Source organism: Apostichopus japonicus, chromosome 8 (assembly GCF_037975245.1).
Source record: "Apostichopus japonicus isolate 1M-3 chromosome 8, ASM3797524v1, whole genome shotgun sequence".
In the NCBI taxonomy this organism is placed as follows: domain Eukaryota; kingdom Metazoa; phylum Echinodermata; class Holothuroidea; order Aspidochirotida; family Stichopodidae; genus Apostichopus; species Apostichopus japonicus.
Genome location: NC_092568.1, coordinates 24,828,978 through 24,964,373, shown reverse-complemented (window position 1 = coordinate 24,964,373; position 135,396 = coordinate 24,828,978). Strand labels below are relative to the sequence as shown.

The following is a 135,396-nucleotide window of genomic DNA, read 5'->3' as shown; positions in this document are numbered from 1 at the left end:
CCCCACCCTGTTTGGATTAGGGACAACACCCACCGGGTTAAATTAACACTTCAGAAGTGTAACATAATATAACACTTTGCGAGTGTTGCCTTAACAACACCCATACAAGTGTCAAAATAACACTTCCTGGTGTTGAAGGTACACTACAGGGAGTAAAATTAACACAATAAAGTGTTCATTTGTTAAAACTTCTGGGTGTCAACATGACACTTCAGGAAGTAAAATTAACACCATAAAGTGTTCATTTGTTAGCACTTCTGGGTGTCAAAATTGCACTTCAGGGAGTATAATTAACACTCTAGTGCACATTTTTTGGCCTTCTGGGTGTCAAAGTTCTGCTTCAGTGAGTAGAATTACCACCATATAGTATTCATTTGTCATCTGTGTCAAGATGATACTTAATGGACTCTCAACACACAATAGTGCTCTCTCGTTTATACTTCTGGATGTATATTTAACTGCTGGTTTGTAAAGTTTTACATGTTTATTATGTAACGCAAATACAATACTGTTATGTAAAATTTTGCCAGAAAAGTTTACATCGCACCCTTTTAGTAAATATTTTATACAGGTTTTAGGTTAATTATTACCTAGTAATTAGGTAAACAATATGGATGCATGTTTGAATCGCTCACAGCAGAAAGTTACATTTAAGAGAGAGCAAAAAGCAATGACAACACAAACAATTCAGAATGTGGGATTTTCAGCAATTAAACACCCTACTACCTTCCTATTCCAGAGGTCCATTTATTATATCCCATTAAATGTAAAACGAACAATTTAGACTATAAAAGTATTGTCTTGTGGAATTAAGTCAACTTAAAAGTGCCAACATTTTCAAATGCTACAGTGCAGTTACTTGGTCTTTATTTGTCGAGTAGAGGATCGATGTTAGTTTAGTCCCGACAAAGCTGCAAAGTTTCATGCGGAAGCGTGGAATTCCAAAGATAAGAATAGAGAATATTTATAATGTTCTGTGACTTTTATTCCTTCACTACTCCTTCACTCAATCTCTCAGGTCTTCATCAGTTTGCAGTCACTTCACTCAGCCACACCCTTCATTTTCCCAACAGCCAGCACAACAACACACAAGGCCAATATTCCAAGTCAAAGTCAAAGTGAACAGTGAACTCCCTTCCTCTCACACAATATCATAAGTAGTCTGTACATAGCATACACTGTAGAAACACACACACACACACACATCTCTAACCCCTCTTGACCCCCATCTCCCCTTATCTCTCCTTCATCCTGCCTGACCTACATAAGCACCAACTTTCGGACTTTCACTGGCTCACGCCCAAGAATTCCATCTCCATAGCAATAATATTTACAAAGTATAGTTAAAGAGGTATATTATAGAAATAGAAAGTTGCGATATATAGATTGTTCATGGTTATAGAAATAGATAGTTGAGATATGTAGATTGTTCATGGTTATATATATAGTCTTTAAGTTTGTTCTCGACATTATTTTTTTGCACATGCCTTTTGGTTTCTAGATTAAAGACAAAGAAACAACTCTTCCCAAAGTCAATTTCAAATAAGCAACAACTTTAGAAAACTTCTGATCCATGGGATGAGAAAACATGGAGTGCTGTGTATGATGACTGCTACACTACTGTGACTATGTCTTTGTTGTTGGCAAATGCCTTTTGGTATTCCAGATTAAACGCAAGAAACAACTCTTCCCAAAGTCAATTTCAAATAAGCAACAACTTTAGATATATGCTGATCCGTGGGATGAGAAAACGTGGAGTACTGTCTATGATGACTGCTACACTGCAGTTACTTTGTCTTTGTTGTTGGCTCGTGCCTTTGGTATTCCAAATTAAACAAAAAGAAAAAACTCTTCCCAAAGACAATTCCAAATAAGCATCAACTTTACATACATTCTGATCCGTGAGATGAGGAAACGTGGAATTCTGTCTATGACAACTGCTAAACTGCAGTAACGTTGTTTTTTTTTGTCGGCACGGTGAGCATAAAAATCTCGAATCTGGTTGCGTTTCACACCACCAGGCAACTTGTAGACAACTTTTTGGAAAAATTCCCAGGCACCGAGACTTGCAATTTGGTATAATTCAGATTTAACACGTAGAATAATTTGAAGCAAACATCAATGGCTTCATAAATGTCCTCTGGGGTAGGGCATGTCTCTGGATGATCACAAATGACTGCTTGGGGTGTATTTTGCTTCCTCCAAGAAGTAACACATATTGCTGAGGTCTTTCTGAAATCTTTTGCAAATAGAATTCGAAGTTGATGCTTCCTAAGTAACAACAAAGAAAAGAAAAGAAAAGAAAATTCCCATCATAATGAAGTTGTGTTAAAACCTTGGAGCATAAGCAGTTTTTTACATATACCCCTCACAAAACATGAACATTCCTAAAGAAAATGCACACAATTTAATCAGTTGTGATTCTAACTTCTTCAAGTACGTTTGAATCTAGAAAGCCAGATGGCCTATAGTGATTACTTGTCAAAACAGGAACTTGCATTAAACTTTCATCAGACAAGGTAGGCAACTTTTATAACCAATGCATCATGTTAACAATGCTTAAAACAATGCTCACTCCCACTGTATGCAATTGTGTAGATTGATAATGAATTATAACAGCTAGATCACTTCCATAAGATATCTAAATTATAGTTGGGCCTAGGCCTAGGTCTAAAAGTATCACCAATCCACATCAGCTTCGGCCTACTTGCTACAACTTACAAGCTAAAATGGCAATTAGTGGTAATTATATATTGCATTACATGAATATATGTTTATCCCTTATTGAACATAGTACCAGCGTAACTATAGGCCCATGCCTGATGCTATTTAAAATGCATTGTCTTGAAATAGCCTAAGTATACCCTACTACTACTAGTACTAGGCCTAGTAGTAGTACTACTTAAAAAATTGACTCGCAGGGTATACGAAGTTACGGTTAACGCACAAAAAGGAATAGAATGCACTAGATTACAATAAAGGCCTAGACCAAAGTCCTCCGTCCGTCCGAAGGCAATTCCGTTTAATGTTTACTTGTATGTAGGCTACACTGATTCGTTGACAATTATGAGTTGACTATGACAAACAGCAGCTAGCCTATTATATTAACTTATAGTATGACTTTAACGTTAGGTCTACGTAACGCAAGCGATTCAAATGCATTCGTCTACCCAGCTTAGTCGTGGGTCTCTAAGCATATCTCGTAATTGTCACGTACACTTACATAATATCAAAACATACCTTCGAATTTTTCAATCAATTCTTCCAGGCCCCAGTCTCCTATAACGTCATTTTCATGCCATTGTAGCTCGTTATCGCACACTGAGTACGTAACGTTTTGTGGCTTGAACGTATATATGGCTGTGGTTACTATAGTACATTTAGTAACGATAAATGTCGACAAACTGGTACAGGTATTGCTAGGTACGGTAAATGGGTGTTCACGGTACTAAGAATCCAGCTGACGGGAGGTTTGACCAATCAGAATGCTCGAACTGAAAGTACACTTCTGCAGGTGTTAAAAAATCCACGCTACATAAATTATGTAACCCTACTCAGGGTCAGAGTAACCCTTCAGGTGTAGGGTGAACGGTTACACCTGGAAAGTGTTAAAATTCAACACTCCATTTTTTTGCGTGTACGTTTATTAGGTATGAAACAACAGAAAATGTTATCTCACGGTCAGTGTTGATACATTCTGGGTGAAATCTAAATGGGTATAGCAACACTGGGTAAGGGATAGATCAGCATAGTCACCTAGCTTCAGTTTTAACATGGCCAGCTGGAAATAATTTTCTAATGCTAATAACACTCTATACTGTCCTACTATATCATGCTATCATGCTTCAAAGCACTCATACTGACAGTATGAACAGTTCCAAAACTTAATCTGATAAGAAACGTGATATTTATGCTGCTCATACTGTCAGTACGAGTGCTTTGAAGCGGAACATGAAGAACACTATAGAATCAATGGGTACAAATAGATGTTTATCAAATGAACAGATTAGAAGAATGAACAATGGAGAGAGGTATGTGTCAGCCATATATACTCTCATATGTGGTTAGTCCATGTTCTGTCGGGGAAAATGACTAAATGTCTTCCCGTGTACAATGGCATTGAGACAACGCGCAACATAAACACATCAAGGAGACATGGACACAACCGTCACCGTTGAGAAATGTTATATCATAGAGATGATAGTGATGCACTTATCTTCCTCAAACAGCCGAGGAAAAAGAACCACCAAAAGAAGTCATCTACTAAAATAAAATTCCTCGTCGAGTTTCCAAATTTGTGAACTTGAACGCGTTAGATGCTACGCTGTGCTCTGCGGTACATGTCGCCTACTCCCTCTGTAGGAGGGAAGTTCACGTCATGCATCATAGGGGGATGTTAATAAACTTTTAGGCACACAGTGCAATACAAGGGTATCGGAGGTCAATGTCCAAGGTTGATTCAGAATTGCACAATAGATTTGTCTACCAGGACTGTTTTGATGCTCTCCACGGATTTGTAAAATGAAAAGAATCATTTGGGTTTGTTTAAGCCTGTGTTCCATTTGTCGATCGAAAACAGAGTACAAGGGACTTTTGAAAATCTCCGAATGGAATAATATTTCATACCATGTAACAGGAAGTATATTTTCCCCTTTGGAACCTTGAGCGTCGATAAACGGTCATATTGTAAATCTACAAAACGCTAGTGTCAATTAAAAAAAAAAATCCATGCGATTCAACGGAGATATGGGAAAGGCACGTGCTATTATGAAGAGAGAGGAGTAGTGGCAGGGAAGGGGCGTGTACAGGGACGTGCACAGGATTTCAAAGGTGCAGGGGGCAATTTACCAAATTTATCCCCACTGATTTTGGCAGGGGTATTAACCTTTATGGACGGATTGTATACGCGGATCAAACATTTTACGAAAGAGGGTGTGGTTGTAGATTCGTTAAAGCGACTTTCGTGTAGGGGGATCTTTTGCCTCCCCACTACATAATAAAACATAAAAGTTTAGACGTCAAAATGGTGCATTTTGAGGGGGCGGGGAGGGGCATGTACGACTATATATAGAACAAAGCTGCCTCAGTGGCAAAAGAAAGAATTACTGAGGGTTCGTAGGGCGATGTGTAATATGAATCCATTCTTCTTTCACTTACCGATTTCTATGGAACGCCAACAGGAGTAACTACATATGGTGGTATAGTTCAAAATAAGAGAACTATACATATTTACATTTTTATTGGGTCTGTATGTGTTGACTGTATACAGTAATATCACTTTTTTTTGGTCAAGAAGATTATTATAGAATATTTTGAGAATGAATTCAGCAAATGGGGTCACGAGGATTTAGAAAATTCAACCTCCTATATTTCAATCTAAAATGATTAGCCTATTTGGCAGGCATGGGAGCAAAACTGGAATTTTGGTGCTAACGTCTACGTGTGTTTGTTCGCCGTGGATCCCTATGGGGTTATTATCATGATAATTAACTATGGCCTAAATACACTATATATACAGACTCTATACAGTAGTAGCCTAAAGTTTTATTCTACAAAAAGTAAAGAAAAGAAAAAAATAAACCCGTGGTAAATCGTGTTTTCTGTGTCGCAGAAAATGGAATACTATACGGTTACAATACATGCCTTATAATTGTGCCAAATGAAACGCGTACTTCTTTTGTAGGGTACACAAAGGGACAATCGTGTTTACACAAGCAAATCTCGATAAACTAATCTAGTCAACCTATTTATCGGTACAACTTTATGTAGTTCATATGATTGCCTTACAAATACTTATATAGATATAACAATAACCAAAAAAAAAACAGATTTGATAATCAATTATTTTTTCTTCATATTTTTTTTGGGTCGTGGTTTTTCTTTCAAGTGTTTAATAAATAATGAGGGCGTAGACCTACATACCTCATTGGAAGAAAAAAAACCCACTTGTTTACACTTGTCTGTCCTTATTAACATGTATATTTAAATATAGAACGAGCACAACAACGTTAATATAGGTTACAAGTGTGGAGGCGACCTGTCTGAAAATGTATCATCCATAGGCTATCTTATAATAGAGGGCTATATCTGGAGACTTTATCGAGGTTTGGGCAACGCCGGATCGGCGGTCTGGTATCATAACCTAGTCTATATAATATGTATGCATATTCTACTTTATAAAAGCTGTTTCTTTTCATTGCTAACTTCTATTACCACAATTCTTATACATTAAGAAGCATTTTGTGGTGATGAATTTCGATGTTGTTTAATCTTTGTTCAATGCTTAACTATTGAATGATTTAACTATAGATAAGACGTACCGTATATCAAACACTTTAGAAACAGTCCAAAGATTTGAAACGTTTCCGATTTGGTGTTTTTATTTATATGATCAGGGCCGGACTGACCGAAAATAGGAAAACCGGACAGTCCCCAAGAGCCCAGAAAAATATGGGCCTACTATATAGCTTTCATAGCCTTCTACTTAAATCCGATATGTTCAAAGCTCCATGCGTTTAATCTTTTGTTGCAATATCGTGGACCTATAAGATCAAGTTATGTTGTACTCAGAAGTGGCTAAATATCGACACTTTGTATTCGGAGAGAGGTGGGGAGGGGGGGGGGGGGGGTCACCCCTTAACGTTGCTGGATATGCCGTAAGTCTGAGTTGGGGGCGCAATGACGGTTTTGCTGGAGGCTCATATCACCGTCAGTCTGCCCCTGCTTGTGATACATACCACTATGAAAATGTGTCTGTGCCATGACATAATAATAAAATTGAATGGTACCATTAATTATTAATTAGTGTTAATAATGCCCCAAGTTGATCAAATATGACCTGATTTTGAGTAATTTTATGACTTGGGAAAAACTGGTGTTCCAAGAGCCCCTATGAGCTACTCTAACATATAAAACATGAATTTGTGATTAATTAACGTAATAAATGATATCTGTAATCAAGTGGCATGTATAACAATCAAGCCCCTATAGACCCAAACTCCACCGCAAAGAGGCCGAGAATCAGGTAATAATATAATTCAATTTCAGAACTGTTATCGTACATGTCATACGTATAATATACACTTAGCAATAAACCCTTCCTACCGTTATGTATAGCATATTTCGTTATCAAATTCTGGCATCATCGTCACGTGATGAACCAGTCATTTTTTTTGGAATCGTTGGTTCCAAGGTCAAAGCTCTTACCATCATGAGGGTGCATCCTCCTACTTCATTTCCCTCAGTAAGGAGAAAATCACGGGTGCTCACTAAAATTCATTAATAACTTTCATCGCTGCAGGAAAAGAACCTTCTAATAAATATAAAGTGGTTTTGACTCGTTCGAAGGATTGTGGTCACGTTCTCATATCTTTAAAGCAATATATACATATTATAACTTCACCGTTCTGTTTGAAGTCAAGGCCTCGTACTACTTCGGTTATACCACGCTTTGCTTTCAATCATTCATTGACATACTTACCGTAATCTTCATAAGAAAGAGCAACAGATTTTGAAACAAAAACTTTGTGATCTCCAGTTAGAAGACTTTTACCAATGAATACGTTAAAAGAAAGAAAAAAACGTACCGTAACGTGAAAATGCAGTTGCGTATTTTTTTCAAAGTTTTGCGAACGGCTACGCAATGATATTGCACTGCTCATTACTCGCGCATGGTTCATATTAACATAACTATAATGGAATGGTTCTTGTGGCTTCGAAAATATTGGAATGGATTTGGGGTTTTCATGGTTAAATGTCGTGTATATATGCATTTGAAAAAAAGAGTGTTGTTTACTGTGGGCCAAGTAGCCATATTCACACTTGTTTTGACAGGTAATCGAATGACAAAAACTAAGAAGATATAAGTTGAAAATTGAAATACACTTAATTAATGTAAGTTCCAGCTTTTGATGAATCCACTTAAGGCGGTGATCTAAATCTCTGTATCACATTATTTGAAAGATTGCAAAAATAATTAAAACAATACAACAGCAGATAATAACGCACTGCTTTGAAGAAGCTTATGCCAGATAGGACACACACGTGGAATAGATAAGTATATTATTTAAGAGCAAACAAGAACTCACTTGTGTTATGATTCTTTAAACTTAATCAAGCTGATAGAGATCACGAAGAAAGACAGTACACACAATACTAGTACGTGCACGTCATCAGTTAAGTCTTGAAGTAATTGAATTTTCATAATCATCACATATATACTCACTCAGAGAAGTTCAAGGATAAATCTGTATGAATCCTCTTAACTCTCTATGCACTGTCAAAACCATTTATGTCAGCGTCCTATAAACAAGAGACTGAAGGAGGGGGAAAATAGAATCTTTAAAAAAAATGTCAAAAATGTGTTTAATGTTTTTAACATTTTTCCTGACATCAAAATAATTTGACATGTGACCTACGGGTGCAACAAAGAATGTTCTGGTATTCATTCACATCTGGAGTATGCGTTATGTTCAGTTACGTTGAAGTTTCCATATTTTTAAGCGATCGCGATATCTATATCGGAACAAAAACATAGCTACGCTATATATAAATATAAACAAACACACATATACAACAGTCCCTCAATATGGACTGAGTATAGATTGCTTGCCTGACATAGAAGAAATAGACAAATATTGATGTTCTTATATGATACGCTCTACTCTGCCAGAAAATGATTGAAATATTTACGAGAAAAATGATCTTATGATTGAGGCAACGATCTGCTGTATATTTATGCGTCAAGGCCTATAACCATGTTAATTTATGTACACATCTGCTCAGCTGTGTCAAGTTCATCGGATATTTACAACATAAAAAAAAAATTAACGTCTCTCGAAGATAGTGCTGTCGTGATATTAAACAAGCATACGTCTGAAAGTAATGTACAGAACATAAGGTGAGGGGACCACAAACAAAGTGTCCGTGAATAAAGGTCCAGTGCTGCACAATGACAATGGGGGTGGGGCAGGGGTGGGGGCAGTGGATTCCTCCCCGGAAGAGGAGAAAACTTTGATTCTATATACCCGTGACGATAACTTATATAGACTATCATTTATCTTTAAAAAAGATAACTTCCGTTTTGACACGTTGACGTGGATAAAGGGCAAAGGGGTGGTGGTGTTATACACCCTTCTACAACCCGATACCAAATTAGACCATAGGGTACAATGAGAGGACAGTAATAATATTGTAACATATCCCTCAGTTATACAGGTTACGAGTTATTACATACAATAATATGTAGAATTTTAATTTTTGCATAGAGTTTGTAACCTTTAACATGGTATATTTTCACTATAATGTTACACTATAGTTACAAACGTCTCACAGAAGCTACGATCGGACCCATAACATTAGCCACTCAACCATCGCCCTGCAACACAAACTGTCACAACTGTCACAACTGTCAAACTCTTCTCACTGATTATATTCACTAATACTCGCCTCCTCATCTGCCTCCATCTCTTCATCTCTCCCCTCCTCTTTCCAAACTCTCTTTCGCGCGACCCAAAGTCATACATAGCACAGAGTCTGTACCTACCAAAGAACTTCTAGTTCTGTGGTTTTATATACTTGTTGGCCACCGAAACTTACACTGCAATCGCAACGGGCAATTTGTCAGTAGATCGTTCAATAGACATGAAACTATATACTAAAACCCTGTATAATATAAACGATCAACATCTTGCCAATGATGACAGACACAACAATTTATTCTCCCCTCCTCCTCCTCTCATCATCCCTCTCCATCTCCTTCCCTCCCATCTGTGCTTCTCCCTAACCATGCTCTCACTCGAACAAAAGTAATCATCGGAAAGAAGCAATAAATGGCAGGTACTATAAACTATGTCTCTTAGTGTCCTCTCACTATGAACTTCTTCTCAATGATGAAATACATATACTAAGGCTTCTTATATCCTCTTCCCATCTCTCTCCATGCATCTTTCCACCGTTGCCTCCTTCTCTTCTCATACCTATCTTTTTCTCCTACCTCTCTCTCCCTCCCTCCCTCCAACTGTCTCTCTGTTTCTCTTTGAAATGCTTTGCAATTGAGATGGAGGGCAGCATTTTTGTTGAACTTTCGATATAAATTTTGTCATCTAGTCTAAAGCAGCCTTGATCAACCGCTCTCTTCTTTAGATAAATCACCAGCCCGCCGGTCTCTCCCGGAAAAGAAAAAAAAACAGAAAGTAGTTCAGCCATGCGCAATCTGCGAAGAGTCGAAAGGCATCTTCGGTTATAAATTCTCCGCTCTCGCCGATTTAGCGAGACCAACAAACGTTAGAGCAGGTATTAACAACCAGCGATTATTAAGAATTGTATTGTGAAATTTACAGTGAAAATTATTACAAGTCGTTTTTTGGTTGCGGTTACTTAGAAGAGAATCAAACATTGAAAGGTTTATCTTTTTTAGCCTTTGTGCAAAAGAAATTGTAAACAATTCGCCAACAAAACAAAAGAGACAGTGCTCTTCATCGAAGGCAGCAAAGTTCACATTTGATCGATGAGGTTTTGAAGGTGTTAATCGAGTGACTTTATTAATTTACTTCCAGAAAGTTATCCAAATTTTTGGGTAAAGGTGGAAAGAAATCAACTTTCTTAACTTTATCAAAGACGAAAAGTCTGATATCAACTTTCGTTTCCCTATTTCATCTATACTGCGACAAGAAAAAAACATTCTTTTTTTCAAAAGATCGTTGGTTTAAGGCTGAGAAAAGCTGGAAGAAAAATCTCTAATCAAGAGTAGATTTCAAGGCGAGGACTTCTTTGTTATTGGCAGGCGATCAGTTATAAATCATAGTTGAAGAGAAATGGCTAAACTAGTTGGCAAATGGAAACTCGACCGTAGCGAGAATTTCGAGGATTATATGGTGGCGCTGGGTGTGTCTCTACCAATTCGCAAAGCTGCTCTGATCATGCCTAGTCCAACTTGTGAGATCACGAATCCCGCTGATAACGCATTTGTCATTAAGATGAACGTACCTGTCATCATGACGCACGTGCAAGACTTCGTGATTGGTCAGCCGTTTGAAGATCTTGTCCCAAACGGAGAGAAACAGATGACAGTGGTCAGCCAAGAGAGCGATTCGAAGTTAGTATTTGCAGAAGAAAATCCCAGCGATCCTCCTCACGTCGTAACGAGGGAAATAGACGGGGACGAAATGGTGATGACGCTGCTTAAAGGCGACGTGTCCTGCAAAAGAGTATTCAAGCGCATTTAACCTTAGTCACGTGAGTAGCCATATACAGTCATCCTGGAATCAAAAAAAAAAAAAAAAAATAGTGGTTGTGTCTGCAAGTCTCCATTTCCACCATCAGTAGCAGCTGTTACTTAAAGTCGTTTCGATTTGATCATTAAATATCATTAAAAAAAAAACAATTATTAAATAAAATTTAAAAAATAAAAATAACATAACACAGTGCTCAATTGTTCATATGACTTTGGTAACATGTAACAAAGTCATTTTGTTTTGTTTTTTATCCTGCACGCTTCCAGATCAATAAGCTTATACATAATCGTTCTTTTTTTCTTTTTTCTTAGCTCTTTCTATCGATTATTGTTGTCATGATAAAGCTGTGCCAATAATTGCGCCGTGATGTGCCCTCAAAAGTCAGTACTTTGATCATAGGTGACGTTCGTGTTTGCTCATTCGGTGCTTCCTATTGTTCTTGTGGCGATACCATGCATCTGATTAGATATTGTGAATGTCATGTTTTTCTGAAATGTCATCGTTTTCACCTCAAATGTATAAGTATTGTCATATTATCTGATATTCATGATAATATGTATAGGCTTTAATGTTAAACCGCCCATTTTCTGTTTTAGTGTGAGTGTGTGTGTACGTGTATGTTTACAAAGTAATATATTTCAAGAGAAATGTTCGAACTTTGTTAAATACTCACGCTTTTCAGCATTGAGCCTATATATTTGGAGAGAAACTAATTACTGTGGGTGTTTGGTGTAAGTTAGCGTATGTGTGATTTATCCTTGTGTTATGATATCAACTTTAAAAGTTGAGTACAAATGTATCCGACTAAAATTTAAATTAGAAATGGCTATGTGTAGGCTTCACCGTATCATAGATCCTACCACGTAATATACATAGGAACATACTCCTCAGTATAAGCACTATACTAGCCTGTATCAGTGTGCCATAGACCTTGTCACATCAAATCAACAATGTTATGGACGCAAACATGTGCGAGATATCCCAAAGGACTTATGATCGAATTCCTGTGCAACACTTCACCGTACACTTTACAAACCAAAAGGTGCTAGCTGCTTTCACAATGTACTTTTTTTTCATTGCTTTACGAAAGCGTATAAGAATGTACTAATCACTAGCGACTAATAAGTAATGTGTTCATCTTTGTGCCTGCCGTCCAATCTCGTGATGTCAGGGGGAAAAGATCACGACAGATTGCCATTGAATGTCAGGTGTAATATGTCAACTGAAGACGTATCTTTCACGCATTTCGTGTGTATAGGAGATACCCGCTGCAGCCTGTGTAATGTATAAAATGAGAAATTGCTGTGATTTGATTTCAATGGAAGAATCGTACGCTATTGGTCACTGGTAATCAATCACTCTCTCTCTCTGTAACGAGAAATGAAGGATCAAAATGTGTGATGAATCAGATATTTTACCAGTAAAACAAAAAAGGAGGGCACAGTTGAAGAAATATTGTTTATGAATATAAAGTGATAGATCATGAGATTCAGGAGCAACGGGTGGGATGTGAAGTCTAAGGTTTAATTATTAAGATTGAGGCGTGCAGGAACATTGTCCAATTCTCGCGGAACTGGTTTATTAAAATGCTTATTGATGTTTTTGTGTTTGTTAATTTGGAAAAACATGTTATTACCTATTTTGTACAATAATTAAACAATTTTAAAATCGAAATGTCAATGCTGCAGCTATAAAATAATTTAAAGTTATTTTCTTCTCTTCAGTCAAGAAGACAAGAAATATTTAATAATATCCAAAAATGCAATTATTTTGTTGTCTTTCAAAACATTTTAGTTATATTTATGTGTAAATGGTGACATAACATTCAGCATATTAATTGAGCTATAAACTACTATACCACGGTATTAGCTTACTGTATTAGTAACGGCTCGGCTACATAGGGTCAAGGGTCATGTTTTAAAGTTTTGACTTAAATCACGTCATGTGATATAAGCATGTGTTAGAGTAATGTTATACATTCTTGGTGTAAAAAACAAACAAAATAAAATAAAAACAAACCGGCAAACGCTAGAATACTTTCAACTGTTCGTTATATATGATTCCTGCCACATAAAGTATAAGCACGGTAAAGGCATGTATTCGACATTTGTATGTTTATCTTACCCAGATGAACTTACCACTTGCTTCATAAATCCGTCAAAAGGTCCATATCCTCACGTGTGGTGTAGCGATTCATTCGCACTATGTAATGAATGTGTTTGGCATGGAGCCATCATTAGGGGTGGAATGTGCCACTTCTAAATCCGTGCCCTAGATACCAACACTAACGAGCTCTCACCGGTAAAAAGAACAGCTGTGCTATGTTCTTCGAGTGATTCCTATCACACGGTTGAAACCTTAAAATTAAATATTTCTATTAATTCGAAAAACAAATTGTCATGTTTCAATGTGTCGCTTGTTCGTAAGTCAATACTACACTTTCCTCTTTTACTAGCGGAAGAGAAGCTCGTAGGGAGTTTAGGGGGGGGGGGGGGTGAATTAGTGAGTAGACTGTGATGGTTATGTCGGCGAGTTATTCGGTAAAGTGGGTACGAAGAGGTATCGGTGGGAGGTCGAGAACAAAATAGTACTGTCAGAAAGGAAGGAAAAATGTAAACATGAAAGTATAATACAAAATAGTACTGTCAGAAAGGAAGGAATAATGTAACATGAAAGTTTAATTAGTTTATTGAGATTCTTGTAGCTTATGTGTTTTTACTGTCGGGGCTCAGTTAGGTACTCCATCCGGGGGGGGGGGAGTGGGGGGGGAGATGCTCAATATTCATACATTCCTATGTATATTGAGCCAAAGTGTCATATGTGTTCGATATTCGGGAGACAGGCCGGGAAAGATAGACTAAGGGTTTTGGGTCCGTTTGTCGCCACACTGCAGATGATAGATGTAATCCATTTAATATAAAGCAGTGCTTTCAGAAATGCCTGACTAATGGAGGTTTTCATTCTTTATTTAATAATGTGAGAGTTGAGAAACAGCTGTATTTTTATTTATCTGACTGTATAATGAATTTACATAAGTAAGACTTTTACTTTTAATATTTTTTTGCATTAAATTAATTAATCACATAAAAAGTGTATTCGTTTCTACATGTAACTTCACCCTTATCAGTGCAAGGCACGTCTGCCACATATTTGTGACAATGTAAATTTAAAAAAAAAAAAATTAAAAAATGAAGAGAAAGAAAAACAAACAAAAGGAATTATGAATCAGCTGTGGCAAAGTTCTGTGGCAAAGTCTACATTTTTTCGACAAGGATTACTCATTTTGTCTGGTCTGCTAAGTGATAATTTGTTTTTCTGACACTGCACAGTCTTATGTAATCTATCGTACTATGGACAGTTCTTTTGCTTTAAGACGGCTTTATTTGTAAATTGAAGGAAGTGGCTTGTGAGTCATCAAGGTTTGTTTATCGATAGTGAAGGAGAGAGAGATAGATAGATAGAGAGAGAGAGTTTAACCAGAGAACGTTTGAGAGAAGGGAACATAATTACTCCTCTCGTTAAACGTACATTATAGAATCCCTACAAATTGTACATATGGAGCGTAAGAGATCCTGAAACTACCTACTTATCATCGGGACTAAATTATACTTGTGAAAGAGGTTGGCTTAAAGTCTTCAGCATACCTGCATTGAACTATTGGAATGAATTCCCTTTATATTAAAGCTTGATTCTACTCCTTTTTACCCATTAATATTGTTAATTATATATTCATTTAATATCATATTTATCAGAATGTGTATAGAAAACAAATCCACGAAATGTTGAAAAAGGAAACACCAAAAACATTTTGAAGAGTGTAAATTTCTTTGTTATTATGCGTTTTTTTTTTTCGTTTTTCGTTTCAATTAAGCTAAATCATTGTGAATAAAGTTATTTGTGAGTTAACAAGCTATCGAATACGAAGCTTAAAGGGATGTCATGAATATGTTCTCAAATTAGTAGCCCATATATACGTATATATCATGTTTCATAGGGTATGAGTAAATTTACCTAGTTCATTAAAATGAATAAATCAATGAATGAATGGATTAATTATTTTATACTTTCCTTTTTTGTAAAGATGATGTATAGACGATAGGCTGTGAGTCAATCTTTACCATCAGTCACTTATAAAAGTATTCCTTTGAATGCATTTCAAGGTACTGACTTGAAATATGCTTGCCTACATATGATACCATGTGCAAAAAATAATATATATATATATACGCACAATCCTATACAACGTGTATAGGTTTAACTGTAGCCAATGGAAAATGAATCTCCATGTTTAATTTCTAGGTCTTGGTGTATTCTTGATAAATGATCCGTACTTATTTGTCGTTCAAAACAAACCGTTGTGGATTATTTGTGCTGCCGTGATATGTGACGCTCGTTTGACGAGAACGTAAAAGCACGTAATAAATATACCTACGCCTAAACGTCCATCTTTATTTGTCATGAGATATATTTTTTGGTTTTGTTATTGTCTCTTTCAAATTAATTTCGCCTTTTCTTTCTCTCTGTACATGCTAATACTTTACACACACATATATATATATATATATATATATATATATATATATATATATATATATATATATATATATATATATATAGCTGTATCAAAAAATAGCTATAGTTTCATTATTTGTAGCGATAATAGTATGGAACGCCAACAAAAAAACAAAAACCACAGAATGAATGGGCGATTGAAATGTAATATTAGTCTTCTAATGTTACATAATGTCTACCACGGTGGATACGGTGATACGTGGATAATGTACAGTCGTTGCTTTTGTTGTAGTTGTTAATAAATAACTTGTGTGGTAGTATAATGCACATTAGCGGTATGAATTTACACTATTGAATATACACTATTGAATATACAAATAATATGTCGTTTATTTGGTGAGTCCTTTGGCGTCGATCAGAGATGGAGAGAACAATTTGCGCTATATGCACTTAAAGTGAAGCGCTGGCATCTCACCCTTTCAATAATCCGATGATGCATTCTCATATGGAGTTTGCTACTCCAGTCTTAACTCAGCCGAAACATCCAAACGTCTGCAAGTGGTAAGCCATGTACACATGAAGCTAGCCTGCTGTTACAACGAAGAATTTGTATTGGTATGAAGTTACGTGGTTAGGCCGTAGGATCTTGTACAAGATCGAAGATGAGGAAGAATACGAGGAAAAAACACATACATCAAGGAAAGGTTTCTACACCAGTCAATTCAAACAGTTTACAATTCTTACCTGGCAATACTTGGAAATCACTGAGACAAGTTACACGATTTCTCGTGGGTACAACAAGTGTCATTAACTAATGCCTTACTTGCTCTAAACAGTCGAATTGGTAGACTTTGGACTCCTCTCATGGTGCCATGAACAGAGATCTCACTCCATTTTATAATTCTTTCCAGGAACGGTGGAAGACGATTGATTCGGGGAGGGGCACGAACTTCGTGGGGCTGGGGGAAGGCAGAGGGACAGAGGGGCACATCAATAATTAAAAAAAAACTTTTCAAAGGGTTCTTACTCGGAATGGGGTAAGCATGGTCGTCCCTCCCCTTCCCTCCCCCCACCCCTTATGCCACTCAACGCCCGATTCTTCCTCGCTTGTTTGAAACCATGTTGCCACGTCTACTTTAACAATAGCTAGTTTTCATTTAAGAGAAAGAGTACATTTTATTATTATTATAAAACAGGAAACAGTTTATACCTTACATTACCAAAGTCGCACTTTTCATTTAAATGAAGGCTGGGGGCTGGCTTTTAATTTATGAATAGGGACAATGTTTACTCTTTTACAAAAAGACGTGACTCTTGTTATTCACGAAAAGGGGCACTCGGTACTGCAGGTTCACACCCCCCACCCGCCCTTACCCTCTCCCTCCCCCGCTTCTACTCTTTTTAACCACGAGACCTTTAAGTTTTTCGAAAATCCTCAGAAATAAAAAACGCCGAACTTGACTCAATCATTTCAGCAGCCGAATATAAGTGATTCATTATGTGCAGATGTTCTTCCGAGAGGCAACATGGTAAAATATGCTTCATGTATATGTAACAGCCCACCAATACATTAGTACATCATGCATATGCATGAATTAACAGCAAGTTGCCTGATGTTTTTGTAACAAATTTTTGATATTCTTCGATACTATAAAATCCAGGAACAATTCATCGCACTTAAGTCGATTTTAATTATAATTTCAATTTCAACTATAAAGACGACATATCAATAAAATTATTTAGCAAGTTAGAAAAGTAATTTTTGTTTAAAATTCAATAGGTTTTGAGAAAAAAAAATGACTGAAAATAGAATGTTTTCGACAACCTTATTTTTTCTCATTCATGAAAGTAGATATTCGTTCTTGAAAGATTTTGCAAACTATGTCAACAGAATATTAAACACACCAAATTGATTTTATAAAGAGAAGTTGCCATGATTTATAAAAGGTCATATGTTGAACTTCATTTTGATGTCGGTAAACACAAAGCAAAAACAGTCGCCTTGACATTTCCATCACAGATTTCTTATAACAAACAATCACTTTTTGTTTACTTTTCCTTTATCCCCTGTCTAATTCACTGGAAATCTACCTTGTTTATAATTGCGTTTTATGAAAAGGTAAGTCAAATTCATCCTTCTGCAGTGTACTTTTCTTTCAAAATCCAAAGGTGATTCAATCCGACGATCTAACATATATGATTCATTGACTGATTTGTATTAACTCATCGCCAGAGTGAATCGCAAACATTCAATTACAAAACAAGCCTGCATTATTTCTCATTTTATATTTTATTTAGTTCTTTCTTTATGTTTTCATGCAAAATAGTTTGCTGACGTACATATTATATGCAGAGTATGACATAATACTACATTAAGTATACCATAATTATTATCATTTTGTGTGGTTAGGAGTATAAAGCAATTTAGACAATTTGGCCGATGGTAATATGCTCACAATGGGTTTAAAACGACATTGAGAATCCTTAAATGGAGTTGAAATTAGCTTTATTGATTTTAGAAAATAATTGCTCTAGGGTCCAAATACTTCCAAATTGTCGTCAGGGCTGCCTGGACCAGGACCAAAAAAAGCATATACCAGTAAAATAAAATATTAATTTGGAATTATTCAAAGTAAGCTGTCCAACTTTACAGAGCTTTGAGTAAAGTTATAGTTACGGTATATCGTTCCCACCCTACTTCTGCACACCACCCACCCCACCCACCCCTCCCCCATATTTTTCCAGTAAAATAAAATATTAATTTGGAATTATTCAAAGTAAGCTGTCCAACTTTACAGAGCTTTGAGTAACGTTATAGTTATACGGTATGTCTTCCCACCCTACTTCCTACACCACCCCACCCCACCCCACACCCCACCATCCCACCCCACGCAACCCCTCCCCCATATTTTTCTTTTACCCTCTAAATTTATTACTGGATTGTGTCGAAATATAACGGTTTCTACATAGCCGATGTGCTTAGTGTAATTGTAGTACACTGGATGATTCTGTATATCCAGGGTAGTTTTGATATACCTGGATGAGAAAAAGGCTTCTCCGGTCTGAAAAACAAGTCACTTGATGGACCACAAGACAGACAAACTATTTCCGATTACAAACTATAACTTAATTACGTACCAACTTGTCATATAGTGTCAAAGAAGACGGCTACGAAATTTGAACATTTAAGTTTACCTTCGACGCTTTACCGGTGTATAGTCTTTACTAGAACAAGAGGAAGACGAAGGAAAGAAAAGAAAGGTGTACTTATTACCCAGGTGTGAATACCCTCAAGGGATTTTTTTTTTAAATTTTTTATTTCTCGCTATAACCTTCCAAGAGAAGATGTTTCCAATGATTTTCTTTATAATAGTATCCAAAAATCTTGGCATATAGGTATGTCTACGTGTCTATTAATGTCAAAATGTTCCAAGATAAAATTTCAAATTTGAAAGGAACCCTTTGGCGTGAGTGGCAGTCTAAAGCAAAACCAACTAAGGAAAACAGACGTCAATCATTTAAAATAGGAAGAAAAAAAATAATCAAAAGTCCTGCTTCCGTTTTTACTTTTTTTCTCTTCTTTTCCTTTTTTGCCAAACTGTCAACTTTATTTATTGAATTTTTCATCATGCATGTCATATTTTTTTATCATAAAGTCTGCGGAGTTTCCTGCAAATTCGACAAATAACCATAAAATGTTTTCTTTTATTATTTTCATCTCCAAAAAGTAATGCCTCATTTTATTCAAAGACAAAAATTAAATGGTTGGATGAAGGTGAAGGAAATTATCGTACTGACAGTTCAGCTGTATAATCGATAAAATTCACGTTTTAAAAAAAAAATCGTTTATCATTTTTATTTCCTTTACTAAATTTGTTTTGACAAAAGGCCATACCAATAAATAATTTTACAACAAGTGTGACATTGAAATTAAATATATATATATATATATATATATATATATATATATATATATATTCGATTCTACAGCTGAATTGACAGTAAGATAATACATAAATAATAAATATCATAAATGTTTCTTACCAAAATACCTGTCAAGTAAAGGAAAGACAAAGGTGACAATAAGTGTCAGAAGTCGTAACTATATTTCCTTAACCATGTACAAATTATCCGCTCTCGAGAATCGAATTCCTCTTAAGCCCGACTGAGTCAAATCTTCTTGATCATAAATTGCAAACAGTTTTGTCAGACAAATATCCGGATTTTACGATCCGAGAAACTTCTTTTATTTATTGATATCATTTGGAAGAGAAGCAACAGCACCAATGTACACAGAGATCTAGGAGGTACATGTACGTATAGTTTATTCTATGTCTAAAGGGTATGCCTTTATGTCTTTTGAATAAAGTAAAATATATATTGAAGTTTAAATACAACTAAAAGGTTGGATTCTTTCTTAATTATTCAACGAACTTGTTATTGATTGTCTGAGTTTACGTTAAATAAAGTATTTCATCAATTAATCTTTAGCTATAGTTGAACTCGGAACCATTTATGCTTTTAACAAGTAAAGGCTTACTATTAAACCTATACATGAAGCTTTATTCTATATCACCTTAGGGGCATTTTTTGGTTGCTGTTGACTTTGGAAAAGAAGGAAGAGGTAAAAGTGGGTAAATCGGGGGGGGGGGGGGGGGAGTGGGGAGAAGTAGAGGGATTATGCCTCCGATCCATGAGAATTATCATCATGTACATTAAATCTTTTCTTTATTTCCAATTACAATGTCACTTTGTTGATTTGTAGGGGGTCTCTTCAAGGATTCCGTAGGATGTTTATTCCATTGCTTTGTCATCTTGTTGAAATTCATTCATATTAATAATAAAAAAGACATAACAAATGAAATATTAGTATTGTATGAAGTATTGTTTGTTGAATTGCTTTGTATTGTATTGTTTGTTGAATTGTTTTGTATTGTATTGTTTGTTGCTGTGCTTTGTATTGTATTGTTTGTTGAATTGCTTTGTATGGTATTGTATTGTGTGTTGCTGTGTTTTGTATTGTATTTTCTGTTGAATTGTTTTGTATTGTATTGTTTGTTGCTGTGCTTTGTATTGTTTGTTGCTGTGCTGTGCTGTGCTTTGTATTGTATTGTTTGTTGAATTGCTTTGTATTGTATTGTTTGTTGCTGTGCATTGTCTTGTTTTGTATTGTTTGTTGCTTTGCTTGTATTGTATTGTTTTGGACTGAAAACAATTGATCGTATCATTGTCCATGTAACAATTTTTTTACCACAGAACCTAATATGTGTCAGATTTAAAAGTTGAAAATACTTATGTGGTCTTTTCTATGTTGCTATACCACCTTCATTCATTGTTAATTTTGAGAAGTTAACTTCAACGTCTGGCTCTGCACGTGCATCAAATCTTTTCCAGAAACAAATAAAATAAAGTTCAACATTTTATACATTTAGAAAAACAACTTTTAATGTGAAATTGATTTACGATGTTCTTGGACGTAATTATTAAATTTTATGTGGCAATTAATTTGTCTTTAGATTCCAATTTAAAAGCACTTCTGTTGAAGAAGAAAAAAACAACCTATATCATTACCGTAATTGCTTTCTATACATATACCAACTAAAATATTAGTTCATAAACCATGAGAAAAGAAACTGTCCCAAATCAGACTTTGTGTCTCTCTTCGGATACCGGGATGTCTCTACCTCGATTGATGTGTTTTAATAATCCATATTTTACATCAATCAACGCTTACCAATATTTTCTCAGGATTGGAGCCGCCACAGCTCGTTACAGAAATTGTTTGCCCATAGGTTAGAAACACTATACACTATGACACAACAAAATATATCTCAGAATATAGATGAAGAATAAATCAGTTGATTCATTAACCCTGAAAGAAGACGTTTTTCTAGAAACTGTACCGATTCTAGTGGGTATACATTACTTTTATTATAGAACAACATTTTGTACATACGCAGGATAGCTGTTGAACTGGAAATAACTGGATATATTTAGCATGTTCTGCAAGATATTACAAAGATGTTTATTTGTGAACACCTACATGATATGTCATATACCCGGCATTTTGTTTTCTATTTTTGGAAGGATGTTGGCGTCTAATTTCTAAGAGGCATTAACACAAAAATAATCATTTTCATTAACATTTATGGTATTTATACCCAGGAATAATTTACCGAAAGTCACATCTGATTGACAAAAAACGCGACTGTTTCCGTGTAAATAGAAAAATAAAAACACCGGTTCAAGGACACAGGAACTATACATAAACTAGAGGTTTGAGGTAGACATGCCTACTTTTACGTGACAAAGTGCAGCCATTTACAGGATTCTTCCCCAAGAGCGGCAAAGTAACAAATCTTATAAAATGCATGACTGATATAAATTAATATCCTATGTGTGTCCTATGTGTGTCCTAAATGTTCTAATAATAACTACAGACCTACACTGAGAAAACTCAATGTTATCGATGACAACTGGAGCTGTATAACTTTGTTTAATGTTCTAGTGTACAGGGTGGATGCAACATTTTAAAAGGTGTTAAGGGCGACTCTCATGTAGGGGGATCTGGGAGTACTCGCCAACCCTAATCCCCCACCCCCAGACCGCCAAAAAAAGAAGTTAGGATGTGAAACGGTGCATTATGGGGCATATTGTAAACTGTTTAAGTTAGGTCTAAACGCAAGATTGTTCTGACTATATTTTTGTTATGTGTATGTGTGTGGGGGGTGTGGTTAAAGGGGAGGGATGCACACCCCTATCCCCCCCCCCCCCATGGATCCTCGTCTGAATATTAGCCACATCTGTTTCCTACTTCGTCTCACTATGTCATGAGCGAATATATGCCATAAAATTATATACGTTACATCAACTTTATGCGTTTGGTAATCAAGTTCCAGCAAGTGTATCAATTCTTTTTGCTCAACAAAAGTCGGAAATTAACCGTATTCAGTCGGACATGCTTCTAGACATTTTTCAAGACCTAAATTTTAACGTTATTTAGCAGAGACTTGATATATCTAAAAAAAATTACATTAATCACCAGTAAAAAGCAAATCGAAATACCAAATCCAGTTTTACTCGACCAGTTCATGACAGAAGTTTGTGACACATAGCATGTCGATGTACGATATATAGGGTACACTGCAGGTGTGTGGTATATGTAATGTACGATATAGGGTATACCAGGGTGTTGTATATGTTAATGTATGATATAGGGTACACAGGGGTGTGGTATATGTCAATGTACGATATAGGGTACACAGGGGTGTGGTATATGTCAATGTACGATATAGGGTAGACATGGGTGGTATATGTCAATGTACGATATAGGGTATACAGGGGTGTGGTATATGTCAATGTACGATATCGGGTATACAGGGGTGTGGTATATGTCAATGTACGATATCGGGTATACAGGGGTGTGGTATATTATCGGTGCTTTAACAGCGCAGTACATCTAGAAAAATCTATCTTTCACTTAGCAAACTTGAAAAGAGGTGGGTTTAACATATTCAAGCGTATTTTGCTCCCTTCTCTTCTCTTTTCCATTTGATTTCTTTCTGTTATTAAACAAATCCAAGACAAGGTTATCAAAAGTTTATCGAGATAAAAAAAAAAGACTGTCTCACAGTTTTGATCTGGTCAAGAAAGGCAGAACTCATTTCGTCTGACATAGAAAACTTCGGCCCCTTGCAAAAAATTACTTATAGGAGTTCACCCGACCCTGTTTCCAAAATCTAATATCGATATCTTACTTCCCAGCTTAGCATGAAAAATAAATGGTTTGCGTAAAATTACAAAGAAGGGAAATTGATCCTTGACTATATATCACGCATGAACTAAACTTCCAGCTCAATGACTATTTTTGTTTTTGTTTGTTTAGCAATCGTGTTGGTTTGACAAGAATTATTCTTCCTGAATAATTGGTTCAACAGGTGGAAGGAAACAAACTAGTAACAAAATTCTCCAGGTATTAGTGAATTTTTTGTATCGTCTTGTATTGATTTTTTATAAGTTGAGTTATATGATTTTATTTGCGATTATTTTCTAAAGTGTTTTGTCGTCAATATATATCGAAATTTAATTCGTAATCGGATTTCTCCCTCAGTCAACTCAAAAGTTTCTATAAGAAGAACGGTAGATGCTTTAATTGAATCAGTGTGTTAATGATGCCTTGATGATGAAGGTCTTAAGTATAAATTTCCATTTACGGTTTTTTTCTATTCTTTTATTCTTCTTTTGTAAATTAAATATATAGTTGAGAAAAACTATGAGAATATGGGACGAGGGTTTATATACATGGGAATTGATACTTCCACGTAATATATGGCCCCGGAATACAACTCAACATATTAATGCATGCATGAAACAATTTGATTGACAACAACAGTTTTACGAAGGAAATTTACAAAAAGGAGAGCAAAAAAAGTAGAATCAGCAGTGTTGCCTTCAAATAAACTTGATAGCTCAGGTGGTGGTGGTGTGTGTGTGTGTGGGGGGGGGGGGGGGTGTTGTCAGTCATACTCAAACCTCAAAAAAAGTTTAATGTCACCTTCAAGACATGTTGAGTTTTTTGAATTAATTGTTTAATTTAATGAAGACGCCAACCCAGCTATCATCCTTAGCTTACATGCATAGACAATATAAGTTGATGAATAACTCACCCAAATAGCTATAAGAATAAACATCTATAGGAGAGGAGGAAAATATCGAGGGACTGGGCATCCATTTTGGAAACTGAGTACTGTAAGTTGTAAAGTTTGGGACAAATTCTGGTGACATTTAAAGTAGACACAATTCCAACGATTATCATTGATCTATGTGATAGAGATAACTGACATGAACAACTTGCCCAAACAGCTAAGATAAAATCTGATTCCATTTTGAAGATATTTATAATGTACTAAACGTTATTCGTATTTGCATATATTAGTTACAGCAGGTGAAATATGTTATTTCTATAATGAGATAGACAGTCACATTGTAAACTACGGTTGAACACTCAAATCAATTCAAATTGGCATTTTACATTGGGTTTTAATTATAGTGTACATCGTTCTCACCAAGCCAGGTAAAAATGGATAGCCATGAAACTATATGCATTTGAGACGATGCAACGGTTTATCTTCACTTGAGAGTCCATAGTGATTAACCGTTCAATACAATACATATAGATTTTGGCATACATGTGTCCCGAACATGTAACGGAAAAGTTCATTTATTGTTTCATTGTTTTAGTCTTATTTCTTCATTCCTCGTGTCATGCTGGTGGACTAAAGTAACATACTATGCTTTAACTTTCCTGGATGTCAGACTATATGGTATACACTGCTATACCAGTTATGGCTGAACGTAGAAGTACTGCGTAAACTTTCAATGAAAGCATTCGAATCCAAGACTGGGAATTAAAAAATAAGAAAAAGTCTATATGTTCCATTTAGCTTATCTTTCTCTCATATTGGCAACGCGACCATTTATGGTCATCGGGTCATCGGTTACGACCCTGAATATGCCAGCAAGTTAGATAATGGTCACCCATACTCAACAAGCATTTTATTGCCCTCTTTAAAATGATGATTATCCACACACTGAAATATTTAAGTGTCTATTTTAACAATCCAAAATGGCGGGGACGAATTTGGAGCATTAATCACTGCAGCATCTAAAGGAGGGAAGCTTCTAGTACTTTTAAGCAAACTAAAATTTGGGACTAATACTGATGACCTTCAAGTTGAAATATATATATATATTTTAGCTGATGCCGATGTATCATAAATATGAAAATATGTGATCCTGTCTTTTTTTCTCTTTATCTTCACCATCCTCTTTAGGATCTGCAGAAACAACTTCCCCTATTATATACATGATATTAAATATAGGCTACATAAAGGTTATCTTTGGATCTTCAATATTATTATTCGTTGCTGACCATTTTGCAATAACTCACATATATGGTTTCTATCAATAACCAAAACTTTGGATGCGTCATGGTTATACTACTAAAGACCATGAAGTAATGATAATAATACCAAACTAGAACGCTACATACCACACGATAGGGTTACTATGGACTCTTGCTCACTCACTGCTCACCGCGAAATCGCATTTGTATATTATGGCCTTGAATCATATCAACGAGGATTAATAGATATAATATCAATATGGGTTCCCGAAGGTCACTTCTCATGTTTTTGCTCCCAGACAGAACGGATTACTTTCAACGTGTGACTCTCAACTAAATGAAGCGATTATTCCCTCGGGAGATTTGGAAAAAGCTTTACTAATTTGAAATAATATTATTCTTCGCTTTATTATTTTTTTGCATAACTCTGATCAATTTAAGGCTTCACGGTCAAATGAAAATCTAAAACCGCGAGAAAAAATCCTTGAGCTATATAAAGCAGAGCGTGAAGTTTCTAGATCAAGTTTAAGCGCATCGACTGCCTGAAGGACGGATTTTTGGAAAGATGCTCGAATCTAATATATATTATATGATTGTGTGCTGTAGGAGATTTATAGCTTACAGTTTTGGTTTTGTTATTCTTTTCCATATTTTAGGGGGTGGGTGGGAAGGGAAATGTTTTAATGTTTTCTTTATTTTATAGGAGGGTGGGGTGGGGATGGGAGTGCATGTTCGGAGGTTGTTTGCGACAATTTCAAACATAGGAAATTGTCAAAAGCTGCAATGAAAAACTGAATGAATACAAAGCTTCAACAAGTTTGAGAATGTTAACTTAAGAAAGAACGAGCAAATGGAAGGTGGATTATTTAAATTATCACTGCGTTTTGGTTGTGATCGGTAAATAGTACAAAGTTGGTGGTAAGATGGAAAAGATGCGACCTAAACTTTGTTCTAATTTGGTTTCCTCTTGTCCGTTTTTCCCCTCTCTTTTTGTGTTTTGATGAAAAGTAATCCCCGCCTGTGGGTGGTGGGGACCGTTTGTGAATTATTCCTCAAGGAAATCTGAAATAAGTAAGCTGTTAAACAAACAAGATACCTGCTGAATAGAGAGAAAACACACAGATTAGATTATCTACGTTTGAATCAATGATGATACATATACTTTAATCACATTTAAATGCTCACAGCAAGAAAAAAAATCGGTGTAAACTTCAACCTCTTCTTTTATCTGTACTCAAAATAAAACAATTCCAAATTAATTGCTTGCAAACGGCCTTCGTCTACATTAATTAAAGAATATGTTCCCGACTATGAAGAACAGTATCCACATTTAAACGTATATTGAAATGTTTACAATATTGTACGTGACCAAACTTTCTTAAGAATATATATATGCAAATTTGCTGAGTTTTGCGATTACATTTGGATTTTCAAGCCAATCGTTCCCATTGTACTATAAGAGCGAACTTGTTTTGGTTTGTGATTCACGCAAACAGAAAGAAAGGGATACACATTCCAATCGACAATCTTTGTTTTTGTTTTTCTCAACAATTACATTTTATCGATAAATTGTTTATCGATAAATTAATCACGAAATCGATATGTGTTGGATACATACCATTATATGGTCAATTGGTATAAGTATAGGCATATATAAAATTTGATTTTGCCGATATAAGCAATGACCCAGAGACCTTATTTTCCAGTCGACTGAGCAATGATATGGCAAGCATGGAAGCTTTGCGAGAAACGAGTTGCTCAAGGACACAGCTTAGAGCCCATATGAAAACAGGGGGAGAAAAACTGAAAAGTAATTTGCACATTGCCTTGATTCTGTCTCCCACGAGAATGTAAATTTGATTGAAAGCTATTGCTTGAGAGAAGTTGAAAAGGTTCAACGACTTCAAAACTTTGTGCATGAGCTGTAAGGAAGTAATCTTGAAGTTATTCTAGATTAGAAACACTTTATCGTGTTTATATGCTACCAATACAACTGGTTGTATATAGTGTTGCATGCGTTCGATCTGTGAGGGTATAACAAGCTCTTGCCTTTGCTCACGTGCAGAATTTCCGAGGTCAGATTGTTTTGCTAATCTGTAGCTGAATTATATAATAAAGAGTTTAATGTCATCATCACACAGACTGTTTTAAGACTAATAAATTTCAAGATCTAATTGCCTAAGTGATTTGAAGTGTGGGACGGGGGCGTGGGACGTATTTACAAAAGCTAAAACACATTTTTAGTAACTTATTTCTTTAGTAGATACCTAATTGGATTTTTATTGATGTTGTAGTTGTTAAAATAATATTACAGTTGTTTTTTTGCTGTAGGTTTGCTGTTATATGTCTCTAGCATAACAGTCAATGAGCTCTTCGGGCAGGTGATACATGGATGAAAACCATTAAATTCGTATCGAAGCACACCTATATGTATCCCAGTCTGTACATACCGTGTGCTTATCTAGAAATGTTAATATCGACTGCTTCTCTTTTCTCTAGACTATAGTGAGTGATTTGATTGACTTCGCATTATATTATCATAAAGTGAAAATCAGAAGTGATTTCCATATTTCTTGCATATAGATTAGGAAATATTTGGCAAATCCCCAAAAAACTGAATGTATTTTCGAGTTCTTGGTACGTTTCACGTACAATTTTCCCTTTTCGCATCATGAAGCAAGTTATTATTATTTCATATCCAACTTTCTTTTTTTTACTAATTTCAAAACATTGGATTGAAGTTTAATTACGTCGTCTCAGTGAATTAAAAGTGTATAAACCTTTGCATTTTGTTTTCTAGTCAAAGCTGTTAATAATGTTCTCCTAAACATCCAAGTCACTGAACTCTTTACACTGTTCCTTCTGTATAGTCAACATCGTTCGTTGTCGGCGACATTCCATCTTCTGATCTTCCAATGCATTTCATCATATCTGTCAAAATCTCCTATCATTAATACCAGATAAAATACGCCGATTAAAAAATGCTTTTTACTTGGCTACGCTTGGCTAAGCGTCTTTAATACTGATGGCTGCCGGTAAATGCCATCACTGATAAAAGCAAAGAAAAAGGAATGTACATTGACCCAGTTTCAACGTCCAGGACATTCTGTATATTTATCCTTACAAATATGAACATTTCATATCATAGTTTGAAATATATAGTTAAATGTGATATTGTTTCTCAACACCAAAACAATATCATTTAATGGCACTTATTACCGTATGGGTTTACTGCTAAGCATAGGCTAATGTGTTGTAATCGGTTGAGTATATATGGACGAAAAATGAAGGCATGCTAAAAAATAAGATTTCACGTAACGTGTACCGTGGACCCGCACCCACGCGTACATGCGCACATCATTGCACACGCGAGCGAACACTATACTCACAAACAAGTGACGAAAAATAATCGAGATTCTTGTAACTTTTTGCCTTTGGTATTCATTTTGTTTTCTTCGAAATAACATAACATGTGCGTGTGTATGTGTGTGTGTCTGTATGCGTGTGAGCATATGTGTGGTACTTAACAGCTTCGATAACCTTATAGTACATGTATGCAGTATTATAGCCTATGTGTAGTCAAATATTGGAGTCGCAATACAATTCTCGTTCATTTAAAAGGTGACACGTATTTAATATCAACGTGTGAAAAGATAACTCAATGTAAAGCATTGAAGCACGTTCTGTCTTTTAATGACAGATTTCAACATAGTCCTTTGTCAAATCTAAATTAATCCGCGTGCCATAGTTACTCGGTGATGTAGGAACGTCAATGGCACACTCTGAGAGACTCTTTTCCTTCTTTTTCATCTTCATCTTCTTCTTCTTGTTAGTTCGTTCATTCATTTGTCTTTGTTTATTATCTCAACCGCGTCACTTAACAGAAATGATGAGTAAAGCTCATCATCCCATATATACTCGTGGAGAATTTAGTTTAGTAGAGGAGTTGAAAGATAAAAGGGGAGACGAATAAGTCGGTCATTCTGACCCCAATTTTCATGTTTTGATCGACGCGTCAAGCATTCTTGTTTTATGTTTTTTTTTTTATAATGAGCAAAAAGTGATAAGTATTTCGGGTTAAAAATTATGACCTAAATGTGCCATGTCTTTCTAGTCAAACTTTAACTTTTTTATTGTTTATTAGATCTGGTCACAAATGTGTTTTTTTTTTTTATTTCATTTTTGATGAGGCAGATAAATCTCAGTCAGAATATTTAATGATAGCAATTGACAACCTATATTAATTTGTAACTGGGGTAATTAAAAAAATAAAAGAGGAAAAACAGAGACAAGAAAGGAAAATAAAATGTTCACCTTTGCCAGCCTACACTATATACACCCAGATAATGAACTGCAGGAGAGCATGGTATGTTATACGACATATCTTTTTATAACTTCATTTATCCGGCTCAGAAATTCTTGTAAAAAAATCACTCGACAGTCATAGGTTGAAAGTGGTGAGAGGTGGTAAGTTTAGGAGGAGAGGGGCGGGGGGGGGGGGGCATTTGCATGAGCAAAATATTAATTAATAATGAATCAGAGGTGATTTGTGTTTCATTTTACAAATCTGAAATATTTAATTTATGCATTTTCTGTTTGATATGAAACAATTACATTTGGGTCATCGCCATATCTGCATTGTGTTTTTCTATATAACAACCCAAACGCAAAAACAATTTTGAAGTAGACAGCTATTTCAGTCTTCACACATTGTATATTGTTCCATTGACATCTAGGAAAGTTATGACGTTCATGTGAACTCTTAACCTAGACCTAGACCTATATTTTATTTTATTTTTCTTTCAAGAAAGCAAAACCTGCTTATACCAGCAACGGGACTATTTTTGTAACACAGACTTGCTGTTATCTTAATAAAAAAAAAAAATTAGTCTCGTTTAACATTTCATTTCATCTGTCAGTTCTTGAAAATGAAATCTATAAAAGATCTTTTTAATCTATCGTTCGAACGGAACTTGGCAATAATTACATTTCAGCCGTGAACCTGGCAGAAAGTGGAATGTTTGTATTAATAATATACATGCAACTATACGTCGTATAAGATCCTATGACTGTATGAGTATACAAGTTACAATTCACGCGCGAACTTTGGTCAACTTTTGTTGCAACTCGTTAGAACATATTTTCTTCTGCCTCAAAGAGTATACATAGAGAGACTGTACAAATTGTGCCGAGACAATTAGCTGAGAAAAATATATACCAGCTTCAACTATTTGAAAATGTGACAGGGTAAATTTACAAAGCGTTTAGTGTATGTGAGATTGTCAACACCAAGCTGTATGCAAACATCCTGAACTTTTCACGTCTAAAGGATGTTTGAAAGTGCAGTTACCCGTCGAATATATATAGGCTATATCTGTAAGAATGAAGAATTTTCGCTTTGTACTCCGAAAACCTTACAGAGGAATTAAAAATGACAAATCGCAGGTTTCAACCCAGTTATTGGCAAATGAAGATGTCCTATATTATATTCCTGCTTTTGATGTAGATATACTTCTGCAGTATTCGTTTTATTTTTGTCTTAAACGAATTCAATAATCCTAGAAATTCTTCGATGGTGGCAAATGTTTTTTACTTCCTATTTTCGTTGTCGTTGTTGTAAGTGATATGATAATTTTTATATTTATACCGTATATATAGGCTAAGACCTTCAACCTATACTGCGTGTGCTCAATTGTAGTATATGAAGAAAGAAGGCCTCTGTTTTGGCTACAAGCGTGGAAATAGTAAAATTTAAACAAAAACAAACACCATCTTGGCGAAATAATTTATATGTAACTCCAGCAGACTTTGGAGTACCTCCTTACAGAGCGATGGTAATACAGAATTTGTTACGGAGCCCTACAGGGTCCCTATTTATTAATTCAAAGCAATCAATAAGGTCACACTTTAGGGCTTTTATTGCTCGCGGAAGAAACGTGCAAATGTGCTGTTTCCAACCCATTTTGTTCCTTTGGAAAATTCAATCACATATATGCAAGGAATTTCGTGAATGATCCAGTTTTGTTTTCTCTGTTGGGACAATTACGCCTTAAGAAAATGAATAAATATTGGTCACGTCAGTACCATATAGATATCTATATATATATATATATAGATATATAGGGTTATTTGTTATATAACCTTTGGCTAATTGTAAACAAAAATTCCCTTCTGGTAAAGAATGGTTTGCACGGTCGTAATTATTATCCATATATGCAGTGAGGACTTCAGCCTATAGCTGCAGTGGTAGCTACCACTCCAAAATGGAATTGCCCTTGGCTTACTCATCTAGTTGCCGTTACCGTTAGTGCAAAGGTAGTCGGTCACCGTCTTATTTTTCAGAGTGATTTTTTTCAATCTTCATTAAAAAAAAAAAAAATGATGGCGTCAAAATATACATGGACGTGAAAGAACATCACGTGACATTTGTAAAGCATTTTGAATTCTCAGAAAAACGTGATTTGCTATCCAGTGCCAATGTATGTATTCAATAGTTATGCATGACAATGGCGTAACCAGTGGAGGGGTTTCTTAACACCCCCATCCCACCCTTCTGGCAAAAATGACAATAATGAAAATGGCAAACAATTCGAGTGATTGACAAACCGTGTAAACCGCGATTAAACGGTTCTTGAGAAGACAACAGATTTTCACGCGTATTGTATCTGATTCTTTACCACAGGGTTTGATGGGTATGTACAATGGGAGGGGACAGTGGAAGCGACTCAACGAAAAAGAGTATTTATTCGCAATCAAAAATATGTAAATTAATTTGGCATTTTATACAAAGGTATGTGAAGTTCCGCATATATCAAAGAAAGCACGAATGCCTCTGACTTGAAGGCACATTTCAGCAGAAAGGTTAGATCAGGTTGCGCGTAAGTTTGCAGGTCAAGAAATGAATTGCCTCTAGACTTTTCTTTTGAAAAATATTTGAATGGGTTATTCGGTTATCTGACAATGTTTTCTCTTTCATTCTCCCCTCCCCCTCCCCCCCCTCTTCTTTTTCACTCCTGGCTGTTCACGCTTACGGGGGAACACCAAAAAAAAAAAAAAAGAGCCGCCTGAAGGTCTGTATACCAACATAAGTGTAAATACAAGTGCTTATACCCAAGGCATTAAATTTACCCCATGCTATAGAAATGCGTATATATATCTCATTTATGCCAAGGCCAATTTCATAATATTACCTTAGGCTCCGGCGTAATTTTGGTAGATGCAGACAGTAAAATTAGTACATCTCTGAGTCACACACGCTTGTCTTTTACTTCATTTTCTTATCAGTCACTGAAGCGCCAGAGATATATAGGTGTGTTACCGTATTATATACAGATGTAGGTAACCATGTCACAGTATTCGCTTGCATATACAGAAACTTTCTCATGTATATACTCTAGAAACGACCGTAATATGTAGCACACCTTGCGTGATATGGGCTTTTTGTTCTATCTTATGTGTTTTGCTTTGCTTTTTTTGTTAGAATACGAATTGATTGATAGAAGTTGGAGTTAGTCACAAGCCATAAGTTTATTATACACGCGAGAGAAAGGTTGACTCATGTTGTGAACAATGTTGTCAGTCTGGCCTGGGGCAAAGTAAATAATAATTATTAAGTGTATTGGTATTGTATAAACATGTCATTAAAATTTGAAAAGAAAGAAAGAACAGAACAGAAATAAAAACGCATACATAAATTTACGAGATGATACATAATGTGACAGTGCATAGCATCAGACAATTTTCCTTGTATTTCATTCAGCTTATAAAATATCATATTTTAACCTCAAAAAAAAATATATTACATGATGCATATGCCATGTATAGCCTATTTAAAATTATGTGTGTGATTTTGCGGTAACGTTATATAGGCAATAGCAATGGTATTCAACCATTTTGGTTTAATGACAGCAATTTTCACCTTCATTATATTGTTTTCCCTCCAGTGGCCGACGCTGTGACCTGAGAGGCATCTTCATCCCTTGGAGAATATTAATATAATTATGTGTGCTTAATTATCGCTACAAAATGGTGATATATTTTGCCACTTTTGAAGAAACATTATGTTCACGATTTTTCGACTTTTTCTACGATCCTGAAAATTATCCCGATCATAACATGGAAAACTAGTAGGCTATAGCCTGCTTTTCAAGCCTCGATGTCTTCGGTACGGAATATAGGCAGTGACGTCAGAAATTATTCTCGTCATCCCTATATATAATTCAACCTAAATATCGTATTTTAACCGTAATACCGTACCACTATTTTCTGTACTCAGACATTCTGTTTTACTGTCTCTTTAGAAATGAATGTCTTTCCATATAGTTCCGTAAAATATATTTGTTTGATATATTTATAATACAAAATAAAAAGGAATGTCATGTTTCATATGATACCGACACGGATAAACTTAATTTGAAATACAGGTATTGTAATAATTATATAATAAATCATTTTAATTTGTTACAAAAGAGCCACATTGTAGATCACATACACCGTCATGTATGAAGCTCATACCTGCAGATATCAACAAATCTATATTGTCAAAAACGAAAAAATCCAAACCGCGGTGCCATTTTTCACAATGCAGGTAAATTTAACTTCATTTAGTTTTTTTTCCACTGCTTGAACCGTATCCTTTTATATGGCATTCCTTTTTTAAATGCTAGCATTGTTATTCCCTTGTGTGACTTGATCTAATTGGTAAGTTCAACGGACCCAACACCACATTTGAACGCCATTCACCTTTGAGGTGTTCGTTTTTATGAAACCATAAAATGTTTCCTTTCTTCGTCTACCTTTTCTCTTTCTATAGTCGTACAATATTTATTGAATTCAGACAAATATGTACCATTGAGTCATAGACGGTCATTGAGCATTAAATTGAATTAACGTTAAAGGGACTATACTGATATTCATGACAACATATTTGCTACATGCTAAACTGGCCACAAAAGTTTCAAAACCTTACATCCTCTTAATTCTAAGTTTCATCATAATTTGATAACTTTGGAATTTGTATTTCTGTAATTTGTCATTTATCCGGGCATTTTGGAAATGTCGTATATATACTAGTGAAAAGAATGAGTATTCGCGCTTATTTGGAGCCTCGTATTTGTGTTCGCACTCATTACAATGGGGAATTCTTCTTGTACTCGAACTTTATGCTGCTGCACTCGTACTAAAAAAATCTGTCATCAAACGTTTCTTCTCTTTTTCATCGTACACAGTCCCTTTAAAGAGACATAGTAAGCTGAAAATGCCACCCTCTTTAACAAGCTAAAACTGTTGCATTTGATAGGAAGTATTATAATATAAAAATGTGTCTGGACGATGAAATGTGGATAATATATCTTTGTTTCACTAATTTTGCGTCTTAGTTTGATCAATTGCCATCATTATATGTTTTGTTTACTTGGTAGATTTGGTGAAAGAAAATAAGATGCTCTTAGTTCGAAGGAGCAGACACAGATGCGACAAATTTCATCCAAAGGTGTTGCATGTCAGATATGTTTTAAGTCCCAATTTTTTGTCATGTATTAGCTGTTATTGAATAACACCTTACATCAATTTATTAAAAGTTCTATTTACATCAGTATAGTGTTTTCCCATCCCCACCCCCACCCCCTGCCTTCAATACCATGTCTTTAATTTTGCGATGAAGAATTGCGCTGCCTAAAAAGTATAAACGTTACTATATATTTTCAACACATTTTATTTTTGTTTTATTTCTAATTAAAACGATCAAACAAAAACTCGAAAGAAAGAAAAAAAACCTTACTCGAAATGACATGATGTCGAAAACATGAAAGTGTTTGCTACTTTATCAAAAGTTTCAAAGACATGAATCTTTATTAAAATGATAAGCTATACAGGGGGTATATAATGAATTAACAGACGGACTTTAAAATTGGGAGGCGTTTCCGCGTGAATTTTTACCTTCGGATAGGCAAGACGAAATTTCCCATGCGAGCCAAAGATTTATTCTGTTCACCGTCTTGACCTACTTTTGGGAGAACGATTTCCTATTTAGAAACCCATCCCCTGGAGAGAAAGGTATGGTGTCGATAATTAGTGAGTAAAATTTCAGCAAAAATAACTAGAACACAATAATGATTTTTTTTTTAAATTCTGGAATGATAGGCCTATTATGTGTGATTCATATCTAATGCAATACTAAACATCGAACGCACTTTCTCGTCTCGCTTTACACATTGATCAGTCTTCCCACAAAGCAACCTATCAGCCGAAGTTAAACTTTCATGCATGCATGGGCAAGGCGGAGGGGAGCGGGCCGGGGGGGGGGGGAGGGGAGGAGTGATCATTTGACATTAAAATTTTTACATTGGTATAACAATTCCTACTTCACTGTTTATCTGGAGCGCGTATCCGCGTATTAAAAGAAAAACGCGTGTGTTTCGCGCGAAGACATAATAAGGAAGCAGAGTAAACACACTTGGGTGGGGGTTGGGGGGGGGGAGGAGAGGAGAGGGAGGGAATGGTGGTTATTCGTGTCCTTTTAGAATCTGCACAGTTCCAGTTGCTTACCAACAGAGTTAAGTATCCTTCATAGTGTCATAGATATAAAGCTGTTTTACCAGGTAACAGATATATCAAATATTCGCATATTCATGCAGCGGTGAATTCTCCCTAACCAACACAACTGCAAGCTGTATATGCTTTCATCTTAAAGTAGAACATGAGTCTTTCACAGCACATGAAAGGTTAATGACTCAACTTTTAAGACCATGGACTTGTCAAAATCCAGGGGGAGGAGCGGAAGGGAATGGTAGTTCTTCGTGTCATTTTGGAAATCTGCACAGTTTTAATTGCTTTACCAACAGAGTTAAGTATCCTTCTACTGTGTGCCGTAGATATAAAGCTGTTTTGCCAGGTAACAGATATATCAAATATTCGCATATTCATGCAGCGGTGAATTCTCCCTAACAATTACAACTGCAAGCTGTATATGCATTCATCTTAAAGTAAAAGCTGAGTCTTTTCACAGCACGTGAAAGGTTAATGTCTCAACTATTAAGACCATGGACTTGTCAAAATCTTTTTTTTTTTTTTCAAAGTAGTTAACTGATTAGAACGTATCATTGAATCAGGCGCTAAATTGATCCCAAAGCGACCTTTTAATAATAAATACAATTTGATAGAAACCATTCACCGAAGAGAATTTCGAACTTTCTTTATTCGTTGCCTTGTTCTAAAACTGAGATCTTTGCGTGAACTCATCTGTGAAATCAGGTTAGGCCGGGTCTGTATTAACACCCACAGTTAGCATCCTGCTTGGTACGACAATTAACGACGAACATCTGTCGAGAGAGCTTTTTCGCTTCTTTCTTTTCATTTTGACGGGAATAAAAATTTGATACCTTGCGGGGCTTATCATCAACCCTTCTAACAAATATAGCTGTCTGTAGCCACATGAAATCGCCACATGTTTAAAAGTTCATTTGAAACCCCCCCCCCCCCCCTCGGCCCCTGCATTTTCAACTCTGTTCTTTACATGACAAGATCTGAATAAAGTATTGAAAACGACTGTCCTAGGGGTAGTCCTATATATCTTGTGAGCTATCAACAACAATTATGATGTTTGAGTTATGTATAGTTTATTTTCAGATAAAATTTCTTCTTGTTTTTCTATACGACTAAATCGGTGATAATGCTCTCAGTAAATCAAAAGGGAACAAAGCTCAATATTACCTTCCATAAAATAACCCCAACTGCACCGTTTACCCCTGATTTATAGGTTATGATCGATAGCAGTAAGTGTATGAAATATACCTACCATGTTTATTTATGTATTAAGTAAGTATTTGCATAATCGATAAGCAGATGCTAAGGTCTGTCATATACTCACAGCTAAAGAAATATATTCAAGACCATATCCGTAGTTTTTAGCCGAAACCGGCCCAAGGACTCATTTAGCTATGAGGATTTCTAGCCATAACAATATAGTGGTGGTTAATAAATCGGTATAAGCCAATTACATATCCAAATCCTCGGCTATATATCGATGTAACATGAGGGCGCATATGTTATCAAGCGAATTCACGTGATCAAATTTCTTACTTGGTCTCAAAAGGGCCAAAGTATGTTCATAATTTGATTTGATTTGTTATCCAAAAACGGCTTTAAACTTAATCTGCTGTAGATTTCTATGGCGTTGCAGAAGACTCATACTTGTTCTATACTATACATTAACGCAAATAAAATCATTTGGGCCTTTACATGGATGTCCGCAGAATAAAACCCAGACAAGAAAAGAAGCAACTTCAGGTTTTTCGATAGCGAATTAACCGCCTATAAAGAATTAACTGGTTAACCGGTTAATATTAGAAACTATTAACAGGTTAACCGGTTAAACGCCAAATTTGAACCAGTTAATCCTATTTCTAACGAGAGAGTTCAGTTTTCTTTTCGGTTGTTTCGTTTGACTAATTTCATTTCTTGAGGTGGGGGTTTGTCCTGCCCCCTTGTCCCATGACCCTCGCTATATTCTTTGATGCAGTCAACAAGATTGGGTTTCTATAGTCATTTAGGGCAGCAATATTTGCAACGTTATCAAAATTAATTCAATTTCTACGACCAGTGTGAGTTTGAAGGGACTTAACCCCCGTGAGGACCGATTTCTTAAAGTACTTTATTACAAACTTCCCTTTATATGTATATGCCTAGGTTATAGGCCTCTATGTATAGGCCTAGGTTACAACTCTAAACGTATATGTTTCACTGATTAGTAAACATGTATTTTGATCAAGCAATGAGTAATGTGAAGGCGAACTTCCGAAGAAAGTTAAAAACCCATGCATGCAGTGACAGTCTCTTAAAACAAGTGTTCCTAATTAACCGAGTGCATTTGCGATTCAAAAACTATGGTCCTTTTGTATATTACATATGTAGGCCTAAACGATGTAGGCATAAATAAATAAATGTAAGACCAAATATTTGGCCTACAATAATGTTAAGCAAGAATATTTTCCTTAATAAATGCGCAACGCATTTTGTCCTCATTACATATTTAATCAAGTCAGTGATAGCGGAGACTTTCAAGATTCTAAAAAGTGATAAAAATGTAATAAACGTGCATTCAACTTCCGCACTACCGCACACGTATCGCATATTGGAAAGAGAATTCCAATAAGTTGATTGCAACCTCGCTATATAGAACTTATGAATATTGATGAGGTTGTAGGAACCGGAGTCGACTGCGAGCAGCAACAGGTCATACGAGGTTTAGTGTTGCAAATTCGATCGTGTCTAGACAACTGGTAATTCTGTGAGCTGAATAGATTCGTGACACTTTGACCGAGTTTTTGCTCTCATTTCTCCTCTTCGTTTAGATAAAGTGATTATATGGGAGTTAAGAGGGAAAGATGCACTTAAAGAAGTGGTATGCTTCATAACTTAATATCTGTATAGATTTTCATTTTTGCAAATGCACTTAAGCCTACAATGTAGAGAGCTATCCAGGTCAAATGCTTTAAAACTTTACAAATTAGAAAATTAGCAATTAAAAGTAAAATGAAATAGAACACAAAAATTGAAACAAGCGAATGAAAAGGAGAAGAAAATGTATATAACAATATTGAGCCTATATATGTATATAATACCGATAACGTCTAAATATTATGTAACTAGATCGGGTCTATACAATTTGTATATATTAAAAAAAAAAATGGAAATACGAGGTGTTATTGTGATCAATTTATAATATGATTTTCGACGAAAAGAAAATGCTGCATAAAGTACTGAGATTTGCTGTATATTCACAAGTTGCTACTCGGGTACATCTGTTGTGCATTTATAGAAAGTGAACTAGGCCTATGGTTTATAATATGTAAATTTAATTATAAATAAAATTAATCATATGTAGCAAATTAAAACATTTGCTGATCGTGCAAGTGATCTGTAGGGTGTCTGATGGTATCATTACAAAGGGAAATTAAGACTTCCAGTTGTATAACATTAGGCTTACATTTCAGACACAATATGCATGTAAATGTCATCACAAATAGAACAAGCCTATACTCAGAAGAACGCATGTATAGACCCTGCGTGGAACATTCTAAATTTATACCAACAAAATATGTACACCATCGTAAGTAGCAAACTAACGTGGAAATACAAACCCATGACGTAATACTACAGACCGAACCGATTACCCCACCCCTCCCTTTAAATAGTCATTTGGTTAGACTTAAGATACTTGGCAGACTGAACAAGATGTAAGCATGATTCGTTTTAGACATGATGCACCCACGTGACACTGATAAGAACCATAATCGAAACGTCAGTATTTGTATTTAAGGAAAAGATTGATTACAGGACAGTATACATGCAACTAGGCTCATAATATTGAATCAATGACAATCGAGAAAGAGAGAGAGAGCAAAAAAGAACTATATTACTGATCGATCTATTGTTTAACTAAGCTGTCGTCTGCCCGCTAATTTGACCAATTTCTACTCGTCGTTTTTTTTATCCTATTTAAAAGATAGAAATAAAGATTCATCCAATTTAGAAGGTTTCACCTTCGAAAATGAAGGCGCCACGTAACGCGCAGACGACACCAATTGTTATACGGTTACACGTGTATAAACGTACAAAAAGCATGTTACGAATACTCAACGGAGTGCTTTGCTCAGTTGGTCGATTTTCTGGACACTTCTTTGGCGCGACTCGGCGCCGTCTGCTTGCAGGAAAGACCTATTTGTTCCAGATATAAACAGAAAGCGCCAGAAATTCTGATAGGATTTCGAGCTATTCGTTAATTTCTTAACGATTTTCTAGTTTGTTCGGTAAACAATGCTACAAACAATATACCCCGTCTATCTTTAAAAGAAGATTCATTTACTTGTAGGTTTTATACAATTGATGATCACTTTTCATGGTTCGTCGTAATAAACAGAGAAACCGATTCAAAAGGGGAAATCAGTGTAACAAAATATAAGTCACATGACTTTTCAAGTGGTATCATGAATTTACACATTCGATTGAATTGGCGCCATGTTGCCTTCCTTTTTTTTAAAAAAAAGGACAACTTTGAAGGTTACATATACGAATTATTTGGTTTTTGATACTCTTTGGATGCATAACACCTATTTAAATAACCGACTTGGTAAAGCACCCGGGTAATGGTGAGTATAGGCGACTAAACTACGTGTTGAACTTACAGCCTTTAGAAGAGACAAAACAAAACAAAGAATGATAAAAATGGTTTGAAATGTAATACATCACGATCGAGAATTTCTAACAATGTGAATATTTCAATCTTTTACATCTCCTTGAGCATCAGAACAAGCAAATCCAAAGAAGAACGCATATCGAACAAAAAGGCATATCGAACGAAGAAGCAAAACGGGATGGACCATCAATTAGAACTATAAAGATGGACTCTGTGGTGAATTAAGTCCAAGACAGAATGAACCGAGTTGTATGTATAGAGTTGGCTCTTGTTGCTTGTCAAAAACAAATGTCTCACTAAATTTTATGTAACCACTCTATATGGTTACATAATATAAAGTGCGGTGTTACTGCTGTTTTTATAGGATCACATAATGTCGGAGGGGTGTAGGATCACCACATTTCTTGGGTAACCTACACCAGTTGAGAATAATGTTCATATATCAGTTGGGTATTATACCTCTTTAATACAATACAACATTAAACTACAGTATGGGTTCATTTTGAAGTTTATGATGAATTTCATAGGGATTATTATTATTTATTGTTTTGGTACTGCAAGGTTGGCGAAATAACTAGCAACATGTTATATATGTTCAGGTATAGCTTTCCTGTAACGATAGACTGTATATTACCACGACAGATGTTGTTCAGCGCAATCCGATCTAGCTTCAAGCCTCATTAGTATTTAGCATAGATTAAAGCTGTTTGAGGATACACAAAATAGTCTGTTCTGCAAACATTTGAACGAGTGAGAACGATAGTATGAACAGCAGCCATGAGAACTCCGCACCATACAAACACTTTCGCATTGATGTACATGCTATCACGTACATTCAGGCCTGGCGAGAGAGAGAGGGGGAATGGAGGGGGGGGGGGGTTAAAGCCTTGAGGCCCGGGTTCAATTAGGGCGGCTTTGGGAACTATACCTGGGAATACAAATAACTTTTTATAATATTCAAAATATGCTTAAGGAAGAACATAGACTAATTTTTCAGCAACCCGACCTACTTCTCTATACCACAATGTGGAGTTCGCATGACAATTGCCATCGATTGAACGTCATGGAACTTGACTCGAGTGACGTCATGTCCTGGCAATATGTGTAGGACTGATAACGTGTAATATCTTTCACATGTTTAGCTTTTCTTTCGTTTCAAGTTGCCGTCAAGAATCTGTATTTAGCTGACGGTTGACACCGCCTATATATCGAACCAACCGTCCATATCAGCTAAACGTATTGACACACAATAATAACGTCACATTGCTGTTGTTGTTTTTGTTGTTTTTTGTTTTTATTTCATTTCTGCAACTTTCGAGATGAATTTTCAATTTTGACTACAGTTGTTGAACTCTGGACTTCTATTCTTGATCTTTTCAATTCTCACCAAGTTGATCACTCTAAGTAAGGTGAAATAAAAACCCCATTCATGTCGAGAAAGCACACGTCACATACTGTCACGTGAGGACTGGCTGCACACGAACATCCATCTCGTTTATGTCACTTATAAGCAAGCTTTCTGATTGGTTTATTTTGACAGCAACTATACTCATCGTGCAACGCAGCAGTTTTATATTTAAAGCTGTATATTAAAATTATTTCCTTTATAACTTTATAACGCATAAACTTTGTAATTTCTTTGTGATAAACTTCCTACGCAAACCAACCAATATTGTTAGTATGAAACACATACAAATTGCAGACTTTTGAAACTTTTTGAATTGTTTGGTTTTAAATGTGATGATATAATATATCAATATATTTGTTAGTAAACCAGTGCCGATCTCAGGATTATCAACGCCGATTAACGTCATCAAACGCTTGTGTTACAGCCATTCATGGCGAGAGGGGGCTACAGTTCCATGTTCGGCGTCAATACAAAGGAGCCCGGAAAATATGGGATAGTACAACATTGTATTCTCATTTACATCATACTTAGAAGGAAATAAAGAGAGCAAAGAGGGCACAAACGGTGACAACACTCTCACCGGGGGTGGGGGGATCCCACCTGCCTCTCTTCGCCTCTGTGTAAACCTGGCTTCTTTGCGTGAATTTAGTCATGAGTCACGTCTGAGTCAAGCATATTTCCTGTACATAGGTATATACCAGCGAGTGACAGCAACACAAAACATTGAGAAAAGGTAGTAGTTAGCTGCTTTAATGCATTTTTGTATGAACTATATAGCATCTGTCAGTTTGAAGATTTTATTGTTGCTTCAAAGACATACCATCAATAACATGTGTATGATACGCATCGAAGAAGGTTGTACGTGACATATGGTATAAGACAGACTCAATCATAAAACCATATGATGCTAATGATCTTTGTTTAACTTTTGCATGAGTTGTTTAATTTTCAGCAATGTTTTTCATTATATATACCATTCGTCACTGACAGGAGATGCTTGCTGAATAAACAGGTCTACCTACACTAGATTTATTCTTCGAGAGTAGTCATTATATCATAATTTTTGGTCGTCTTCCAATTTGCTGTGATTACTGTCCTTCAGCAGAGAGAAGAAGGTTAAATATCTGTCTGCAGAAAGGATTCTCAGACGATAATAATCAACCAATGAGAATCATTTGTATAGGCTTATTTAGTACTGAACTCACTAGGTGAGTGAGTGGGTATAGGTTTGAAGGACCTATGGGCTGGATAGGTCACACAAACAGGACACAGAAGAATTATACCTATATACCTACACACGTATAATAACCATAAAGTATATACTAACATATAATATCATATATATATGGTTGTTTATACATCACCGTACTAAAGGTAAAGGATAGATGGGGTTTGCTTACATATAATAAGTATCCTATATGGGTGATGAAACAGAATATTCTGCTTACACTCATCGACAATACGTCATATATACTAAAACAGCAAAAGTTAGCTCTGAATATATGAATATATAAAGTATAGGCCAATATGCATTATATAACATAATTGTTAGGATCTGCTTCGTGTACACTTATATGCATACTATAAACATAACACTGTATGTATAGGTATACATGTTTGGTATACTAAACATAATGGCTGTACGTATATACCTATACGTGCTAAGCAGAATTATAGTTGGGTAAGTTTTCATACACGTGCATATATTAATATGACGGCTAAGTAAACATTCTGAACCGAAGTTCTTATTCTGAGTACCACAACTTATGGTTAGATGTTTTATTGCCAGGACAGGGAGATGAGCAACCACTGTATTACTCAGGTTGACAATATATGGTATTATATGTATAGACGTGTCCTTGTTTCCATTTAAACATGCGTTAAAACGTAGAACGTTGACCTCTCTGATTTTACACATCGAATCGAGCAACTGGCTATACTCGAAATGATGAATATGTATACATTTTTGAATTTCTAAATGCTGACTTGACCCAGGTCTTCTTCTAAGTCAGTAGACAAATAATTCAAAGTTCGGTTCCCTGTTGTGGGAGAGAGGGGTGGTTAGTGGAATATGAAAGGTCACATTCACGCCAGGCTAAGAATGATATACTGGTCTAAAGCTCAGACAAGGCTATACTTGCCTTCAAACGCAGATTGCTAAAGGTTTTCTATAGCAGAATCGCTATAAACTTGCTAACACAGAATGGTTATAGTTTTGGTTGTATGCATAGGCTAAAAATGATCATAATGTTACATAGAAGTGAGGCAAACTACTACACGATGGGTGTTATCACAGAGTGGATATGTCTACACACAACACACATAACATGTGTTATCACACTGTGGAAGGGTATATTCATCTTAACACAAAACACACGTAGGGGGCCTACATATATGTGTTATCACAGAGTGGATCGATTCATATACTAACACACAACACACATGGACGTAGTGGTTACTGACATACCAACATAAGTAGGTTAGGTCAAAATGATTGATTGTACGCATGGAATGTATCGTCTGTGACACAGTTAATACATCTCATCCATATTGGATGATCTAGGCACCCCATATCATTCATAAGATATCCCCAATGATCCCGAAATAGATTTGAAGAAAGTCACTATAATCCAGAAAAGAAAACATATCTAGGATGACTGGAGGTGATTAATCATGTCGAAATCTTACAATGTTACAATCTGACAGATATAAATGTGAAACTGTATCTACGTATTACTGCTCAACCTATTAGTAGACTTAACGAAGCAGAAAGCTGTTGTTATTCTTTACACCCCTATTTTTGTTTCTTTACGAAAATGCATTCATTTCTGACGTCATAGAAACCACCCGTGTATTGAACCGTCTTCTTTCCTGTTTTTTTTTTAATATTTTTTTTTTATAGAAATTTTCAACGCTTGTTCATGCGTATTGTTAACATTACTTGATATGTATTAGTTTGTTATGAATTATGTTTCTGTAATTTTGGACCAACTAAACAATTAAAGGAAAAACACACCCAAATCTTCGTCCCTTAGTGCAAATGATAGAGATGTTTGCGATGAACAACTCGTACAGAAATCGTGATTCGTTTGGGAGATGCCATTGTTTAAATGTCGTGGTAAGGTGATGCAATGTTGTCAATGCGTGACGTCATACTGCCATTGTTTATTTTCATTTGTCTTTATACTTAATATGTTCAATGCCGTCAAATTAAACAGAAAAGAATACCAAATATCAGATCATATTAAAAAAAACGTTGATATTTTTAGACTTACAATTTTGCAATATCCATATCTATTAGGCGAATAGACAATGCAGTAACGAAAAATAAACGATGATATCATAGACTATTTGGATTTACTCAAGTATCCATTCTCTTCATGAATATAATTCTGAAAATCAACATGATGTCTTCCAACTTGAAATTGAATAAGATGTTTCCTTACAGCTGTTTTTGTGGTATATAGTTTATATCACACGTCGCTCTTCTATATCACAAAGGTTAATGCTTATGGTTCAATTATCATATGCACCTTATACTGTGATGTATAACAAGAAGTTACAACATCATGATTGTTTTTCATTAAAAAAAAAAGCTTCAATTTCGATTCTGCAGAGTGTATAAGTAAAATTATATTACTTAGTGTGAGGAAAAAAAGATGTTTGTTAAAAAATATATATTTGTAAATATGGCAAAATTATGATGGTATGATCGCATATAGCTCAGTTACACTCGTCCTACATATACAGGTACAGGCCTGAGCGTTCACGCGGTGTACTAACGGGTCAACGATCCATAATGTTCAATTTCTTCAACTTCATTTGATCAAATTTTCTTGGAGTTAAGCGGGTTCATATCTTCAAAAGTGCAACGAAATGAAGCTTTCGCGAGTGGCTTGTGCGTAGATTATACCCCATCTATCATCTTTAACATAAAACTATAGTACTCTGTGTGAGGGGAAAAAGATATTTGCAAAAAAATATATATTTGTAAAAATGGCAAATTTCCTTCACAGATATTTTTTTAAATGTCACTTTTCTTTCTGGCAAAAGATTTTTATCTTAGGTTTACTGATATCTCCAAACTCAATGTGGTAGTTATATTTATATGTAATTTACTGCTATATCGTTTATCGTCCATTTCATATTCTTTTGTTGAAGAGTTGAAGCACGTGTGGCTCGATGATGTCATATTTTATACTTGATCAAGTCATCGGGCTTGGTGTTTGAAAAGACATTAAATTTGTGGTATTTACCAAATGAACTGAGATTTGTCCTAGCAGTGTTTGGCAATTTGTTCGTGACAAGTATCTCTATAATATAGATCAATATATTAATAAAATTGTTTGGGTTTGTGTATCCTTTATTGTATATCTTTTTTATCCTATTCTTTTGTTGAACTTTCTAAACACTATATCATGGTATATTTTCCGAAATTGTTATTTCTGTTCAAACTCAGAGTGTTCTTAATTGGACTCCGTTGAATGAGCGAAATCAACAGAATCGAACTGAAACAGTAACAGTTGAAAGGCCTATAATTGACTTAAAGGAGGTCATAGTATATATTCCCTGTGTCATCATCAAATGTTAGTACATTGAAAGTTTATAATTATAACATCAAATGTCCAAACTAATATGAGTTCGAGCTTTTCAAATGTATTTGTATTCTCAAATTCCGTTCTCAATTTAATCTCGTACGGTATGTATTAAACACTAAACAGTAAAATAAGATAAGATGAAAGACCTAATTGAGTTTTAGAAGCTAATAACTTATAAACTGATGTAAATTGGACCCATCCTGTGTATGTGGTTTGCACTTGCCATATTTTATTATTATTTTTATTATCAGTAATATTGAAGAATGTTCACATGATGGTATGATCGCATAGCTCAGTTACACTCGTCCTACATACTATACAGTTACAGGCCTGAGCGTTCACGCGGTACTTACGGGTCAACGATCCATAATGTTCAATTTCGTAGACTTCATTTGATCAGAGTTTCTTGGAGTTAAGCGGGTTCATATCTTCAAAAGTACAACAAAATGAAGCGTTCGCGACTGGTTAGTGCGTAGATTATACCATCTGTGATCTTAAACAAAGCACATCGATCTTCATTGAAAATGGCTGATTTTTTTTATTTTTTATACCAGGGCCGTAGACGGGAATTCAGAGTTGGAGGCGCACCAGCAATTTAAAGAGGGGCACCAACAACTTAAGGGAGGGGCATCAACAATTTAAGGGAGGGACACCAACAATTTCAGGGAGGGGCACAATACTCTTGTTCTGTAACTTGTGAAGTTTGGCACACATGATGCATGACGCGGATGGGGGGGGGGGCAGTCTATACGGAGGGTTTCAGCCTCCATCGCCCAACCCCCAGCCCTATGCCCCGGCCGCGAATTTGTTATTTTCCTAAACAGTTTTGCAATTATGTGTAAATAGTCGCTCATGATTGATCGGAAAAGTTACATCATCACCATAGAAACCTTCACTTCAAGGTTACCAACATGTCTGCATCCATTCGTTGTACCGAATGTAGCCTTCCTAAAACTCTGTTTATAGCTAGGCTACATCGTTTTACATACAAGAGTATATACTGCGTATGTAGTAACCTAATTGTACCAGGAAGGTGAAACAATTTCATGCAACTTCCAGTGTTTATTAACTAATTATACATTGATGAGGTTTTTATGAAACTCATTTTAACCATGTTCATAAACAAATGACGAGCCAAATATTAGCAAAAATTTAAAAATTTGAGACAACGGACAATTTAATGCCCTGGGTTTCCCTTTGACAATTGAACCAAACGACGCGTATAATTAACGGGATTTACAAGTACTAGATAATGGTGAGCAAAATAACCTCAATTTCCATACAGAGTCTGCATACATCTTTGTTTGCATGACTTTAGAGGATGAAGTCAGACAACAGTTTAGTATTGATATCTCATATTCTTATGGTTGATGACGTCATACCCTCCTGCAGACCAAGTCTATCTATTTAACGTTTCATCAAATCTCATAAGTCAACCAACAGTTCTTCTTTTAACTTCAGATTAACAACCAGTCCACCATTGGCTCAAATTCAACACCACTTTGTCACCATTTTGGCAACTTCTTGAGGTTTATATTAATCCGAGGAACACATCTAATGGTCTGTGCGTTAAACTACAAAGTCCAGTCACTTTGACTGCTGAACCTCATATGTTTAAAGAGTAAATGTTTAAAAATAAATGTGGTATAGAACCTGGACTGAAAGCAATGGTTTTTTTAAAGGTCTGCTCCATATCCAAAACTTAATATTTTGCATATGAAGTCATCCTTGACTTGTTATTTTATTATATACCCTTACACGACATTTTCAATAACCAAGCCATGCATGTTACCACTTCACCTGTTCACCGGAAATAACTTTCACGAGTCCAGATAATATCGACTGTAAAAAAAACCTCTTTATTATTATTATTTTTTTTTTTTTTGTGGCTAACTCGCTGATATTATGCGTGCCACCGACCCACTTATCATTGACAGATATGATAAATGTTGGCGGGAAAGACTGTTGAGAAAATGTCGTCTGTCACGCTTGACTACACTCTGGAAAAGATAAATTATTCCAGCCAAGGGAACGGCTGATTATACATGGAGAAACATCATGAAATCGGTCACACAGAAATCATCTGGGTTACATCACTCAATAAGATCCAGACATTTCTTTTTTACATTTCCCTTTCTTTTTTCATTACCTTGGAAACCTGTCACATTTGCGAACATGTTATATAGTAATGAGACAATCTAAGCACAATGTAATATGATATAAACCCAAAATAAAAAAATTCTATAATGACTATAATTTACTACAATTAATGTTCTTGTTTATACTTTGTAACGTGTTTATGTCATGTTTTCTTTCAGAGATAATTAGAATGTCGTTTGTAAATGTAAGAATGTGCAAATTATCCCCATTGTTTGAAATCTCATAGCATATGTGACCTTTACAGAGATTTTGTGATGGCGACATTTCAAACTTGTCGGTGGGCCAGAGACGGGAGGGTGGAGAGAGGGGGGGGGGGATATAGGCTCTTTTCATGTAATTATCAGAGATTTGGAATGTACTCAGAAAGAGAAGGATTCCCTCAATAATTGTTTTGCACCGCTATAGCAATAATGAACAGAACAAAATGTTCAGGAATTTTCATAATAATACAATCTATAAAACTGACAGAATATAAAAGGTAGAAACAATAGCGTAATTAATATTGAAAAAGGAAATCATCTCCTGAAGTTAAGAGAATCACTTAAACAGCCTCGCTAAATATGGTCACGTAATTGGCGGTCGATAATGTAAGTCTGTTAAACAGATTGCTGATATACTTACAGTGTGAGAGTACACGCATGTCAACCAGAACCATATATCTGAATTAAATACTCCATTTAAACTGGAGCATATCTTACACTGGAGCCTATAGCTTACACTGGAGCCTATAGCTTACACTGGAGCCTATAGCTTACACTGGAGCCTATAGCTTACACTGGAGCATAGCTTACACTGGAGCATAGCTTACACTGGAGCATAGCTTACACTGGAGCATAGCTTACACTGGAGCATAGCTTACACTGGATCATAGCTTACACTGGAGCATAGCTTACACTGGAGCATAGCTTACCCTGGAACATAGCTTACGCTGGAGCATAGCTTACACTGGAGCATAGCCTAGAGGACAGAATATTCCATGAACTTCCAGGAGAAGCGTTTGACTCATCTCACAACGGCGACCTACATAACTGCAAATTAATCTTGCGTACACTATATAGGACAAGTTTTGAGTCGATTGAGAATGCACTTAGGAAAGTGCAACTAAATGAACTCAGCTACATACAGGTTATAGATACATCACCGAAAGCCACCCCCCCCCCCCCCCAATCTTAACTATTCCAGACTCCTTTCTTGTCTCTGTACATCATGTACATTATACGTATACCGTTAACACCCTCGTACACGTTGTTTAGTTATTTATCTTTTGTTGCGGAAATGTTAAAAAGTTAATTAAAACAGCAAGATTAATATGTCTGTTTATTAGAGATATGCAGCGACGTCATCTACCACGTCATGCAGCCGACTTATATTTGGTAGCATAACATGTAGTTTTGTGAGACAGTTTAGCAAAGAGAAGACGATTTATTTTGGACGAAAGAATGCAATAAACGTTCAGAAAACTCTGATAAATAATTGTAACGAGAAACAGCGACTGTCATGCGCAACTTGTTTCACTTTATATATACATGAGCTTGCCTTACAACATTAAATAATAAAGATTACAAAAACAACATTTGAGGTTCACTATAGAGTATACAGTGAAGAGGTTCATCTGTATATAGTCCATTGTAGATTCCAAATGATTTAATGAGAATATTTTCATTTTTAACGTAATTCATATTTTTATTACATTGAGCGTATGCGTGCGTGTGTGTGACAGTTAATTAAAATTGCCAAAAAATAAATCATGAGCTTATATGCCACCTGCTATAAATTGTAGTCGAATACTGGAAAAGCACCTTTTTTTCAAACTGGGTGCAACGGTGTTGAACACAGTCAGCCAAGTATGGATAAGCTTTGTACAGGTGGTATATATATATATATATATATATATATATATATATATATATATATATATATATATACACATAGGAACCTCCTGTGTTAACTGCTTGCTCACTGTAAAAGAAGCAAAACACTGACTAACAATAACATAGTGCAGGGAGTATAGTGCAGAGAGCGCATTTGCGCACGATTTACGCAAATCTATAAATATAAAAAGGTACTAAAAATTAGCTCATTTCAAGAGGCTGATTCCGCAATATGAAGACATTCCTGATATTTTCTTCAAATGCCTATATACTCTATACAAGTGTAGGAAAATACCGTGTGAACCAGAACTTCTCTTTAGTATATATAGGACCAGTTGGTTAATCCATTTCAGAGGGCGCAGGAACATGACGGCACAAAACTGGTCATAATTATACGAGAGCCAGAATTCTCAGAACAAATTCCACATGCATGCCTTTACCACGGTTTCTCAATAGGCAGTCCACGAGCCAAATATTTCAATTCGGGCCGCAAAACACACACACACACATGTACTACAAAGAAAAATTTGGACAACCAATTTTCACTAATCGGAACTTCGTTTTCTTATACTAATTACCGGCTAACGTTGCCCATATGTTCATTATATTGCATACCGGTGCTGTGGCCGAGTGGATAAAGACGGTGGCATATGAAGCAGTGCGGCTTAGCAATCGGGAGGTTCCGGGTTCGATACCCGGCCGAGTCATAGTTAGGTGAGTTTTTCATCCAAGAGTTATCTATACGGTTTTCCCATCTGAAATGACTTTCTAATTTTGAGTTAAAAGTGTTGAATTGGAAGCCACCCGACGTGTAAGTTGTAATCCATAAGCCCTTGCGGGTTTCTCCCACATTTGTGGTCGCTTAAGCGTCGTAAAAAAAAAATTACTGCTGATTATTATTATGATCATTATTATTTACAGTGAGGGTTATTCTTTTATTTTGTCTACTCCTATGGTCCAACCAAATATTTTTAGATGGCACTCGTAGAAACTTAGTTGAGTTAACCTGTTGAATACTTTAAATTTAACATAAATATAAATAAAAACCTACATGAAACCAATATCAATGTGTTCGAATATATTGATACTGATAATATGATATTTTGGTTAAAAGAGAGGAAGTCGTTCACGGATACTTTATCATTGGTAATAAATACCCGAACTGCACTGTCCACTTATGAATCAGCAAAAAACAAAACGTGTCACGTGATATCACGTGATGCGTATCCCATGATATATATGAACGGTGATGGTTGTTTGTAATTGGCAAGTTATAAACAACGGAAGTAGAGTGTCGCATTTTATCAGTTTCTTATTCCTTAAAACATTAGACAAGTCGGTCAACTTGTTCATTAGTGTTCGTCACTGTCTCCTCCAGGCGGTTGTGCTTCACCAATCGAGTAGAAGCCAGCAATCCTATCGTCATGATATATATCAGGTCACAGACAGTTCAAGGCGTTGAGGGAAACATTAATTGCATAAAGTGAATGCCCCCTGCACGATCAGCCGGCTGGCCGAGAAAATATGTTATTCACAGTTGATCAAACAGTAACGACTGACTGCGCGCAACCAACAACCGATGTGACTAATACTCAGTTGTTTATCTCAGGTTTAAGTTTTCTTTTTCATTTTCCACGTGACAGAATCGATTGATTGTACCATTGGAGACTTCGTTTTTGTATAGGTTGGGGTATTAGGGGTGGGATGGTGGGGGGGGGGGGATTAGGGGTGTTTAGGGGAGGGTATGTTATGGTGCACGTTAGTTTGCAACAATACATCTTTTTTCTTCTTCTCATTTGTTCATCTTCCCTCGATTTCATTTCCTTCTGTTTCGTTTATCTCTTGTATAGAATTAGCAATTGTTGATACTATACTGATATCATGCATACATGCACACACTGTATATGAATATAGGCGAATTACTTGTACTCATGGCTTACTTTAAACAATGACTTAGGCACAAAAGTAGTTGGTATATGTTGTACATGCACCTTCAGAAGTACTGCTATCACTCGAGGTTGTATCGATTTCAATATCACTTTTATTTTTTTTTTTGAGAAATGTTCCTTTAAACCTATGACTTTGAACCAATAAAAGTGACTGGACTTCTTAGTCTAACACATAGAGAATTAGGACAGTTCCTCAAAGGCAACGCAAAACACAAGAGGGAGACATTAGAATTGAATGGCCTCAAATTACATATTTATAATACGTTGCAGATTTGTCAAGGTCAAATTATGTTGAATTTCATCCAAAAGGAATCTGTTGATTATATGAAATTATATAAAATAACATTTTTTGATTGAGTTCTTAAAATTTATTTAAAAAAAAAAAATAGGTTCATAGTAACATTTAGGACGACTTCATCAATTTCGCATTGTTGGAGTATATGCCAGAAAAATAGCATATTTTTAAAGCTGAATGCTTGAAAACCGGAACAACCAGAATATGGAAAACGACTGTGCCGAGTAACACGTGATATGGTCAGGAGAAATAATGCCAGAAATACACGTGACTATTTTTTCATAACGTATTCACTAAACATAAACAGAAGTAAAACATCTTATATGTGATCAGCTACTCAGATAAGTCATCTTTGAACTTAGCCGATGCCATTGAGCCAAAATGAAAAGAAGAACAAGAAGCTTTTTCCCAGATATATGTTTGCAAATAAGGAACATAACGAGTGCACCAAGCTCGTGTTTTATGGTCTTAAAATATATATACATTGTTCATAATCCTCTAGTATATATAATATAGCCATACATATGGCATTATATGCACAGTTAAATAATTAAACGAATTCCGTACAACTGTGCCGTTTCTATAATGGCTTTCATATAAATAAACAGACAGGTAAAGTGATAGTTCCTGGTTTCTTTCCCCCGCCCCCCCCCCCTCATCTTATCTTCTCCTGATACAGTATTAGCTAAATATTCGATTAAATAATTCAAAAGTCTGTCTAACATACCATAAAATAAATCTTGACGGATTAGTTAAAGTTGTTGCATTGTGCATGTTTTGGAATAATGATAGAAATAAATGATTACTATAAGATCATTGAAGGTACACGTGACTCTGTATTCGTCTGTATTGGATTCAGAGTCTAAAAGACACAAAAACAAACAAATATTTCAACATTTGTAAAACACAACTTGCAAGAATTGATATGAGCAAGCAAGTAAAAATTTATTTTGTTTTTAGGTTTCCTGCACTTTAGACAGTACATCTCTTCTTTGTGTACAATTTGTCTTCTCCATACAAAACTAAAACAAGTAAACAAACAAAGTCAAATTTCAATAATAAATTTACATACATGTTTTATTGATCGATTTAAAGATTATTAAGGCTATTTGCAAGGTATATTGGACCAAATGTTAGAAGAAAAAAAAAACAATAAATGTCATACATTTTAAATTTGTGTCGATCGCTCTTTCCTCTGGTTGTATAGGTAGCGCTGCGTTATAATGAAAAGAATTTGTGGTGCATGGTCAGGCATATATAACGTTTTGTTATATCATTGTTGACACTTGGGCCTGGAGACCATGGAATGGGTTGGCTGAAGAGGGAATAAAAAGACATTAACTATATCGCCGTGTTGCATTATACCTCCCACCCCACCCACACACCCCCATCCGGCTTCTCCTTTCTGTACTTTCTGTCATCTCAGGATAGTAAAGAGGTAAATAGATTTGCAGCACAAGTTATTGGTGGTATACTTATAACCTCGCAATGACATATTCACTTTTGACCTGGTTTCCTCTTCAATTTTTTAATTTCTTCAAAATGCATGCATCCTAGTTTTCTAAAATGAGCGAATTATGTCGCAGGCGGAAATCTGACTATAATTATATTACATATGGGTTCGACGTGAAACAGTTGTGTCGATTGGGAAAGCTAGATATATATATATAGATTGGCATTATCTTATCACCAGACCGATGCATCTAATTCATCTTCGTGTACTGCCGACTATGACACAAAAAGCAGGGGAAAAAAGGAAACTGTTCCCTTTCCTCGTCTGTTTATTTATGTGAAAGCCATTAACGGAACCGTTAGCTTCGAGATTACGCTTTTAATCGAGCCGAGTCTGACTTGATTTATCCTTCTTACTACAATCAAGGACTTTAAACGCTGTTATTTGATCCCCTTCAATTAGGAGACAATAAGCCGGATGAACAGCCCAAAACTAGCAACTTATTTATAGCTATAGTCATACGAATGTGACTTCCACCACCAATGGCAAAGACTTTGAGATTGTATATATATATATATATATTTATATGTATATATATATATATAGCCTATAGACAGAAAGGGCGAGAAACTTCTAGATTCCATCGGAAATGGATCCATGGTCTTCTGCATGCTTACATTTATTTAAGCACTGTAGGGTTATAAAGTACACTAATGTTGTAGGTCTTAATTGACGAATCCAGTCAAAGGTCGTAATTTTGATTTCCAGGCTGAACGAACAATTGGTAAATGATGTATACGTGTCATTGGTAACCGTATAGTGTAACATGTATACTCAGCATTCTGACTTCTGTTGTACTGCATGCAAAGATCTTTTGGAGAAATAGATACTATTAAATTTCAATATGACTTGAGATTACGGCCTAGATGATTGATAAACTTGTCGAACCCCATGCACATTCTACTCTCAATCCCAATTATCCAGCCTGCTTGTATATATATATATATATATATATATATATATATATATATATATATATATATATATATATATATATATATATATATAAACTATGTGTCAAACATTATGGCGCGCCAAATGGACAGATACCTCCGTGCATCGTTTGAAGTCATTTTCAGTTAATAAACGATGTACAGGGACTGTAATATATACCGTATCGATCATAAATTCAACCTGCAAGTCATTACGTGTCGAACAATTTTAATTTCGCTTAAATGAGTAAATCGTAAATGTCTAAAAATCACAGTTAATGCATTAGTGGCCCCTTTGGCGTTCGAAATACAAGTATGAATGAGAACTACGGTACCGTATATATCAGAGGAAGATGGCATGTACAAGTCAGGAATCGGCCTACATTAAGTGCATATAATAGGTTAAGAAAATGGAACAGCTGTCTCGTGTGTTGCCCCAGCAGTGAATAACATTGGTATCAGCTGGTCATTGCCAATGACCAAACGGTTGTTTTCGCTTTGTAATCCTTTAGCGTTTTTGCTTCTTTGGCGCCGACGAACATTTGGTAATATGATAATACGATGCAATGCGATCAAGAAACACTTCCATGAAATTAACTGTCTTCTAACCCTTTACATATTCGAAGAACATTAAAGAGTAAAATATGAGGGTATTCAAGTGTGTAAACAATTCACTTGGTATGATATATACGGCACGCCACGGCACGTACGAATTAAGGCTATACGGGCGAACGGTCCAAGTCATTAAAGTGCCAGGTGGGTTCATATATAGGCAATGTTATAATCAAGTGTTTTTCATTTGACACAGATCAGAAATATACCGGTAACATTTACAAAAAACGTTGATTAGAGCAAAGGGCCAAAGAGAATCTAACTCTCAGTATACCTAAGTTGACCAATTTGCATAATAATTAAGCATGGGTGCACACAATAACCAAATATGTGAAATATTGCAAGCAGAAGGTTTGTTGCGCGGGCCAGGCCGAAATATATTGCTGATCGAATTTGGCCCGCGGCCATCTATTCAGGCTGCCTGATCTATATCGTCTGCCTAAAGTCAACTGTGGCACGTGACCAAACGGTTACATATAAACATTTACCATTGCTAAAGTAGTGTTGTAGCCTATAGACAAAATAAAGACAAACTCTGAATAATTTCAAATTGACCAGTCAGTTTTGATTTTGCTAGATTTGCTCACACGAAATCATAAGGATTCGTTACCCTATAAATATAGACACCTCGACGTGCATGCATGGACTCTCTTTAATAACTCAATAAATGCTAGACGAAATCTGTGGCAGTGTCTCACAAAGCTTTATAGTACTTGAAATTTAACCGCCGTCGTCTGCGAAGCAGAATAATATATTTGTTTGTTTTAGTTTGACCTGGTGTTACTTCATCAATGTGATATTAATCTCATATGCCTTCGTTCTTGTCCTATGTAGTTCACTGTCTCTTCTCGCCATCTCTCTCATTAGTATATATGTCTGTATATATATGTAGATCACACAAGGGAACGTATTAACGAGGTTTGTATAACAAGATAAAGGAAATGACTTTTATTATATTGATAAGTATATATGATAAATGGTGCCTAGTATAAGGGGCCACTATGAGGTGGTTCAAGGTCATATAATCTGGGAGGTGTTATAGTGGAAACCACAGAGGAATGATCAGCTCATTAACTATGCAGAATTTCAATTAGTACGGAAAGAGAACACTCAGTGTACGGATATACGGTATATAGTATACAGTTAGGCCTATACATACATACAGGCTATATATTTAGTTGAGTGTACAAGTGTACAACATCCTTGGTGACGACAGGAGCAGTGGCGGCGGAACCGGGGGGGCTTGGGGGGGGGCTCAGCCCCCCAATAAAAAAGTTGAGGGGGCAAATGCATGATAAGCCCCCCCAATATTTACCAAGGCTCCGAAACGTGCATCTGCCCATTTTTCAATGCATACTTGTCGATCTGTCCGATGCACACGTATACTATATAGGTGTAATAATTTTAGTAATTGCTGGGGGACCTTCGGCCCGTCCCCTGGCTATAGACAACATTGTCACCCCAACCGCGTCTTCACGCCCGTGAAAAGTGGAAGCAGTGAGTGTGAGTACCTTTAAGCGTAACAGTACTTCGTCTCAGGCCAATGACTTGCCTCATTTCAGCCAGTTCTCCAACATCCCCTTACTTAGTGGCGGAGCGTTCATATATACAGTCAGTGAGCGGATCCCCCCCCCCCCCCCCGACGGACTCAAATGGACTGCTGGCGCCCTTTTCAGCTTTTCACTACTTTTTACTTTTTTACTTTTTTCTTACTTTTTCGCGATTATTGACTATTTTATTGCGCTCTCATATACCTATTGACATTTGTCATATTCTGTTGGTGTAATTTTCCGACAAAATGGCGACGACACCTATTTGTTCTCCGTATTTATCTGCAAATTAGCAAGGCCCGGAAAGGGTCATTTCCTGCAATCTAGGGAGTATCTTTACTCAAAAATTTTCTGTACGCTCCGCGCCAACCTGTGGTGGCGCTCCACTTAGATAGTGTCGAAAGCGCCCCTACAGACCATTCTTGCCCCCCCCCCCTGACCAATACCCCTAGCTCCGCCACTGCCCTTACTACACTCAAAAACGTCTTTGCGAGTACACTACGAGTAAAAGCTACTCTCTTAAAACACCATCGAATATACAAATAACAATGTTTTTACAGACTTTTATGTGCAATCTGAGAAATTGCAGGCTTGAGACCCATATTTTAGGGCTAGGTATTCGCAGCATAAAACACTCGGGAAGTGCCGTTTCCGGCCATCTGGGGGTTTGAAAAAAACCAAAATTTTCTTGTGCGCTCCGCGCCAACCGATGGTGGCGCTCCGCTTAGATGGTCTCCACACATTAGCCCCCCCAATAATTTTTCCGTTCCGCCGCGCCTGGACAGGAGGTATACTGCTGCGCATAGATAACATCGCAGGTATCGATGCTACATGACTTCTTCGTCGCCTTCGTGACGTCATTGATTCCTCCTGAGTCAATACAGACTGTCGACTTAATTTCTTAATAACAGTGACTGACAAGATTTTTTAATTTTTAATACAATTTGAACAAAGTGAAGAACAATAAATTGCATGGTGATAGAGAATAGTATATTTCTATAGGAAAGCCGCAAACGAGCAACTCGCAGAGGGCCCTCAACAACAAGGGGGTGGGGAGGGGAGGCTACATACGTCTCCTCCCTCAATAAGTTTCTTAGCAACGATTTTTGCGTTTGCGTAGTGCCACCGCATGCGGCAATTTAAAACCAGTGAACATTAGTCTGACTCCAGCCCCGCCCATACCTTCCGATATTATAGTCTTGTATCGTGGCCACTGTGGCAGCTGGCCATGGTTGTAATTTTGCTTTAATTGTGATGGCCTGATGTACATGTCAACACCTTTGATATAATTTTTATTTTTATGTGTGTGAGTAAAGGGACTAAGTTAAGGAAAGACAAGCATCGTTGGATGGTTCCTGAATTCAACATACATAGATAGACTGGCTTAAATACTTAATGTCACCACGAAAATTTGTGAACACAGTAAAATGTAATAATGTGATGAATACTATGAATACTAGATATTCCATAAACAGTTAACCTAATGTTGAAAAGTGTGTTGAATGTTGAAACACAAAACTTTGTGGCATGTCTAATGCCAATTTTCACGTCATAATAACTCCCACTAACAATGAGTTAACAGGAGTTAACCTGGACATCAAAATGTTCAGATTCGAACCAGATTCAAAAAACCACTGAGTCGCTCATTAACAATTTATTTGGCGAAAAAAAAATCTAGGAAGGTGTCTTAGATTGACCAATTGGATCCTTGTTTGAAATCTTACTCGGTATGTTGACAGAAAACCAAAAGGTAATTTATGACTCACAAATAATGAAGAGCTGTACATAATAACAACAGACAAACTAAATTTTAGATTGAAAAAACAATCAGTTATTGTATGGGGTGGGGGAGAATGGGGGGCGGCTGGGGTTCTGCGGTGACTGAAAGTGTTTCCAACTCCCCTGTTAAGGAAGTTTCCCAAATTGAATAGCCACCGGTGTGTATGAACTTGAGTATACGACAGAATGACAATCACAAAGTCAATGATGTCTAGTCATTCGTCCGACGGCAAAAAGCTGTTCATTTGGCATTTTAATCAATTTTAAAGAACTAGTGCATGTCTAACTTAGGACTATAATGTAACAAGCACGTGAACTGAGTTATGGCAAATCTTAACTTGGGCATGTCAATAACCCGTTAACATTTTTGCCTTACCAGTCTTTATTTTAAAAATGCTCCGCTACAAGTCATGGTATATATATATATATATATATATATATATATATATATATATATATATATATATATATGTCAGTGAAAATACATAGTTTGTTAATTGTGTCTTCCCAAACTGATCTCAACGGTGATCCTTCTTTGGTCTCCAGCAAAAGTGCACTCTACCTATATATCCCAATATTTTCCAGCAGCAAGCTGCCAATGGCCACAAAATTAGGGAGAGTTGAATGTTCGTCTAATTACAAGAAATTTGGTTTAAAATTTACCCTTGGGTAAGCTATCGAACTTTCTATCGACGCCTTATGTGAAACATCTGCTGAAAACATAAATAAAATCAGAACTCATGGAGATAGAACCAAGAATCGATGGTGCGTCACTATAGTAATAACTGTGAACTTTATATCAGATTAATAATAAAAAAATTGTACTTTGAAATGAGCAGTTTGTATTTTCGAACGTCCTCTTTTATTAATAATGGTCATGTATATTTATAAATCTTGAAGAAAAAACTTGTGTCTCCATATATCGTTAAAATATGCCCTCGTCTTTGTTTTTAAATGGCCAAGAAAACATGGGAAAATGTTTGAATCGATACGCAATTAATATATTCTATGTAGTCCAGTTACGAATTATTTAAGGTGTGTCTGTTACAGACAGTTGGATAAATTTATATCCAATACTGTGATTTGTTATCCCATGTAGGATGCATCACCGTTGTTCTTTACGTCATTTTGTTTACAAAAACAGAGAGAGAAAAGAGCACTTTTTTTTATACAACCAATATAATTAACATTTCATTAACAAAAAGGGACACTTTTCAGGCTGCTTTTTTTTTGTTCGCCATCGTCCTTGGTATTGGAAGTGCATTACGTCAATATGTATTGTTTTATTCCCTATATTTGCTTATAGTTTAGTTAATTAATCATCAGACAATAGTCCTCGAGTCATTTAAATATACACCATTTGGATTACACTTGATGAGCTAATTATTTAACTAGAAGATATATATGAAAACGTAGCTAGCTTAGAATTTTATTTTTAAAACTTTTCTTATGGATTAAATCATTTTCTGCTGTCGCCGTATAGTAGACGCATATTTAATCAAACGTCTGCATTTGGACACTGATATATTAGGTACTGTACCGCAAGTTTCACACGCGGACTGCTAAATAGCCAAAACAGATGTATTTCATGTATGAAACGCTGCATGGATGATATAATATAGTATTTCATCAATGGGTTTGATTGAACATTGCCAGCTTGCAGGAAAACAATTTTGTGAACACATACCAGTCTTGAATGAGGGGGGGGGGGGGGAGGTTATGGAAGTACATGAAGCTCTATTGAGACCTAAAGTTTCTTACGGGGAGGACGGAAGAAGAGTGCAGATGGAATATGAACCATGGCATGTACTCTTTCATATACAACTTTTGTTTTCTTGGGGAAGGGGAGGGGTTGGGTGTACTCATTACTTTGCCGACGACGTGTTTTTCCACTAGTTCACACGCTTCTTTATGAACCCATCAGGTGACCGATGCAACGAGATAAATTGTATGCCCTTATTATTATTACACCATTTTTAAATTAGCATGCTAGACGTGATGTTGAATTCATTTATTTAGATCACCAAAATGTTCCAAGCGTTTGGAAACTTTCCGTCCGTTTGGCGCGTATGGGCGTTTAGGACATAGATTAGAGGGCGCAGTTACAACATATATCCTTTATACTCTATATAAAGGAACTCTAATATATATCAGAGCCTTACATATACGGCTCTGATATATATATATATATATATATATATATATATATATATATATATATATATATATATATATATATATATATATATATATATATATATATATTGTATCGATGCATCCGTGTAATAAATTGGAAACCGGAATTTGCATCATTTTCTTTGAAACTTACTTTCTGGTTTCCTTTCATTGCAGCGAAAAATTATGTTTCTGTATCCTCATGCATGGTATGTGTCCTATATATATATATATATATATATATAGATATATATGTATATGTATGTATATATATAATTATATATATATATATATATATAATTATATATAATTATTAATATATATATAATTGAAATCGTATACATATATATCAACATATATATATAGGGTAGACAGCTGCAGCTGTATGATTCGCTAGTTTCTATATTTGCAAGGCTTCACTACTTTCGTCTCCCTACGGTTGTAAGTTCCAGGATATATGTCTGCACAGAAAACGTTTCATTTAGCCAAGCATGACGACCTTGGAATGATATTATCAGTCAATGTCACGTTTCTACATTTGAGTTCATCTCCAATCTTACCTCATTAAAGAAAAATTCACTATTTTCAACATTTAACGACTTAGACAGATGGGTTAAACCTTTTTTTGATGATTAGTATAGGCCGAAGTGTCTAGAAATACCGTATTGTTGCTTAACCGGTGATCTCTTCTGCAGACTAAAACAGCAAACGTGTTATAATAATGCTAAGCCAAGTCAGTTAATTAGTACATAAATAATATATTCCGTTATAACCAACCTATACGATTCTATGCAAAGGATACTTTCACATAACATGTTTTGCATATTAGATTATGATCGAATGTTTTAATTTTGCATACATTGACTATACATAAGAACACGGCTTTATAATTACACATTATTGATGCGAGCATCAATAAGTTAGAAGTACATGGTATTGCTACGGGAGGTGTACATCCACAGTAGCAAATAAGGCGTAACTATTTGAATTTAGCTACCAAACTAAAATATTTCTACATCATATTCATACACTATCTCCTTTCGTTTGTACCATTAAGTATACCACTTCAGATATGGTGATAAAAGTAAGTTTCCTTATTATAGGGGCTTTTATGAAATAAATGTTAATGAGTAAGTTAGTAAGGGATTTCCTTGGTTCTCATTTAACATTCCATCCTCCACAAACGATTTTCATTTGATTATAAACTCATTTTACTTTATTTTTTTTAATGAAACTTCACTACAGCAAGGCCAATGAATATCACCGAAAAAAATGGTGAAGTTTAACTCAAAAGCTGCTGTGAGAGCATACGGATTATGAGGTTCCGTACTTATTATTTCCAAGACATAGAGTGCGAAATCAAAGACATGAGAACCGATTAAGAAGACTTCTCCAAACATCATAAGACGCGATCAGATCAAGAAAACTATAACACGAGAAAGAAAGAGCTGATCCGTCCTACAGAAGGTCATGGTAACCGGCCATCGCAATAGCAGGTCATTCTCTTCAAAGTGTTACTTAGTATTCTTCATCTTTGCGATCTACTATAGCCCGCAGTGCGTAAGAAGTAGGTTTACGGAGATTACGTAAGTAGTCAATCAAATGGCTTTGAAATTTAGTAGGCCTTTGTCTATTATTTTATTGCTAATCCCAGGGAAGGCTTTTCATGCGTTAAGTGAAAACGCAAACTAAGCTCACAAATAACTTTTATGATGGGTTCTCTGCTAATGTCAATGTCGTAGCAAGTAACAAATGTCGAGGATTGTTCCTTTGCATGACATCACTGAACCGTCTCAAGTAAGTCACTTGGGGGAAGTTACTCTTAGTAAATGTATATTGAAGAATGTGGGAAGGACTTTATGAGCCGTGAATGTCAGTTGCAAGGGAAACGTTAAATTTCATATCTGCGGGTGTATAAATGTCAACCAAGGAGTCAGACAATTATATTTCACTAGGGTATAACTTTTATGTTTCTAGGTCAATGTCTAAACGCAACTGACCAACTGTTGTAATTAATTGTGTATAGTGTACATGTCAGGGACATGTGTCTATGGAAAACATATGATGGTTGGGTTTGCTTGTCCTTTAATGTATTTATTTGCAATAATAGTTGATCTGAGTTGGTATGCGAAAATGAGAAAAGGTGGGAGCCTGGAAATTATGACCGTTAACAGATATATTGCATCGAGTTTAGCAGAGAACAAAACAGCGCATAAAAACGGAAGCAGATAGGCATGCACATATTCCAGATTCAATGAACGAAGAAAATACACACACAAAAATCTATATGTATATATATATTTATTACGTCGTGTTGTCCATATTGAGTATCTCGTTTCAGATCTTCGTCAGGTGACATGGGATTAAATACATGGAATGATTGAACGACAGAGAGAACCATGATTGATCACGCTGATTTGGTATAGTTATCAGCGTAGTACTACCAGCTTGACCTCCGTCCTGAGCTTAGGTCAAATTCATAGATTTAACCGGTTTCTAGACCAACTAGCTTAACTCGTCATTGAATTTCCTTCAAATGTGGAAGATTTTATAACTACATGTGGGCTAAATGTGAGTGAATGTAGTCGCTTAGAATAAGTCTCAACTTTCAGTCTTTATCTAACAGAAGTATGGTAGGAATTTTAGACCTGGGTGTTGGTTACAGTATGCAAAGAGTAGTACTAGTTCTGCGAATTAGTTTACGTCTGATTTCCTCTTGATTGTACTATAAGTAAGGGGAAACGACTGAATGTTACGTTAATGTTACTGTAGTACCTAAGATAAAGAGTTACGAAACATGCTGTACTGACATACTTTTTGGTTTTACCCAGACGCTCAGGATCTTGAATTTGTTGTATGGTTTGCTTTATTTCACGAAGTACAGAAGTCTGTAGTCTGATAATGATAGTGTCTTTTATCCTAAGGAAATGTAGCATGGTAGGCTCATAATTGATGCACTTAATGATATGATCAACGATATCTATCAACAAAAGACCCAAATCACTCAACTGTATGCGTTTTTCATATGTGTAGTTCCTCAGAAATGTAATGATCTAAAAATATTTATTGTACCGTACCTACGCAACATAAACTTGAGCAAAATTTGACCACAATATGTCTACCATGTCAAGTTCTTTCATACCCCGAAATGGAAACATTTGTTGATATGCTAACTGTGAGTATACATCCATTGATTCTGGATGCTGTATGCTATGCTCTGAGCCTCTAAGCTTAGACAGGTCAGGTCCCAGAGAGTAGTGGTATCATGTTGAGGTAATTTTGGTTATTTTTAGGGAGTAAGATTTCCAAATGCCAAAACTATGTGCATGACTGGGGGGAGGGAGGGTGTTAAAAGCTTATAAAATAACACAATTTGATCAGCACATACCTAAAATAGATTCAAACTCAAGAACTATGTTACTCTGCGTCACTGCAAAAAGTTTAGTTTGCCTTTTCAACCATCGCATGAAGAAGAAATCGGTCGTATTTTTTAGCTGGCAGTTAGAAGAATAGTGACTGCATTCTACACAGTGAATAGTTTAGTGTTCAAATTTGCATGACAGTTTGAAGGCGCCTAACTTTGGCTTTTATAAAATACTATAGTTCCTTTATACACAAACTTTGCACTTGTACAGCCTGCCTATAGCAATTTGCCCATCTTGCATAGCATTTCATGGGACCATTTTATTCCTGTGACACTCAAATTGCTTAAATTCGTCCAGCTGCAAAGGGGATAACCCTTGCCTATTCATCTGCCAGCCAAGCAAATTGGTGGAACCCATAAAAGCTAAAAGTAAAAAATTTTTGTGATTGTGCAAGACGTTGTACATCAGACAGAGACACCATTTGGAAAAAGGACACAATGGCACATAATAAGTACAAGTACAATAGTCTTGGAGCCTTGTCTCAAATTCTTGATGTGTACTAGAAAGTCTCTCAATGTGTTTCTTCACAAAAGTAAAGTCAAAAGATGGCTTCAAATTGTTGTAAACCTAGATCTTAATCATCACTATTATCATCACTGACCCTTTCATCAGACCTATTGTGATTTGTTTATATTAATTTTGTAAAGAAGCCTGAAATTTTCCAAAGTCATTCTTTCTGTAACCGTTCTTGACATATATATTTGTTTGTGTGATAGCATATATGACCATATTTAGAACTCCTCAGTGGTCTACCATGTAAATTTCAGATGAATTCTACTCATTAGACTGTGCCATAACATGTATCCAAACAATGCCAATTAGTTTTTGTTTGAAGATAATTATATAAAAATTGCTCAGAATTTCATGAAATTTGTATCAAACTATGTCAATTATAGATGTGCATACTGTATAGTCTGTAGGTAACACATTTTGACAGTCAAGTATAGAAATAATAATAAATTCTGTAAACATAGTTGATGACTGCATATTAGGCACCAAGGACATATGATTTCATAGGAGTGCTGGTTCAGACCAAGTCTCAGTATAGGTAGGCTTAACTAGTAATTGCGTCTGGTTTATTTAAGGACTTTGTTTATACGTGAAGAGGCCACATGATTGTCCTTCCAGCCCTTCAAAAGACCTGTGACCATTTTTCTTTTACAGTAAACTAGATTGCCTGTACAGAAGACCCTCTACCTTGAATATTTGCCATGTCCAAAGCAACTGTTTGCCCCAACTGTGGTGGTAGTGACATTGACAATGACCAGTCAAGGGGTAATGCTGTCTGTGTCAGTTGTGGTTCAGTCATTGAAGATAACTTCATAGTATCTGAAGTCAACTTCCAAGAAAACAGTCTTGGTGGAACATCTGTCATTGGACAATTTGTTTCTTCAGAAGGTACAGTATAGTCTCATCATTTGTGAAAAGGATTCTTGTTTTGTCAGTGTTATGTAATTTTATCATTTTGGAAAACTGGTTATGTTTGTGACGGAAACCTCAAAATTGAAATTTGCTGTCTATAAATACAGTATGTAACTTTGGCAACTACAAATTGCAATTGTTGAACTCTAAGCATTAACTTTAATATCTGGCATAACTATCAGTTCTTTTATAGCAAATGCTCAATAAGTTTGCTGAATTTCCAAAATTGATCTGAAAATCACTAAACAAGTTTCTACCTTTTGGTTAATCCAAGTCAAGCCAATCTTTACAAGGCAACACTGTTAAGAGAGAGTTTATAGATACTGCAAAATTGTGTTTTATGAATTTATTTGTTGTTGTACAGTGTCATCATCTTCATTGTTGTCTTGATATTAACAAAGCAATGTTTTTCACCTTTTTCCCCCCAAACTCCAATAGGTAAGACTGGAAGTAGTTTAGGTGGCAATTTCAGGACTGGTGTTGGAAAAGAATCACGAATGATTACTCTTCAGAGAGGTATGTTCTCTTTTCAACATTTTTACCTTAATGCAGGTCTGTTTTTAGTGTGAACAAAAAATGTTCCCTTGAAATCAGCAGAATTCTGCACAAACTGCAACAAGATAAGTGATTCACATTGGCTGAATTTAATTTAAAAAATGGGCAGTTTTGGTCAAGCTCAATGAATTAATGACGTTACGGTGGAGAGGAGTGCACTTGTATTTTGAAAGCCAATTTAACAAACTAATACTATTTTTATAAACCCTCCTTTGTTAAATGTAACTCTGAAGGCATGAAAAAATCTTCTTTGCCAAATTTACTTGTGTTTCAAAACTTTGTTTTTAGATTGACCTTTACATTTAAAGCTGTTGTTAGCATATACTTGACAAGTAGCATTTGCTGGTTTATAACATTATCATTTTTTGCTAGATTCACATGTTGTATTATATAGCAATATATTGCAGCTTGAATTCAACAGGTTTAAAGACCGAATACTTGATGATTTTGTTACAGTTAAGGAACTACAGGTAAACATCAGAATGATAGTAACTTGTATCCTTGTGATTTTTTCTCACTTTAAGGCAAGGACAGAATCACACACATCGGTAACCAGCTTAACCTCAACAACCACTGTCTGGCGATTGCGTATAATTTCTTCAAGATGGCAGTACAGAAGAAGTTGACGCGAGGGAGAAAGACGGACCACATTGTAGCTGCTTGCTTGTATCTGGCCTGCAGGGTTGAGTGTACTCCTCGTATCCTTTGATTATGATGATTGAGGTTTTAACTGTCATGCAGATTGTGGGGACATTATAGCAAAGCTTATCATGAACAACTCCCCCTCCCTCCCACACCTACCCCCACCACCAAACAACAAACAAACACACACAAGAAACATTCAGAAAGTGTTCATATAGGAATAAGTTTTGCTGCTCCATTTGTGGGAAATATGCCATGGGATGTACCACTAGAAGGTGCAATATATGGTGTTCCCTACCCCCGCCCCCCCCCCCCTCTTGTTTGTCCTGTCGATGTGGTATGTACTTCCGTTTTGTCTTCTGGATGGTAAGTTTGGTGTATTAAAGAGATTCCGAGCGTTTCGAAATTTAAACATTCACTTGTTCATTCTCAAAATGTGGAACTTCGTTTAAGCTGCTTATCTGACGAACCATGAAAAATGAGGTTTCACTATTAGCTAAGTTTGCAAAAATGTTTCATTAATTAAGAAATTAATTATCCAAAGTATCAAAAAATTGTATCCGCTGAAAACAGATATCATTCATGTTTGCTGTTATGCAATGCCTCTTGATTTAAACAAGCTAATGGGAGAACTCACTGTATCGCTTATTCAGTACCAATAAAGCTCTCCTTGCTCGAAGAACAGCTGATCATTAATGCGACTAGTGTGCAAATCCTAGCCTATGATCACACATAATACTACACCTCGTATAGTATCTCAGACCTTCGATCAGCATCGCAATCTCTGTCTTACAGGCCTCTCCCAGGCCTAGTAGCGTAACTTTATTATAACTACTGTAGGTCTCTCACTAGGCTAGTAATATGATACTATGACCTACTAACAGTAACAATTGGCTCTAGGTTTAACTAATGTTCGATGAAGCTGGTGGAAGGAACACTGACTTGTCATCTTTATTGTATATTCAATTCAGCAATAATCTCACTTCCAAAACCCCTGTGATATGAAAATAGTTCATATAGCCTAACTCAGAGGAAGAATTGAGTCAAGAAGAAAACAACCGGTATCATTTGTACAGCTTACTACTATCTAACAGGATTAGTGTGTATTATGCATCTCCTACCTTATCATTGCATTACCAGTACAGACAGACCGTTGAGCTGAATAAATACATACAGGCCATGAGGCAGTTATTTTTAGGACGCTAAGTGACCAAGAATGTGGGAGAAGCCTGATAACAACTTCATGCCAGTTGGCTTTTAACTCTATTTGGAATCTAAACCTAAAACTTGGGTATTATGCATGTGTAGTACACCAGTGACACCTTCACTGTTTAGCATTGCATATTCATTACTAAACTCACATTTAGGCATGTTTTTATTTTAAATTTTAATGCTTTCAAAATTTTACCATTTTTACGCTGTTTCTGTTAGTTTTAACAACTGTCATTGTCAGCCAATCAAATGACATATTTCATCCATGAATAACACCGGTGGTACATTGAAAAATAAGGAAAAACATAAGATCAAAACATTATCTTATGTATTTTTGTTTTTCGAAACGCACGTAATCACTTTAAGTGATTGACTCCTGCAAGGTTTTCACTTGGATGTTTGAGTAGATGTGGTAACTATGCCTTTGCTGTCTCTGTTGGATGAAAAACAGGTGTGTTTGATACATTGCAAGATTTCTGTAATGCATTCTACATGGCCTTTGATGAATTTGGCATCACAGCATATTGGGGAAGAAATTTATCATAGCTACTTCACATGTTCGAAAATTTAGTAATTGTATGTTTCTTATAAATTTATAGTAGAAAGTGTTTTGTTGTTGTGATAGGTAATTAATTGAGCAGTCAATTAATGTGGACTGTCAATTCTACTCCCCTTCATAATAGTCACAGGCACTAACCGTGCTGGAGATAAGACCATTGGCAAGATACATTAGAACTATATTAGTATACTGCTGCTTGTGGTGTGTTACATGATTCAAACATGTACAGTTAGTCATTAAAATAGACCTAACAACCTGCGTGTGAAATTTCTCATACATGTTTCTGTAGTAGATAATTTACAGGCAAGGGGATTGGAAATTTGAAATCACAGGAATAGACGTACAATAATTTACATAATTTACGACCATCTGACAGATTTGGCATTATATTTATTCTTTAATGAAATATATCAAGAAGATAAATTTTAGAGGCTTTTACAATCCTTCCTCTTCTCTTCAATATCTTCATTTATTTAGTTTTATCAGTTTTGGATGATCTGATCGCCACCACCTCATGAACATCAGCTCTGATCAATTTCCGAAAATACGAAATCTTTTAGTTTAAACATTTGTTATTGTAACAGATTAATACTTTCATTCTCAATTTAACTTTTCAACAACTTTTGTGTTTTGAATGTTCCTTAACATTTTCATTGTAGATATGCTACTGGACCTTAGTGATCTTTTACAGGTAAGAGATGAACATAATTCAATTTACTGCAGTTCTGTGTTGTCTCAAAGTGCCAGGGAGTTGCTCCCAAATATGGTTACACCTTGAACACACTCTTCAGATATATATTAATGTAACAATTGAAAGGGATATTATGAAAGTAATCTGCTGCATGTACTTTCAACTAGCTGCCCCTTAGTAACAAGTTATTAACCATTTTAGTTAACTAGAGAAAACAAAATTGTCCTGCAAAGTTTAATGGAAAGGTTTTTTAATTTGTAAACCTTTGAAGTTCATTTGTTCCTAGATCAAATTTGTTGGATCAAGGTAACAGAATGTGTTTTCAAGTACTTAACCTTTAATTGTGGAGTGAGGCACCACCAGACTGTAGCAGACACGATGCAAAATGCAGTTTTAAAGCAGATCTTTGTGTTAATATTGACAATTTTTTTTTTTTCAAGCTTCTCTAGAAGAATTCCTCTAAGATTGTAGTGCATTAGCTGGACTTCATAACATGTTTCCATTTTAATTATGTAATGAAAGTTAAACCTTGATATGTGGCTTTTCCAATTTACATTTCACATGTGAAGAAAGAGCTATTTTGACAAAAGTGTCTGGCCAACAAAATGTTGCCAACCTGATGGAATCCATTAACTACATGATAATTAACCTTCATTAAGGGAATAATTGATGAGAATGTCTTACTATGAAAAGTTGCAATCTAGTTTGGAGTAGGACTTTGGAGTTAAGTAAAAATATACTGACCAAATTCACAAAGGAAATTTGAACCCAGCTCCAAAGAATATCCATCACTTGCAATCCTAACAAGTTTGGACTTTCAGCCTAAACTATAACTGGACAAATTTTCTAGGAATTATGGACTGATTTGTGTTACTGCAAAGATTAATAGGGGGTGGTCTCATTGTGACTGTTGTCTCATGTCTCAGGCTGCACAAATGTTTTTAACTGAGAAATTGTTTGCAATACTTTTCATCTTTATTGATATATTTAATGATGTAGGTCAATGTTTACGTCCTTGGCAAGACATACGTGAGGCTTTTACATGAACTCCACATCAACGTACCAGCAATCGGTAAGTATCATCTTAATATATCAGATTGACCTATTACAGACTGAAGGTTCTGACAATAAATGACCAAAGTAGGATGCCATTTTGAAGATTAACATGACCTACAACCAATTGGTCCATTTATATCTTAAACAGTACTCTCTTAAACTCGAACTGTGCTCTAGAAATGACACACTGCTCATTAGAAGAGTTGTAAAAACATTTAACTGCGACATAAAATAGACAGTTCAGTTTCAGTTTCATTACAGTATAAAGTTCAAACAAATTTATAATTAGGAAAATTATTTTCCAAACATTAACTAAATGTGTGATACATAATTTAACTAAACAATTAAATTGTCAGTAAATATCTTGTCTAAGTTATTGCAGTGAATCATTGTATTGAATAGAGAATCACTGTGGTGAATAGAGAATCACTTTGGTGAATAGAGAATCACTGTGGTGAATAGAGAATCACTGTGGTGAATAGAGAATCACTTTGGTGAATAGAGAATCACTGTGGTGAATAGAGAATCACTGGGGTGAATAGAGAATCACTGTGGTGAATAGAGAATCACTGTGGTGAATAGAGAATCACTGTGATGAATAGAGAATCACTTTGGTGAATAGAGAATCACTGTGGTGAATAGAGAATCACTGGGGTGAATAGAGAATCACTTTGGTGAATAGAGAATCACTGTGGTGAATAGAGAATCACTGTGGTGAATAGAGAATCACTGTGGTGAATAGAGAATCACTTTGGTGAATAGAGAATCACTGTGGTGAATAGAGAATCACTGGGGTGAATAGAGAATCACTGTGGTGAATAGAGAATCACTGTGGTGAATAGAGAATCACTGTGATGAATAGAGAATCACTTTGGTGAATAGAGAATCACTGTGGTGAATAGAGAATCACTTTGGTGAATAGAGAATCACTGTGGTGAATAGAGAATCACTGGGGTGAATAGAGAATCACTTTGGTGAATAGAGAATCACTGTGGTGAATAGAGAATCACTGTGGTGAATAGAGAATCACTGTGATGAATAGAGAATCACTTTGGTGAATAGAGAATCACTGTGGTGAATAGAGAATCACTGGGGTGAATAGAGAATCACTTTGGTGAATAGAGAATCACTGTGGTGAATAGAGAATCACTGGTGAATAGAGAATCACTGTGGTGAATAGAGAATCACTTTGATGAATAGAGAATCACTGTGGTGAATAGAGAATCACTGTGGTGAATAGAGAATCACTTTGGTGAATAGAGAATCACTGTGGTGAATAGAGAATCACTTTGGTGAATAGAGAATCACTGTGGTGAATAGAGAATCACTGTGGTGAATAGAGAATCACTGTGGTGAATAGAGAATCACTGTGGTGAATAGAGAATCACTGTGGTGAATAGAGAATCACTGTGGTGAATAGAGAATCATTGTGGTGAATAGAGAATCACTGTGATGAATGGTCATTGTGTTTTATTCCTCACCGGAGGCGCAAAGAATCTATGCGATGGTGATGATGTGTATGTGACACTCGCTTGTAAACACGGCAACTGAAAAATTTAATAGTGGATTAACTTCATACTTGGTGTGTGGATCTGTCTTATTGAGTACTAAAAGGTCATTGGTCATATGGGGTCAACAGAGGTCAAAGTCTGAAAGCATTGTAAGTACGATAAGTAAAAAGTACATCTTTGTCGTACTTGAAAAGTGGTATGTAGATTCAGTTTGTGGAGTACAAGAACCCTATTGAAAATGATGGAGGTTAAAGGTCATTTGCAGTCAACATCTAAGTGCAAGTCTGAAAATCTTGTAAACACGATAATACTACAAGTACTGTATATCTTTGTTGAACTTCATACTTGGTATGTAGATCCAGCTTGGTGAGTGCAAGAATCCTATTTGTAGAGGTCAAAGGTCACATGAGGTCAGCAGGCATCAAAGTCTGAAAACCTTTTAAAGATTATAACTCCAGAATTAAAGCTACATCTAATCTTTGAATTCTCCAATGCTATGATTTTCTTTTGGTGAACATAGTTTGGTCATATTCAGTTCAGTTTAGTTCTGTGAAGAGGCTCTATAGGTCTTCAATAAAACATACCTGGCATCCAGGTAATAAAATCTGCTTTAGAGTTCATACACTTGCCTTTAAATGTGCATTTAAACCTCCTATACATTTTCCCCCTCTGAGCCTCAAGGGTCAACAGGTTGTCTCAAATGGACACAAACTGGCTCAAGGGGTCAAAAGTTTATCTCAAATGGTTGGGGGGGGGGGGGCAATTGGCCAATTGCTCAAGAATATTTCACAGTGTGTAAACCATGTCATGTAACTTTCAACAATTATTAAAGGGATTGCTAGCTCAAATTGGTAAAATGTGTCTGTATTTCACATACGAAGATCTTTCTGGATATTGAAAGATTTTGGATTAAAATTCTATACTGTAAAATCCTTACCAGTGAATGACATGGTTGATGCCCACAAGGGATTGCTAAAATCCTTTTCTGGTTGTCACTTAATTATTGGACACTTTTAAGTCACTTCCTCTACATTAGTCAGATAGAATTCTGAGTAAATGTTATGTATGGCAAGGAATCACAAAGCTAACTGGCTTTCTGGTTTATTGATATGTTGATATCAACCTAGACAGTACAATTAAATGGAGGCTTTGAATATTAAGGGTCTCTTGGTGTTTTTGGTGGTAAATGACCCAATTTTAGAACACCTCATAAGAAACAGGTATTGTTTGTCCAAGATGAAACTCCAATGACAAAAATAAAATAAAAATAGAAGGTAACTAAAAGTCTCATATCACTAAGTGCAAAAAGATATTGTCATGTGAATTGCAGGCTATGACATTATTGAATGATCACCAGTGCCTTTTTGGTAAATAATCACAGCTTACTCTCAAGTGGTTTCTACAAAAGGAAGGTTAAACAGGTAAACTTGAAATGAGCATTTCTACAAATTCAGGGATATTCACGTAACACTACATAAAATCTGGCAACATTCCTGGGAACATGTTTAATTAATCTCCTGACAGCACATGAATTCCAGCGGCTGTCCCTGAAAATCGGGGGCAACTGGTCACCTCAACCTAAGTGGATGTCCACATCTAATGATCAGCAGCTGAGAAATAAATGTTTAACTTGAGAAAGATGTCAACGTCATATGATTGTCCACAGATCAACATTTCAGTGGGAATACATAATGGCAAGACATTTTTACATACCTGTAATTTGCATGTATTATATATGCCAAATTCCATCTTGACAAGTTTATACATTTTGGTCAGATGATGATTTTTGATTGACCATGATTACAAAGTGTTCCGTAGTAGCATGTGACAGGTTAATCTTGGGAATTACTAATGGGTCAGAGGCAAAGTTGTAATGTATTCTCTCATTTTAAGGTGAAGTCATGCCATTACCACTAGTTTTCCTGACTCTAGTCATTCATGCATTGAGTCACTGTATTATCTCTGTTGGGGAAATTTGAAACTTGGTCGAGTCTTGACTTTTCATATTTAGTGACTTGGCACATGTCTTGTTACAATACTGTTGTAGTGGGCAGAGTTGGGCAGAGTTGTAATGTGTCATCTCAATTTAAGGTGAAGTCGAGTCATCACCACTACAGTAGTTTTTTCCTGACTCGAGTCATTCATTCATGTAGTCACTGTTTTATCTCTATTAGGGGAAATTTGAAAGTTGTTTGAGTCTTGAGAAATTTCAATTTAGTGACATGATACATGTCTAGTTACAACACTCAGGGGCAGAGTTGTAATGTGTCATCTCATTTTAAGGTGAAGTCGAGTCATCACCAATACACTAGTCTTCCTGACTCCAGTCATTCACGCATGTAGTCACTCTTTTATCTCTATTAGGGGAAATTTGAAAATTGTTTGAGTCTTGACAATTTTCAATTTAGTGACATGATATGCGTCTAGTTACAATACTCAGGGGCAGAGTTGAAAAGTGTCATCTCATTTTAAGGTAGAGTTGAGTCATGACCAATACACTAATTTTCTTGACTCAAATCATTCAGGCATGCGGTCACTGTATTATCTGTATTTAGGGGAAATTTGAAACTTGTTTAAGTTTTTTTGTTTAAGTTCAAATTTAGCAACTTGATACATGACTCCTTACAATACTGCTCAGGGAATGGATGTGGTTGTCCAGAACAGTTTGATGGAGGAATGAAGCAACCTTCTAAGTAAACATAAAAAATTCAAAGCAGAATTTCTGGTCAGCACTGGCAATAGATTAAGGTTTCAAGCAAGCATTTCTCAACAGTTTTCTTCGCATTTAAGGTCTACTGATTTGCCAGTTCAAGGAAGCAGAGTGCTTCCGTGAATCTTTGCGATTCAAACATGGTCATTGTTTCAATTAACAATATTAAAATCAAAATGCCAAAAATTAGACTTCAACAAAAGGGTTTGGTATTACTGCGTATGCCATTTTCTTTATTTGAACTGGTCTAAGTGTTAACAAGTGCAGATATATAGAAGTTGCTGTTTCTATTCAACTCATAAGTGCATATGAAGACGACAGACTTGTTAACTTACTCTCTTACTTACTGTTTTGCTTTAGCCTTTTGGGTGGCAAATAAACAAATAAAGAGATATACTATACAGCAGCATTGCCTTAACCTTACACATGGAAAACAAAAGGTGCATAATGAAGATATCAGTTTTTTGTTGTTTTCCACATATTCCTCACTTCTTCAAGGTTATAGATTTAATATGTTGAGGAAACCTCACTCCCTCCCCCCCCCCCCCCCCACAAAAAAAAACACAACATACTGAACCTTGTACACTACATTCCCTGGCAACAGTAACCATAATGCAAAAAACCCATCCATCTCATAATATTTTTTAATAAGTAACCATCATGAGTCCTTCATTGTGATGAATTGCTTTAAATCTTTATTATATTTACTCAAAATTCAATACCACGGTTACTGTTTACTTTCATATTTTGGCTCATTTCCTGATTTATTTGTTATGGGGGAAAAACGGGGAAGAAATTCATGATCTTTCATTTTCCATGATCTTGTAAAAGCTTATACTATATATATCTTACAGTTTTGGAGAATTTGTCACTGGATTCATCTTAACAGAACTTAATATAATTAATAAAATAAAATATAATTATTGTAACATCATCTTTACAAACTCTTACTCTATATCATTAATTGAACAACATATTTCCAACCCAGAAACACTTCCTCTTGCCCTAAATAATATGCATTTTGAATTGATTGCTGATCATAGCACACAGCAATGATGCACAAAATTCCATTAATATAAATTGTCCCTCAGAACATCTGATACCCAGTAGTTCAAATATATCAGTGCACATAATAATTATTTGCTGTGAACAACAATATCTCCGGGCTAAGGCCATACATTTCTAAGCTTTCAATACTAAAGAAATATTAGGCAAAATCAAATGTCACAGAAGCAATCTTAATGACTTGGAAGCAAATTAGAATACAGAAAGTGGATCCTATTCCTTGTACAAATTACAGCATACCTTCTGTAGGACTAGGTTAGATTAATTGTATTAGAAGTGGGGTTAATGGCAGCACTGTATAGAGTATCGACCAATGTGTTAGTTTTATTTCAGTTAACTTTCTTTGATGCCCAGTTATTATGTAATGAAACGATATTATCCAATAAAATAGCTTGGCTCCAGGATTACATCGTCTGTAAGTGAGAGCTGAGGTTGCAATCAAAATTCTGCAATTTATCACATACTATGCATTCGAAGTTAAATATCTTTTTGCATCATGTAGTATTAGCAAGGATGGGTGGTAAGACCAATGTATCAATTGCTTTATTCTGAAAGCTTACACCAGAATTGTTCTGTTAAATCTTACATACTTTAATGGAGGATGTTACGTTTGAAGAAAATGATTTCTTATGACAATTCCATTTAAGCCTGCCTATAAAAGCACTTAGAATTCAAGTTTCTCAATATGTCACTTACCTACTGTAACCATATTGAACTTTGGATTGTAAGATATACAGTAAATGACAAACTTTCAGTTGTTCTTCAATTTAAAGTGAAAGAATATCTGATCACTGCATGATATAGAATGAAAAAGTTTAACTCTGCCATCTCACTCTGTCGGAAGCCATTGTAGTGTGTTGCAATTCAAAAGCAGTTGACAACCCACTTATTTGCTTTTCAGTTCTCTTACATGTTAGTGTAATATGCACTTATTTCAGCAACCCAAGGGAAAGCATAAAATTGCTTTCATATCCTACAACCTGCCTGCTTTCAGTTACTACGCATAGAAAATAATCTCTGGAATTTGGCCGCCCTGGACACCAGTACCATTAGTGCTTTCAGGGGAGCACTGGAACTGAAATGTGACACTGTGACTGGTTATTTCAGTCAAACCTTCCTGGCCAAAGAAACTCAACTCATCACCATTCAAAATAGCATTTGCTGTATAGTAGGCATGTGGGTTGACCATTACAGGATGTTCAAACATGATGGCAAATATTCTGTTGGAACCGTCCGAAAAAAACTTGGTCTCAGTCTCTGCGAGGACTTGCCCATTCTTCTTGAGTTCGATCCGTATTTCATAGTTCACAGCTGCAGCGCTGGACCCAAACAGGCCAAACCCGGCTACAAAGATGCGCTTGTCGACCGCAAACTGAATGCTGTCGCACCTCCCACGATAGCGCCACTGGTTGCTTCTTCGTGAGGACGACTGGAAACGGTGAACCACAATCGCCTGCAGTCCTTTTCTGGCTTGGCAGTTGAATTCTAAGTTTGGCTTAGTGTCAGAATGGAAATGGAGGAAAATATCAGTGGTCTCTTGGAGGGAAAGTAAACCTGATCTTGCAGCGTGATTAGCAAACTCTTTGACGGGCATGGCAGGGACCCGCACGAGGTACAACGCCTTCTTCAAGACTTGTCGCATGTTCTCTGAGGTCGGTCGCAGCTCTCTGCGGTCGCATTCTTTCTCCGCCCAGTGGCACAGAGCATTAAAGAGAACAAGCTCTTTGACGTTTAGCGTCTCTCGATCAAGGATGCCCTGCAGAGTGACGTGATCGACCTCCAAGAAACTTTCAGAGGCCAGAGCAAGCTCCGCTTGAGCATCGATCACTTTCCAGCAGCGGTCCAACAGATCAGCATCTTCAAATAGGTGACTCTGAGTAAGTAAGGTGCAGACATTTGATGCACTGAGGTTTTGCTCCAGGAACTCTACACAAGCCCTGGCAAGGTGTGGTACCAAATACTTCTTAGCTGCATAGAGAGTTGAAAGGACATTGTCTTCATTTAGATCTGTTTCATCAGAGTATAAGTACCTGGAAAGTAGAAATATGAAAGAAAACTCTTCAGATCATCAGTTTGAAGTATTTGACCTGTAACAAAACATTTACACTCATAATAACAAGATTACATATTTGCGATGTATTACATTCCAACATCAAGTGGTTTAAATTTAATATGTGAGTATTAAAACATAGAGCCAGTCACATGTATTTATGTCACATTACTGTAGATCTGCCATTTACCTCCAAATCATTAATGAGGATTGCATTTTAACAGCAAGATAAAGTTAGTTGTGTATTCCAGGCATTCTCAAATGTTTATTTGTAGACTAAGTGACATATCAAAACAATTAAAATCTGCAAGTTACAATTATTGGGATTTAATGAATACACAGACTTGCACAGAATATACACACTGTACAGCATCTCACACTACTATTAATGAACATGTATTTCAGTGGCTTGTCATGATGCTCACAGAGCAGACTGCAGTTTACAAAGACCATTGATAAGATGGTAACAATTTGATAAGATTCTGCAACAAAAAATTCTGCAAACAAAATGGTTTCAATGTACGTGGAGTATGCTTTTGGGGACATGATAGCTATTCTGTAAATCATTGTTTGAAGATTCAACAGTCACAATTTCATGTCCAGAGATAACATTCTCCATCTGATACAAAAGTCAAAATCTGAAAACACACTGCAGACAAACCTGAGTAAAGTAAGGAAGGCAAAAGGCTCCACGTCGGGTATGTCGATCGCAGACGAGTTCTCTGCAAGCTCACCATAGAACATTGCATAGAAGACTGAGCTACCAGTCGCAAGAACGTATTTGTGAGCTGGTATCTTCTGACACGACTCTTTAGGACCAACATTGAAAGAAACATCTGACATTAGGCCGTTATTGAACATCACAGCATTCCTCTCTCTGATCGTAGCACCGTAGGACTGCCAGTTATCCGAGGGCCACGATCTACGCAAGGCAACAGTGGATGGGCGTGGCTCGGCAGATGTGGATTCAGGGGCAGGTCTGGTAGGAACCTTGTACATACACAAAGGTTGGTTGGTGATGTTTTGTGAATAAAATGGAATGGGATTGGAAGAGCCTCTCGTCCTTTGCACGAACAAAGGCACTTCCATGTCTTCGTTTATTTCATTCTGTTCAAAGGACAGGCTAAGGTTCTGGTGTACCTCCATTGCATTCGGACCATCTCTGTTGCTGTTATCCATTCATCACTAGTTTACAGTGCTCAGACTATCATAACAAAATCTGTGGAAGAGAAAAGCAGGCTATGTGTATAACATTAGGTCAATACAGCAATTCACCTTGATACAAATATAGCAAGCAATGTTAGACAGTATTTCTACATTAACTGTTTTTTGAAGTGATGTGAAGCAGTGAGCATTTTCTGCATTTTAAGGGAAGTGTTAGAGTTTGCAGTTGCCAGTGAGGATTAAAATTGGGTTAACCGTGTTTTCAGAGGGTAAAGTCCTTGCAAATATCTTTGAAACAATTGTTGATTTTTGTATATGCCAATGTAATCAGATCTTCATTTTTGGGCAATACTGATGACCTTAATTAAAAGATATATATCAAGCACAGGAAACATGAAGGATGTAACCTAAGTTGTTAAAAACTTGTACTCAATCATGATCTGTTATTAAGCACCATCAGGGCATAAACTAACCACAAGCAAAAGTTGTAATCCCAATTTGAACAGGGATATGGGGAAATGTACTCACAATAAAAGCATTGTGAGTTTGTGCATGTGGAAGCTGTTTTTCTTGTCAAGGCAATTTCGAAGGCCAAGAAAAGAAATATGATATAATGTTGTAAACCATCTACTTTCACCATGTCCTTTGCTGAATTGTACACACTGTCATAATAATATGCAGGCTACTGTATACCTGCTTGGTAAAACTTTATTTCTTCAAAAAGGAATTCATGCAATCGCACACACAACAATTTATAAAATAATAATAATAATTTTTGACCGTTTTATTTCACATTCATGAACCATGCATTGTGCCTTAGCCCTGCCATTTGTATTTCACTCATTTCTGATACATGTATGCTAGGTAAAGAATGGGTGTAAACACTGAGGTGTTATCAGCAGGCAACACCAGTACTTATTTGTTGCCTAGGCCAGGGAACTGCACCTACCTGCATATGCTGATCGTTAGTCTAGCTATAGCCTAGCCTCACATACTTTCAAGTTCTAAATCTAAGTTGAACATAAGATGCTGCAAAGTGTTAGTCTACCATTGTCAAGTTTTGCGAACCTACCATTTTACAGATCGAGTCTGAAGTTCATTTGAATATATGCATCACAGTCATTCGTTTTACTTATATGGCTCATGCATTGAGAAAGCTCTAGCAGCATAACGCTAGGCATTCGCGACAATGATTTGACATACCCTAGGCATACGTCAAATGTGGACTTAATTTCAACTTGAACATTTTAGATCACAGTTAATCAGTTAGCAACGCTACAACATCTATAGCCTAGGCTAGCCTACAATTACAAAGTTAAATACAAGGTCTGTTAGTGTTACTGTCAGTGTTACTACAGTGTTAGGGCTAACGTTAGTGCACACTAAATAAAGCACTAAATAAAGGTCGTTAATAATTATGACTTAATATGATTACCATTCGTTCGAACGATATCGGGTGGACCCCATCAATCTGCTTATTTCTCGAACAACAGGGATTACGTTCAAAAGGTCTACTGTGTGTGATCTTTATTTAATTCAGTCATTGCAAACCACTGCCAAATGTTCGTGCAACAAATATTAGTATTATCTGTACAGTGTGTAGTACGTATTGTACCTTGGGAGTATTAAACTACAACATAAACAATGGTACGGTAGTGCCAGTTTCACTAGAGGTCAAACAAAGGTTAGGATTTGTGGAGGGCTTTGAAAGTTAGACGATTCCATTTGTCAAACTAACGTCGGAAATTATACTGTTCCAAATCTAAATTTTCCCTGACTGATTAGGTAGGGCAATGAAACCATTCATCAAATTTCAAAATATAATTTGAAAATTTTCCACACTGCTAGTTGAAACCCCATCTCAATATCTTGCCCCTAACTCGGGATATGTTTGATTGAATGTACCTATTTTGACTAGCTAAATCTTTCAACTACTCCAGGAAGTTGGATTACAGTGGGGGAGGGGGTCTGTGATGTCAGCATGGGGAAATGCTCTTCAGAAGCTAATTAACGTAAACCTTTTTTATCCATGGAACCTGACACATTTCAAGTTGGAATGTTTGCTTAGCTGTCAAAGTTTCTACTAAGAATTTCATAAAAATCATTGTATCCTCTGTGGAAAAATGATTGATATTAAAAATTCAGAACATTTTCAGCAATATTACTAAGCAATCAACTCCAGCCACCAGAAAATCCATTCAAGACAAAATTCTTGGTTTGAACATGTTACCTCATGGGTTGAAGAAGATTTAGGTTAGGAATGGAGAGGGATCATGAAGGGGTGGAAGATAAAATTTATGCACATTGCCTGAAAATGTTGCATTAGGCACACAATTCATTTTCATGCAGTAAAGTTGATGGACTGTAGTCTTATGCATAAACCATTGCATTGGTTCCTCAGATGCTACACAAAATTCAGTTGGAAAACTCAACAGTTTAGTGTGGCCACAAATGACATGTTTACAAGTTGTGTGAAAATAAGTGGGCCTGACGTTTCGATCCGAGCAGGATCTTCTTCATAGGCTGAATGACATTAAAAATTGTCAACATCAAATGGTGTCAAATGTGATCCCTTCTTAAATACGAAATAGTTACAGTACACATATGCAGTACAAAAACAATATTTATTCTTTCAGTGGCTCAATTCTGGTGATTTTTTGCAATTTTTAGCTCAGCTGAAAGCTTTCAGCTGAGGAATAGCTATCATGCGATTTATGAATTGGTTGATGCCCACAACTAGTGAGTGCTACAATTAAGAGCTGGAAATCTCTGATCTTTTCTGGATCACACTTAATAGTCAGATAGTTAAGTGGAGTTTTGAGCAACTTATATGGCAAGGATTCACAAAATCTTTGAGACTTTCTGGTTAATTTAATGCATCTTGAAATTATTCTGAACATTAATCTTTACCCCTATTCCAAATCCATATAAATTGTTATGTAATACACAGCTGATTCTCTTTCTAAATCCCATAAATAGCTACTGCTATTGTGTATACATGTTCCAGAAGAGAAAAAGCACATTCATGATGGAGTAGGCCTATCTTTATCATACTTATTGCTCTTTCGAGTCATGGCTTGCCTTTATTTTTGTCGCTAGCTGTAACATTCTGTCTTGCATGTTACCGTGATAATATGTATCATTTTTTGGCTATCATTTTATTAATATTTCTCCTTGGCAGATCCATGTTTATACATACAAAGGTTTTCTCACAAATTAGAGTTTGGAGAGAAGACCCACGTGGTATCCATGACAGCTCTCCGTCTGGTCTCTAGGATGAAGAGAGACTGGATGCACACGGGTAGAAGACCGTCAGGACTCTGTGGGGCTGGTGAGTATTGAATTTGAAGCTATAAAGGGTGTGAAGACTTGCGCAAAAGAGAAAGGTCTTATGCCGGTATTCTGACCTAGTTTCGAAAGAGGTGTAACAGAAGTAACACCACCATCGATCCCAGAAAATACACACACAGCTTGCTACCGTCGGTAATTAGACACTAGTGTACAGTCAGTACATACAGCAGCGGTCAATACCCACAGTATACAAATGATACAACGATGGACATCTCAGGTCCAGCTAAAAATAACAAGGTATCACGTTTCATTACTGTCTGCATTTTGTAGCGACACAAACAAAACGTCACTTGCAAGCAGCAGAAAGTTAACTTTTTCAGATGGCCGCACGCAGTTTGGGGCTAGTCTTCAATGCCTTTAAGAAAGACCAAAAGTAGAACAACAGTTTGGTTGCAGCAACTTTGGCTGATTTTTAGAATTTACCATCGCTTAGGCTTTGCATGATTTCAGTTGGGAAGGAGAACGGAAAGGGGGTGGCGGGTCGGGGGGGGGGGATAGGATAGAATGAAGGGTAGGTAATAGAGAGTGAAGAAGGAGGCAGCTGATAGTGGTTTAATATTAATCAGTACTAATCTCCATCTTGCCCTTGATATCACTAATAAGAGACCTATGGGGCAAATAAATGTAGCAAATTCATTTGAGTAAGTGCTACTTTAGATGCTACATGAAAATTTATTAAAATAGTTTTATTTGCTATAAATCCTGCTGTCCTGACTAATGGGTACCAGACACAGTGAACATCATTGATATCATACTTATAATCTGGAAGTAAGTTTATGGAAAGTCAGTGTAATCGCTCTTATCCCCAAAATAAACATTTCCTGTTTAGAATGCATGGAGATGAATCACTGAATGCAGATTTGTAGGAAATGTATTTTGAATGTAGGTCGCATTTTCTGAGAGAAATTGATGTTGATCTTTCTATTGCTAAGGGTTCCTCTTCTAATGGTTGTATCTTGTGTATTTGACAGCATACCTTACAGTCTTTATCTTTCAACTGATAGCACTGTTCATGATACATACCATATGAGATATTTCACCCAGTTTAATCTGGTCTCATGCTTTCAGCAAAATTAAAAAAAAAAAAAAATGCAACAAGATTGTTGATTTAAATTCATTATGATAATTGTTTTGATTTTTCTTACTTGAAATCTCCCAATCAACTTTCATTCTTTATCAGTGGAAATATGTTGACTTTATATTGTAGCTTTGCTGGTGTCAGCGAGACTTCACAACTTTAACCGCACTCAGAGGCAAATCATCAAAGTAGTAAAAGTTTGTGACGCGACACTGAGGAAAAGGTAAGCTATGATGGATTTGATCTGCTTTTGTGCTCAAGAAGAAAGAGGGCAGAGGGGACCGGGGGGGGGGGTGGGAGAGAAAGAAGTTGTTTCTTGTTGCATACTGTTGGGTTATTTTGTGCACTGTTGTGTAAAACTAATGTATAATAAGTCATTACTTCTGGTTTAACCATTACTGTTATGGCCTAGTCTGCTGAAGACTCATGTAAATGTAGGTGTACTGTACTCTACTGTACCGTACCATACGGTACGGAATTGTCCTGTACTGTACTCTATTGTACAGTACCGTACTGCATTACAGCCACAAGCAATAATAAATGTCCTTTCAGTGTAGTATTGCAATAGATGATGATTTCATTTTTTACTAAGATGGAACAAATTTGGTTTAAACTTTTCTTCAAAATTTTTTATCCAAGGTAAAAATCCATCAAGTGAAACATAAAGAAACAAATTATTTTGCTGTCAATGTTTTCTTTCCTTATTTCTGTGTCAATTGCTTTTCTTTTCATTTTTGTAACTTCTTGCAAATTTTATTGTTTCATTGTATGACAGACTTCTTTGTTGTAAACACTGAATCATATCCATGTTTAAACCTTTGTAACTTTTTAGTTTCTGTCCACAATATAGTATGAATTCATACTATTTATTTTTTGTACAAATGAAGCAAAAATTCTTGTTTCTATGTTATTATTAAAATAAATCAATATCCTATTGTATAAAGTTGTATTTCTCATGTTTTCCTATTCTCATTTCATTTCTTGTGCAATGAAGATTGACAGAATTTGAGGAGACTCCCTCTGGTCAATTAACTGTAGATGAATTTAACAAGATTGATCTCGAGGAAGAACAAGACCCTCCATCCTTCACCAAGGCTAGAAGAAATGCCAAGATAGCACAGGTAAAGTTAGCCTGGAATAACCCACCTAATGTGATTTATTAATATCATCAAAAAATGATTTCAATTTTTTTATGCAAAAATAGAAGAATTGTCAATACCAGGGTGAGACAATTGCAGGACAGTAGAAATTGAGAAGGCTTTTTTGATTACCACAAATTTATGTAGTAGAATTCTTCCACATTGAGATAGAGGGGTACAAGGAGGTGAGGGGGGGGGGCGGGGTGTAAAAAAGGGGAATGGAGTGGGGTAGCATTACCTCATTAGCTAACCTGCTCAACTTTCATATGAAGGAATCAAGAATTTTGCTGGGACTTGATTCAGTGTTTGGTTGCACTAGCATATGATTGACACTAATTGCAACTTAATTCCTTCCTTCCTGATAAGCTGTATTTCAGTGCAAAAGGGATAACAGCGTGTCATAGGTTAATCATTTGAAAGTATAATTTTGAAAAATACTCAATATGTTTGCTAAATTTACTGCACACTAGTTATCCAATGTAATGTGATACTGTAACCGCATTTTACACTGGAAATTCCTATTAGAGCTCTTCCATCAGCTGGGGAAAAGTAATGCCATCATAAAGTTCTAGTCTTCTTTACAGAAAGCCAAGTTTATTTCCATCTTTATGAGATCATTTTGTTTTTTCTTCTCTTCTCTTCGTTCAGTTGGAAGAGCTCAGCAGAAAGCAAATGTCTGACTTGACTGGGGAAGTATCGACAGTTCAAATTGCGATAGAGAAAGCATTACTGCACAGAAGAAAGCAAAAGGATGATGGTAAATTTTATTATAATTTACATTAAGCCCTCCTCTCCCATCAGAATAGACTCAAAACGTCAAAGAAATACAATGAGAGGCTGGATGTGTCATAAACATTAATGTCATTGCACATCAGCTATGGCCGGTTTCTTTTAACCTGTGCTGCATTAACACTTCTTTGGTGTCTTTGTAAAAAATTGACCTTATTTTTAGTTAAATTGGATTTGGTATTAAACCAAGCCTTGGGCTCATTCTTCAGAAAGGACAGTTAGCTCACATCAATCCTTTAATAACATTCACATTCTGGGCTGATATTGTTACTTTAAAATGATGAATACTAATTTCCATTTGTTGATAAGATTTATGGTTAAAGAAAACAATACTTTTTAGTGCTTTCTATAGAACAATACTCTACTCGTTTTCTGAAGTGAGAATGAGTTGATTTGACAGTAATTAGAGCAGCCTGGAGGAGGAGGAGGAGGAGGAGGAGGAGGAGGAGGAGTAGGAGGGGGAAGAGGAGGAGGAGGAGGAGGAGGAGGAGGAGGAGGAGGAGAAATTCTGTGTTTTCCAAGAAATGCAACTTGCTGCTCAAGAATTGTCCATTTTCTGAAATTACAAGAGAGATCTAGTCAACCTCTTCACAATAGCTATGAACGAAGTATAGACCAGGAACTGTTGAAAGAATACAAACATTTATTCAGAACACTTCACTGGTTTGCCACTACTTAGGAGCAGTTTTTTTTTGTGAATTAAAAAAAATGTCAAAATTTAAATTTGTAAAAAGTATGAAGTGAAAAGGAAGATTTACGATTGTAGAAATGTTTTTAAAAATGTGTGCCCAGTAGGTCTCAGTTTACTGCCTGATGTTATATTGCTCATGGAACCTGCTGTCAGATACGAAGTCTGTTTCTGAAGCCTGTGTATCCACTGGGTCTGTTTCTGAAGCAGGTGCATCCGTTGGGTCGGTAAAATAAATTAAAGTCGATGAAGCGCAGCCCGTCTAGCAACATTGCTTCACCGACAGTGCATGTCATACTGACGGCTACTAATCCGCTGTCTCCTCTGTTATAATTAGTTTCCGGTAATGTTTTTTTTTTCCTTTTGCTCTTTCTCATTTTCGCAGATCAAAATAGCCTCTCGTCTCTCAGCACCCTGGATGAATCGGAACAAGATGCGATTTTGGATGATTTGGACGAAAATGATATTTTAACTCAAACAATACAAGAGGAAGAAAACAATATCATAATTGCAAACTCTCCCGTCGCAGGACCTTCCTCTCGGAATAGCGTCGACGAACCAGAGGCAGAAAAGGAAGAATCACAGGAAGATATAAGTGACTCTTTATCAAATGAAGGGAACATAGCCACAAATGTAACACCCCCCAGAAAGGATGATGTGTTAGATGAATTATTAATGCCCCCTCCATGGTCCCCTAATAGCAGCAGGACACCACAGCTGGGCCTTAGACCATCACCATTGTCACTGGGCCTGAAAGAAACTATTGAAGAATGCATGAAGGTTCCAGAAGAAAATGGTAAGTTTACTTTTATGAGAAGGTGAAGTGTCTTAGTGGGAAATTGCACACAGTGCCAAAAAACCTTGACTTTTTCGTAATGTTGCACGTCTCAGCATTTCTTAAATTAAGCTCGTTGAGGACGTGACGTTCTTTTTCTCATCGATGAATTGTAATTTCAAAAAAGGAAACACAAACTTTGTTAATGTTTCTGGCACTCCAGTTAGTAATTAACAGATAATTGTACATATGTAATAAACCTAATCATAGTCGGTCGAAGCATGCTGTGACAAAGAGAAATGATTGCTAGATAGGAAGTGTATTTAAGTATACCGCAGGTTACAATCAAATTTGGCAATAGCAGTTTAATATTTGAAGTCTCTTAAATTGTCTATTATGAAATACTATGGATTCCCATGAACAAAAGGTGCTACACATCTATGCATTTGTGTAGCAATTTGTGCATTTAACATAGCAGTTTGCTGTGTGATACTGGATGTTAAAGCAGCATTTTGCGTTGGGTCGCTTTTTTCCACCTTTTTAACATGTGCATCGATTTTTTTAGATGTATCAATCATAAAACAGCAAACTAAGATACCATCCAAGTTTCACCCTGCCAAGAGCGTTAATTAGCGAGTAATTAACGATTTATGTCGGTAACGAGTAAAAGTGTCCTCGACAAAGTTTTCATATCTCCAAATCCACTAGTTTGAATTCCACCAATCAGTGAATAGTATGTTTATTCATGAGCATTTTTGCGTTTGGTCGCCGTTTTCTACTTTTTTGACATGTCCATCGAGTTTTTGATTCCTTGGCGTTAGCCGTAGGAATCTATGCGGTCATGACTGCGTGTGTATGTGTGTATGTGTATGTGCGTGTGCGTGTGTCTGTGTGTGTGTGACGCCAAGCTTGAAATTAGGTTTTCTCAGCAATCCCAAGGTAGATTGATCTCATTCTTGGTACATAGGTTACCCATCATGAGTAGACGATCCCTATTTATTTTGGTGCTAATATCATGAATATTAATGAGTGGGCGGGGCTTAGAGTGATTTTTAACAAATGTCAATATCTTCGCAACCGTAAGTTCAATTTTCATGGAACTTGGTTTGGTGGTACAAGAGGAAAGTCCTCTATATGAATATGGTGACAGTTTGTCCAATCTCATTATTATTCATGAGGGGCGGGGCTAAGTGTTATTTTTCGCAAAAAAGCTTGAAATTAGGTTTTCTCAGCAATCCCAAGGTGGATTGATCTCATTCTTGGTACATAGGTTACCCATCATGAGTAGACGATCCCTATTTATTTTGGTGCTAATATCATGAATATTAATGAGTGGGCGGGGCTTAGAGTGATTTTCAACAAATGTCAATATCTTCGCAACCGTAAGTTCAATTTTCATGGAACTTAGTTTGGTGGTACAAGAGGAAAGTCCTCTATATGAATATGGTGACAGTTTGTCCAATCTCATTATTATTCATGAGGGGCGGGGCTAAGTGTTGTTTTTCGCAAAAAAGCTTGAAATTAGGTTTTCTCAGCAATCCCAAGGTGGACTGATCTCATTCTTGGTACATAGGTTACCCATCATGAGTAGACGATCCCTATTTATTTTGGTGCTAATATCATGAATATTAATGAGTGGGCGGGGCTTAGAGTGATTTTCAACAAATCTTCAGTATGACCCGGCCAGGAGTCGAACCCCTAACCTTCCAGCTGCAAGTCGGAATTCTACCCCAATACTATTAATGAGGGGGCATGAATATTAATGAGTGGTAGAGCTTAAAGCAAATTCTTTAAAATATCAATTTGTTCATCAAACTTGAGCTGATAGCAAGGAACAACATTTGTGTTGATGCTACATTAATATTCATAAAAGGTCGGAACCAAGTGTACACAATGAACCTACAGTAATATTTAGATGCCAAGGAATCTCAAAACCTCTTGGTTTTCTTGTTTACATACATCAAATCACAAAACAGCAAATTAAGATATTAGCCAAGTTTTTCCCTGCCAAAAACGTTAATTGGCGAGTATTCCACGTACAAAATTAATCGCATTCAGTTCCCAAGCCCACTAGTTTGAATTCAACCAATCAGAGATGCAGGTTTAGTTATGAGCCGTTGCTAAAAATAGATTCAAGACTTTACGTTGGTACAACCAGGGAGTTGTTATGCAACTCTCTGGTACAACTGCCATATAGACTGTACACAAATCAAGCGTGGTGTTATATTACGTATCTGTCAATGACGTTCGTAGTGTTTAAATATTCATATTATGGGCGAGGTTTATTGGGTTCCCAACGGAAAATATCTTGGAGAACAACAAAGTTGAAAGTTGCAATTTTTTCGACTTTTATGCCACCATTTGAAGTAAAATATAAATAGATAAGCTAGTTATGTATGTCGTTATGGCATAGTGGAGTCAGTGAGGTTGAGAAAAATCATAGAAAAGGACGCAAAATGCTGCTTTAAATGATTCCCTGTACTGCTGCTTATAGTGTCATGTAATGGCAAAAGTGGAATGTTCAAGGGCATCACATTATGTCTTCAAACCTGCATGCTAAAGAACTTATATACTAACTTGTTTTTTTTTTAAATTTAGAAGTAGGAAACATAGACAACACGATTGGCTATATATTACTGCAGTTTTTACTACCTCAGATGTGCGATAGTAGCGATAGGAAACCCCTCACCTTTCATTTATGTAAACAGACCAAATATGTTAATACCTTTTTGCTGAGTAGGAGGGATAAATTTGCTCTTAAACCTACCGTTGGCTCAACATCTTTGTCGTAAACATAAACGAAGAAGGAAGACTGACTGAGGACCTATTTATGATTTTTAGCTAAAGTATCATATCAGTTGTATCATTTGTGTGCATCTGTGAGTTTACATCGTTTTTTGAAGAATGGCATACACATACCCATCGTGATGATCTACGTAAATACCCATTTATCACAGATGGGATTAATGAAAAGGATTAATGAAAAGGGTGAGAGAATTTCCAGGCAATCCAGATAACTGTGACTTTTCTTCTCTTTTCGTTCCTCTTTAGTGACAAGTAAGCAAGTTGAAGATGAATCTGGTGAACTGGATTTAACCGGCATAGATGACGCTGATCTTGATAAGGTATTGAATAATTCATTGACTTGGGGGGGGGGGGATGGGAGAAAAATATAATTGCTGTGAGGTATGAACATCACATGAAATTATAAAAAAAAGAGAATGATTGGAATAGGTCCTTAAATTTCAGATCTGATGTTGCTGTAACAAGAAAACCAGAGAATCAATATGCAAAATGTAATTTGTATAAAATTGGTTTGTCTCATACTAGTGGTGCAAACTACTTCTTGTGTCAGGAAAGGAGGTCGAAGGGATGTTTACTAACAGTGATTACTTTTATTTACCTTTGTGGACATGCATACATTAAGCGACAGTAGTCTGATAACAGTGACATAGTCGCAAGCTATAGGCATGTGGTTTGGAACCATTATCACCCCCTCCCCCTCCACTCCCCAACCCATGCCTCTTCTTTTTTCCTTCTATATGAGATGTAATTGTGTTGTATTTGTATCTATTATATGTAACTGTTTTTTTAGCAACTTTTTGTGTTACAGTATGCATGAAATATTATTCTCTTTGTATAGTTCATTTTGAGTGAGAAGGAGGTTGAAGTAAAGACAAAAATATGGATGATGGAAAATGCTGAATACTACAAACAGATGAAGAGTGAGTGATAATAATCTAGTTGTCATTCACAGCATAAGACCAGAATATATTTTATTGCATTGTTCAGACAAAGTTTGTGTATAAATTTGTAGTGGTTGCATTGTTATTCTTCTAATGTACGTGACCAATATTTGTGACGATAAATTATTTCAAAAAAGTTCAAAGGATCTTCTTTATATCAACGGTTTGGTAGTGTTGCCCAGGGAGTAACCATATTTTAAACCAAACAATATTCTGTACCTGTTTTTTTTTCTTCTTGAGAAGGAAGTAGAGGGCTTTTGATTAACAAGAAAAATTGTAACAAAAAGAAAAGTGCATCATATTTACCTAAATTTTCTGTAAATTTCTAGTCACATTTACATACTATTTAGTTCAAGTCATTGGTCACCAACATAACCAACACATACCATGTTTGGGTTGATATATTTAAATAAATAAATATATGATTAATGTATAAATATTTACGTCCATAATTCATCAAACAACCTTCTCAAGTATTCAGTCGCTGCAGCTTGCAGTACAGAAAAACATGATCAATAATTATAATTTTTATCCCATTTTTTTTTTTTTTTTTTTACAGAGAGAGAAGAGGTTGAGGAAAGAGAGAGGGAGAATCAAGCAAAACAAGACCAAAAGAAGGTAAATTGAGGAAAATTTGATGATGATGATAATAATAAAAGGTTAAAGATTGAGCACATGCTAGCTGTATATGGTAAAGAACAGTTTCTAGAATACTACAGAAGAAGATAATATTATCTCATTTTGAGATTTGATTTGGCTATCTGAATGTTGATAGAAGAGAAGGCTATACATCTCACATGTTCTTAGCAGTTTTATAACCAGAGACTTGATCAGGAAGGACGGAAAAAAAGGGAGGGGGAAGTGGAGGGGAGAAGGAGATTAAAATATTTTTTGGGGTTGGTTAAGAGAGAGGCTTGTTATTGTGGTGATATCTAGTGAAAAAAATATATAAAGCTTATGAAAATAGCAATCAATTTATTTGTAACCTTCAAAATAGACAGCAATGTGAAATTTGTCTTTATCAGAACAAAGAAGCTAATGATTCAAATTGTTTAAAATGATTATTTCTTACAAATTAAATCGGTCTTCATATTTATTCCATTCCCCCTTTTTGTTCTTTTTTGTTGATAAAGTCATCTCGTATTCTGTCTGCCATATTTGCAGAATAAGAGGAAGCCAAAGAGAAAACCTCAGGAAACTGCAAACACTGCTGGAGAAGCCATTGAAAAGTTATTAAAGGAGAAGAAAATATCCAGCAAGATCAACTATGACGTACTTAAGAACCTGGAGAAACCTACCACGGACGTCGTCCGACCTACAGCAGAAGCAACGCCCCCACTTGATCCTACACCTCTGAAAAGAGAGACGGTTATATCGCCCGGTATCAAAGCAGAACGAGTTATATCGACCGGTATCAAAGCAGAACGAGAGTCAACTAAACGAGCCATTACAGAAGTGATCGAAGAAGATGGCGTGAGTTACTTTTGTCTGTCATATCGTTAGAGAGAATTGGGAAAGGGCGCAGATTAAGTTATTTAAGTTTAAATGTTTCCTTATTGCTCCTTGTTGGTTGGTATATAATTTAATCACTCGTATTTATTAGTAAAATGTCAGCCAAAAACTTACCTTAACATGCTCTAGCATTTCTTATAGTAATATAACACCTGCAGAGAGAGAGTGAGGTGTCAAACCTAGGAGGATCTTAATGTCTAATTCAATCGATGAATGTTGATATGAAACGATTCTTTTTGTAAATAAAGAAACTAAACATTTAGTAAAGCATGGACGGATAAAAATCAACCTTTTTGGAAAAGCATCAAAGAAATGTGAGCATTTTACTTTGTCTGTGTCTTCATTGTTAGTTTAGTCCTTGCAGAGACTTCATGAACGAAAACCATGAACAAAATTATAAAGCTCTGAGTAATGAAGTCCTCACTCATGTCAAACACAAATCTTGGAAGGAATTATACATCGCATGAATTCAGAGCATAGGCCACTACTACAGCAAGGTGTATCAGGACCTGTTCTTGGTCTCCTAGTTGACTGCTAGGGCATAAGTTTGTAAACTAATGCTGTGCCCTTCAGAACGGATCCATTACTTTTATATATAATGACAAAAAGCTAAGAAATGTTGAATTTCAATTGTGAGATATCAAAAGTGAAAAAAAAGGTTCATGTTAATGGGGGCTGCTATTTTGTCCAATGTATGTTTGTGTACAAGAATCAAAGCCTAAATATATGTTATAAATCGAGCATGTGCTTTGCAACGTCATGGTGGAGCGATCCGTTTCACTCGTAACTGGAACAACAAAAGGTCTTTCATCTCCAATTTTGATTGTAGCAGATAAATATTCTACCTTAAAGAACATTCTCCCATTACATCTTCATGTTCATGGCAATATGCAAATTTCAGTTTTTGGACCGGGCCATCATGATTTTAAATTTTTTCATCTCATGTTTAACATTTACACATATATCAATATGTAAATTTCACATACGGGTTTTCCCGATCAGATTCATGTTCTATTAAATCTTGTCTGCTATCGTCCTTTCCAGCCGCCTCGTAAACGGAAGGTCTCGGCCAAGCCATCGATGCCGTCAGTGGGGGAACCATCCCCAGTCGTAGCCCCAGACATTCCACAAGAGGTTGTCGTAGAAACGGGTCCGGTCGAACAGCACGAGGAAGGCGATGATGACGACGTTGGGGATTACTTCCCAGAAGACGAAGATGGTGAGATAAATACCATCCGATCTTATTTATAGCGGGTCTTCTCTTCAGACAGAGCAGAGAAAATTGTTGATTTGCTTTAAATTTGAGTCCCATTTGCTGTTAAATATATGAAAGTTGGTTAATTGTAGGGAGAGGGGGTGTTTACCATTCACATTTCTGACAATTGGATGAAGACAGACCAATTCCAATGACTGCAAAGTGATGCTCATTCATAAATTGAAAATTCTGACATGAGGCCAATGATTACCTCGCAAATCACCTGCTGTGCAGAGAGAAGAACTGTTGGTTTTAATAGGTGTAGTGGTTGGTATATCAATAGTTAACAATATACAAGATGGAGGATGTTGGTTGATTGTCATCTTAGGTAAAACATTTGAGACTTTCTTGTGTTTAAAGTGTGTGCATGAAATTGTTTCTTGTTATTAGTACAAGCTATGGGTGGGTGCAAGAGGTATCAGAGATTTGATTTTTCTTTCATGAACCAATTGGCACTCTGGTGCAGTACATTTATTATGATACAATCCACTTAGATCTTTAAAAGTGCAAGTTGTACGTTTAGTGGAAACAGTGCTCTGAAATTTGTAAGGAAATTTATTAATATTCTGAGATTTTATGGTAACTGTATAAAACGTCTTTCGCAAATTTTGATTTTGTTGGACAGATATGGACGACTACCAGGAAGGTTATGATACAGACTGAGATGGGAGATAACATTCTCCTCCGTAGAAATATTTTTCAGCTGCCCATCTTCACCGCTGCTCCAAGTTGATGCGGACAGGAACCTGGTCAGTTCAGGGTCTATTTCTTCTCCTGGTGTGAGTCGTCAGGAGAAAAAAGGCACCTCAGTAGAAGGATGCAGAACCAAATATGTAGAAAAGAGATGTTATATCCACTCATGCCGCTAGAAGAAATAGCAACACCTCAAGCAAACGTTACAGGCAACATGTTAGACTGCCATGATGAGAGCTGAGACAACTTAAAATTGACTCCTCACAAACTCATGAATATTCAACACTGTCAGCTGTGCCATCACCTTATCATCACAGCTAGGCTCAATTGTAAGACTTTATCCTATAGAAAATGCTTTGCCATAAACAGAAGAACACACTTCATACACAAAATATCTTTCACAATGAAAAACATTTTGGTATGGATATTTCCTAGCGAGGGTTGTGGATATTAAACTGGGTGGTACCTCTGTCAATTATGTTGAATATGGTCATATTCACTGGGTCATTGTATGACCTCTTTAAGCTACCCGAAATGTTTGGGAATGTTACTATTGAGAAATAATGAGAGGAAACAAAAGATGTAGTTTAAATATGTGATAGGACAAAGAGACTAACTTATAATTGCTACTTAACATGCCTTAATATCATCAGATGTTCTTTGTGATCTTAATTTATGATTTCAGTTATTCAGAAATGCATTTGATATCATGAAAAACTAAAATTAAAACCTGGTTTAGCCTCTCAGAGCAAAATGAAGCCAGGATAATTGGAATAAAGTGGTATGTCTGGTTTTGTGGAATTAGAATCAATTTGTAAATTTTGAATGGTTCTATGGTGGGAGACAAACATTCTGCAAAAAATGACATTTTTACTTGAATTGTATCAAATTAAAGTGTGGATTTGAAGCGGGTACTAATGGGAGAGAATAGCTGTTTTTCTTTCCATTTTGGTTATTGCGATATTTGCTCCAAAAAGTTACTAGTTAGGCCTTATTTCGTAAAACGAAAACAAAAGCCGAATCCGCTTCGTCAAAATGTGTTCTTTCACTTATCTAACTTAAACAATTTATTCAGTTGGAATGTGATTAAATTTAGGCAAAACATTTATATCAGCGTTTTGTGGATGTTCACTTTTATTTTGGGAAATAAGAAACATTCCTCTTTCTAATTGTTGTGTTTTTTATTGTACTGAGGAATTATAGAGCGCAGACATATCTATCACATAACGATGGTCAAGGAGCATCACAATATTACCCTGGTCAACAACAATCTGTCAAACATAGAGACAATCCCTCCACATTGCAGCAGCTAAACAGCGCCCAACTGACAGTTTATCTCACAGGCCCCCATTTATACACCTGGGTGAAGAAGCGCAATGGAGATAAAGTGCCTTGCCCAAGGACACAACGTAATGATCTGGCCAGGACACGAACCTGCAAGCCTTAGATGACAAGTCCACTGCCTTAACCACTTGACCACAACGCTCTCAATGCTCTGAGTTGCAGCCAATGACTGTATCAAGGTCCTATAACAGACCTGTATACAAACACTTCATCACTGTTCATCAGAACTTTAACAAGCCATTCTATTCTGAGGTGGGAGTCGAGTCACAACCAGTAGTTCTCCCGACCTGTTTCAATTGCATGCATCAAAATCCTCTGCAGGGGACATAAAATTTCCTCACAGATGATGAATATTCATTAGGCCCCATCTATTAATAATATAATTTTCTGCCTCCTTTGTGTGATTCAAGATGATCTAACTGTACAGTAAAGCAGACTCTGTGTGCACTTCATCAGTATCCAGTAACAGAAGTCTCACTGTTCGCTCTCTGCTTTGTTTCAAGAGTCTGGGTCAAGATCCTCCAGCAGAACATTATGCATATTCATTTCTAGACATCAATATTCCAGCCAGTGGGGACAATTTCCTAATGCTAATACCTGTCTAAACTGTTCTCCAATATCATGCTCTCAAAGCACTGGTATTGACAGTACAAACAGTTCCTAACCTTGATCTGATAGAAACATGATCTTGGTACTGCTCGTACTGACAATACAAGTACTCTGAAGAGGGACATGACACTACAGTATAGAAAAAAAATTGTCCCAATTGGATGCAATATTCAGTTTGACTTATATTTATAACAGAATTGTTAAGCTCTATGCTGTGCTTCATATTCACCAAGTTCTCTTAAATAATGTAGCACGTTTCATTTAATACTATATTAAGTTATTTATTTATTTACTTTCTTCTTTTTAATAGAATGTGTAAAAGTAAGTTGGCCTGACATTTCGATCCTAGGAGGATCTTCTTCAGAGGCTAAATGACAAGTAACAGTAACAGAAGGGACAAATACATGCACATAATACAGACAGGTTAATGAGCAGGGTGAAAACAAAGAGATAGATACAACCCTAGGAAGATAGATAAGAGAATGGATTTATTCTGCAATGGATTTATTCTTAAGAGAATGGATTCATTCTGCAAATGGGGAATTTTCAAGGTTTCAACACTTTTAAACTCTGGGTATCGCTTTAATGACAATCATATGAACGACTTAATATACTACTGATATGTGTCGTATAGTTTTCAGGCTCAGTTTCAAGTTTAGTACGTCCTGGGACAATCGGAATTATATAAGAAGGCGAAGTTTTTGCTTCTATGTCATATCCAAAACATTATTAATTTGATAAGAAGATTTTCAAGTTAATTTTGTTTTCAAAGTATTTCCTATTCAGTGGTGTAGTGGCAATGCGTCTTAACCTTTTTTCGTTTTTTAGGGGGGTATTTTAGTTTAATTTTTTTTTAAACTAATCATCCATTATACAACGTGTGCGTTCTATAGGTATTCTATTTTACATTCACCATTGATGTGATTTAGTTACAATCTTAAAATGTTATGTTTACCATTTTTTCGTTTGTTTCAAGACAAAAGAAAATGACCCTTTCTTTTGGGCCTCAGGGATTTCAAAATCTTGTCAAAAGATTTACTGTAATATATTCAGATGTACATAGTCATTGTCAAATTCCAATTTGTTTTTCCATCTCTTAATAAGTGAAAATATTACGGAGAAATGTAACCGTTTAGTAAGGAGTCATTATTAATGTCTTGTTTTCTTTCTCAGAAGGTATATAGATACCAACATCATTCTAGAGATACAAAGTAAAGTTGTATACCTACCACTACACAAACGATATCAGCCATTGTTGATGAAATCCTTACAGTTATATCATATAATAGAAAATGGGGTGGGTGAAAGAGAGGGGGGAAGGGAAGTGGAGAGCTGTCTTCTACTAGAGTCCAGCGTAGAGGATAGAGAGCTGTCGCTGTTTGGAAACAATTTCCAACGCATCATCATGGAGTTCTTCTTTTTCTGTTTTTGTATTTTAAAACGATCGTTTTGTTACCTTTTTGTCGAAATATTCGGAAAAAAGTAATTAATCAATGCCCTTTTGTTGACAAATATTCAAGTACTTGAATTTGTGGTACAGAATGCAAAGAGAACCGATGTTTTTTTGGGGGGGGGGGGGGATTTTGAGGTAGCTTTGTGGATGGCTCTCTCAGATCAAATTTTCATGACCCTCTTCCCTCGGCGGAGTTTGTTCACCCTACCCATATTGAACCCTGTCCCATCGTACTTGCTTCTTCAGGATCATCGGGGCAGACAATATTATATATATATTATATTCTATAACACGGGAGGGTCGGGCAAACAAATTCGTTAGGACCTTTACTTCTCAGAAACCCCAACACCTCTACCCAACCCCTGTATTTTCCTCTACACAAGGATTGCCGTATATTTCGTTGAAACATCAAATAGTATTAAGGAGCTATAGGATATCTTTGCTTTGACTTTCCTGAAATTTATTCTGCAGTTTTTGCTTTACAATGTTTCATTTTCAAAAGATTCTTATTTTTTCTGTTTACAAGTAGGTTATCATCAAATCTTGGTATATCTGACATAATCTTGTTTCTGCTGGGTGATCTCATCGCATTAATCTGCATCTCGCAGACGAGAAGAATATTCTAGAGGAGAACAAAAGACAAAGGGACAATAAAACTAACAATAACAAAATAAAACAAAAAGAAAAGGAAAATCAACAATCATTTTAGCTTCAAACCACAGTCGACCAATGGGATGCCCCAGTTGCATACTCACTTTCCTCTCTATGTCACATAAGTTATCCTACCCGACAGTATACGTCATACCATATATTGTGCATGCCGTTGTTTACATGGTACCGTTTCCCAAAATACCATGGACAAACATTTCTCTTCCACAAGGAGGTTCACTTTTCTTTTACATTTTCGTACCCTAAAACACAGCCACCACATGGCAACGGCGTTCTAGCCACAGTTATACATATAAGATGTATTATCCTTCCGGCATTACCCTCTTTTACCACGAGAAAATTCCTGCACATGCGCCCTTCAGCAAACACAATAAAAACTAAAGTGTGTTATAGATACTTGATACTGTATTTTGAGATTTTGATATGGCATGTATTACAAACATGAATGTGCAGCTATGGCAGTAAGCCTACGTCCTATATGCAACTTCATCTATTTTCGAGAAGGAAATTTGATTTCAAAAGATACTATGAATGCTACAATAAACTTACTGAAATGTAATGTAGTTGTACCGCAAACTTCTTTGAACGCTGACCTCAGCATTTCTGCGATAGCATTTGCTTTCCTTTTTCTGGTCTGTCGAGTATTAAATTAATGAACTTGTAATGTAATCGCTGATAGCGTCATCTGTTGATGTTCAATTGTATCTTTCAAACTCGCATTAATTCAAACTTATTTAGGAATGTAGATTAGGTCAACTTAATTAATTGCAATCATGCACGTTACGAAATTAAAGCCCACGATAAAGATCAAACATTTTGGTTTATTCATTTAGCTATATTACGTGAAAATTCGTCCGAATATAATTATCTATTTGTTATCGCATGATGTGATGTATTCTTACCCAAGCTCTTCTCCTTCTGCATGGGCTGTGAAATCTTCTAATATCGATCACATGATCTTGATGATTCTCAAACTGGTTTTCGTCATTTTTCATTTCATCTGATAGTCTTCTCTCCGGGATTGAAGCTGGTACTGTGCTTTTGATATTGTCAATGTACCTCTGATCTAACAGATGATATTCTGGTCGAGTTTTCGGGTCCTCTAATGTCGACCTTGTTCTATTTTCTTCGTTTTCAACTTTGCAGATCTCCTCAGGTATATAGTATTCTGTTACCTTTGGTTTTGTTATGGTAAGCAGGTTTCGCTGTTCATTGGTACAGTTGCCGCTACCAACAGTTGGTTCAGCTTCCCGTGAAAGTTTCCCAGCCCTCTTTCTTTCCTGGAGTTACGAAAAATTGATAAAACTTGATCAGAATAGGTTTCATTTCAATTATGTTAAGACTGAGTGTGAAGTTAGTTCCATGAAATACTCTCGCAATTTTAAATGAATTCTACTCTGTTGTTAAATTTAAGTAAGACCATTGCCATGCCAAGTTTTGAAATGGTTTATAAAACTTCCTGCGTATATGATAAACACACAATCACCAGATCTACCCCACCCCATGCACTACACCCCCCCCCCCTCCATCACTCCCCTCATGCACCTGCGACCGTCTCAGGATTTCCACTGAACAGTTGAGTCGTATACCCCTTATTATGTTTCACCATATACAGATCCGATCTTTCGTTACTATATAATTGAAATTGCAGATTTCAATGATACATCTCCATTACTTGCAGAGATGCATAGCAGGCCAGTTACGCAGTGAACCCTAGTAACATCACATCATTCGTAAAATTATCAATCATGTGTAATTATGAATGTGACGTCACTAGGCGAAAGAAAGTACTCTGAAAGCCCACAATTGTCACCTTCCACACCCGTCACAATGCACAACGGATATTCAAACCTTTTGCTTCTCTCTCCTGGCAAGGTGCTTAAATTTCTTTTGTGGTATAGGGCTCCCATTATCGTCAGGTCTATCTGCAAGCTTCTGATTGGCTGTTAGTATGGTGTCCGGGCTTTTCAAGATCTTAAGAGATACCTTGAGTTCATTTTCTATCTTTTTGCACAAAGCTTTCTCCCCTTTGACATCTCTCTGCTCTGTCTGTCATAAGGGATAAAAAAAGTCAAGAAAGACTGAATTATTACACAGAAATTAATTTCATAAAAACGATGTCAAGTTTCTAACCTAGCAGTATTGTAACTTTACGGAATGCAGGTTATCATCCCATCGAACCCAGTTTATTTGCTTTTCTCTTTGTTTCCTTCTGTATAGATCATTTACCTATATTACTGACAGACATGGGGTTTACCGTTTCTGTTGCTAAAGTTTGAATGCTTTTAAGATGATATAATATTGGCAATATTGTTTTTTATTAATAACACTGTCCATACGTTCCCCTGACAATTTTAAGGCATGCATCGACAAAATGCAGAAAGGTGGTCAAGTTTTTCTTAGCTTTTGGGTGAGCTGCTCGTTGCATGGAAGAAGAAGGTTGGGTTTGTGAATCCATGGTAACAAGTAACTTGCTCTTAAGCCATCGATTAACCCTACACTCACCTTCCACTCTTTGGTTTCAATCTCAGATGTGGTTTCATTCTCAGATGTGGTTTCAATCTCAGATGTGGTTTCAATCTCAGATGTGGTTTCATTGTCTGATGTGGTTTCAATCTCTGGCGAGCCTTTAACCTTATTGATATTTTGATATTTCCTGGTTGCGTCAGCCACAGTGCCGTTCTCGTGTTCTGTGGTGGTTACAAATTCTTGCAATTAACTCAACGTGTAAGTAAATGTCTGATAATTATGTTCGGTTAGTCATCCAAAAAAAAATTGTTACTTCTTTCAAATCTTTTATCCGTGTGTCCTTCAGGACCGATTGAAAGAGTGGAGAGGGAGCATAACATTATTTGAACGACTGAAAACAGAAAAGGGCTGTAAAATATAAGTGAAGTGGAGTGGGACAGAATGAAATCTACCGCAGTGACGATTCCTTTATTTCCCCCTTGGTTCTGGAAAGATAATGTCTCTCCAATTTACAATATGAAAGACAACCCATGATACACTGGAAAAAATATCCTATTAAGTTTATGTGTTGTTAACGAATATGACGACACATCTCGATTCGTTATAACGATACGGAAACTTGTCATTGATATATTCATCACACATAACATGAATGAGAACATGAAAATACCTTTATGCTCGGCAATGATTTGGTCTTTGTCAATGTCAGGTTTCTTGAATAGTGGCTGCAGCATTTTTTGTTTCCACTTAGCCTTTAAACGCCGGCAGTTGTTTATTCGAACATCAATTTCATCCTGCAATTGTTTGCATAGTTTCATTTTCAATTCTACATATCTTTTTGTTAGTCTCCTTGGATTTGCATCTTGTTTTCTTGGTCGAAGCCAGCCTGTCACAAATAATCCAAGCACGGGTACGTTAAACGATGGGATCTCAAATAAAAACTGTAACTAGGCCCTCTGTTTGAATTCGGGCACCACGTGACCGAGGGAAGTGCAGTTACTTGTCATTTTTCGCTCATGTTTTAGACCCCCCAAAAATCCAGTCATATTTTTTAGGTTACTGAATATCCGACAGCAACAGCAGCACCAACAGCAACCAGGCGATCAATTAGCAATTATATGAATAAACCAGAATATAACAGGACACTCCACTACAATATTTGTCATAACTAAGGTGCATTCTAGATATTTTAAATATTTAAAAGGCTTAGCTATAGGCGTGAGACCTCGTAAGACAGCTTGATCGCCTAATTTTCCAGCATACGTCACTAACATCATCAAATAAACTGTACTCTCAACCGAGTTAACGTAACATGTGAAGTTTTCTACGGAAACATGCACAGTCATATAGTCCTACAGCCTAAAACAACAACAATAACACAAAAATAATAATAATGATAATAATAATACAAGAAAGGAGTATTCTTTACCTTCGATACGTTTCCATGGCAATGATGTTACAGCCCAAACCACGATGAAACCAAGAACGAAAAGTACTTCATCGGAAGCCATGCACACTATATAAACGCATAGGTAAATATGGCAAGTTATTTTCAGCGAGCAATAACTATATCCGTACCCGGCACACGGCACACGGCTAGCAAAAAAATGATATGTTCTCTCATGATGTGGTTGTCGTTTCTTAGCAACCTATTCTCTGAATTTATATTGTAATTATTCAAAAGTCAAACGCCACCCACTTTTTTCCGAGGCGCATCGACGTGTTCCGTTGGCGCGGTGCGCATACGAGTGGGACGCGCGCGTTGTAGATCCCCCCCCCCTCCCCGTTTTAGGTGATTTATCAACGGATTGCGTCATAGTATTTGAGTGTACATTTATCATGATGCAACTATTTTGATTGCACTAGTTCGTATATGAAAACTCGTGATTGGTACGTCAGTTGGGTGAGGGTGACGGGGAGGGGGGGATAACATACAATATGTAAAATCTTGAATTTTATGTAGTCTGAAAATGTTGTAGATTTGTGCATGAACGACTGTATATGAATTCCACATACAGAAGGATACTCGAACGCGGATTCGGACTCAAATTCAAGTTCATTCTACAAATTCGGACTCTGGTAGAGTCTCGTCTTTGAGAAGCTTTAAATATTTCTGATTTTAAAAATACCGCCGTTATGTTCACTCTAAAAAAAATAGAAAGGCCATTTGTTAAATAATTACAATAGCACATTGTTATTTCCAGTACATGGAACGCCAAAAGGATCCAGTTGACAATCACAGAACACATATTATTGCATAGCGCCACCAAATATTCATCATCGTCATTTAGCTCTTATTTTCAAGTAATAAATTTTGCGGGAGATAGTTCCCGCGTGTTTAAGCTGGTAAACAATATACACATGGTGTACGCATCTACTTTACACGTATACTAACTAGTCTTGTCGAATCTCGTCGTTTCGCTACGAAAGTGAGTGTTTCATACGAACAAGGAAACCCACGAACTACGATACAGGCATGGAAGTCGCTACTGATAAGTCTGTCGACGAAATGAATAACTGCATTCAGAAAAGAAGGAAGGTTGAAGATGCTAACAAAGCGACAGTTGTTTTGGGCGCTCAGTGGGGCGACGAGGGAAAGGGGAAACTTGTAGATCTGTTGGCAACAAGTGCCGACGTTGTCTGTCGCTGTGCGGTGAGTTCAATACTAGGCTATAGTAATAGTACTAGCTCTTACCTTGGCTAGGCCTATAGGCTATACTGTGCCTAGCCTGATTACTAAATTAGTGCTACTACTAGTACCAGTAGTAGTACTAGCAATACTAGCCATCCTAATGTTTAGGTCTATAACTATTCATATTTCTTACTGTTACTAATTTAAGCGTAATATTCTGATCTTCTAACTTTTAAGTTGAGCATGTCATTTCCAACTGGACCAAGTGTTGCGTAGAGCGGAGCGTTAGGAGAGCAAATAGTATTAATAACGTGTGCACCTGTATACGTAATGCATGTGTACAACTGTAGTTTACTATATGCACTTTATACACATTCCTTAACAGATATCACACCAAGGCCTAACGTTACTCTAGGATCTATGTCCTGGCCCTACATCCAGACCCACTAGACCTAAACTAAAGTTAGGCCTACATTAGACTATTACTAGTACAGTAGTAGTAGTACTAGTAGGCTTAAGTAACTAGTATAGTCAGTATTGCGAAGTTCGCCATACTGCGAAGAAATACTAAGAAATACACGATTTTCACCATGAAAACCTACAGGAAGAGCCAAATTTCACCAAAAAGTACGAAGCTACAGTTATTTTCTCTCCAAAATGACCCGTGTGCAAGAAATTACTTACATATTTGTCAATAAAATGACGAAGATCTATGAAGTCTGTTATAATTACTGAAAGAGCAACAGCGCCACCAATTTTTACCAGCGCCACACTGTAGGTTGCGTGGCCGAAATTCGCAATACTCTAGCAAGAAATACCAGTTCCACAATCACGAAGAATCTTCTTGGAAAACAACGTGAAAACAGTTTGCAGGAAAGAAAGTTTGGCCGTGTATCGTACTATAACAAAATTCTCCCACCATATGAAGTATATTTTCAAATGATTTATACCAGAAGATTTAGTTTTGGGGTGTTTTAAGTCTTAAGTGGGCGAACTTCGAAGTCACCATCCTACTAGTAGTTGTACTAGTACTGGTACTATGGTAGGTTAGTTTGTATTTACAATAAATCGCTGTGGCACTTTAACTTTTAAGTTCAACGTCCAATAGTTGATTCATATGAATGTTGATGCTAAAGAATGTTTTTATTACGACACAAACAGACATCTTGAGGCAGTTTCTCATGACCACCCTTGCTGACACAATCTACAGAGTACATCTCTCCATTTTTATTTCGTTGACATCCAAGTTATATGTGAAACATTCAGCTTTTCTTATTTTGTTCTGAGAATGATTCTCCACTGTCAAAATTCCCCAAGAGAAAATTATTTTCTGGTAATGGAATAGAAATTGACTAGTTATCTGATCATTCATACTTGATGTACATGTACAATATTTGTATACCCAAAACTATTCATTTCATCACACTATAAGCATGAGGCTTAACTGAGAAACAGAGCCACATTATTATGTAATTATTTCAAGAAAGTCTCATTAACCATTGATCACATAAATATTGGTTAATTTGACCTTTGAATCAATCACAAATTACTTTGGATTGATAAAAAAATTATTGTGTTTGATTTTAGTGAATGAGCTTACACTTATAGTCTTAACAAAAGCAAGCAGTAGGTTATTATAAATAACTGATAACTAACAGACGAGAGACATGCTTTAAGGGCATCGGTATCGCTACCAAATATGCTAGAATTTTTTTTTTAAATGGTCACCTGTCATCAAATTAAAACCCTTTTTCCACAACCTTCAGTGTATATTAGTTTCTTTAACTGAGACATTTATTAAGTACTCTAACTGAATACTCTGCCATTGTCTGGGAATGATTCACAGGGTGTCAACTTCCAGGGAGGTCCTTTTCGGAAAACATTCGGCAATTTTTAGCATGCTCCAAGTAAGGGCCAAAACTGACGGGCCTCTTTATAAAGTGTAAGTGCTTACATTAAGATCTTACAGTACCTTAAAACTTTTGTATGTACCGTTAGTAAAACATGTACAGTATGGTTCCCTGTAAAGGTGCAGGTAGCCAGTACTGTACATCATACTACATGTACTGTATGAAAACTGTAGAATAATGGAGACAGATTGTTTTGATATCATTGAGAGAGGCTCGTACAATATCATGACTGTCTGGGATATTCCAAGTTTGATTGTACTGTTCTTAGTACTGTGTGTATTTAGTGATATCTGCAGGTATCTTTGTTTACTTCAACACCTGTTTAAATACCGGTTCTATTTCATTCGTAACGTCTCTGGTTACTTGAGGCCAACGTAAATATTTTCATGGAAGTCCTTGTGACTACAGTACTGTACTTTAAATACTTTTGTGGAAGGATGTCAACTCAAACTCTGTGGGTAACATACAGTATAAACATATTCGTTAGGCAAATGTTCACACAAAATGATGTTGTTACATTTCCTGGTGTAATAATAAATTCGTACGTTATTCCTTAAATCTCAAAACTGGTGTTGAAGTTTGTGTTCTTTTTCATTTGCTGGTTAAGGGCAATTTAGTTATGAATTCATGTGGTAGTGACATTGTACATGTGTATGTTCACATAAGTTTGGAAAATCTCTATTGTTAGGTTCTAGATGATTGTCACCATTGTCCCATTCCCACGGTCAACATCCCCCTCTCCCCATCCAATCACAAGAAGGGAAGGGTAACACTCAAATTTGACCTGTTCTGGTTAAAGATTTTGTACTCATATATAACAAATTCTACAAGAAGACTAGTAGAGCATACTCAACATATGTACTGAACCCGGTGGATTGGAGGGTCATAAATGTTTTCCTTCCAAACATGGTACAGGGTACAACATGTTCAAATTTCCACACATATTACAGTGTCACAGTCTTCACACTTATTTCATTTAATAGGTACAGTACTTTAGGATTCCTCAAAATGTGTGGAATTGTTTGGCTCCTAGAGTGTCTGAGAAACTAACTTCTGAATATGTCAAGTAATTTTATGTCCAAGAGCAATTTTTTCCCAAAACAAATTGTTAAAAAATAGATTACATGGAATCAAAGTAAGACTTCTACTGGACCATTTTTTCACCAAACGATGGCCATTGACCAAGTAATGACTCCATTTGGTCTTCAATTTTTTTTCTTCCAGATACATACTGTATGTTGTATTAAACACTCATGGGGGGAAAAAAACTGAAAAGCAAACAGCAATGACTTTTGCTGTATTATGTGATGTAAAGCTTTGAAAAATCAAATCTATTGAACAATGTTGTTGTAGGACTTAGTTTAGCCGGGTGAATACCAAGGGTTTGGAAGCCAACAGAAGCTCAATCGAAACCCCATCCATGTAGTGATTTTGGATGAACACCTGTTTATACAGTACCAAGCTTTCTCTTTTTGAAGGATATTCAGATAATTATGAGGCAGGAGGGACATTGTCACATCCTTAACGACACCTCATGACGGACGGTGCAGCACCTGACGACTCACTCAAGTACTGGGGGGGGGGGAGTGGGTGATGGCATCCACCCCCACTGCATCATCACTGCAGTACAGCTATGGCGAACAGTCTACCAAACCCATTGGAAGGACATACAAGACAACAGAACCAAACCCCAGTTCCCAAAAGGGCCAAACCATAGAAAACTCAGCTCAGCAACATTGCAAAACAGCTGTTTTGATTAAAGAATTGGATTTCTTGTGTAGTGAAGCTTTGAACCAGTAAACTTAAAGATTATGTGGTGGAAATTCAAACTGCTAAATCATGCTGACATTCACAAAGATTAAGTATCGAAATGAAATATGCATCAAAACAGCTGCTTGAAGGCAATGCATTTCTAATGACCTTTATCTTGCGAGGTCAAAGAAAAACAACCTTCATAGACAGATGTATGAATTGAACAAGATTCATTTTCTGGTAAGTTACTACGTATTCTTCCTGATTTCTACAGTCTTATGAAGTTTTGTCTCTTATTGTCATCATTTAGTGACTTCTGGCTGTCCTCTTTTGTATTATAGTTATTGATCTTTTCTTGCCAGTATCCAGATCAAGCTGAGAATGAGTTCAACAAAAGAGAGCTCTGAACAATAGTTTCTTCAGCTCAGACAGTCAATATTGAAGGTGACAGTTGCTTTTCATGTGGTAATTTAAGACTAGCTCAAGTGTTGAAATCTTGTAAGACATGCTAGGGTCATGTGATAAACAGACTGAGCAGTATATATATAGTTGGAAGCCCTGGTGTATATTACTATTCACTTCAATGCATGTACAGTAGCTTAACTTCTTCAGCTTTCTGTTCAGCTTACGTTTCATACAATGGATACAACCCATCTTGAAACAGACTTACCCTCGGCCTTTTGACTTTGATCATGTGTGGTATGTGTTCCCTTTCCAAGGGACTTGTGATGTACACATTTGTGATGATCACACAGTCACAATCCCAATGCAAAGGTACAGGGGTTGTGAGTGAGTGGATCTGTTAAACAGTTTTCCATGCCCAAAATATACCTTTGATTACTTTAAAGTTGGCCTGACGTGACTGCACTTGTCAGTTAGCCTTTGAAGAAGATCCTGCTAGGATCGAAACGTCAGGCCAACTTACTTTTACACATTCTCCTACGGCTCTCTAGTGGATAAGCAGTTTGCTAACAGTTTCATTTTATTTTTATTTGGATTACTTTTAAATAGTACCCATCTTGAAAGTGACTCCACTGAGATGTAATTTAGTGTTAAGCATATCAGACTGATTTGGCCTTGAGGGTTTTGGGAGAGTGGTGGAGAGGGGAAAGTTTTGAACTGGTAAACACCAAATTTAATACTAATCTAATATTAATGAAGTCGTATCCAAGGACTTATCAGTCCAATCCTCCAGAGGTACGAATTTAATTTAGCTCGTGAGTCAAAAAAAAAAAAATTATTATACATTCTGTACTACTGTACAGTATGCTAAGTTACTTTGATTGTAAGACAGCCATATGGTTTACACCACACACACTGTCAGTTGAATTTAGTTTTGTTATCATTTCAGTTTTAAATCAAAACAAATGCAGTTGTTGATGCAGGCCTGTAGGCTGATTATTATGTAATAATTCACTCATCCAAGTTTGATTGAATAATCTCGGGTAGTACTCTATAAATGAACGGAACAAGATAAGAAGCTGGTACTTTAATTTCCAGACTTTCAACCACACATTCTATTCTAGAATTTTACATCTATAGAATAACTTTGAATGGTAGACCTAATTTATGTGACAGCTGTGACACTGTATTTATGAGGGATAGGAACACTAAAATCTCAGGTACTCCGTGCAGTAACAATGGGGCTGTGTTGCAGGGCTATTCCTGGTTGTGGCTAGATGACTGGCACTCCACAAAATATCTTCCAAGCGGTAAACTTGGTAATCTCAAAAAAAGCAGGTGTTTATCTTCAGAATGGTACATTCAAAGAGGAGCCAATGAGAGTCATTGGGGGCACACTGGTAAAATAAAGTACCAATTTGATTAGTTTACAGTACATTGGAGTGCATACTTTGTTGATTAGAGACAGGTAAGTGTCGTTCTTCGTAAGTAACTAAAGCAGACAGTTTTGGGTTATCAAAAAGTTAGGGTCCAAATTTATCAAGGGAACAAAATGTCAAACTACAGTTGCATGTGTGTTGTGAGACTTTGCCACTGGTGTGTATACACTGATATAAATTTTCATCAATTTCCTGGAGCTAAAACCAGGATATTTTCTTATGGTGAATATAAATGAGTATGTTTTCCTAAATAAATTACTGTATTGGTGAAGCAGAAGCCCAATCATTGTTCAGTACTTTGAAAAAATCAGTAACAATTTTGTAACTTGCAAAAAGTCTTGAGTACAGAGTACAAATATGCAAGTCTGGAAGTTTATTTATTTGTTGATAAATTGGTGTAGTTGTTTGTGTTTTGATAAAGTCCTAGATTGGACTGTTGTTTATCAAACATATAGAGGCAGTATGCCATGCTGCTACTGTGTATATACAGTATCCCCTTGTGTAATATTCCAGGTAATGGGCTTCCTTGAAAATATGTCTGTGTGAATCATTGGTTCTTTGAATAACAACAACAATGTTATGCTTTACATTTCCGGTTTCTGCCAAAAAAAAAGTCCATGAAAAGGATGAAAGGGGACATCAGATAACCTGTATGTTTGAGATTGCTATCATTTTGCAAATGAACTTTCTGGGAGATTTTTGCCTTCTTAATTGAGGATGTAATGCAGGGAACATTAAATACTGTTTGCCTTTGGGAGGCAAAATTACTTTGCATTTGGCATGAAAGTAATTTAAATTTGAAAATAAATCATCATTTATACTGTGTTAAAAACACAGGTGATTATACCTGACTCTGTGGCAATTTTCTTGACTCTCTTTCTTCAATGGGAGGAAGGCCCAGTAAGGCTAAAAGACTCGCTTGATGGTTTGTCAAACTTTGTCCACCTATTCTATAAGTTCGTTCAGCATAAAAGTAGTAGATTTTATACTCAATGCAGATGAGGCACAAACAACACATGTGGCATTTTACTAGCATTCCTTTGATGATTTAGCAAGCACACAGGCAGCTCATGTTATGCACTTAAAAGTTAAACTACAAATTAAAATACTGTCTGTACAGTAGTACTATACACTGCCAGTTCAAGATAAACTTGCATAACAAATTTTCCACTGTGTGCCATGTTTTGAGCAAAATCGTATTGCAGCTATTAAATTTAAATGGGAGAAAGTGTTGAGAGAGGGAGAGAGGACCAGGGTTCTCTCAGGCCCTCTCAGTGAATTCATCCCTGTAATTTTAACATCTCCTCAGGGTTAAACTGGCAGTTACAGGTACATGCAGGATTGCTTGCCAGTTATACTAGGAGGAAGACAAGGCATTGTTACAAAATTAACCATGGTAGCTGCAATGCAATATATTTAGAATATGCATTAATTAGCACACTGTACACTGCTGAAAATACAGTAGTATAAATATTGTCTGTCTGTTACATGTGAAAACTATAATCCCAAGAGCTCAACCTACAGTAGTAGTCCTACCAGAATGCAAAGAGATGAAGCCAGTGTACTTAGATGAGATAACTAGGTAACATCTTGTGAATTAAGTAATGATTAATTGCTTTGAGCTAACCTACTGTCTGAGCTTAAATCTGGTTTGCTGAAGGGTAAATAAAATGAAAGTAAATCTTGTAAGATAATTGTCAATTGATGTCCAATGTAACATGCTGCAGTGAGTGACTGACCGTGACAGCGTGACTGCAATGTCTCATGGGTAACCGTGGGAACATACCTTGTAAGAAAACTTGTCCCTAATGTCCAAGATAACATGCTGCACTGTCTCTATCATGGGTAACCGTGGGAACATACAGTACTTTGTAAGAAAACTTTAATTAATGTCCACTATAACATGTATGCTGTACAAGTGACCAAACATTACTGCACTGTCCCCATGGGTAATTTCATTTTAATGACTCTAATTAAGTCCTGCAGAGCTCAACTTTTCAGTACAAGCTAATTAAAAGAAGTTGATGATCTCCAAGAGGTCATGATAAAAGATGCCTTCAATGGAATGTGTATCTAAGAGAGATTAGAAAAGGTTAGAAGTGAAGGGATATCTCTTTCTAGATAACTTTGGCAGAGGCAATAAACCCTCCAAGAATTATTCCTGTCTCTGACAGCTACGATGGTGGCCTCATGTACAGTATTATATATCCTGATGTGATGTTAGAAATCAGGATGGCTACGAGAGTTCAAAGATTTTATGAACCATCAATCCGAAACCAATATATGCATCTCAATCTTGCTGATATGCCATAGTTATAAAACATTCCATCAGAACTGTTTGGTATCTATTGGCTGCATGGTCAGTGTTACTGCTCAAGCCGTACAGATATGTACACCGAAATTTGCAAGAATAGTGACAGTAGCATGGTCGTGAAATAATAGGGCTTATTATTTATGTACTCATACAGTAAATTTGTACATGGCACCTGTACAGTATTTGACAGTGTGATACTCGGATAAAACTATACATGCTGTATTTGTTCATGCTCAATTTCATTTCAAAATAAAAAATATTTATTAAATTAGAACTATTTGTATGAAACAATACAATTTTAAACCGGTTCATGTGTAGACTTTGCCGTAGACAAAGTTAATGAAGTTTGTACAGTCGTCACAAGTACAAACAGAATACAAACATCTGAAATGAAACATGACCGTGGTTTAACTCTTGTTTTGAAAGAACCGTCTCTTTTTATGCTGTACTGTCCCAGAAGTTTACCCATAACTAATTGTCAATTGGAATCCTGTTTTAAAGACACCAAATATTATATGGAGGCGGTTTCTTTTTCACCAACGTAGAAAATTTAAAGGAATATTGACTTTGTCTCGATCCGCATTTTAAAACTTTAAGACGTCAGCCACAGTGCAGTATACAAGCCAGTACCAACTACAGTAGTGTAACTACTAAAACAGTGTTAAGGATATCATACAGCACAGACTCAAGCCATTAAATATTTGTCTTTTCACTGACAGATTCATTCATCTACACTAGAGTAGATGGAAACTTCACATCTGCATCTCTATCCCATAAATATTTATGATGAAGATGTCGAGCACTTTTTGAGGAAACCAGCCGTGTTGCTGTTTAAGTTTTTATATGCTAGGTCATGGAAATATGAGCCGATCACAATAGTCTTTAAACACATTTAATATGTAAAGGTTTGTGCATGAAGAGGGCAAGGTGATACATGTATGCTGAAGTATGCAAAACGCTTAAGTGGAGTAGAACGGTACGGTATGAACTTAAAAGTGCATAGACAACACCAAACCACTTTGAAATGCCAAATTCTCTTATTTGTTAAGGATTGAAAAATGAATTAAGTCTTTCTCTCTGATTTTGCAAGCTATTAATTTTATCTATTGACATTCATTTGCTGACTTGAAATATAGTGTGCTATGAATATAAACAGTGAGCATGCAACTTTTTGTTTACATGATTATGCAGTTCAGTTCAAACGTTTATTCAGTTATTAAACAGCCGAGTGGAGCCTTTGGAGGTGCGTACTGTACAGTAGTGTAAGGTCAAATAGATATTTGGTGTTGTTCATAAAAATGGCAATGCAAAGAACCACTGGAGCAAAGCAAGTTTTTTAAGCTATATTACTCAACAGTTTTCAGTAAATACTGTAGACTCTTTTCAGAAATTTTGTGTCTGCAATTATGCGTAAGAACCAACACGTCTTGGTGCAATTTATATTTGACTGCAACTTACAAGGCACAAAGTAGGTCACACAGGGCCAACTTTTCAAGGACTTTTCTGGTTGTCCAATGGACTACCGTGCTGTTACACTTTGGTTGTGTCTGAACAGCAAATTTGGTTTATGCCTAAACAAAATGTCCATAGCTAAAGAACAATGAGTCAATGACCATATATGTACACTATAGGATAGATGTGTAGGTTGATGAATAAAACACAAAAGTTGGAATGATACCAATTTTAATATAATTTTACCTATTTAGTTACAATGCAATCTGAATTTGATGTAAATAACTAGTCGTCTGGCAGACAACCTCCAAAGTTGAGTTTGGGTGGCCAAACAGAAAGATGCTCATTTGATCGTCTGAGACGACTATACCAAAAATACCAACAACACAACCTCTACAAGAGATTTTGGTTGGCTGACAAAACGACCTGCACAACTGATTTTGGTTGGTTGGTCAGACTACCTGACTAGAAAAATTAACCAAACTCAAGATCATAATGTAACTTGAAATTGCATCGATTGTTAGTTGCCTGTTTGCACCACACAATTTGAAACAGTTAGAACTCAATATCTGTACTTAACATTACACTGTACATTTTCTAATTTATGTGACTACCTGAATAATTAATCTCTAGTCTTTTTGAAGCAATAACACTTTGATGGTGTTTACAGTAGGCAAGGAGTGTAGTATGCTACAATAACATATGTATACATTGTAAGAGTTTTATTTACAAGAATGAGAATGGTTTACTATACTCCTCCTGTCTAACCTTTCTCCATTCTACATATACCCTACAAAATCAACCTAGCTTACAAACGTTGTTAACATCTTAGCACTGCGCCCCCTGTCGCCGACCTCTCTGACTCACTTCCGGGTTATCATCCACTTCCTCTTCCTTCCAAATCTATCATCATTATCAAGGCTTGGAAGGGACGTTGACCCTGAAGGTACAGTAGGTCAGTGTGGGGCGCAGTACTCAAAAAATGTTAATCAACTTTTTGTATTGATAGGGTGATTTGAGTGCATATGTACAATGGGGACAGGTAAGTGTTGTAAATAACCCAAATCAGTTAGTTTTGGGCTTATGAAATATGAAGGGTAATGAATTTTCTTCTTGTTTTTTTATTTAGGGTGGAAACAATGCTGGTCACACCGTTGTGGTAGGAGACACTGAATATGACTTCCACCTGCTTCCAAGTGGTATCATTCACAAGGCTTGCACATCCATTATCGGTGAGTATCAATCAGCCTGAGGAATAATTTGACATGTGAGATTCGTCATGGAATGATCCTGATTGGTTTGTTTTAGTGCAATGTATTTGCATATTTATATATAAACTGAAATTAATCCTATTCCACTTTCCAGCAGATATATTAAACAATATTTGTTTTTTGCTCAAACATGTGTAATATACTGGTACTGTTATATGCATTCATATATGATTATAATAACAAATGACATACAGTATGCAGCTCAGTCATTTTATCCGTAAATTAGGGTTTGCATATATACTGTATGTACACCATTGTCTACTGTTGTCTGCTGTATGTTGTCAACTGTAGGTCTAGTCGACCAAGGTTCGATAAGAGCTTTGAATTGTAGAACTTTTAATGGTACCATAGTTAGTAAAGACCATATCTGAGAAACCCACCTTTGATTATTTTAAGTCCCAACTTTACAACTCATCTCATTTTATCACATACTTTAAAGGTCAAAGATACTTATGAACAACATTGTCCTAATCACTCTAATAGGCATTAGAAATTATGAACTCCCATGCAACTCCCATCAAAATCCATAAAAAATTGACTACTTTACAACTCTTTCTTAATCCCCCCCCCCCCAGAAAAGCATTGGGTACCCTAACAGAACAGTTGAGCTACTGTACACACCCGTGTCCTCTTCAAGTCTCAAATGCCACTTGAATTCATGAGACTTTACAAATTGCAGCGCATTCTGTCGTATCCGAAGCTGACAAACTTCATCCAATTCCTGGGATGACCTTTTTTATTCTCACCGCTGTCTGGATCTGATACAGAAAAATTGTCAAATTTATTCATACAACCTTCCAGACTTTATCAGATTATAGAGTAAAGGCTTCAGCGCTGACGTTCTGGTTATCGTTTGCTTCCATTCTCTTTTCTGGTCTGTAACGTCATCAGTTCTGCTCATACCTTTGACATTTTACCGATAACTACTGTATTCTATAGACTGGCTCGTTACTACTCTACTCTCATTATGGAGCTGTGATGTTCGTTTAAATTCTTGTTATAATGAAAGAAGCCTGTTGCAGCTGTCTCTGACTCATCAATTTAATTTCTCTCTTCCTTTCTCTTTCTCACTTTTTTGTTTCCACTGCATCCTCTCCTCTCCTCTTTTATTTTTTTTATATTTGTTTTTAGAAGGTTGTAATTGCTTTTTTATAGAAGAGTGGCTTTAAAATAGCTAGAATTGATACCCATAAATCAATACACTATGCTCTTAAGTTTTTTGTAATTGACAGCATTGTTCTTTTTACACGTACAGTATTTGTCAGGTCTCCCTATTTTCCTAAAAGGAATATCTTGTCTTTTTTCCCCCGCTTGTTTTCCAAGAAGTTATTGTAAATGGTATTAAAAGCTTTTAAAACGAAAGGTAACGTGGCATTAAAATAGCAGAACCATTTTACTTGAATTAGTCGTCAATAAAGCAATCGATCCTTTCATTCTTGTTATTGATGGTATTGTCATCTTCCCGCGTATTTGACTGTCCTCTGCGATATTAAAAGGAGGATTCGATTTGCTCCAGTCTACTCCAGCTAAGATTTCCTCATTAAGAGTGGTCTTGTTTAATAGATAACGAGTCGATTAAGTATTTGTACTTGTAAGATTTTCAACTTTATTTTAATAAAAGTACCCCAAGATGACACAGCATTCGTGTTTAGATTAGACTCATCTTTCGATTGTGATTACAAGCACATTAATTAGAATTAATTTACGTCATAACGTAATCAAACAGATTTGATACAAAGCAAGTTAGATCTTCTGCCGATCACTCCCCAGGTGATATTTTAAAAAGAAATTAGCGATGGCCTGACAGTTATTCAAGGAATACTTCATCTGGTATCAAGTAGCAAAAAGCAGTAAATTAATATATATACCAACTGCTTCTAGAGGTTGTACAGATCTCTTTAATACACTGACCTTTCTATTTTGGGTATGTTAGGTCAAACGAAGCTTAACGAACCTCAAAAGGGCTGTGGAAAATGCAAACACAACATATTTGTGTTTTCTTTCTTGAATGCATCACGATATCAATGTGTAAAGTGAATGTTTAATTCTCTCTTGATCTGAAAAGTATAGATACAAAAACTGTCAAGAAATCGTTTTCCTATTAAAGTACTTTAGAGACTCTTAGGGAGCCTGTGTAGACCAAATGGTATAACAGTTTAGAGTGCCTAGGAAGATCCGGAGAAAATCCTGCTAGATTTGAAACATCAAGGCAGGCTCTTACTTTATGCATACTTGTACTTTACAAAAGTGGATGTCTGTGATCAAGGCTTTTCCATCTTTAGAGGTTAGACATTAGTTTTGTTACCCAATCGTGGTATTGATTTACATCTTCAACAATTTGACCAATAGACAACCTCAAAAACAGGAGACAATTATGTTGTATAATTCTGCTTACTGTACGTAGACGGCCCATATCTTAACTCAGTGAAATTACTTGCGTCTAGTTGTAATGTTAACCAAAGGAAGTTACCGTGCCAACTGGTACTGTTAGACAGACAGAGATGCACTTCATTTCATGACAAGCTGGCCACTGCACCTAGAAATACTACAATTTATCATTTCAAAATTAAATCTGTCATGACTTGTGAAGCGACCGTTAGATTAATAAATGTCCAGCTCAATATGCATGGAAAGACTTGGTGAGTTAAAAAGAGTTCATCATTTGAAGGGAACATGTGAAGTGGAAATTGTGAGTTTTTTATTTTGGCAGATTGGATATTAAACGTAGATCGGTACTAAAAGTGTTCACTTTCCATTCTTTTCGTTTACCTTATTTTCTCTGTGCGTGACAGGTAATGGTGTGGTTATCCATTTGCCCGGTCTCTTTGAAGAAGCAGAAAAAGCTGGCACGAAGGGATTGAGCGACTGGAGGGAAAGGTTGTTAATATCGGACAGAGCTCATCTAGGTAAGATAGTAAAATGAGGAAGACTTTAGTAAGAATTGATGGGCAAAGATAACAAACGGTGACATGTACTGCACAGTATGTCTACAGACAAATACAAAAACTCACAGAAACCTGTAGTTCCCATGGTTACGGTATGCAGGTCTCTGCAAATAATGTTTATGAATAGATATCATGTAACTGTACAAAGCAAAACATTGAGTTGCCATGGGAAAGTTGTATCCATAGCAATAAAGACCACTTCATTAATGCATACTTTAACAATTGCATGATGACACTAAAACTAAAAGAAGTAAGTTGAAGTCCATTAGTATTCCGAATAACTACAAAAACAGCCTTGTCCAAATACTTGATCAAATATGAAAAAAAAATTACTGTATATTTTGGGATATGCTTCTTCCCAATGGATTTGACATTATCTTGAAATTTTCAAGCCATGCAGTTAGTCCTTCTTGATTCTGTTTGGAATCTTGCTCATGGTCTGTGAATCATTTCGTCCTGTCTGTTGATTTGCTCCACTTGTAATGCATTTCATCGTTCACAGATCACGTATGAAAGACAAGCACAATTTACATGTATTTATCACTGATGAAACAACTCATGTTTAAACTTTCATCCCCCCGGTCGTATTTGAGGCTTTTCGATGCATTTATGAGCATTATGAATGACTCATACCTGGGCTGTACGGGGCAAAAACATGTCACATGAAATAATGATAGACCTAGCACACTGCAAAAAAATAGGCTTATAGCTACACAGGTGCTTACATGTAAAATGACAGTAGTTTTGGTAAACAGAACTAGAGTATTTTTTACCAAGAGGGGAGGAAAAATTTGAAATTGAAAATTTTAAATACTAGTACGCTGGTTTTTTATGTGAATTGAAAAATATATTTACACTTTAGCGCTGAGGCTGTATTTGCTACAAGTGAAGGTTTGATTTTGGACTATGAAGAGTTTTCTTAAAGGTCAAGATGTCTGTTATGAATGTTACTTTGTGAATAGCATAATTCGGATTCACGACAGGGAAGTGAACCACCATTCAAGATGATAGCCTAAATGATAGCCTAAATGACAACCTCCTTACTGTCTGTCTCCCTCTCAATGTTGTCATTCACTGAATCTTGGTCCGGATGTGATTGTTTGAAGCTCGTACACATAGCTTTTGAACTGAGTACAATTGTGGGCTGTAATAATATTATTCAAAAGTGATATTTTTAATGAATATAATATCGTGTTTAAGTTTTCATAGGAATGATGATCGAGGCATTTGGAATGCTGACTTGCATTTATAGCTCTGTAGAAAACTGTTTACGACGATACTTGGCTTCAATAGACTGTAAATTTGTCACATGAATAGTACTCTTCCTTTGTGGTAAAATATCTGTGGATGGTAGCAAAAGTTAACAGAAAGTACATCTTTAGGTGAATTACCATGGCGATGTAGTTCATTCTCCTCCTGGCATAGCACAAATGTCAAGCTTTATTACAATCCATGTATTTTCCTTTTAAGTATGCTTTCAGGATGTCATTTTATCATCTAGTGATGAAGAAAATGTACATCAAAATTTTTTGAAAGGATCATATCCTCTGATATATCGCCAATGTCACATTTCATATAACATGGGAAGTATAGATTGACAACAAAAATGAAATGAGTGATTTGGACTTAACTTGAGAAAATTATTCAGTCAGAATTGATGTTAAGTTGAAAACTGGTTGGAGGAATTTGAATTGACAAGTGTACATTAACTCAAACTCTTCTTCAAGTACTACTTTTAGGATTCGCATGTTATTTGGCAGTCACCAGGAAGTAAGCGAATAGTAAAGTTCCACAATGTAAAGTTTAGTTATATCTCATTTCAGTGTTTCAAAAGTTCCAGATGGAAAATATTTTCGCTTATTTGCCATTGCCGAAAATATGTGAGATAAAGCAAAGAAACATAAAGGTCATTTATTGGTTTTCCCCTTTTGTTTTGCTTAGTTTTCGACATGCATCAAGCAGTGGATGGGCTTCAAGAAATGGAAAAAGGAAAGAATTGGTAAGGATTATCTCAGCTGTATGGTTGCTTCATTACTGTTATGCATCATTTAAAAATTGTACCACTGTTCAAGACGGGTAAGGTTTCATCCAATTAAAGTGCTTCACGTGACTTTCTAACTCATGAACGTGATCATGGTATTGAAGTTTAAGCAAAACGTGAAATATTCTAGAGTGTTCTCCTGTATGGTTGCCCCATGACTCTGTACATCCCTGTAGAAGGGAGATGGATGTTTGTTCAAATAATTCTCCTGACAACGGTAGATGCTCAGAACTAACTATTGAAACTGATAATGGCTTTGACATTTGAGCAAATCTTCTGAAAACATATTCACACATGTTTGCCAAATTCATGGATACTCACTAAAAAAAATCAAAAAGATAAGTTTTGTACTATATTATGTATTATATGACAATGGTAAGTACTGCAGATTAGTAGGCCTTAAGGTTGTGCTTTAATTTTCCCATGTAAACTGTTTCCATGGCAGCAGCTATAAGAACCGTCAAACAAAAGATAATTATAGTTCTATCCAAAATCATCATATGTAACCTAATATTAAGCTTGATGGAGATTAATATAGCCTACAGTACTGTAGCTCATTTGTGTCTACCACACCAAGTCATGAAACATAAGATTTCCGAAGCATTGATTCACATTCCACACAAGTTTAAAAGTAGCGGGAAAAGTAACAGTCGAGCCACATTACGTATTAAACATCAAATATGATAGGAAAGAGATGGGCCTGCTTTCGGAGACTAAGTGTTTGCACAACTTCTTTGTTATCTCGTCATTTTTTTTAGCATTGGCACCACAAAGAAAGGAATCGGCCCAACGTATTCCTCCAAAGCCAGCAGATCTGGAATACGCGTCTGTGACTTGATGGGAGACTTTGAGCATTTTTCAAATAGGTATTAAAAGTGATTTGAAATTGTTTTTCATTTAACATGAGAATTACCTTCTGACCGTAGCGTATCCGTCTGCAAACATCTCTTGATTGGTTATGCCATAATCTTTTAATGTTTTTGGTTCCTTGCTGAAAGCAAAGGAACCTATGTATTCAGGTTGGCGTGTGTGTGTGTGTGTGTGTGTATGTGTGTGTGTGTGTGTGTGACGCTTAAGCTTGTATGCACGATAACTCAACAAGGGATTGACTGATCATGATCAAACTTGGTGGGTGGGTGGCCCATAGTGAGTAGATGAACCCTATTGTTTTTGGTGCCCACAAAGGTCACCAAAGGTCAGTTATGGTCCAAAAACCCAAAATACTAAAACTGCAATAACTCCCAGTGCCAATGTGCGACAAGGTTGATATTTTGGGACAAGTTGTGAACTGGTTAGGGCAATATTTTGAAACTTAACGGTCATGTGATCTGAGGTCACCAAAGGTCAATTAATGTTAAAAAACTAGTATTTTTGCGATAACTTGAGAACGAATTGTCCGTTAGGGTTGGGAGTTGCTTCAGTATAATCCAATTGTCGACCCACATCTGGGTGACCCTTGACCTCAATTTGACCTCTCGTGACCTTTTCATGTTTTGGGGATTTTTACAGTTTCGATGCTATTTTCAGATGTCAAAGGTACCTTCCGATCATAAATATCGATAGGTTGACCCCCGTGTGACCTTTGTGTGCGAACTTATATGGGGTCAAAGTTTTCGGTCAGAGTTAGGATGGCTGTACAGACTTATCGTGTTGATTTTTGGAATCAGCAGATCAAACTACATTTGAAACCAAGGTCAAAAGGTCAAAGGTCACATTAGAAAAAATGTGCTTAGTTTGGGAGAAAACGGGCGAAAAAGAAAATGTTTGGTTTTGATGCTAGATTTGGATATCAAAGGTACCTTCCGATCAAAAATGTCAATGGGTTGACACCGGGGTGACCTTTGTTTGTAAAGTTATACAAGGTCAAAGTTAATTTTCAGACATTTAATGCAATAACTCCCAGGGCCAAGGTGTAACAAGGTTGATATTTTGGGACAAGTTGCAAATGGTATAGAGGAATATTTTCAAACTTAACGGTCATGTGATCCGAGGTCATCAAAGGTCAATTAATGTTAAAAAACTAGTATTTTCGGTGAGAAAATGGGCAAAGAAAAAAATGTTTGAATTCTTACAGTTTTGATGCTATATTCACGTCTCAACAATCAAAAATGTCAATAGGTTTACCCCAGGTGACCTTTGTGTGTGAAGTTATATGAGGTCAAAGTAAATTTTCAGACATTTAGTGCAATAATTCCCAGTTCCAAGGTGTGACACGGTTGATATTTAGGGACAAGTTGCAAATGGTATAGGGGAATATTTTCAAATTTAACGGTCATGTGATCCGAGGTCACCAAAGGTCAATTAATGATAAAAAACTAGTATTTTTGCGATAACTTGAGAACGAATTGTCCGTTAGGGTTGGGAGTTGCTTCAATTTAATCCAATTGTCGACCCGCATCTGGGTGACCCTTGACCTCAATTTGACCTCTGGTGACCTTTTCATGTTTTGGGGATTTTTACAGTTTCGATGCTATTTTCAGATGTCAAAGGTACCTTCTGATCATAAATGTCAATGGGTTGACCCCCGTGTGACCTTCGTGTGCGGAGTTATACGAGGTCAAAGTTAATTTTCAGACATTTAATGCAATAACTCTCAGTTCCAAGGTGTGACACGGTTGATATTTTGGGACAAGTTGCAAATGGTATAGGGGAATATTCTCAAACTTAACGGTCATGTGATCCGAGGTCACCAAAGGTCAATTAATGATAAAAAACTAGTATTTTTGCGATAACTTGAGAACGAATTGTCCGTTAGGGTTGGGAGTTGCTTCAATTTAATCCAATTGTCGACCCGCATCTGGGTGACCCTTGACCTCAATTTGACCTCTGGTGACCTTTTCATGTTTTGGGGATTTTTACAGTTTCGATGCTATTTTCAGATGTCAAAGGTACCTTCTGATCATAAATGTCAATGGGTTGACCCCCGTGTGACCTTCGTGTGCGGAGTTATACGAGGTCAAAGTTAATTTTCAGACATTTAATGCAATAACTCTCAGTTCCAAGGTGTGACACGGTTGATATTTTGGGACAAGTTGCAAATGGTATAGGGGAATATTTTCAAACTTAATGGTCATGTGATCCGAGGTCACCAAAAATGTCAAAGGTACCTTCTGATCATAAATGTCAATAGGTTGACCCCCGTGTGACCTTCGTGTGCGAAGTTATACGAGGTCAAAGTTAAAAAATATTAATGAGGTCACGGGTCAAACGTGAAAAACTCCCAAGTTGCAATAACTTGGCTACTATTTATTGGAATTTCGTCAAACTTGGTATGATGATATTGGTAGATAGTCTCCACACACTGATGTGTGTTGCAATTGATATCATGCATGTTTATAAGGGGGGGGGGGGGGGGCCTAGCATTATTTCGTTATGAAAAGTTTGTATGCACAATAACTCAACAAGGGAATGACCAATCATTACCATACTTGGTGAGTGGGTGGCCAATAGTAAGTAGATTAACCCTGTTGATTTTGGTGCTCATATCATGAATATTAATGAGGTCATGGGGTCAAACGTGAAATACTCCAAATTGCAATTACTTGGCTACTATTACTAATGGGAATTTCGTCAAACTTGGTATGATGATAATGGTAGATAGTCTTCACACACTGATGTGTGTTGCAATTGATATCAGGGCTTAGCATTACTTTGGCAACAAAAGTTTGTGAGCATAAATTACTGTTGTTGTATTAGGGCTTTGTTAGAAATTTCCCTATGAATGGAACTAATGAACAGCAGCAAGGAACCATGAAATGTTTTCATTCTGGTTGAAATGATTTATCTGTTTTCATGAAAGCCACCCATCGTGTTGTCTCTGCTGTTGGAGCTTATATTCAGTTCAGAGTATTTTGATGATACCTTCCACATGTTTTATACCCAGATTGTTATACTTGATGTGCCACCATGTTTTGTTCTAAACAGACTGTGTTAGAAATCTAAACTGACTTTGTCATTGAAATATTTAGTATGAAGATACTACAATCTACAAACAAAAAGTGGGAAAATGTTACATGACTTAGTCAGCAGGGTGTAGAACACACACTACAAATGAAGCTTCAAGATGTGAATGGCACAGCATTAAAGCTAATTTGGAAATTGTTTTGCCAAATTACTTTTCATATTAAAAAAACTAGTGTAGGGTAATACTAATGTATGAAAAATTGTCAAACTTTCACCTTATTTTGGTTAAAGATATAGGAAAGCTGATTGAATGATATAGCAGGCAAGTGCTTTATGAAAGGATACGGATTTTGGTTTGTAGAGAAGTCAGTAAGATGTAAACTATCTGATTTCCTCTCCAGATTTCGATCTTTAGTGCATGTACTTCAGAGGACATTTCCCTCCTTAGAAGTGGACGTTGAACAACAGCTGGAGATGTATAAGGTGAAGTATTAAGTGCTGCTGATATCTCTGTCTAAGTGATTTGATGGGAAATGTAATGAGGTGAAGCATTATCCTTGAAAAAATAATATAAATCACACAGCATTACAAAATGGAACAGATATTAATAAAAGCAAATTTTTTGCCAACAACTTTTATATCGAAGACGATCGAATCACGATTATTGATCATTGATGGCATCGTTCCAATTAATGTTTAAAATCTTGGGAGCAAATGTTTAGATTTCCAAATGCAACAACATTTACAACAGAGATTATGGGTTTCTGCAATCTGCTATCTCTGGTGGAACTGTAATAAAAAGCACTACTTGAGCTTACAACTTCAGTTTAGCTCTCAAACTGATGTAAGTTTTGTGAACTGAACTTGGATGTCTCACATATGGAAACATCAATGGATTCCTTGTGCCATCTTGCTGTATAATAGCCGACATGAGTTATCACCCTATGGTGTTTTCCTTGGCAGTTGTGCGTGGGAAGTCCTGGTAGGATGTTGACAAAACTGCTGGGTTCAGGAATAGACCGACAGGGTGATGAAAAAGATGGCTCTAATCTGTCAAACATCTTGTGCTAATTTATGGAGTTTTGAAGAAATGTTCAACAGCTCTTCAAAGTCGTTCATATGTGGTATAAATCAGAGAAAACTCTACGGCAACATGCATCCGGTGATAAAACCCACATGCTTTAGGATTGCAAACCCTCCCCCCCCCCCCCCGTTACCACCACCACACCCTCCTCTCCTCACCTCTCTCAAGTACAACCAAAACATTTCAGACACGTAGTCACAGCTATCATTCTTGCAGACAGTGAGTGACCTTAACAAACTTTTGGAACATGGAAAGAGCATGTTCATTTCATATACTATTGTTTTTGTTCTAATATTAGAACATTTTCTGGGTAAAAGAAATACTTAAAAGGCATGGACAAAACAGTGATGAATCTGAATATGTCATGTCAAAGGTTAAGATGTGTATTTTATTGGTATCTGTCTGGCTGAAACTTGCTCTGTTGTAATTCCTACTCTCCTACTCAAAATTTCTTGTCTGGAAAAAATGTCCATTTCAATATAAGTAATCTTTTCTTTGTCCATTTTCTTTCTCTCCAGAAATATGCGGAGGAGATTCGGCCTATGATCTGCGACACTATTCATTATGTGAACAATGTTCTACTGAACACAGACAAGAAAGTACTTGTGGAGGGAGCTAATGCAACCATGTTAGACATTGATTTTGGTAAGTTGTACCACAAGATGGCTAACATTACAACAGATGTAAAATTAGCCATTGTACAATACTAATTTTATCTACCCCTACCACCACCCCCCCCACTCCCCATCTGAACCCTTTGTTACCATTAGGTGACTCCAAAATATCTCTATGAAAAACCTAATGGGTATACACTTTTGTAAAATGTATGATTTCATAATGCTACCAGAGGTAAAATTCTTTAGTATCCATTAAATGTTTCAAACCTCTCCCCCCCCATTAGCAACTCTTGTAAATATGATGAGGTTTGTTGTATTCAGCCTCAAATTCAACACTGCATAAACATGCAATTATAAATATCCCATCAGCCATTCTTAGGACTCTTTTATGTTGTTTAGAAGTTAGTATTAAATAACATTGCCTTCATATTCAAGACTAGTTTTTCACATTGCTTGTCTTGAAATGTTGCAACACTATAGTACATGTTGTTGTAGATAAACTATCAGATTACTTGATTTGCTCAGCTAAAAAAATACACAACTAAGTCAAGATTTGCTTTGTGATGTTTACCATTCGTGCCTCGTATCAGAGGATAACACAGGATTGGTTTCCGTTTGCTAGTTTACTTTGAGGATCTGCAAACAATCTATTTGAAAGTTTCAATAACCTCCCATCGTGTGGTAAGCCTGTTGTCATTCACTGTACACGCCTAGTTAATAAAACATCCTATATATATATACTCTCTTTTGTCTTCATATGAAAAGAGTGATTTACATTTTATTGTGGTGATAAATGTGGTTCACATGTCCTTTTTGGTTAATATGTAGTTCCATTTAGTCTGCAGGTAGGATTAATATATGTGAATAATTAATCAGAATATCAACAGCAAAATTGAAATTGATTTTTTTTGTCCCTGTTTGTCTTCTTTGGCCATTACAATGATGGTTTGATGGATGTGATTCAATAGAAATATTTTACCAAGGGTTTGGCTTGCACATTATGGATTAATTAATTAATTAATTATATGGATTAATTAATTAATTATATATTACAAGCTGCATGTCTCGATTGCTACATACATTGTAAAAGACAGTTTCCTTTTTCTGCGGTCAGTTATCTCTAGTATTTTAAAAATTTTGTAAAGTACAGAAAAACATCTCTTTTGACTAGAGAAACATAAACTCTTGAGTTTGATAGCTTGAGATAAGAATGGGTGTCCTTAATATGTCGATAGGCACCTTCAAATTCTAGATCCCGATTCGATTTCAGCAGATTCTTTAACAATGAATGGATGATATCTATAAGCATTTCAATTATTTGGCAGACAACTTTCCTGTGTCTATCATTTCAAATGTCTTATTTGCTACAATCTCGATGAAAGACACTCCAGTCTTTGGAAATCTTTCCAGCCCTGTAGTGTTGAATAAAACTCCTATGTCTATCATGTTGATATCACACAAAAAGCTTCTTTTTTTTTAGGGATGTTTATCATTGCCACAAGATACAAGCATGATTTGATACTATCAGCTATGTTTCATGCCTCCTTTTTGCATGCATGATTCTAGAATGTTACAAACCCTGACACTTGGAATCGGTTTAAGGCATTGCAGAAACAGCAGATGATAGCTACAACTGCTTGTTCTCATAGCAACCGTATATTTATTTAGAATTAGATTCTAATTTTTATCACTGCTATTTTTTATCCTTGACAGGTACTTACCCTTATGTGACATCATCCAACTGCTCTATAGGAGGGGTCTGTACAGGTCTTGGTATCCCCCCTCACAAGATTGGCGATGTCTATGGTGTCGTCAAGGCTTACACCACCAGAGTGGGAGATGGTGCCTTTCCAACAGAGCAATTGAATGTGAGTAATGTTCTGTGAGTAGTGTTTTGTGAGTAATGTTTATGGAGAGTTCATAGGGGAACAGGAACCCCTCCTTTCAATGGTGAAAAGAAAGGAAACTTCAGTGGTTTGGTCATGTAATTAGACAGAAGAACAGTCGGACAAACACTATATTGCAAGGAGGGACAGATTGGGTACGAAGGAGAGGCAGGCCGGTTAAAACCTGGATTGTAAACAAAAACCTGGACTGGGATGGACTTCAACCAGCTCATAAGAACAGCTGACAATCGTGAATTGTAGAAAGCTTGTGTCGTGTCATCATGTCGCCCCAACAACACTCAAGCTATGGGACATAGATAGAATATCCTACAAGAAAGAGGAAGGGTGGGTTGGTGGGTGTCATAGGGATTTATGAATCTTTGGTGTATCCTAATTCATTGAAAGGGAAATCCAGGAAAGGAATATGAAGTATATTTGGTCATCAAAAATAAATTCACTGAATTTCTTCATGTCAGGAAGATGTTCTAGCTATAGACTTAAATGCTAAGTGCCACTCTTAAGAAGGATGATAGTTCAATTTTTTGATTGATTTAAAAGGGAAGTTGTTTTGGAAATTGAAGAAGCATAAATGCTTTCAAGATTTGTAGCTCTACACCGATCAGCTGTTTCGCTGGATATCCTCATTAATCAACATCAGTTCTTCACTACTGCAAATGGAAGCTCTTTTTTAAATACAGCTTAAAAAATGTGAATCCTGACTAGCTACCAGGGCTTCTGACTAAAGCTTCAATCGAATCAAACACTCTGTTTTTTTATTTTTTTATTTTTTTTTGTATGAACTACAGGTATTTCTGCTTCCTGAACATATATAATTACATCAAAGGCTGCCCGCATTCTTTTTGAATTGTAATTAAAACAGGTTTTCCAATGTTTTTCCACAAGTTTGAAATTATGGTATGCGGTTTGACGTCATTATTATGCAGTTTTTATAAAAATAGGCAATAAGTGATCTGACCATGAAGTAGAATTAGTTTCGTTTCATTTACTTCCTGTTAGGACGCAGTTACAGATATTGCATTATTCTGCGCTTTGATCTCTGTGTGAAGTGTCGAGACCATGAAATTTGGCGATCCATTGATCCATTGATAATTGATAATTAAAAGGAAGGAAAGATCAAAAGAAAAATGGAGATAACAAAAAATAAGTAAGACAAAAATGGAATTGCTACAAGGACAAATTTGATCTGCTTCCACCAGGTTTGGCGTCTTCAGATGTGGCTTAGAGAATCTGTACTTTTATGCATAACACCAGTTAATACTACATATGTAAAAGGTGTTGATCATTTATTAACAGCCTGGGTTAAATGGAATGATGTCAGTAATTTGGTTGTGTCAAGACCCACTAGCAGAGATATCATAGTAGAACAAAGTGTGACATGTTAATTTATTTCCTGCCTTTATAGGGAACTGGTGAAACACTGCAGGTCAAAGGTCAAGAGTTTGGAGTAACAACAAAGAGGAAACGAAGATGTGGCTGGTTAGATGTCGTCCTGTTGAAGTACACACAAATGATCAACGGTTTCACAGCGTAAGTGAGAGAGAGTTATTTCAGACGTCCTTACAAAGTGCATAAGTGTAGCATGTTTACTGAATACATTTTAATTTTTGCTTAGGTTTTAAGATCACAGATTATTGGTAAGTAGTAAAAAGAAGACAAAGAATATGTAATATTACATAGAATCTAGCTGAATTCTTTAAGGCTTGTTTCCTCTTGTACCTTGAAACTGAATGGAATGTGTAGAACACAGATGTGATGAATGAAACAGATCTTGAAAAGATGTGTAATATTGAAAAAACAAAATAAAGTATAATAGGTATAGTGTTGGCTTTGCTTCCCTCATGTATCATTGGTCGTCAGATTGCTGAACAGTTCTGTAACATGCCAAAGTGTGTATCAATCTTTGCAATGTCTCTTGTTCACTGTATGTGACTTGATTGTTGTTTGTGGTCAGGGGAATTTGCGAGCCAGATCGGGCCCCTGAGATAATTAAGTTACTGCCCCCCCCTTTTTCCAAAGTCATAATTTATGATATATATTCATTGGCAAATTCAGATTTTTTCACATGGAGCAAAGCCCTAATCTGTTACATTACGTAAAGTAATTGTTCTTTGTGGAATGTTGTCAACAGTGATTGTAAGATGTCCCTGAGACAATTCATGTTTAAGTAGTATGTCTTTTGTAAACTTGATTGAAAAGATATTTCTGAAGACAGATTTTGATTCTGCTATTGGTGAAATTGTGAAATTACCTGGAAAAATTATTGTAACATTGTGTGACATTCTGAACATTGACATGTATGTTTTTTGTCAAACTCTTTTTGAGGATTTGAATGTCATTTGAATTACATTGAGATCTCTCTTCTGTTTATTTTCATAACGTTTAGGTTAGCGGTAACCAAGCTAGATATATTAGATGGCTTTGAGGAGATCAAGATTGGAGTTGCATACAAACACGATGGAAAAGCTTTGGAATCATTTCCAGGTAAAACGTTGTCAGTGATAGACTAAAATTGTTGTTGGTTTACAGTGTTTTGGTACTCTAGCAGCGAGTGTGTTTGTTAAAAGCTCATTGCAAATTCGTTGGGGATGTGCTCATTTACTTAATGCTAAGTTAAATGTTTATGGGAAGTTCATTGCCATCTGTAGATATGCTACAGTATTAAGCAACTTTCTATAGGAGTTTTTACAGTGGTGAATTCTTGTGGTACAAAAAACTTAAGTATCCTCTAAAAGTATGTTATGTACTTTAATTGTTTGAGCTCTTAAGATATGAAGTTTTTCAGCATTGATGCAGTCGCAGGTTTTGGTCTATACTTGATTGTATTACAAGCAGTAACAGAAAACAACAGAAAAAGACACTTGAAATTATGGCCTTTGTTCCAAATCATGTTAGTTGCCAGTTAAACTTGGCAAAGTATGTTATTCTGTATCAAAGATTATTGTACATACCTTTATACATAATTTGTACACTATTTACATAATTTATACAAAATTTGTAGAGTTTGTGAACCAGTTTATATACTGCCTGGCATCAATCGGTTTTTGATAACAGTCTATACCATTGTCCTTTTCTATTGTCCTTTTCCATTGTCCTTATCCATTGTCCTTATCCATTGTCCTTTTCCATTATCCTTTCCATTGTCTTTTCGGTTTCCAGCGAGTCAAAAAGTCCTCAAGGATGTTGAAGTAGAGTATGAGACGTTACCGGGATGGAAGTCCGATATTTCAGGAGTGAGAAAGTTCAAGGATCTACCGCCAAACGCACAAAGATATATCAAGAGAGTAGAGGAACTTGTAGGAGTACCAAGTGAGTGTCCATTTCTTTCTTGAGAGTAGTCAAGATATATGTAAGCCTTCCCATGTTGTACACTGTGTGACCTGTAGGGTCACTGATGGATGAGTGTAGTCGGGACTGCAGACCGTCCCTATGTGAAAGGTTGACGACTAATACAGCTGTCGATTGAGGACCAAGGATAGGGATGTATCTCCTCCACACATGATTATAGAGATTTCAATGAGAACAGAGACAGCAGATTTAACTCGTGACTCATTAACGAAAACTTCCAATAGATGGCGCTATATAGAAATAATACAGTAGCAGTTTAGATAATAACAGTGAAAATACTACAGATGGGTACATAGTGCTGGAACAGAACATTCATTGTTCAGACGCCTCGAGTAGGGCTTGCCGAAAATGTGATGAGGTTTTTGTAAGTTGTATAACAAAAAGCAACAGATTGCTTTACTCTAACCCTACAGGTTTCACCAAATATATGACAATCTATGATCTAAGTGTCTTTTCTTCTCTGACTGTTTCTGACTTACACACATCTCTTTGGTCTCTCACTATTAGAAATGTTACTGTAAATACATTGTTCATCACAAAAAAAAGTATTTACTCACCAGCTGTCACCCAACATTTGCATATTTAATATCAAACTTGTTCCCTCTTACAGTTCGATGGGTCGGTGTCGGCAAAAGCCGAGCGTCTGTCATCGAGATCTACTAAGTGATGTCACCAGAGCTTCCACTTCTGATGATGTTTCCATGACAACCCCAAACGTGATAATCTTCCATGATATACCCTACGGTTGAAGCGATGACGACTTTATCAGTCCTTCTTGAGCAATGTCGAAGAAGATGATCTAATGCTTTCTTTTTTTTTCAAAGCATTTTGAATTTTATATGAGGTTGGCCTTTATTTGTCGTTGTTTCATTTTTGTACATCTTTAGCTGCTGTGTGCCATTGTGTGGTATTTTTCCATGTGTGTCAAGTTTTTGTTCTACCCGTGATGGCTCGTCTGTAGTTAACTTTACACAAGCACCTATCTGTTTATCATAAGTGTAATCCTCCCCGCTCATTTGTCAGTCACGATATTGCAGCACCCACCAATAATTACATGTTATATCCAGTGGCTATGTAATTCCAACTTTCTGACTCAACATATAACCAGTACTTTATTGATTTGGAGAAGAAGAATCTGTTCGATAGCTCTTCCAGTGTTTAATACACGACTAAATTACTGTCAAGGATGGGGAAGTTTGGCCCGTGCTGGTTCAGAGCCTTATAATATCATTACATCATTTATCTAACCTCACCCTTTAACCTTAAATTACAGACACACACACACACACACACACAATGGCCCTTTGTAACATGACCAAGGATTAAAGGTGGTTGGTTGTCGACTGTGCAGTCAGACACTTTTTAAACTCCGTCATCAGTATTGCCACAAACTGGTAACATGCTATTGAGAAATGAGTTATTCAAAAGTACTTTTTTTGTGGAACATCTGATCTTCCATAGCTTTCCCAGACTGGGGGAAAATGAACAAAGGAAATCATTGCATGTCTTCCTGGCAATACTGATGAAAATACTAGGGGGGACTACTGACTACATCATACCACTATACTTGATATTATGGTACTTGATACAACAATACTTGTTACTAAGACAATGTTTATCATCTATAGACTTTTCATGCAAAAGCTTCTTTTTTTTACCTCACAATTATATATTGAGATTGATATATTTTCTTAAGATTTTCTCTGTATTTTGATTGCAAACTGACTTTAAATAACACGGCATCTCAACAGATTGTTTTTTACCCGACAAATGCCAAGAAATATCGAATATCGAATATTTTTATGCAATGTGATTCCTCCACATTGCCCAGTCGTCACAACAAATTGTCAGTTTTAAGTGGTAATTGGGAAAGAAATTGAATTAGTTTTAGAGTTAGCTAATTAAAAGTTAATCATATTTTTGAGAGGCAGCTGCATACTGCTTTAATGATGATGACATCATAATTAATATCAAATGTTTAGATTTGATTCCCAGACTGTTGTCTGACACTGTGTCATGCAGTCATGTGACTAGTTTTGACCAATGTACAGTTTCCTTTTTGTCATCATTGCACACAACTGTTGGTGAGATATTCCCTCGCTGATAGAATAAACTTGAGTAAGCCGTGCCATGGTTCCATGTTCATGGATTGTTCAAAGGTTGAAACCTTCCAATTTTGTACATACCTTGCCTTGAACTTTGGGGGCGGGGGGAGTGTTGGGGGGACACAACAAACTGAACTTGTTTATATAGTTTTCTTCCTTTGGTGAGTCACTTTTAACTTGATATCGCCAGAGATGTTATTTACTCTTATATTTCACATGTGTAGTTTAGAATTACAAGATGTCTCATTATCGTTTTAATAGATAGGTTCATAAGTGAAAGATGTGCACCCTCTGATGTTTCGATCGTTCAAATAATTTGTGAGCAGGTACATTTGTCTCGAGGCATATATATAGGTTTTATAGTTCATAGGCTTTAAACTAATTGAGTTTATATTTGAATTAATTTCTCTCCTTCCATTTGATATTTGAAAGTTTTGAATTGCTAACATGAGATAAGCCATTGATTGAAGAGATTAAGGAAGAGAAGGAAAGATGGTGGGGGTAGGGGAGGTGGGGGGTGAGTGGAGATTAGATATATTTGAAATTGGTCTTTCCCTGGTTTATTTTGCAACCTTCATCGTACATACTTTTGTGTTGCTGTTTGTCCTATTTCTGATGTGACAATTTGTATTTTGTTAATCTTCTTTTATGCTTTAGTTTGTTTTGGAATATCAACAGAACATGAGGCTCATTTTCATATTCTCTTTAACAACTTTCTTTTGTCCCTTTTTTCCACCTTTTCAACCAATTTCTTTTCAACCGATTAAGTCAGATTCTTTGAGTCAGATTCTTTTCAACCGATTGAGTCAGTCCATGTACAGACGTACAGTAATGTTGTGTTTCAAAACATGCTTCATATTTGTTGTACCTTTCTCGCGTCATTTAATTTTGTCTTTGTTTTAAGTCCATCCACAACAAAGAAGTTTTCAGAAGGGGAGGAGTTTTTTTTTCAAGTTTCTAGATCATGTAGGCTTTACCCGCACAGGAAGAATATTCACAAAAATGTCAAACTTTTTGTAATTGGTATTGTTCAGCACAATTTTGATTTGTTTTCTCCTTTGTCTTAATTTTGTTCACTTAAAACATGATATACATAGTAGCTAGCATTGTAATGCTGCTTTGAGGGGGGGGGGCATTTGTGAAAGAAGAGAGGGAAGGGGGAGTGGTGGGGCTGAGTTGTGGCCAGAATAATAACTAATTGTCACTGTCAGTGTGTGTTGAAACAAGATTATAAATTTATGTACAGCATATACAGATCTTCCTATTGGAATCCAAATGTTCTAAATAATATTTTTATTATTTCAATTTTCACTTGTTTGTAAAGAAGAAATTCTGCCGTGGTTGGAGAGATGCATAACATGACGTAAAATGAGTAATTTGACTATGCATGTATCGTTGTAATCATTGTCTCCTTGTATTCTGAAGTGGAAAATATTGAACAGAAGGGGGAGGGGAAGGAAGGGGAGGGGAAGGAATGGGAGGGGAGGTCATCCTCTATGAGGTATATAACCCTACAAGAAGAGTGATTAGTACCATTATTAAGCTCATATGAAAGGTTCTAACAACTTCCCCCCCCCCACCCTCAAACGACCCACTCTCCTAGTCATGAATCCTAGTTGTAGTTGCTATGTTTGAAGGAGTGAAGTTTACTTTTCGTTGACTACAACTGTTTGACGACGTAGATGATATCACTCCACATGTGCAATGCTGAAGAGAACCGCAGTCGACCGTAAAATAGTGTTACATAGAAACCTCTCAGCTAAAAAAAAAAAAGTTATCCCATATAAAAGAATAGAAAGAATTTGAAAGCTCATTTCAAACGACGTTTCTTTTAATGTATTACTGTGAGCATTCAAAAGGGAAAATCATCATCATTCATAGAGATTATGTTAAAGTTATACTGGAAGGAATCGCACCACCTGGGCAAACTTATCCTGAATTTAAAGCAAGAAATTGATGGAAAATTGAGTATGAATTGACCTCAGGAATAACAACTGTTACCTATCAGTCTGAAGGTCGTGGTGCCAAAGACATTGCAGACATTGCAAACCATTGAGTTGGTCATTCGTAACGTTCAAACTTATAGTGACACTCAGTTGAGTGTCTCAACTCGGGTATCCCTGGCGCCAGGGGCGGACTGGGTCTTAAAATCGGCCTCGGCATTTTTCACCTAGCCCGGCCCATTATTCATTGATATGTTACTTACTAGTGATCGCCGTCCTGTGGAGGGGTATAAGGGGAGGGGTTGTCCCAAATTTGTTTGAAGTTAAGGAATGCCTAGATGCAAAATGGTGCTATATTTCTCAATTTTGTAGTTTACAATAATCCTTTAAAAAAGACCCCAAAATAATTTTCAGTAGCAACACTTGATTAAACTGAGGAAAGTTAAAAACGTAAACATAAATAGACAAAAATATGTTTTACACTGGATTTTAATTAGTTTTACAAGCATTTTGTGACAACATGCTTGAAAAAAAAACCTAAATAAAATCCACTAAAACATATATGTTCAATAACACGAGCACATGTCATGTCTACGAGAGTAGGACCCTACGCAGTTCGCTGCTTCTGGCAGCCACATCATCAATGATATTTTCAAGTTTGGCCAAGATCCTTTTTTTCCACAGATATCAACATGAACGCCTCATGATGTTCCTGTGTCATTGTACTTCTCAAACGGTTTTTTAATCTCTTCAAGGCAGTAAAAGACCGTTCACATTCCACTTGTGACACAGGTAGCGTTACCAGCAGCTTGTAGGCAAATCCAGTGCTCTTGTACGGTAAGCATCGGTGAAAAGGTTCAACTTGAAGAGCGCCTTGTAGCAGCAGAGAGGACAGTCTTTACATGACTGATTCCCACAGTTAAAAATATATTTCTACACAGCCCGTCTGTATTCTATAAACTACTGTGAAAATGGGCTGTAAATTTTACCAGGCTCCGCAGCCCACCGGGCATTGCC

At 36.3% G+C, this 135,396-nt stretch overlaps 5 protein-coding genes across 6 annotated transcripts; 3 read left to right on the top strand and 2 right to left on the bottom strand.

Annotated features, from left to right (window-relative positions):
- Window positions 1–10,147: 10,147 nt before the first annotated feature.
- Window positions 10,148–15,677, top strand: LOC139971218 (cellular retinoic acid-binding protein 2-like). The gene has a single exon (XM_071977493.1). The coding sequence runs from the start codon at window positions 10,815–10,817 to the stop codon at window positions 11,223–11,225; it is 411 nt and encodes a 136-aa protein (XP_071833594.1). The 5' UTR covers window positions 10,148–10,814; the 3' UTR covers window positions 11,226–15,677.
- Window positions 15,678–64,110: 48,433 nt separating this feature from the next.
- On the top strand, window positions 64,111–97,854 carry LOC139971244 (transcription factor IIIB 90 kDa subunit-like). 2 transcript variants are annotated; one of them, XM_071977542.1, is made up of 17 exons: window positions 64,111–64,256; window positions 66,275–66,508; window positions 66,971–67,048; window positions 67,612–67,785; window positions 70,160–70,191; window positions 71,191–71,263; window positions 82,929–83,078; window positions 84,306–84,399; window positions 85,171–85,297; window positions 85,964–86,072; window positions 87,178–87,588; window positions 90,619–90,692; window positions 91,211–91,292; window positions 91,873–91,931; window positions 92,478–92,786; window positions 93,870–94,044; window positions 94,706–97,854. In XM_071977542.1, the coding sequence occupies exons 2-17, from the start codon at window positions 66,322–66,324 to the stop codon at window positions 94,741–94,743; spliced, it is 2,172 nt and encodes a 723-aa protein (XP_071833643.1). In that variant the 5' UTR covers window positions 64,111–64,256; window positions 66,275–66,321; the 3' UTR covers window positions 94,744–97,854. The 2 variants fall into 2 exon arrangements, with proteins under 2 accessions (XP_071833643.1, XP_071833644.1); XM_071977543.1 differs by having other exon boundaries at window positions 64,125–64,256; window positions 66,283–66,508.
- LOC139971245 (BTB/POZ domain-containing protein 6-B-like) lies at window positions 75,674–81,377 on the bottom strand. The gene is made up of 3 exons (XM_071977544.1): window positions 81,183–81,377; window positions 79,245–79,802; window positions 75,674–78,563 (listed from the first exon to the last, which is right to left on the bottom strand). Exons 2-3 carry the CDS (start codon window positions 79,760–79,762, stop codon window positions 77,531–77,533), a joined length of 1,551 nt encoding a protein of 516 aa, XP_071833645.1. The 5' UTR covers window positions 79,763–79,802; window positions 81,183–81,377; the 3' UTR covers window positions 75,674–77,530.
- Window positions 97,855–98,651: 797 nt separating the features above from the next.
- LOC139971663 (uncharacterized) lies at window positions 98,652–102,933 on the bottom strand. Its single transcript, XM_071978327.1, has 7 exons — window positions 102,747–102,933; window positions 101,988–102,203; window positions 101,354–101,538; window positions 100,700–100,897; window positions 99,751–100,128; window positions 99,398–99,482; window positions 98,652–98,801 (listed from the first exon to the last, which is right to left on the bottom strand). The coding sequence occupies exons 1-7, from the start codon at window positions 102,826–102,828 to the stop codon at window positions 98,770–98,772; spliced, it is 1,176 nt and encodes a 391-aa protein (XP_071834428.1). The 5' UTR covers window positions 102,829–102,933; the 3' UTR covers window positions 98,652–98,769.
- A 705-nt stretch (window positions 102,934–103,638) lies between these two features.
- On the top strand, window positions 103,639–133,817 carry LOC139971246 (adenylosuccinate synthetase isozyme 1 A-like). Its single transcript, XM_071977545.1, has 12 exons — window positions 103,639–103,970; window positions 114,348–114,450; window positions 117,282–117,395; window positions 119,376–119,433; window positions 120,234–120,341; window positions 123,780–123,861; window positions 124,981–125,107; window positions 126,793–126,947; window positions 128,389–128,513; window positions 129,370–129,467; window positions 130,143–130,292; window positions 130,942–133,817. The coding sequence occupies exons 1-12, from the start codon at window positions 103,794–103,796 to the stop codon at window positions 130,992–130,994; spliced, it is 1,350 nt and encodes a 449-aa protein (XP_071833646.1). The 5' UTR covers window positions 103,639–103,793; the 3' UTR covers window positions 130,995–133,817.
- The last annotated feature ends 1,579 nt before the right edge of the window (window positions 133,818–135,396 follow it).

Coding starts and splice junctions, on each gene's coding strand:
- LOC139971663 (XM_071978327.1), bottom strand. CDS start 102,828: ATGGCTTCCGATGAAGTACTTTTCGTTCTTGGTTTCATCGTGGTTTGG. Junction 102,204..102,746: donor GCCATGGAAACGTATCGAAG/GTAAAGAATACT, acceptor TATTTGTGACAG/GCTGGCTTCGACCAAGAAAA. Junction 99,483..99,750: donor GCAGAAGGAGAAGAGCTTGG/GTAAGAATACAT, acceptor AATACTCGACAG/ACCAGAAAAAGGAAAGCAAA.
- LOC139971246 (XM_071977545.1), top strand. CDS start 103,794: ATGGAAGTCGCTACTGATAAGTCTGTCGACGAAATGAATAACTGCATT. Junction 129,468..130,142: donor AGCTTTGGAATCATTTCCAG/GTAAAACGTTGT, acceptor TTCGGTTTCCAG/CGAGTCAAAAAGTCCTCAAG. Junction 130,293..130,941: donor GGAACTTGTAGGAGTACCAA/GTGAGTGTCCAT, acceptor TCCCTCTTACAG/TTCGATGGGTCGGTGTCGGC.
- LOC139971244 (XM_071977542.1), top strand. CDS start 66,322: ATGTCCAAAGCAACTGTTTGCCCCAACTGTGGTGGTAGTGACATTGAC. Junction 66,509..66,970: donor ACAATTTGTTTCTTCAGAAG/GTACAGTATAGT, acceptor AAACTCCAATAG/GTAAGACTGGAAGTAGTTTA. Junction 83,079..84,305: donor GTCAGGACTCTGTGGGGCTG/GTGAGTATTGAA, acceptor TTTATATTGTAG/CTTTGCTGGTGTCAGCGAGA.
- LOC139971218 (XM_071977493.1), top strand. CDS start 10,815: ATGGCTAAACTAGTTGGCAAATGGAAACTCGACCGTAGCGAGAATTTC.
- LOC139971245 (XM_071977544.1), bottom strand. CDS start 79,762: ATGGATAACAGCAACAGAGATGGTCCGAATGCAATGGAGGTACACCAG. Junction 78,564..79,244: donor GCCTTCCTTACTTTACTCAG/GTTTGTCTGCAG, acceptor TCTACTTTCCAG/GTACTTATACTCTGATGAAA.